At 51.0% G+C, this 138,327-nt stretch overlaps 8 protein-coding genes, 1 non-coding gene and 1 pseudogene across 14 annotated transcripts in view; 3 read left to right on the top strand and 7 right to left on the bottom strand.

Annotated features, from left to right (window-relative positions):
* Window positions 1-6,394, top strand: part of Fosb (FosB proto-oncogene, AP-1 transcription factor subunit) — a 7,205-nt gene extending 811 nt beyond the window's left edge. The window contains exons 2-5 of one of the 3 annotated variants that reach the window (XR_005974477.1): window positions 1,691-2,011; window positions 2,470-2,577; window positions 3,811-5,429; window positions 5,467-6,394. Coding sequence is in view for 2 of the 3 variants with exons in the window: in XM_041653277.1 (XP_041509211.1) it covers window positions 1,691-2,011; window positions 2,470-2,577; window positions 3,811-4,272 (891 nt within the window). In the remaining variant the exon portion in view is untranslated. Of the gene's footprint in view, window positions 1-1,690; window positions 2,012-2,469; window positions 2,578-3,810 lie in introns of all 3 variants that reach the window. The other 2 variants (XM_041653278.1, XM_041653277.1) reach the window with 2 other exon arrangements.
* Window positions 6,395-7,986: 1,592 nt separating this feature from the next.
* Trnastop-uca lies at window positions 7,987-8,073 on the bottom strand. Its single transcript has one exon. It is a non-coding gene; the product is annotated as a tRNA-Sec (tRNA).
* A 5,105-nt stretch (window positions 8,074-13,178) lies between these two features.
* On the bottom strand, window positions 13,179-24,351 carry Rtn2 (reticulon 2). 2 transcript variants are annotated; one of them, XM_041653839.1, is made up of 10 exons: window positions 24,131-24,351; window positions 21,792-21,836; window positions 21,255-21,707; window positions 20,902-21,162; window positions 15,893-16,100; window positions 15,499-15,637; window positions 14,940-15,009; window positions 14,787-14,833; window positions 13,870-13,928; window positions 13,179-13,627 (listed from the first exon to the last, which is right to left on the bottom strand). In XM_041653839.1, exons 1-10 carry the CDS (start codon window positions 24,162-24,164, stop codon window positions 13,552-13,554), a joined length of 1,392 nt encoding a protein of 463 aa, XP_041509773.1. In that variant the 5' UTR covers window positions 24,165-24,351; the 3' UTR covers window positions 13,179-13,551. The 2 variants fall into 2 exon arrangements, with proteins under 2 accessions (XP_041509773.1, XP_041509774.1); XM_041653840.1 differs by lacking the exons at window positions 20,902-21,162; window positions 21,255-21,707; window positions 21,792-21,836; window positions 24,131-24,351 and adding an exon at window positions 17,895-18,005.
* A 2,959-nt stretch (window positions 24,352-27,310) lies between these two features.
* Ppm1n (protein phosphatase, Mg2+/Mn2+ dependent 1N (putative)) lies at window positions 27,311-31,864 on the top strand. Its single transcript, XM_041654809.1, has 5 exons — window positions 27,311-28,228; window positions 28,924-29,041; window positions 29,116-29,221; window positions 29,300-29,360; window positions 30,989-31,864. Exons 1-5 carry the CDS (start codon window positions 27,311-27,313, stop codon window positions 30,995-30,997), a joined length of 1,212 nt encoding a protein of 403 aa, XP_041510743.1. The 3' UTR covers window positions 30,998-31,864.
* A 3,737-nt stretch (window positions 31,865-35,601) lies between these two features.
* On the top strand, window positions 35,602-51,582 carry LOC121450139 (vasodilator stimulated phosphoprotein). 2 transcript variants are annotated; one of them, XM_041654917.1, is made up of 13 exons: window positions 35,602-35,917; window positions 43,214-43,385; window positions 43,474-43,639; window positions 45,686-45,770; window positions 46,504-46,541; window positions 46,652-46,893; window positions 47,034-47,131; window positions 48,842-48,893; window positions 49,046-49,079; window positions 49,300-49,345; window positions 49,666-49,756; window positions 50,576-50,633; window positions 50,752-51,582. In XM_041654917.1, exons 1-13 carry the CDS (start codon window positions 35,913-35,915, stop codon window positions 50,787-50,789), a joined length of 1,125 nt encoding a protein of 374 aa, XP_041510851.1. In that variant the 5' UTR covers window positions 35,602-35,912; the 3' UTR covers window positions 50,790-51,582. The 2 variants fall into 2 exon arrangements, with proteins under 2 accessions (XP_041510851.1, XP_041510850.1); XM_041654916.1 differs by having other exon boundaries at window positions 49,043-49,079.
* Window positions 51,583-52,034: 452 nt separating this feature from the next.
* On the bottom strand, window positions 52,035-53,062 carry LOC121449743 (optic atrophy 3 protein-like). Its single transcript, XM_041654421.1, has one exon. The coding sequence runs from the start codon at window positions 53,042-53,044 to the stop codon at window positions 52,652-52,654; it is 393 nt and encodes a 130-aa protein (XP_041510355.1). The 5' UTR covers window positions 53,045-53,062; the 3' UTR covers window positions 52,035-52,651.
* A 10,383-nt stretch (window positions 53,063-63,445) lies between these two features.
* Window positions 63,446-80,394, bottom strand: LOC121449573 (optic atrophy 3 protein homolog). Its single transcript, XM_041654098.1, has 2 exons — window positions 80,138-80,394; window positions 63,446-64,207 (listed from the first exon to the last, which is right to left on the bottom strand). Exons 1-2 carry the CDS (start codon window positions 80,277-80,279, stop codon window positions 63,810-63,812), a joined length of 540 nt encoding a protein of 179 aa, XP_041510032.1. The 5' UTR covers window positions 80,280-80,394; the 3' UTR covers window positions 63,446-63,809.
* On the bottom strand, window positions 66,669-66,812 carry LOC121450230 (annotated as a pseudogene).
* A 6,039-nt stretch (window positions 80,395-86,433) lies between the features above and the next one.
* Gpr4 (G protein-coupled receptor 4) lies at window positions 86,434-97,481 on the bottom strand. The gene is made up of 2 exons (XM_041654003.1): window positions 97,367-97,481; window positions 86,434-88,324 (listed from the first exon to the last, which is right to left on the bottom strand). Exon 2 carries the CDS (start codon window positions 87,611-87,613, stop codon window positions 86,522-86,524), a length of 1,092 nt encoding a protein of 363 aa, XP_041509937.1. The 5' UTR covers window positions 87,614-88,324; window positions 97,367-97,481; the 3' UTR covers window positions 86,434-86,521.
* A 6,388-nt stretch (window positions 97,482-103,869) lies between these two features.
* On the bottom strand, window positions 103,870-134,224 carry Eml2 (EMAP like 2). 2 transcript variants are annotated; one of them, XM_041653834.1, is made up of 22 exons: window positions 133,927-134,224; window positions 131,318-131,536; window positions 131,103-131,226; window positions 130,895-130,999; window positions 128,834-128,862; window positions 128,211-128,340; window positions 125,299-125,448; window positions 124,003-124,072; window positions 123,810-123,920; window positions 120,188-120,283; window positions 118,895-119,029; window positions 116,908-117,007; window positions 113,826-113,980; window positions 113,598-113,723; window positions 109,657-109,788; window positions 109,142-109,209; window positions 108,695-108,783; window positions 108,402-108,499; window positions 107,755-107,842; window positions 107,271-107,366; window positions 106,390-106,520; window positions 103,870-104,266 (listed from the first exon to the last, which is right to left on the bottom strand). In XM_041653834.1, the coding sequence occupies exons 1-22, from the start codon at window positions 134,072-134,074 to the stop codon at window positions 104,141-104,143; spliced, it is 2,526 nt and encodes an 841-aa protein (XP_041509768.1). In that variant the 5' UTR covers window positions 134,075-134,224; the 3' UTR covers window positions 103,870-104,140. The 2 variants fall into 2 exon arrangements, with proteins under 2 accessions (XP_041509768.1, XP_041509769.1); XM_041653835.1 differs by lacking the exons at window positions 130,895-130,999; window positions 131,103-131,226; window positions 131,318-131,536; window positions 133,927-134,224 and adding an exon at window positions 129,337-129,398.
* Between the last annotated feature and the right edge of the window lie 4,103 nt (window positions 134,225-138,327).

The raw sequence follows: 138,327 nt of genomic DNA, 5'->3' as shown, positions 1-138,327 counted from the left end.
GTTGTGTACGCGGAACGCGGGAAAGGAATGTAGTTGGGCAAGCGTTGGCGATGCCCGGTGCAAAGTATCGCTGTGGCTAGCAGAAGCTGAGAACTTTTAGCTGAGCTCAGGCTTCCTCACCCAGAGCTAGGCAAGTAGGGGAAGAAAAAACAAACAAAAAACCCCAAAAATCCCAGAGAAGCTTCCAGTAGCCTTCTCCTCTGCCCTTCTCCTTCCAAGCGCGCACTGCACGGCCGCGGTCGCCCGCCACCCGGCGGGAGTTTGGGCCTCGAACCCCGATCACGCTGCCTCCGCCTCCTGCGCGGAGACGTAACGGGGGACCCGTGCGTAAAGGCTGACGCGCTGGAATCCTCCGTCTGACGCGGGGCACGCACAGCGCACGGCGCCCCCTCCGCCCGCCCCGCCCCTGACGTCCCGGGCACGTTCTATTTTGGAACGCCGAGGCCACGTTGCTAAGGGAGGGGGCAGCGCGGCTTTCTGATTGGCTATCGCGGAGCGGGCTTTAGCCAATCAACATCTCCTTCCTATTTGTAGAGCGTAGCTCCTTTCCCTGCTCTGCTTTTTGTGGTTTTTCCGTGCTGGGGGGTCTCCAAGAGGCAGAGCTAGGGATTCTTGTCGTGATTGGGGTGACTCTGTCAACTCATGGGTATGCGAGGACCTTGTGGGAACCTAGTCCTGCTGCTGTTAGAAGCAGGAGGCTTCTGGCTGAGTGCTAGCGCCTCTAAGGGGGAACTGGAGACCGTCAACCCCTCTCCAGGCGCACATATAAGCGCTCCCTGCACGCTGAACTCCCGGTCCTTTCGAGGTGTCCTAACACTTCATGAGCTACCCGGAGAGGAGGCAGCCAGGTGGTCTCTAAAAGGTCCGCCCATCCTTAGTTCCCAGGATCCTGATTGGCCAGAGAATCAGCCCTTCCCTCGCCACGCCCCCCAGAGTAGTTAAGCCTCTAGGATTCCACTTGCGAGAGGGGGGTGGTGATGGACGCTTTCTTGGGTTTAGGGATGCAGATCCTATATCGCCCCCATCCCCTGCAAGACAGTCTGAGGGATCCTCACTGTCACTTTTCTCTACCTATCGGTTCACTCAAACCTGTCACTTGTCAGTCTCATTGGAGAAGAGACAGAAATTCGGAAGGGATGCTCTCAACTCTTAGGCCAGTCCCACAACACCATTGGATCTGGGATCTCCGCCCCTGCGGGAGCCCTCATACAGTGGGGGTGTGTTTGTGTGTGAGTGGAGAGGAAGGCTTGGGTTAAGGCCTCTCCCTCTCCCTCCCTCTGGGTTGGGGGTGGGGTATTGTGACTGTGTGTATGTGTGTGTGTGTGTGTGTGTGTGTCTCCATCCCGGGAGGTTCTGTCATCAGGCTCTGTCCAGCCTCCTCTCCACCCCCCCACACACCTAAGAGTCACCAACCCGGGGTGTGATTCACCACCCGCTGGAACCATGCAACCTTTCCCCGAGGAAGAAGGAGGAGGTAGAAGGCAGTTGAACAGAATCCTCTCATTAACCACTGCGTCACGGTGTAGTGGAAGGGTGGGTGTTGTGGCTTTTTGCCTGTGACACACACATCCACACCCGCTCACCCTGTGCTCACTCACAGGGGTCGGTGTGTGTTATGTGTGTTGGGCGTGTGTGTGTCGGTGGCTTTGTTTGTGTGTCTACGCCTGTGTGTGTATGTCTCACCCCGTAGGAGTGCGCCGGTCTCGGGGAAATGCCCGGCTCCTTCGTGCCAACGGTCACTGCAATCACAACCAGCCAGGACCTCCAGTGGCTCGTGCAACCCACCCTCATCTCTTCCATGGCTCAGTCCCAGGGGCAGCCACTGGCCTCCCAGCCTCCAGCTGTTGACCCTTATGACATGCCAGGAACCAGCTACTCAACACCAGGCCTGAGTGCCTACAGCGCTGGTGGAGCAAGCGGCAGTGGTGGGCCTTCAACCAGTACGACCAGCAGTGGCCCCGGGCCTGCCCGCCCAGCCAGAGCCAGGCCTAGAAGACCCCGAGAAGAGACGGTAAGAATGAGCCTCAGGAGTTGATCTGGAAGGGCCTAGGAATGTGAGCTCAGTTGGTAGAGTACTTGCTAGCATGCATGACGCCCTGGGTAGATATCCAGCATAGCATAAACCAGCAGTGCTTGTGCAGGCTGGTAACCCTAGCTCTCCATAGGTAGAGGCAGGAGGATCAGGAGTTCGAGGCCAGCCTGTGCTATTTATTGAGTTTGAGACCAGCCTGGACTGCAAGAAATCATTATTTAAAAAAATAAAAAAGTTGGCCTGGAGATGAGGGAAGTAATTCTGTCGCCATAAAGTTTGGGGGACTCTGAGGTCTCAAGGTTGCAGGAGCTTTATCATTCCTTCATTCCTGCCCCCGAGGAGTAGTGGTTGTTGTTTGGGGTTCTGGAGGCAAGGGAGTTTTGTCAGGGATGGCAGAGGTATCCCCAAAACTAATAATTCTCATCTCTTTGACTCAGCTTACCCCAGAAGAAGAAGAGAAGCGAAGGGTTCGCAGAGAGAGAAACAAGCTGGCTGCCGCTAAATGCAGAAACCGCAGGAGGGAGCTGACCGACCGACTCCAGGCGGTAAGGAGGAGTTCTGGGGTGTCTCAAGGCTATGCAGGGGGTTCTCTACATCGCTCTGCCCCCGACTTCTCACTGTGCCTGTGTCCTGAACGAGGATTCCCACTTAAGAAACAAGGGTCAGTGCGGGCCTGATGGAGTCGCTGTATACGCATGCTCAGACCCCTACCCGCTTACTTCCCTCTTTCACCACTTCCCCCATCTCTTTCTCTCAGTTTAAGAGTACAAGCTGGAGGAGGTCATTTTCTTTGTCTCGGTTAAGGAATAATCCATGAATAATCCATTTTGCCGCAGTACCTCTTTTTTTTCTGAGACGGGTATCTTGCATTGTAGCCCAGCATGGCCGCCACAACTTGACAGCCCTTTGTCTCAGTCCCCGTGAATGTAGAGGTGATGCAGGGACCGTCATCCTGACTGGCTCGAAACTAAATTATTTTATGCTGTGTCCGTTCTTTACCTCCTGCCCCAACCACCTACAGTTCTCCAGAACTTGAGCTGGGGGCACCCATCAAACTCACTCCTTTCTTCCTTCTACCCCAGCGTTGAGGGTCCCGTCCTTAATGCCTGCAGAATATTCTCCTGCCGCTTGAAACCAGGGCGCATCTCAGCTTTTCTACTGGGAGGCCGAAGGAGGGGGGAACAGACCACACTAAAAACAACGCATAACCATTGTTAATGCACACAGAAAATTGCACTGTTTTTCTTTGACTCTCTTTTAAAAAAATTATTTCATGTATTTATTTATTTGCTTACGTTTGTCTGTGTGCAGGTGTGCGGCAGCACCCACGGAGGTCAGAGTTGGGTCTACCCTTCCATCTTGTAGATCCTAGGAATCTCAATTTGTCAGACTTGCTGACAATCAACTTTACTCACTGAGCCATATTGTCCCCTTCCTCCCCTATTAAGACAGAGTACTCCTTAGTACAGGCTGGTCTCAAACAAGCCTTCCTCTCCCTGCCTCAGCCTCTGAGTGTTTGGATTTTACAGGTGTTCACCACCACATCGGGCTTGGAGTTCTTGTCCCACGCCAGAGTCTTTCATTCCTGCCTGGCTTTCCCCTAATATCTCTTGCTCAGCTGGGGAATCTGAGGCTCCAACGGGGCCTCTCGGGGGTCATGGGGCCTCTGGATCCGCAGCTAGAAAGTGTGTGTGTAGCGGGTGAGCCACTCGGTGTGGTCGCTGACCGTTGTCCTTCCTTTCTGTCTCCTATGACCTGGCCCTCCTGGGCTCCATCAGGAAACGGATCAGCTGGAAGAGGAAAAGGCAGAGTTGGAGTCGGAGATCGCCGAGCTGCAAAAAGAGAAGGAACGCCTGGAGTTTGTCCTGGTGGCCCACAAACCGGGCTGCAAGATCCCCTACGAAGAGGGGCCGGGGCCAGGCCCCCTGGCCGAGGTGAGAGATTTGCCAGGGTCAACATCCGCTAAGGAAGACGGCTTCGGCTGGCTGCTGCCGCCCCCTCCACCACCGCCCCTGCCCTTCCAGACCAGCCGAGACGCACCCCCCAACCTGACGGCTTCTCTCTTTACACACAGTGAAGTTCAAGTCCTCGGCGACCCCTTCCCCGTTGTTAGCCCTTCGTACACTTCCTCGTTTGTCCTCACCTGCCCGGAGGTCTCCGCATTCGCCGGCGCCCAACGCACCAGCGGCAGCGAGCAGCCGTCCGACCCCCTGAACTCGCCCTCCCTTCTTGCTCTGTGAACTCTTTAGACAAACAAAACAAACAAACCCGCAAGGAACGAGGAGGAGGAAGAGGAAGAGAGGGGAAGAAGCAGTCGGGGGTGTATGTGGACCCCTTGACTCTTCTGTATGACTGCCTGCCGCCTCTGCCATCGGACATGACGGAAGGACCTTTGTGTTTTGCGCTCCGTCTCTGGTTTCTGTGCCCCGGCGAGGCCGGAGAGCTGGTGACTTTGGGGACAAGGGGTGGGGCGGGGATGGACACCCCTCCTGCAGATATCTAATGGTCCTGTTAATTCAACCCAACTTTTGGGGATAGATGGAAGGGTGGGTGGGTGGGTGGGATGTGACGCCCACTTTTGGCGTCTTGCGTGAGGTTGAAGGGGAAAGGGTGCTGGGTGTGGGGTGCAGGGTGGGCTTGTGGACAAGCTGGCATGCACCCCCAGAAATACCCAACGAGGAATGACAGTCCCTCCCCTTCTCTCCACCCGCCCCCACTCACCCACCCTCCAGGGTGCAGGGTGACCAAGATAGCTCTCTTATGCTCCCTCGGGCCTTAGCTGATTAACTTAACATTTTCAAGAGGTCACAACCTCACCTCCTCCGGGACAAATTGAGCCCCCCGACTGAGGGATGTCGGTGCCCACTTTGGGAGTCCGCTAACCCCACTTCCCCGATGATTCCAAAATGTGAACCCCTATCTGACTGTTCAGTCTTTCCTCCTGGAAAAACTGGCTCGGGTTGGATTTTTTTTCTTCTCTCATCTGCTACAGAGCCCCCTCCCTACTCAGGCCCGAGCCTACCCCTATGCAGTATTATGCCAAGTCCCTCTCACCCCCACCCACAGCTGCCCTTGGCCGTCCTCGTTGGGCCTTTCTGGTTTCAGGCAGCAGGGGGCGCTGCGACGCCCGTCTTGCTGGAGCGCTTTATACTGTGAATGAGCAGCCGGATTGCGGGGTGCGCCGGGTGCCCCAGCCCTCCAAAGCCTTCCCTGGGTCTCCCCTTCTTCCAACTGTCTCCTTCCTCCCCTCGACAGGGAGTTAAACTCAAAGGAGTGACAGTGATGCATCCTGGTAGCCTTCTTGCTCAGGCCCCAGACATCTCCAAGGTATCCTGCCTTCCCCAGCCTAGGACGCCAACTTCTCCCCACCCTGGGAGTCCTGCATCCTCTCACAGAGGTCGAGCACCCTGGGAGCCCCGCATCCTCTCACAGAGGTCGAGGCAATTTCCAGAGAAGTTTTCAGGGCTGAGGCTTTGGCTCCCCCCCTTGATATTTGAACCCCCCAATATTTTTTGGACTGGCATACTTAAGAGGGGACTGAGTTCCCACTATCCCCCACTCCATCCGGTTCCTCCAGCCCCAAATATGGGTCCTGGTTCCTCCCTCCAGCTTTCACCTCGTGAAAATTCCACGAGTCAGATTTCTATTTTTTAATATTGGGGAGACGGGCCCTACCGCTCCCCCGCTCCCCTGTGTTGCATGGAACACATTCCAAGCCCTGTCCTGGGTCCTCGGTTCCAACCCTAACCCCGTAAGCTATTTGTCCCTTCCCTGGTTCCCGAAAAGCACTTATATCTATTATGTATAGATAAATATATTATATATGAGTGTCTGTGTGCGTGTTTGTGTGCGTGTGTGCGCGCGAGTTTTCTCGTTTGCAAGTGTGCTGTGGAGTTCGAAATCGCTTCTGGGAACTCGAGTCAGACTATCTGGCTGTCCCTCCACAAATGTCACATTTTTGTTGTCCCAGCCACTCTGGCTGTTGGAGAGAGTCTTTTCTAGGTCTGTTCCTCTCTGACCGCTTCCAACATGTCTCCTCTTTCACTGGCCCTGGTCTCCCTTCTGTTTGTCAGCTCCGGGTTTGATGGGGACATGCAGTTTTACTTTTGTGGGTAAGTGTGACTGGGTGGTAGATTTTTTCCGTCTGTATCGATGAGAATCCTGGGTGGGAGTGTGTGATCAGAAGGGCCTGCCGCTGTCGACCACAATTCACTGACTCCATAGCTCCACCCATACTGTGGTTGTGATTTTGTTGTTGTTTTGTATTTTGCACCTGACCCCGGGGGTGCTGGGGCAGTCTAGCACTGGGCAGCTCCCCTCCCCCCTTGGTTCTGCACTGTCGCCAATAAAAAGCTTTAAAAAAATGTATCCACCAAGTCAAAGTGTCTATTTCCCCTGGGCACCGATTACAGGGCTTCCTTTCAGCCAGACAGGATGAATTCGGAAGGCTGGGAAGCCTTCACAGGCCCTTATTGGGGCAACTAGCGAAATCAGGAAAGTGGATCCTTGGGAGGACTTCCCTGTTTCCAGGCCGTGTCACCTTAAGGAAAAAGGTGTGGGGCACTGACGGCACTGACATGGTGAGGGGTCCAGGAGACTTCATGGTTGGGAAAGAAAATATTCAGAACACTGAATGGCCAATGATTTCAGCAAGAGTTAAGAGGGAGGGGCTGGAGAGATGGACCCCTTTGCCTGCTCTTCCAAAGGTCCTGAGTTCAATTCCCAGCAACCACATGGTGGCTCACAACCATCTGTAAAGAGGTCTGGTGCCCTCTTCTGGCCTGTAGACATGCACACAGACAGAATATTGTATACATAATAAATAAATAAATATTTAAAAAAAAGAGTTAAGAGGGAGTAAGGCTGGGTGTGGTGGGGCACGCCGGCAATCCCAGCGTTGGGGAGCTAGAGGCTCCCGGTGAGAGACGCAGCAGGCATCTGGAGAGTGGAAATTAGCCCTCAGGGAGATTCTGCAGGCAATGACATTTTAGAATAGAGTTCCGAAGCTCTTTTGCCGGCACTAGGGATCCATAGCAGGATTTGAGCAGTTGAGCAGCAGGTAGTGTTATTTTAGGTGGACTCTTCTATTCCTCAGACTAAGAGTGGCTAGAAGAGACAAGCTAAAGCTGAGGAAGGCCCAGAATGGGAGGGAAAGGATCCGAGAGATGCGGAGGAGGCAGAATACCTGCCATTTCAGGTACACCACCAGTCAGGTGGCCTGAGAGTTCTGGTGACCTCAGAAAAGAAAAGGCTTTTGCTCCAGCCTCGGTTTCCCCATTCTCGTATGTCATCCCTCAAGTGTGTCTCAAGGTCACCCTGGTTAAGTCTCCTTGCAATATAGCTTTATATGCTCTACTTTTCTCTCGGGTTCATTAAACACATAATTGCCCAGTGCTGTCTTCTCCACTGTCCGGGTTATCTCCTGAGACCAGCGCTAAAGGTGTGGTCACAACTGTATCCCCCTCACTGCTCAAATACAGAGACAGGGCTGAGCCAGATTGAACAAATGAACAAATACGTGACTAATAACTGCATGCGTGATTAAACACATATGCGAGCAAAATGCTTGGATGAATAAATAGTTGAAGGAGAGAAATCAGAGATATAAAAGAATCTCCTAAACCAGGCGGTGGTGGCTCACGCCTTTAATCCCAGCACTGGGGAGGCAGAGGCAGGCGGATCTCTGCGAGTTCAAGGCCAGCCTGGTCTACAAGAGCTAGTTCCAGGACAGGCACCAAAAACTACAGAGAAACCCTGTCTCGAAAGTCAAAAAAAAAAAAAAAAATCTCATAGAACTGTAGAGACAAATTTAAATCCACTTTTGAAATTCATTTGATCCTTCCGGGAGGGACAAAAAGCAACTATGAAGAGAGAATAAGTAAGAATAGAGGTGAATTTAAAGACATATATCACATAAGATTATGATGCAAGGTGCAAAATGGGATAGATACTCCCGCCCGAAAGGTGGAATTGAACCACTCTGTCGCTAAACAGCTACAGGTTTGAAGCCTGCACCCCAGACCACTGAGGATCATCCGGGCAGAAGCAGCTCTTTTCGGACAGGTATATAAAGGCCAAATATCAAAAAACTTTTGACTTATGGTCATTATTTTCGTGTCGTACAAAATAAATTATAATGTCTTTGATAATATTTTCAATTTTATCGTGAATATATGTTTTCTTTTTCTTTACAACATATGATATGAGTAGCCCTTATTAACTAAATGAGTAGCATCATTTGCATAGCGCCTTGCATTCTGGGAAGCAGCGCCTAAAGCGCTTACCTCCCTGGTTGTACAGGAAAAGCATTTTTTGCGAAGTGAAAAGTCAGTTTTATTTTTTTGTTTGTTTTGTTTTGTTTTTAAAATGAAACTCGTGCGGCACTTGGAAGCCTCTTCGTGGCAGAATTTTTCACGTTTTTCTGAGAGGGAGACGCGAGCTTCTCGTAGGGTTTGACTGCGCGTGGCCACAAGGCGACACCTGCTGTTGCTTTGTGGAACCCTGTTAATCCCGCGTCCTCTGTGAGCTCTAGGCACTGAACCTAGGTGATGAGGTGGACATCCTCCTCGCGGTTGGATGTTGGAGACCATCCCTTTCTAAACCTGTGTGTTTGGGCCAGGGAAACGAAGGCACAAACATGGACAGTATCATAGCCCCGTTCTTAGCACCCAACTCCCTAGGAGAAATGAACCCTACATCATCATAATTACGATATTCTTAATAACACTAGCTTTTCTGATTCCTTGAGACAGTCTCTTTTCTTTCTTTTGTTTCTTTCATTTTTTCTTTCTTCTTTTTCTTTTTCTTTTTTTCTCTTTCTTTCTTTTTCTTTTCTCTTCTTTTTTTTTTTTTTTTTTTTTTTTTTTTTTTTTTTTTTTTTTGAACAGGGTCTCACTGTGTAACCCTGGCTGGCCTGGAATTCACTATGTAGCCCAGGCTTGCCTGAACTTTGAAGCTATGGAATTGCCTCCGCCTCCCGAGTACAGGGATTGTCACAGGCGTGAGTCACAAGCGCAATTTGACTTCCATCTCAGATGATAGAACACTGAGTTCTCTAACTGCTTCGTAGAGCCCTAAAATCTAACCCCTTATTACCCCATAAATAGCCCCCACACAATCCTCCTAGAACTGACTTGAGGGATGCAGCAGACTCGCCGCACGACCCTCCTCGGCGTCTTTGTAATGCTGATTCCCTCGGCTCGGTTGTCTTTGCTCCCCGGTGTCCACAAAGCCTCCTTTCCACCCTGGTCTCAAACCTAGTAAGACCTCCCCGAACCACACGCAACCAAGTCACCACGTGATTAAATGAATAGATGATGTCACCATCTTTCTCTGAGCCTCAGTTTCCCCATCAGCATAATGTGTTTGAGATACTCAAGTCCCTAGAGCAGTGGTTCTCAACCTTCCTAAAACTGCAACCCTTTGATACAGTTCCTCATGTTGTAGTGACCCCCAGCCATAAAATTCTTTTCTTTGCTTCTTCATAACTGTAGTCTTTCCACTGTGATAAATCATAATGTAAATATCTATGTTTTCCAATGGCGTTAAGCGACTCCCGGGAAACCGTTCGATTTCCAGAGGAGTCGCGACCCACGGGTTGAAAACCGCTGTCCTAGCGTCAGGACAGAGAACCTACAAAGACGTCGCTAGGGGGCGCTCGATGACGGCTACTTCAATTCTGAAGCTGCGCTAGGTCGAGGTGCAGTGATAAGCCTGGGGCTTTAGCTTTTCTTGATCTATTACTTACTAGGACTCTCTCACCTCCCCATACTTTGCTATGAACATTACGTCTTAGGAAATATATGAACGAATGAATCTTTATAAAGCTTTGTTGAAACACCATAGCCACCAGGCGGTGGTGGCACATACTTTTAGTCCCAGCTCTTGGGAGGCAGAAGCAGGTGGATCTCTGTGAGTTCGAGGCCCGCCTATTCTACAAAGCGAGTTTCAGGACAGGCTCTTCAAAGCTACAACAGAGAATCCATGTCTCAAAAAACTAAAAAAAAAAATAAAAATGAAAATGAAAAGTATGTATATAGTAGAAGGTATTTATATATTTGGTTTTTTCCCCCCTCATACTCATACAGACGCCTGCCTCTGTGTCCTGAGTGCCGGGATTACAGGAGTGCGCCACCACGGTCTGGCGTATTTATTCTTGTCGGTGCATAAGGGCGACCTGCAGAGTCAGCTCCCTACCTCCACCATGTGGGTTGAAGAGATCACCTTTACCCACTTGTTCACCTCTCCATTTTTGAGAGCATGTACATGTATGTAGTACTGGGATGTGACCTATGCAAGTGCCCTATGGGGGGGGGGCTCAGAGGTTAAGAGCACTGGCTGCTCTTTCAGAGGACCCCAGGTTCGATTCCCAGCTTTCACGTGGCAGCTCACACCTGTCTGTAACTCCAGTTCCAGGGGACCTGACACCCTCACACAGACACACATGCCATCAAAACACCAGTGCACATAAAAACAAAACAGACAAACTAAACAAGACAACCGTAAATTAAATTTAAAAAGTAGCAGGACTTGACTAGAGATATAGAAATTGCTGTTTTGGTGTTTTTAGTGTGTGTGTGTGTGTGTGTGTGTGTGCGCGCGCGCGCGCGCGTGTGTGTGCATGTGTGTCCCCACATAGCCCTGGCTGGTCTAAAATTCACTACCTAGACCAGACTAGGCCTCTGAAAGAGATTTGCCTACTTCTTCCTCCTGGATGCAGAGGACAACTTTAGGGTGTGGGTTCTCTCTTTGCATCTTGTGGATGCCAGGGATTGAACTCAGGTCATCAGGCTTGGCGGCAAACGCCTTTAAACCCTGAACCATCTCCCAGCCTCTCTGTGGTTTTTTTTTGGGGGGGGGCGGTTCAGGACAGGGTTTTTCTGTTTAACAGCTCTACCTGGCCTGGAACTTGCTTTATAGACCAGGCTGGCCTTGAACTCACAAAGATCCACCTGCCTCTGCCTCCCGAGTGCTGAGATTAAAGATGTGCGCCACCACCGACTGCTGCCTCTCTGTTTTCGGAGCTAGCTGCTGCACTGCACAGCAGAGACACTGCAAACCCTGCGTCTGTAACTCCTCTTTGGCACCTCTGTCTCTGTCTCCACAATGACATGCACAGCAAGAGGAAAGCAATACAGTGATGAACAAGCAAGTCTTAACATTTTTGTGTTTGTCTTTACTGTAAGCTATTTCTGACAAGCAACACTGGCTTGCTTCCAAGGTGGCAAGTAGCATTTTCTTCATAAAAGGTATTTTTCTATTTTATGCCACTTGTTTATGATGCTGAAGATGGAACTCAGGACCCTCTGCAAACTAAGTTAGTTCTCTACCACTGAGCCTCACCCCCAGCCCCTCACTGGGGGATTCTAAGTTGCATACCTAGCCTTTATTTTTTTTTTAATTTCCTTTTTATTGTATGTGCATTGGTGTTCTGCCTGCATGTATGTTTGTTTGAGGATGTCAGGTCCCCTAGAACTGGAGTTACAGATAGCTGTGAGTCACCGTGTGGGTGACAGGAATTTAACCTGGGTCCTCTGAAAGCAGCCAGTGCTCTTAGCCACTGAGCTATCTCTCCAGTCCCACCTTTAATCTGTTTTTTTTTGTTTGTTTGTTTGTTTGTTTGTTTTTCGAGACAGGGTTTCTCAGTGGTTTTGGAGCCTATCCTGGAACTAGCTCTTGTAGACCAGGCTGTCTCGAACTCACAGAGATCCACCTGCCTCTGCCTCCCGAGTGCTGGGATTAAAGGCGTGCACCACCACCGCCCGGCCCACCTTTAATCTTTTGAGACAGTCTCGCTATAGCTCCATTTGGCATTGAATTTTGTAGCTGACCTGGAACTCAGTCCAGGGATTACATATATATATATGCCATCATGTCTGACTGTCCATTGGGCATTTCTGTGCCAGGCAGTGTGGGTATTAAACGCGGGGCCTTATATAGACAAATGGTCTTCACCTTAGCATGAGCCATTAATATAAAAATCTCACAAGGGAATGACTGACGTTTGGGAAACAGTATCGTTATTGTAACTAACCATAGAAATTTCTGCCAGGTCGCACTTGGAAAATATACTTATTGTTATTATGTGCATGTGTGTACATGACAACATCAGTGTGGAAGCCAGAGGACGGATTATGGAGACAGTTGTCTTTCAGTCTTTCCTGTTACTTTCTGTGCTGCCTGCATGTGCGGCTGTGCTCCATTCGTATGCAGTGCCGGAAGAGGCCACAAGAGGGCATCAGATCCTCTGAGACTGGAGTTAAAGGTGACCGTGAGCCACTGTGTGGGAGCTGGAAAACCCTGGATTTCTGGAAGAGCAACTGGTGCTCCTAACTTCTGTGCAGCCCCTCATTTTTCTACCTTTATGTACCTTCCACAGGTTCAGCTCATACCACCACGCCTGTGCAGCAAGAACCGGCTGAGCTCTCTCGTTGATCTTAAATCTTTTACCTTTTCTTTTTTGAGGCAGGGTCTGATGATTATAGATTATAGGCAGGGTCTGATGATAGTCCAGGTTGACCTTAAACTCACAGGAGTCCACCTACCTCCGTCGTTTGGCTTTCTTTTTTAAAACATTTATTTATTTATTTATTTGAATGCATATGCGAGAGTGTACAAGAACTACTTGAAGGGGTTATTTCTCATCGTTCACAATGTGGTTCCCAGAAATGAAACTTGGGCGATCAGCATGGACGTAGGTACTTCTCATCAGCCACAATAATTCATTTTCTAACTTTTATTTGGAAATCATTAAAGTGACACTTTCATGTTTTTTGTGGGTCAGCGCAGGTACGCGATGGAGCACATATGAAAGACGATGAGGGTCAATTCTTTTTCTACCGTGGTGGATTCAGATGATCCGATTCAGACCTTCACAGCCTTTCCCAGGTGAGCCATCTTACAGCCCCCAGCCATTCTTTGTGTTGTTGCTTGTTTTAAGGCAGGATCTCTCTATATAGTCCTGGCTGTCCCGAAACTCATTGTGTAGACCAGGCTGGTCTCACACTCCAAGATTCACCCACCTCTGACTCCCCAATGCTGGGATTTAAGGATTGCGCTACCACTAGGTTTTTTGTTTGTTTGTTTTAATGCTTTTCAGGGTAGAAAGGTGTAAGTGGAGGGGCCTTAAAGCACAGAAGGTCATGGATTTTCCACAGGAGTCTTTATTACAGTGTAAATCCAAGGCCAGGGCTCCTCTGGGCCCCATGCAAAGCCCCAGCTTAGGGGTTGGTGGCCTCAGAGACACCAATCCCTCACGGCGCCTCCAGCGATGGGTCATGGAAGTGCCGACCAGCGTCCGACTACGCGACTACAAGTCCCAGCAGGCTCCGCGGCTAAGGAGCCTGGCCGTTCCTGGACTCTCAGAGCAGAGCTTCTTAGGAAATGTAGTCCCAGTCGTTCCGGCACTTCCCACTGGGAAATGGCTTGGCGGAGTGGGCGAGGGTGTGGATACACGGGAAGTGAAGGGGAAGTGAGCTGCTGGGGTGTGGGCAGGCGTCCCTCGGGCAGAGACACCCCTCTCATTCGGCTTTGGCTTTGGATCCGGAGACTGCAGATGCTGCTGGGGTTCCGGTCCCAGGGATTTTAGCTCGGATCCTAGGGAACATAATTAGGGGCCATGAGGTGTGACAAGAGATGGAGGAGGTGCAGAAGATTAGCTAGCCCCTATCCTCAGCCTGATGACCGGCTTTGAGAAAGAGATAATGTGCCCAGGAAGATTTGGGGAAGTGTAATGGGGCAGGGACAGGGAGAAAGAAAGGAAGAAAAAGAAAAACCCACAAACAACAACAAATATCCCAGTCTCCACCACCCTCCCTGTCATCATCTCATGAACTTACTTAGCTTTGATGTGGCTCAGCTGATTGGTCACCAACCCCACATACTGGTCAATCTGGGCCTGGGGAGACCGAAGAGGCAAGGGATTATGGGTAACTGATGTAGGATTCTGCCTCCAGCTCACATAGCCAAATCAGAAGAGGGTTTGGGGCCCATCGGTCCCATTTCAGCTGTGAGAATCATAACTGGCCTTCCTGCCTTTGCTGTTTTGAGATGGGCTCACGTAGCTCAGGCTGGCCTTGAACTTCCGGTCTTTCCGTTTTTAGCTCCCACGTGTTTGGATTAGAGGTGTGCACGACCACTCCTGGTTTTTATACACTACTAGGGATCAAGGAGGACTCTACTAACTGAGCTAAATCCTCAGTCTGCGTCTGCTCTTCAAACAGGGCTTTGCTACCTAGCCCTAGCTAGCCTTGAACATACAGGGATCCTCCTGCCTCAGCCTCCTGGGTTCTCAGATTGTTCACTGTTTTAGTGGCACTGCTATTAAACCATGGTTCTCAGCCTTCCTAATGCTGCAGTCCTTGAATACAGTTCCTCAGGGTGTGGTGACCCCCAACTATAAAACTACATTTGTTGCTACTTCTTAACTGTAATTTTGCTACTGATATGAATCATAATGTAGATACGTTTTCCCGATGGTCTCAGGCCACCCCTGTGAAAGGGTCCTTCAACTTCCCAAAGGGTTCCGACCCACATACTGAGAGCCAAAGGTCTAGACTTCTGCATTCGAGGTGTTTTACCTCCCTTCCTTGAGCCATGCCCCCAGCCCCTCACTGGTGGAGTCTAAGCAACTGGTGGCGGCAGGGCTCCCGAGTCTGCCGGGGACTTGTCTGTGGGGTCCTGGCTCTAGAAGGGAGGCAGTCACACTAGCCATTTTTGACGTCCATGTCGACAATGGAGAGTTTGACACACTCACCTGGTGCTGTCTGTACAGAAGGGGGATGGTGAACAATGCAACCACTCCTATAAAGAAGGGGGGGGTGTCAGGTTTTCCTAGCAGAGAGGGACAGGTCCACGTGAAACCCTATCCCTCCCCCATCCGACCTCAGCAAGCCCCTTCCCAGCTCACCCAGGATGACAAGAGTCAAGCCGTTGAAGATGGCTCCCACGAAGGTCAAGATATAGAAGAGAAGGGCCAGCTGTGGGGTGAGGGTCAGTGTCAGAGAGACCTACGGGCTGTGAACCCTGCCCCCCACCGTGGGTACGGAGGAGAGGGGTGGGAATACAGAAGCAGTCTTGGGGGGGCTGATGTGAGATGTCCTTCTGCACACTACAAATATGTGTTGCTTCTATTTGTTGATGAACAAAGCAGTTTTGGCCTATGGCTTGGCAGAACATAGCTAGGCAGAAAAGCTGAGCTGAATACAGGGAGAAAGAAGGCGGAGTTAAGAGATGCTAGCAGCTGCCAGAGGAGCCAAATGCCAGAGCATTCCCAGTAAGCCACAGGCCACATGGTGATGCACAGATTAATAGAAGCGGGTTAATGTAAGTGTAAGAGGCTAGCCAGTAATAAGCCTGAGCTATCAGCCAAACAATTATAGCTAATATTAAGCCTCTGAGTGATTGTTTTATAAGTGGCTGCGGTACCAGGCAGGAACAACATATAAGCTTCAGGCTACAGAGGGTACCTTGAGAGAATCCACCAGGTCTTCTACCAGGAAGAAATGCCGCAGCTGTGTGGCTGTGGAGACCACTTGGGAGGCAATCTGCTGGGACAAACGCTCTGTCTGCTCCTGGGTCAGGGTTAGGTCCATGTCCAGGTAGGCCCTGATGGGGTCAAGGAGTGTGGTGTGACTCAGTGGGGGGGGGGTGATGGGAGGGCTCAGACTGGGCCAAGTGACTTTAACATGGGTGTAAATGGGACGTCTGGTGGAAGAGCAGGGTTAGGAAAGGGAGTCGAGGATAAAGGAAGGAATCAGGGCTGGGGACCAGGGTTCACAATGAGGAGGAGAGTGGGCCGTGCATGAGCTGAGGTCGAGGACCACGGTGCATGGTCAGCTGAGCCGGGTCACGAGTTCTCACTGGAAAGGGTTGGTGCCATCACCCCGGTGCACGGCCTGGAGCACTTTGCGGTAAACCCTGAGAGAGATGGTGGCGCAGAGACCCAGCAGGGCTAGGTGCGCAGCCACGGACACGATGCTAAAGTGCAGGAGGCAGAGGAGAGAGGCCATGAGGCCTGTGAAGACGGCTCCAGACGTCCTGGTGTCCTTCCAGTAGAGCAGGTCTGCCACTGTGGAGAGGAAGTCAATGAACGGCTGGGACTAACCCGACGGACTTCGTTCTTGTTCGTTTTTAAGAGACAAGATTTTCACTGTGAGGTGAAGGCTGACTTTAAACTCTGAAGCCCTGGTTGGTCTGAACTCATGATTATTCTAATTCTTTCTCTTTCTTAGACCGAGTTTCACTCTGTAGCCCAGGCTGGCCTCAAACTCAAGGCAATAAATCCTCCTGCCTCTGCCTCCTGAGTGCTGACTCTACCAACTGATGTATCCCCTGACCAGCCTTGTTTATTTATGTGTTTACTGGGTCTAACTACATAGCTCTGACTATCTAGTCCAGGTTGGCCTTGAACTCACAGAGATTCACTTGCCTCTGCCTCTGGAGTACTGAAACTAGAACGTATGCCACGATGCCTGACTCTGGATTGAGGACCACACAATGCTCTATTGCGGCTGTGACATTCTCCATTTTATTCAACTCTGAACTCAATGTGTGTGTGTGTGGGGGGGGGTGTCATTCACTTTGTTTTGTACCCTCTCCCTTGCCACAGCAGTGTGGCAAGAGGCCTCGGTCTATGGATATCCTCACCTCTGCCTGACACACCCGGCTTGGAAACACAGGTGGACCTGTTCCCTATTCTTTTTTTTTTTTCTTGAGACAGGGTTTCTCTGTGTAGCACTGGTTGTCCTGGAACTCTTAGACCAGGCTGACCTCAAGCTCACAGAGATCCGCCTACCGCTGCCTCCCGAGTGCTGGGCTTAAAGGCGTCCACCACCACTTCTGGCATGTTCCCTGTTCTTTAACGGTATACATTTTGTCAAATTGGTCACAGGGAAGACTAACAACTTATTTGTTGGTGGTGAGTCTGTTTTCTGTGGCAGGGTTGTGCTATATAATAGCCTTGGCTGCCCTGGGAACTTACAGCCATCCTCCTGCGTCTGTGTCTGCCTCCCAAGTGCTAGGGGTGTGTCACTACGCCTAGTTACCAAAACATTTTTTAAAGTTCTAAGTGTATGATTACACCATCTGATATTCTGAACCCTGACCGCAAACTACTGACCCCTCCCAGAGATGGTGAACTCACTAACCAGGCTAGGCCAGAGCCCATGGTTGCGGACGTCCAATCTTAAAGGGTTCCTCCTATTCACCTAAACCTCTACAGCACTCCAGTGAAGCCACACCCATTTGAGCCCCAAATTTTGATTTCAGTATCCTTCTATTTCATTCCAACTGATCCACAGGCGCCCCCACTGTCAAAACAACCCATTCAACTTGCCAAGCCCTAGGCTGCTCCCGGAGTATGATCTCACTTCTGTACACTCCTTATATATTCTAAACAACACTAAAGAGGAGTCCTCTTTCCCTAATGCGGGGTGGGGAGTTGAGGGGGGTAGAGGGGGTGGGTCCTCCCAGTCTGTCTCCCAGACACACACCAGGGGGTGGGGGAGGGGCCGGGTCGCCTGAGGCGGGGCTAAGTTTAGGCTCGCTAGGGGGAGGGGGCCTCCGCAGCTGTGCTGGCACGTCCAGTCCTGAGTGACAGCGCAGGAGCCAGGACTCCCAGGCTGGGGGAGGGGAACGTCCCTGCTCCTGGGCCCCAAAGCTCTCTGGCTTGAAGAGGGGACCCCATGTTCCCTCAACGTCCTCTCAAGACGTCCCCTGATCCGCCGCCCCAGCCCTGGCATGCATATCTGACAACTCTAAATACCCAGGTGGAAACCGTGCCCCAGATCGCAAGGAAAAAAGGGCAAATCTGAACCCCTTTGCTGTCCCCGGACCCCGGCTCTAGGCCACCCGACAAGCCCACCTTTACTCCCCATCTCGGTTCCGAGAGAGCGGCTGCAGACACCCGGCTTCTGGGGATTTTGCCCACTTCAGTGAGACCCGAGGGAAAGAGCGGAGGGGAAGGGCCCCTTTGTACCCAACCAATGGCTGTCCAGAGAGGTGGGGACAACTCCCAAATTGGAACTTTGTAAATAGACAAGGAGTCGTCTTTAACCAACTGCTTGCGGTTCCTGGAGGCCCAGGCTTTTTAAACTAGGCTGAGAGCCTGTTAACGAAAGACTGAATACAGTTAGGGAAAAGTAGACCTTTTTGTTCGCTGCGGAGCCCGGGATGGCCTGCAACTCACCAAAATGCACCCGCCTAATCGTCTAGAGTGCTGGGATTTAATGGTGTCCATTCCCCATCATGCCAAGCCTCAGTAAAAGTTTTTAGTTTCATTATGTTTTGGGTATTTTTGTTTGTTTGTTTGTTGTTTTTTAAGTTTTTCATTTTATTTTATATGGGCATTGGTGTTTTGCCTTCACGTATCCCTGTGTGAGGATGTTGGATCTTAGAACTGGAGTTACCAACAGGTGTGAGCTGCCATGTGGATTTAAACCTGGGTCTTTGGGAAGAGTGGACATTGCTCTTAACCTCTGAGCTATCTCTCCATCCCCCTTGGTCTTCTTTTCTTTTTCTTTTTTTTAAAATATTTATTTATTTATTATGTATACAATGTTCTGTCTGTGTGTATGCCTGCAGGCCAGAAGAGGGCACCAGACCTCTTTACAGATGGTTGTGAGCCACCATGTGGTTGCTGGGAATTGAACTCAGGACCTTTGGAAGAGCAGGCAATGCTCTTAACCGCTTAGCCATCTCTCCAGCCCTTGGTTTTGTTTTCTTAACACAGTGTCTCAGGTAGCCCAGGCTGGCCTTGAACTCCCAATCTTCCTTTCTCAGCCTCCCCAAGTGCTAGGATCAAAATCCTGAGTTGTCACAATGGACTAAACAGAACTTGCTATGTAGCTGAGGCTGAACTTGAAGCCGTAATCTTCCTGTCTCTGCCTCTCAAGTGCTGGAGTACAGGTGCGCACCACCATACTTGGTGAGAGGAAATCCATTTAATATTTTATGGTTCTTTGTGTGAGTTCAGGTGACAAAAGTGGCCAGAAGAGGGCGTCAGATCCCTGTAGCTGGACTTGCAGGCCATTGAACACCACGCCTGTTCTCTGCAAGAAAAGTTGGTTCTTGTAACAGCTAATCCATCTCTAGCCCACAAGGAAAGTTTTTGTAGAGGCCCTGGGTGTGTGTTGGGGGGGTGGCTCAGTGCACAAGCCTGGCGTCCTGTGTCAGGCCTCCAGGAACCAGGGAAAGAGCTGGATAGGGTGCTGAGCGTCCGTAATCCCAACAACTTCTATAATGTGATGAGAGGCTGAAACAGGAGAATTGCCTGAAAGCTCTCAGCCACCTAGCCTGGAGCAGGCAATGTAGCAACAGAAATCGGATCTTTGTGAGTTCGAGTCCAGCCTGGCCTATACAGTGAGTTCTAGGACAGCAAAGCTAGGACAGCAAAGCTCAAGCCCCACCCCACCCCTAGATGCTGCCTCTACAAGGTGAAAGGTGAAGATGGACTCCCAAAAGTTGTCCTGAGAGGGCCTGGAGAGATGGCTCAGTGGGAGCACTCAGTGCTCTGCAGAGGACCTGGGTTCAGTTCCCAGCACCCACCAGGTAGCTCACAGCCCCCCTAGCTCTAGTTCCAGGTGATGTGGGTCCTTCTTCTGACCTGCACAGGCACCAAGCATGCACTTGGTGCACGGATATACACGCAGGGAAAACATTTATACACCTGGAATAAAATAAACAACACCAGGCAGTTTAACCCCTTTAATCCCAGCACGTGGGAGGCAGAGACAGGTGGATCTCTGTGAGTTCAAGGCCATCCTGGTCTACAAAATGAGTTCCAGGACAGCCAGAGCTATACAGACAAACCCTGTCACCAAAAAACCAAAGCTAAAATCAAAACCAAACAAAACAAAAGTTGGGACAGGGTCTCACTATATAGCCTGAAATAGACTGAAGCTTACTATGTAGACTAAGTCAGCCTTAGACTCACCAAGATACACCTGCCTCTGCTGCCCAAGCGCTGAAATTTAAGGTAGATGCTGCCAGGCCTGGCCTGATCCTTTTAAAAAAATTTAAAAGTCCCCATGGGCACATTCAACTTCTAAATGAAGTCCTCTGAAAAAGGGAGGATTAATTCTTTACATCACCCAACCCAGTGCTCCATGCAGCATTAATTTCCAGTACAAAAAGCCAAGGGAGTCGGGCAGTGGTAGTGCATGTGTTTAATCCCAGCACTTGGGGGATAGAGACAGGCGGATCTCTGTGAGTTTGGGCCAACCTGTTCTACAGAGCAAGTTCCAGGTCAGGCTCCAGAGCTACAGAGAAATCCTGTCTTGAAAAACCAAAAAAAAAAAAAAAAAAAAAAAGAAAGAAAAAAGAAAGAGCCAATGGGGCCAGGCAGTGGCCTTTAATCTTTAATCCCAGCACTCAGGATGCATAGGAAGGTGGATTTCTGTGAGTTTGAGGCCAGCCTGGTCTATAGAGTGAATTTCAGGACAGCCAAGGCTACACAGAGAAACCCACCCTGTCTTTGGAAAACCAAAAAAGAAAAGAAAAAATTGAAAAGAGAGAAAGGAAGAAAGGAAGAAAGAAAAGAAAGAACCCAATGAATCAGTGAATGGGATGGGATGGGTCTGGTGGCTGCAGGCCTGTGACCCCAGCTGAGGCTGAGGCAGGTGGATGGAGGTCAAGGCCGTGTGGAACAAGCCCTGGAGTTAGTTACCAGTTTGCATATGCGTTGTGGGGGAGAACCCCAAAACCACAGACCCTCGGGTAAAGGGGGTTTTGGGGGACCCCCTTCTCCATTGTTCTTAGGTCCTGTGCCAAGCTGATGCCGTTACACTGAAAAGTGTCAATCTCCCTAACTCTGTCTAGTTGAGCAAGGTCCTCTACAGCCCAGAGGAGCCATCTGCTCACAAACCACTTACCTAGAAGGAGCGGTTTCAATATGAATTCTGATTGGTCTGTGCTATCGAGGCACTGTGCCGTGATTGGCTCCTGCTCCAGCAGTCGCCAATGCTCTTCTTCCTCGCTCAGCAGAGGTTCATCAGGGCTGGAGTTCGAATCTTGTGATCTTGATGGGGATGGAGTATGAGCCTGGGGAGTCCGGGAACTGGGGCTAGGCTGAGGAGTCAGGACCTCAAGTTGCGAACGTAGAGCCTGAGCAAGTCGGAGTTCCAGGTTCGCCTCTAGTGTCATTGAGAGAGAGAGGGGCCATGAGCTTTCTTCTTGGAGGTATCCTGGTGTGCCACACACCCTCCGAGCACCTCTGAGATCTCACCTTCCTTAGGCTCTATGGCCTCCAATCCATCAGGCTCCTCGTTTTCCAGTGGGGTGGAGCTGCTGGTGGCTGAATCCTCCCCGGACCCCGCACTCCGGGCAGCCCAGCCCAGCTGGTCCTCCAGCGGGTGCTCAGCCGGAGGCACGGTGTCAGGGTCACCTCGGCGCCCCGGCTCTGGCGACTGGCTCAGGCTAGGGATGCTCTCCAAGCTGTCCCCCAGGCCGGGCTGTGGGGGTGGGTCTCGTGGTTCTGAGACTGAACGTCCCTGGGGACGGGGTCGACGGACAACCGAGTCCCTACGGCCCCCAGAACCCACTATGCCGTCGAAGGCAATGTACGAAAAGGTCAGCTCCCTTGGGGTACCCCAGTCCTGCGATGTGGTCTCCTCCTCGTCATCCTCTGAGAATTCCCGGGCTGTGTGTAGCTCCCGAAAATCCGAGTCGTCATTCCCTCCTGCAGTGGGAGAAGGTTTCTCAGCCTCTCCAAGCCACCCAGTCGTGAGGACCCCACCCCTCCACGTCTCTCCGCTGCACTTACCTTCGGTGGAATCGGGGGTAGAAGAAGCTGTAGACGGAGCTTCTTCTGCAATGGGAAAGGAAGATTCTCGTGGCTCGGACTGTTTAAACCACAGATAGGAGCTATCACGGCTTGCACCATACATGTGCAAGGCGCCGACCCGGCCAACCTCACTCTCTAAAGTTGACCTCTGACCTCCACACACAGAATCCAGAACTCGTGGAGCACCCCCCCCACACACACACACACATGCATGCATTTAATCCCAGCATTTGGGAGGCAGAGGCAGGAAGATTTCTGTGAGTTTGAGGCCAGCCTGGTCTACAAAGCGAGTTCCAGGACAGCCAGAACTACACAGAGGAACACTGTCTCAATAATAAAATAACATAATAAAAGAAAAAAAAAGAATAATCATTTAATCACAGAAGTGCACCAGTGCTGGAGGCCTGGATGGCTGGAAAAAAGAGAATTTTAGAACATTTGAACACAGGACATTTTGCCTTCTATATACAGACCGTAAAACTGTAGGGACATTGAGAACAGAACCTCAGAGCTTCAGGCCTGATGGCACAAGCTTGTACTTCCAACTGCTGGAGATTGAAGTAGGAGGACCACAAGTTCAAGGCCTGTCTGGGCAAGTTCGCAAGATTGTTTTAAAATGAAGAGCAACAGGCAGGATTGTTACACTGATAAACCCTGTCTTGAAAAATCAAATAAATAACATAATAAATGAGGGCTGGGGATGCTCAGGAGTAAATCACCTACCAGCACATAGAAAGTCCTAGATTTGGTGGGAAGAGGGGATAGGAGGAATGAGGAGGGGGAAGAGGAAGAAGAAAAAGAAGGGAAGAACCCGAAAGATGCCTGCTTCACTTGCTGCTCTTGCAGAGGACCCCAGGTTCAGTCCCAGCACACACATGGAGGCTCACAACCATCTCTAGTGCTAGCTTTAAGGAATCAAGCGCCCTCTTTTGGCCGCAGAGGGAACTGCATGCATGTGGTGCACAGCCGTACATAAAGAGCCTTCAAAGGAGGAGCCTTGAGAAGTTTCAGTTCATTCACGCATGCAACCATTATCCATTAAGTACACATTATGTGGCCGGCACTGGTCTAGGCCCTGGGGGAGCATGTTATGAACAAATTAGACAAAACTCCTGGCTTCATAAAGTTACACCCTGTGGAGAAGTCCATAAAACATGGAGTCAGACAAGGTAAGGGAAGCCGAGCGCTGCTTGACACAAGATAGTCTTCAAGGCTTTTCTGATGGCAACAGATCTCAGACCTGAAGGAAGTGAATCTCGCAGATGCCTAGAGAGAAGCCTGCCAGACCGGGGTGGGGAGGGGGGCACTGTGATTAGAAGAGGAATAGAGTGGTATAAAGGGGTGAGTCGGGGAGAGTAGGGCTGGGGACAGGCGTGCAGGGTCTCCCCTCGCAATTTTAGCTAAAGACAAGATCTTTGGACACTGGGGAGGGGAGTGAAACTAAAAATGTCAAAATCACACATTCTCAAGAACTTGGGCATCTGGATACCCAAGACGTGCAAGTGGCTAGATCTGCTAGCGTCGGCATCCCCAGCTGTCAGAACCACCCTGTGTGGGACGCAGGATGGTAAACACCGACTGCCAGAGCCAATGGCTCAGAGTTGAGCAGGATCAGATGAGGGGCTTGGAACGAGATGCCAGCCCCTCAGAGTCAGCTTGGGGCTCTGCACACAGGAGAGCCTCGAAGCCTTCGAAAATCGAAACCGGACCACCTGCCCCCACCTCATTTCCTCACGTGAGCAACCGGGAGGCCTGCCGAGGAGTGGGGTCTTCGGCAGGGTTACTACTGAATGGAAAAGCCCGCTAAAGACTCAGTAGTGTTGGCACCAACCCAAGGAGAGTGTTTTTGGGGGACAGGGGTCGGACATTCAGGGTGACATTAGAAGTGCCTTTTGGGCAGATTACGAGGGTGAGATGCGAAAATGGATGATGAAGGGAATCGAATGCTTCTCCATCCTGACTCAACCGTCAGCTGCGGCCAGCACCAGTGCTAGGGACAGCTCCCCACGCGCCTGCTCCTTCTCGGACTGGGCGGGGCGACCCAATCCCGCGCCCCGAGAGCCCCCCAACAGGCGATCTCCATGACCCCCACCTCCGCCCCATTGCAGCGGGTTCTCCGGGTCAGGATGTCCCAGTTGCCGCCAAAGCGCGGGGTGGGAGGGGGGAGGGGAGGGGAAGGATTCCTTTGTCTCCTTCGGCTCCTTCCCTTCAACCCGGCTCTAGCTCAAGCCCGCGGCGCGCGCCGAAGATGGAGACCCAAAGAGGACCCCACGCGGGTTTCTGCGCCCCAAACCAGGCCGGATCCTCTCCATACTCACTGCAGTGGGCGAAGACCGGCAGGACCTGCCCCATGGCCCCCCTCGGGCCTGCATCGGGACCCCCGCCCACTCCGGCCGCGCCGCCCTGGGCCTGGGGCCACGGGCGCTCATCTCCGCCGCGTCCACGACGCCGCCGCCATCCTCCTAGGTTGCTCCAGCAGCCGCCGCCGCCGCCGCCGCCACCACCACCACCGCCGCCGCCCTCTGCTAAGGCGCGGGAGGGCGGGGCCGTGGAAAAGCAGGCACTGCAGCGCGGGGCTCGGGGGCGGATCCAGGAGCTGAGAGGCGGGGCTTGAGGGCATAGAGGGCGGGTCCACTATTATAAAGGGAGGAGTCTCGAGCTCGAGGGCGCGGCCTTTAGAGGAGTGGGGCGGGGCTTGAGTGGAACGAGGCTTTGGAGTGAATGTCCAGAAGCGCTTGGGTTGGGGGCAGATCTAGGAATGATGGTATTGAGTGATGGTGGAAGATGATGTTCTGGGGTAGAATCTGAGGCAAGACTTGCAGATGGCATGGAAAAGGAGGGCGGAAAAAGGGTACTCAAGCTTTAAACTTTGTTTTACGCTTATTTGTGTGTGGGGATGGGGGTGTGTGTGCCATGGAGCAAGCATGCGGTCAGTCTCCTCCACTCACACGTAAGTTCCCAGCAAGCTTATTCTCAGTCCTCAAAGTAGGAGCCTGGGGAGGTTTCAGTCCATTCTCTCAACAATCATCTGCAGGGCACGTTTCGTGAGACAGGCACTATCCTAGGCCTCGGAGGGATATGTGTAAACAAATTAGACAAAACTCCTATTCTTCTCTGACTCTATCACTTAGCCAACCCCTCTTCTTTTTATTTATTTATTTATTTATTTATTTATTTATTATGTACACAGTGTTCAGCCTCCATGAATGCCTGCAGGCCAGAAGAGGGCACCAGACCCCATTACAGATGGTTGTGAGCCACCATGTGGTTGCTGGGAATTGAACTCAGGACCTTTGGAAGAGCAGGCAATGCTCTTAAGCTCTGAGCCACCTCTCCAGCCCTCTTTGTTTGTTTTTAAGTTGTTTTTTTTTTTTTGGCAGAATTCTTCGTTTAGCCCTGGCTGTCCTGGAACTCACTCTAGACCAGGCTGGCCTTGAACTCACAGAGATCTGCCTGCCTCTGCCTCCTGAGTGCTGGGATTATAGGCATGTGCCACCACCTCCCAGTATTTTTTAAAAGGAATTATTACGACAGTTTTTTTGTTTTGTTTTGCCTTTTGTTGGGCTTTTTTGTGGGGGGGGGGCAAGCCTACAATGGCTTTGAACTCCTGATCCTCCTGCCTCTACCTCCCACGTGCTGGGATTACAAGCCTCTTGGCTGGGAGGCCACCTTTGACTAGCCAGTACCCTGAAGGCAAAAGCAGGAATAATCAAGAGTTCAAGGTCAGCCTCAGCTACTAGTGAAGTTAGAGTCCAACCTGGGCTACATGAGTACTGTTAGTATTCAGGCATCTGTACTGGCCTGCCCTTGGGGTCCTGACAGGATACGTCCTCAGTTGCAGCCTTTAAGAGCACATTTGCTACTTTTCCTTATAAAAGGTGGACCTTGCCCACCTCCCATCTCTTTCTCTCTTTTTCTCTCTCTTTTCTGCCACTGTTGTCCCCAGGGACCAGTCTCGGCCACTGTACCTCATTCTCTCTCCCTTCTCTCTCCTCTTCAAATAAACCTCCTATGTGAGCCTTGTTGTATGACACAACTTCTCTTCACGGCGTTTTTATTTTATATTTTTTTAAATATTTATTTACTTATTATGTATACAATATTCTGTCTGCATGTATGCCTGCAGGCCAGAAGAGGGTGCCAGATCCCATTACAGATGGTTGTGAGCCACCATGTGGTTGCTGGGAATTGAACTCAGGATCTTTGGAAGAACAGGCTGTGCTCTTAACCACTGAGCCATCTCTCCAGTCCTTCACGGCATTTTTAAATTACAAGAGCTTATCTCAAGAACAAGATAAAATGGTTTGGGAGCTGGCACGTGGGCCACTAAAGTGGTTGGCGCTTATGCTTAGGCAATCTACGGTCTGAATGAGATCTTTATGTTGAGGGCAAGGGTTCTAGAGCTCACTTCTCAGCCACACACCTTCCTTTTTTCTGTCATTCAGCTTCCTGTTTTCTAAATTGGTCACACAAAAGCCAGGCATGGGGGGGTCAAGAGTTAGCTGGGTAGTTTAAGAGCCCAAGTTCAGTGTTGGCAAGATGGCTCAGGGGTTAATAGCACTGGCTGCTCTTCCAGAGGTCCTGAGTTCAATTCCCAGCACCACTTGGTGACTCATAACCATCTATATGAGATCTGGTGCCCTCTTCTGATGTGCAGACATACATGCAGACAGAACACTAAATACATAATAAATCAATAAATTTTAAAAAACAAATAATCCAATTTCAATTCCCAGCACCCACATGGCAGCTCACAACAGTTATGCAAATCAAGAACTCAAGTCCTGGAGGATCTGACACCCTTTTCTGACCTCCAAGCATACATATGGTATATACATGTACGCAAGACACCCATACACATAAAATAAATTAATCCAAAAATAAATTACAAGAAAAAAGCCACGAGTGGTGGGAGGGCAGGCCTTTTATCTGAGCATTCAAAAGGCAGAGGCAGGCAGGCCTGCACGTTTGAGAGCCTCATGTATGAAGCGATTTTCTAAGCCAGCTGTGGCTACATAGTAAGACCTGATGATAATAATAATGTTATGTAAAATAGTTTATGTGGCCTGTGATAGAGCTCAGGGGTAAAGCGATTGCTGCCAAGCCCGATGACTTGAGTTCGATCCCCAGGATCAACAAGGTGGAACCGACTCTCACAAATTGCCCTCTGACCTCCACACACATTAAATGAGTGTGATAAGTTTTCAAATAATGTGTTACATCTGGAATGCAAATAATTTGCTCTTATCGTCCCACTCCCAACCCAGCACTTGACCCAGGCACTAAGCCCCTGTTTTTGAGTTTTTGAAAGTGTGAGAAAGAAGAAACACATGATTGCACCTCTTAGTGAGCCGACTTCAGGCCAGGTCAAGGGATAGGAAAGAGATTTACCTGGTTTAAAAAAGAGAGATTAGTGGAGGGGGGGCGGGGGGAGGGGGGACCGGACACTGGACAAAGGCGGTGAGAGGATGGAACCTTCCTGAGCCCGCGGCAGGAGAATGGCGGCCTTTGCCCGCCTGCTGGAGCGTCTCGGGTGGTTCGCTCGAGCTCAAGAGGCAGCAGAGCAGGAGACAGAGGTGGAACACAAGGTCCCCGGCGAGCCTGGGGGTCTCCTGGAGTCGCCCCGATGCTCGCAGAGGCTACATGGGGGTGCGGCGGCTGCACCCGGCCTGCGCTTCGGGGCGAGTGCGGTGCAGGGCTGGCGCGCGCGCATGGAGGACGCGCACTGCGCTCGGCTGGCTTTGCCTGGGCTGCCGTCGGGTTGGGCTTTTTTCGCAGTCCTGGATGGCCACGGGGGAGCGCGGGCTGCACGCTTCGGAGCGCGCCACCTCCCAGGTCACGTGCTGGGGGAGCTGGGTCCCGCGCCCCGGGAGCCGGAGGACGTGCGCCAGGCTCTGCGTAGCGCCTTTCTCCGTGCAGATGCGCATCTGCGGGCGCTCTGGCCCCTCAGCGACCCCGGCGGCTCGACGGCAGTGGTACTGCTTGTGTCCCCGCGCTTTCTCTACCTGGCGCATTGCGGGGACTCGCGCGCTCTGCTGAGCCGATCGGGCTCCATGGCTTTCTGTACCGAGGACCATCGTCCTCACCGGCCTCGGGAACGCGAGCGTATCCATGACGCTGGTGGCACCGTTCGTCGCCGGCGCGTTGAGGGCTCCCTGGCCGTGTCCCGAGCCCTAGGCGACTTCGCCTTCAAACAGGCACCCGGGAGGCCTCCTGAGCTGCAGCTCGTGTCCGCTGAGCCCGAGGTGGCTGCGCTGGCACGCCAGGCCGAGGACGAGTTCGTGCTCCTGGCCTCCGATGGCGTGTGGGACGCCCTGTCTGGTGCGGACCTGGTGGGGCTGGTGGCGTCGCGCCTCCGTCTGGGCTTGGCGCCAGAGCAACTCTGTGCTCAGCTGTTGGACACGTGTCTATTCAAGGTCCTGGGGCCACTGCATGTGGGGAGGAGGGGTCTTTTATGATAAGGGATGGGGCCGAGCTAGAGGGTGTACTAAGGGGCTTGGGATACAGAGCAAGGATGCTTCGAACCAGTGATGGAGCATAGTACATAGGCACCGATAGCTAAGTGGCAGGAATTTAAGAGAAGGGGCGTGGCCTCTAAGAATAGAGTCCAAGCTAGGATTTCAGGCCCTCCTGAGATGTCCGAAATAGGAAGATCCCCTTAACTAGGAAGAATTTAAAAGACTTTAGACAGGCTTTTTTTAAAAAATCAATTTATTTAATTGCACTACATACTGTATTGTGTGTGCGTGTTCATACAACATCACATGTGTGTAGGTCAAAGAACATCTTATATTAGTCAGTTCTCTCCTTCCATCATATGGGTCCTGGGGATCAAACTCAGGTTGTCAGGCTTGGTGGCAAGCGTCTTTTCCCACTGACATCTTGCTGGTTCGTGGCTTCTTTCTTTAATAAAGCATGGTGGCTATGATCTATAATGGGAATGGTCCAAGAGATGGGTCCGAATGGAAGAGAGAGCTTGGATGAAATAGTAAGATTGGCGAGGGGGACTCCCAACACCAGGATTGCTGGGAAAGCCATGGTCTCAAAGGCGTGGAACCCTGGGAAGGTTTTTGACTCTCCCACGAGGCTTCTCTTTCTTCATCTTATCCAGGGAAGTTTGGATAACATGACTTGCATGGTGGTCTGCTTCCCAGGGGCCCCCAGGCCTTGTGAGGAGGCAATCAGAAGGGAGATGGCTTTAGACGCAGCCCTGAGCCACAAAGTTGCCGGTGAGCAGTCTTCAAATGGCCAGTGGGAGGGGCGGTTGGCAAATATGGGCTCTCTCTACTCACCTCCTTCTCAGAGCTGTATTCCTCTGCTCAGGAACCCCCATGCCTAAACACAGTTTTCAGGACCCTGGCGTCAGAGGATATCCCAGGCTTGCCTCCTGGAGGAGGGCTCCATAGCAAGTGAGTTGGAGTGAGGGGGGGGATGAGGCAGGGTGACAGGACCAGATCTCCTCTTCAGGGCTTCCCTATGCTCTCTAGGGCCACTGTCATTGCCGAAGCTTACTCCAAACTCCGTCAGACCTCAGAGGAATGTCAAGAGGTAAGGCTCTGTCTCTTTGGGTCCATGCTCAACCTGCGCTACAACCCTGCCTGCTGGCCATGGAAGACAATCCTGAAGCCATTTTTGACAATTCTGAATCCTCTCAGCCTCTGTGCCACAGTGCTTCCCCTCCTCCCCTGGGAACCAAGGACCTAACAGCTACACTCGCATGTACTCAGTTCCTGAACAATTACCCATATACGTATGTTTTGATTCAGTCCCCTGGGAAACGGGGTCAAAATGACGTCATACCTCATCTGATCTGGCAACAGCTCTCCAGTCAATTATTGGTAACAACCCCCCTTGCTTCTGTGGCCCCTTTAAAAGTAGGCTCTACCAGCTATTCGAGGTCCCTCGGCTTCCCGAATGCTGGGGGACCCTGTCATGACAGAATTAATAAAATCCTCATGCTTTTGCATCAGCTGTGGTGTGTGAGATGGTCTCTGAGGGCGACTCCTTCTCGGTGTTTGGACGCTAGTGTCCAACAGCCACACCCCTGCCACGCTGGCAAGGACATCGCCACCAAGCTCTGGCTCTGACCCTAGTTTAGACCTGTACTGTTGTTTTAATATTTTTTATAAGTTTTATACTTTTTATTTATGTGTGTTAAGGGTGTATATATGTGGGGGTGTGTGCCACGTTGCAGTTATGGAGACCTAAGAACTACCCACTGGGGTCAGTACTCTCCTTCTACCATGTGGGTCCCAGGAACTGACCTCAGATCATTAGGCATGGAAACAATTGTTTTTGCCTGATAAGCAGTCTCACAACCCCTTTAAATTTTGGAGGGGTATTTTTTAAATTTAAGACAAGCATAGTGTCACAGGCCTTTAATCCCAGCACTCAGGAGGCAGAGGCAGGGGTATCTCTGTGAGTTTGAGGCCAGCCTGGTCTACAGAGCTAGTTCCAGGACAACCAGGGCTACACAGTGAGACATTGTCTCAAAAAAAAAAAAAAGATAAAAAATAAATCCAAAAATAATCAATTAATAAATAAACTAAAGGGCCATATGTATATATGGATCGGTGGTGGAATACTTCTCTAGAATGTCCAAGGCCCTTGGTTCACTCCTCAGTGCTTCAAAAACAACAGATAAGGGCAGACGAGATGCTCAGTGGGTCACAGTACCTACTGCTCTTCCAGAGGACCCGTGGACCACAGCTGCAGCTCCCGCACTCCCGAGTGAGGAACTCAGGGGAGTGAGTTGAAGTCACGCTGGAAGACATGTGACCCTGTTAAAAAAAAATGAAAGAAAGAAAAAGAAGGGGGAGGGTTCTGCCGCTCTCAGTGGCCTCTGCACACATGAAATGTACAAATGCAAAACACCCATATACTTAACATTCTATTTATTTTTTTATTTTGGTTTTTTTGAGACAGGGTTTCTCTGTAGCTTTGGAGCCTGTCCTGGAACTAGCTTTTGTAGACCAGGCTGGCCTCAAACTCACAGAGATCTGCCTGCCTCTGCCTCCCGAGTGCTGGAATTAAAGACATGCACCACCACCACCCAGCAAAATTCAAATTGTTTTTCATTTTTAAAAAGAAAAACAAAATGGGGTGGAGGAGACTTCTAGAAGGCTGAGGGGGGCTCTGGCAGGCAGCTTTACCCTCCCCCACGTTTTGTCTTACAGAAGAGGTGAGATGGTGTGGAAACCACCAGCACCCATTCAACCCTTGACGTGAACTCAGGCCTGACAGCGGCCATCCTCTGGGGACCATCTGCATAGCTCAGGGGAAATCTGTGCTTTCCTACATGAGAGGCAGAGGAAGGACGGCCAGCCATGGAGGAACCTAGAATCTTCATTTCCCCTCTCGTACTTCCCCCACACGAGTCTCATGAGGGGGGAACTCCACCGTCACCTAACAGTGACAAAGAAAAAAAAAAAGCCGAGCGTGGTTTCTTTTTTTTCACCCTTAATATTTAAAGCCAAACAGATCTTAAGTGATTCGTGTATAACAGTCTTTCTGTTTTTTTAAAACCTGTTCTACAAGGAGGTGTTAAGAGATCTGAATATTAAATTTTTTGAATCAATAAAGCAGTTCCAAGTGCATTCCCGTTTCTTTGTTGTTTTCTTTTAATTATTCCTATTTGTTTTGTGTTTATGTGTGTGTGGAAGCTCATGCCAAGGCAGGCACATGGCGGTTAGAGGACACCTTTGAGGAGCTGATTCTGGGGATGAACTCGGGTCCTCAGGATTGGCAGTAAAGCTCCACTGCTGAGCCAACTTGCTTTTCTTGTTTTCTTTTTTTACCCCCCTGCGTTTCCCTTTCAGGCATTTGTTTATTTTTCTGTGTAGGTGCGTTTTGCCTGCATTTATAGACACGTATTGCAAGTGTGCCTTTGCCGGCAGAGGCCAGAAGAGGGCATCACATCCCCTCTGACTGGATTTACATAGCGTTGGGAACTGTACCAGGATGCTAGGAACCAAACCAAATTCCTCTACAAGAGCAGTAAGTTCTCTTCTTTCTCTTCTTTGCCGAGCCATCTCGCTCGGCAAAGACCATGTTGCCCAGGAGAACCTTGAACCAGAAGCCTTCCTGCTTTGGCCTCTCAGGTGCTGAGGCCACAGGAACACACCGCTTCTTCCAGTTCCATGTTTTCTTTTCTCCTTCTTTCTTTCTTTTTCTCTTTCTTTTTTAATTTTTTATTTTTGTTTTTCAAGACAGGGTTTCTGTATAGCTTTAGAGCCTGTCCTGGAACTCGCACTGTAGACCAGAGATCCACCTGTCTCTATACCTCCTAAGTGCTGGGATTAAAGGCAAGGCATGCGCCACCACCATCTGGCTCAGCTCCACATTTTCTTGTAAAAAGTGGCTTGTTGCCAGGCACGATGGCACCAGTTTGTGATTCCAATACTTCCAGGATTGATGCAAAGATGATCCAGGAGCTCAGGACCCTTGCTAGCCACATATGGAGTTTGAATTGCACGAGACCCTATCTAAAAAAAAAGCCGGGGAGGCTCACTGGTTAAGAGTGCTTGCTGCACAGTCATGAATGAGGACCTGAGTTTGAATTCACACAAGTAGACACCCTGAAAATTCCTGTAACTCCAGCTCCAAGAGATCTGACACCCTGTCTGACCTCCATAAGCAAGCAGGTGCATGCACCACCACACACTCCTGTATTTATGCCCGATAAATCAGTCAATTAAATTAAAAATTAAAAAGTGCACTCCTTTAATCCTAGCACTCTGAAGGCAGAAGCAAGTGGATCTGTGAGTTCGAGGTCAGCCTGGCCTACAGAGTGAGTTCCAGGACAGCCACCCTATGTACGTAGAGACACCCTGTCTCAGGAACAAAACAAAAAAGTGATTTGCTTAGTCCCTGGTCAGCAAATGTGCAGTGAGCAAGTGCTGTCTCATCAAACCCCGTGCATAGCTGGGAGCCAGCCCAGTGCACTGAGATCAGGAGGCCCAGTGCAGCCGACTACTCTGTTTGGGGAGACAGCACACAAGGGGACTAAAAAGTAGAGTCATCAGGAAACAATACAGGAAATAAGAGGAGAAAATGACCAAGGAGGTTCACTTGACATTAATTTTTTTTTCTCAAAATCTTGGGCTGGGTAGATGGCTCAGCAGATACCACCAAGACTGACACCCCGAGTCTGATAACCCGGAACCCACGTGATGGAGGTCAGAGGATGACTTGTGGACGTTGATTCTCTCCTTCCACCATGTTGGTCCCAGGAATTGGACTCATATCCTTGGGGTCAGCGGCAAGTATATTTACCTGTTGCGCCATCTCTGTGGTACTGATTTTATATTCTAAAGGTGCTGTAAGAAAAACATGTGAGCCCCGGATGGTGGTGATGCAATCCTTTAATCCCAGCACTTGGGAGGCAGAGGCAGGTAGACCTCTGTGAGTTTGAGGCCAGCCTGGTCTATAAGAGCTAGTTCCAGAACAGCGAGGCTGATTACACAGAAGCAACTTGCCTTGCAAAACAAAAAACGGCTCAGTGGTTAAGAGCACTGGCTGCTCTTCCAGAGGACCTGGGTTCAATTGTGGCAGCTCAGAACTGTCTGTAACTCCACGATCTGACACCCTCACACAGACATACATGCAGGCAAAATGCCAATGCACAGAACAGTAAATAAATTATTTTTACAAAGGCAACCAATAAAAAAGATGCTTGGGGCTGAGCATGTATCTGAGTGGTGTCGTCTTGTTCCATGAGCAGAAGGCTTGGGCTGTGTCTCCCAGAAGTGCTGCGTGCACACACAAGTGGACCAAGACTATGCCTACTATGCTTAAAGGAATTCCACCGGGACTTTGTGTGCACCTGTCCATGTGTGCAGGTGGCCGTGTGCAAGCGTGTGTGGTTAGAGGTCAGTCACTGCAGGAACATTTTCCTTGACTGTTCTTAGCCTTATTTTAGAGACAGCGCCTCAACAAAGCTGGATGTCATTAATTCAGTTGGCCAATGAAGCACAGGGATCTTCCAAGTCCTGCTGGCCCAGGGCTGAAGGGTTAAGAGCTCTACTTTTACATGGGTGCTGTGGACCACAGACTAGTCCTCGGGATGGCAGAGCAGGCACTTCACAGTCTGATCCGTCTCGCCAGCCCTGCTAATGAGACTTTCATAGAGAAAGTGTGCTAGCTCTTGCTGCGGTGCAGGTGGCACAGAGCTTGGCCCTTTCCACTTCACAGATGGGCAAACGGGAACTCACATGCAACCGGGTTCTCCTTCAGTTTTAACTGTTGTCCCAGGCTGGCCTCTAATTCACTGAGATCTGCTTTTGCCTCTGCCTCCTGAGAGCCAGAATCAAAGGTGTGAAACTGGCTTATTTGTGTTTTATATTTTCAAAAGATTTACTTGTATGAATTTTAACTACGTATGTGTGTGGAGGGGCGCGCACGTGTGTTTGTCTGTGTGGGGCATGTGCACATGAGTGCAGTGCCCTGGAAGGGCAGAGACCTAGGATACCCTAGAACTGGAATTACAGGCAGTTCTGAATCTCGTGAGTGCTGAGAATTGAACTTGGGTCCTATGAAAGAGTAGCAATTGTTTGTAACTGCTGAGCCATCCCCACACCCCTTTTGTGTTCTTAAATATGCAACCTCAAATGACTTTGAAGTCACTCTACAACCCTTCGAGTTGGCCTTAGACCCGCGATTTTCCTGCCTCTGTCTCCTAGTTTGTGGCACCACAGCTAGCTGACTAGATTTTTCAGTAGACAATTAGAAGAGTTTGGCGTGAATGAAAGCGGTTCTTGCAGGTGAAGGCCAGCAAGGAGCGAGCTACGAGGAAATGGACTGGCTAAAGGCCACATGGGTTTGATTCTCCGTGAGTCATCGGGGACCCAAACAAGACTATCATAGGCTGAACCCATTCCCCACCTCCATGCCTCAGTTTCCCAATTTGTAAGGCTTTTCTGGTGCTTTCCAGAGGTTAACGCCTTTCACCCTGCCAGGTGGAGCTCTATAGGAGGGGCGTGTCCATATGATGATGATGATGTAACCCTGGGTGGGGCCTATGGGACTCACTGCGGAAGCCTTGGAGGGTGTCTGGGCTCGACTTAGCCCGGGCGTGTGGGGGGAGGGGTACTCAAGAGGAGGGTCTTTGGGCCTCTGAGCCTAAGGGGTTGCTGAGACGATCCTACTGTCTTCCGTGGGTGAAACTAAACAGTAGCTGAGCACCAGTGGGGAGCAGATTAGGGGTCCCATCCCTACTCCTGTGCACCTAGTCGATCCCCACCTTCACCCCCGCCCCCACCCCTGCCGCGACCCGGCGGCGGTGAGTCAGCGGCCTCGCCGCGCCCCCTCGCTCACTTCCTCCACACCTTCCCCGGGAGGGTGGGGGGCGGCGAGGGGTGGGGCCCGGCCTGAGAAGCGAGATCTGGGGAACACGGGACTTGCCAAAGTGTTACTTAAAGGTGGAAATTGAAGAGATCCCTTGCTTAACCAGGGAGCCTCCCCGCCCCCACCCCAAACTGAGCAGAAGTCCACGGAGCGAGCAAGACGCGAAAACCTGCACCCCCAGATCTATACCTAAGAATTCAATAATGGAGACAGCTAGAGATCAAAGAAAGGCCCCTTCTCTTTCATCACACTTCCCATTCCAACTCGGGGGTGAGGCTCAGGGTGCACCCCCACGCCACCAGGCTGGGGAAGGAGTGCAATTGCGGAAGCCGAAGGTTCCGCGTTGCCTTTTAAACGCTCTCCATCCCCCGCCTGGAGGTGTCCACGGCCCCTTTAAGGCGCGGGGCATTGTGGGTGCGGGGAGTGGAATTTTGGAACGAAATGTAGCAAAGAGAGTACAGTAGTAAGAGTAACCGCGAAGGTGCTGTCGGCCGAGGGGGTGCGCCGGAGAGGTCCGGACTCTCCACCCCGCTTTCCAACGCTGGGGATCTCAGTCCAGCAGAGCACCAGAGGGAGGAGGCGCCCGAGGACCCGCCCCGGCCCGGTCCACGTTCTCCCCAGGAAGCTGGACTCTATGGGGCGGGACCCCGAGAGAGACTGAGCAGAACCTGGAGCCAGCCCCGCACCCCTGCACTTCTAATCAGGGGCGCCCCGGGAGCACTCCCCGTGGGCGCGCCGCCCGCCCTCCGCGCAGCCATGAGGTGAGCCCCGAATCCCCCAGCCCGGTTCCATGCCAGCTCAGCGCCCCGCCTTTGTCCCCCCTCACCCCAGCTCGTCCAGGGCTGGATTTAGGGGACACCGGGCTTTGGGCGTCCCAACTCTGAGCCGATGCCTTCTGGAGCTATCTGTAAATATCGACACCCACTTTCTCCGCACTACTCCCCAAAGGCTTGAGGCGGCGCCGGCTGAGGTTCTCCTGGTGGCTTTCAGGTTTAGGGACGCTCTCGGGACTCAGAATTTGAAGACTTTTGAGGGAGCACCTCCGAGTTGGCCGATAGGTAGAACCATCCGGTTTAAGCGGGACTCAGAGTTACCGCCCCAAACTCAAGTCCAGGTCTTGGGGAGGTTGTGGGAGGCTGCCTTGAGAACCGAGCCCTGAAACTCTGAACCTCGGGTAGTGGTTGTGGTCTTCGGACCCCCGCGTCTGGAGCGCTGGATGAACGTCCTGGAACGGGACCGCGGTCCTTAACTTCGGGGTTACTTCTTGATGCCTCTAAATTTGGGGGACACGGAGATTCTCCTATGGAGGGGGTTTGCGAATCTGACCCACGGGCCTGGAGGGTCTGGATGGGACTTCGTTCCCGCTAGGTACCCCAGCTGGGTCCTAGGGCCCGGGAGCAGTCCAGGCCCAGGGCGGCTGTGCCCCCCCCCCCGCACCTGGTGGCTCGGGTAGGAGGGGGCGCGGCAGCTGGGGGAGGGGGGCCTTTGTCTTCCTGACTCACCTGTCGAGACAGCTGGTGTGGGGGGCGGGCCCCCGAGTGAGCACTGTGGGCCAGCTGCTTTCCCCACATCACGGCCCCTCCCCCTGGGCTCTCAATGTCGCCCGGTGTCACCCCCCTTCCCCAAGCCGTGGGATTGGAGGAGGGGGCGCTGGAAAGCGTCAAGGTCACAGCCTTCTCCCTCAGGAACCCAAGCTTACCAGCTTCTTCCAGCCCTCTTCTCTGGAATTTAATCCTGGGGGTGAGGGAGACCTAGGGATTTATTTATTTATTTAATGACTTCTCTGGACGTTCCCTGAACTTCAGGGCTCACCTGAGGGCGGGGCCTGAGTCGGCAGAGGCCTCCCCTCAGCGCCCCCATAATCTCTCCCTTGGGGCTACGTCTTGACAATACTATCTCCCTTCCTCCACTTTGGCTGGGACTTCCTGCCCCAAAGCCCCTGGCTAGGGGAGGAGTCTCCTGGGGACAGTTTGGGCTTAACCCCCCGTGTGCACATCCTCCACTCTTGCCCTCTGACATCAGGGTGACTTTCCTGTCTAGGACCCTGAGCGAGGACCCCTCCCACCCTCACACGTTTGTTCCTTGGTATGTGGGAGTGTTGGGATCTGGAGCTCGAAGGGACGTCGAGACACCCTGGAGACTTCCTGCCTGTCCTTCCCTCCCCCACGGGAGTGCTGTCCCCCGAAAGGGGGTCAGTTCCTTCACTCGTTTCCCCCCCCTTCTCCTGCTGCCCCCAGTCCCGCCCCTCCCCCACCCGTTTCCGGTCCCAGGCCCGGTGGAAGGCGGATGGCGGATGTCCGAGTTAGTGCCGCCTCACTCGCTGAGACCGTAAAAGGGCAGGAGCAACGTCTAGGCCGGCCCCCTGCACTCCCACCCCCACCCCCGACCCTCCCGAAGCCCGCCCTCTGGCTGTGACAAACCTCCCTCTCCTGAGGGTGGAGGGTCCTGGGCTGTCACTTTCATCCTAGGACAACTAGGAGTAAAAGAAAGAGTGCAGGAGACCCAAACCCTATTTTCAGCTGGGTAGACTGAGGCCCAGAGACTGAGAAACCTAAGTCCAGGGTCCTCAAAGGTTCTTGGGCTGCGTTGGGGAAGAGGGCAGACTGGTTTGACTGGGGACAACCCTGGGGGCAGTGGGAAGGGAGGTAGCTGAGATGGAAAATTACAAGATGAGGTTCTTTTTCTCCCAGTTTGACAAATATTTGTCGAGTGTCCGCTGCATCCGGGAGCTGGAAAGGCAGAGCAGGGGTCAGAGGTCTGAAGGCTCTTGGGCAGACAGAGTTCTAAAGCATTTGGGTTCATTCCTTTCCCCTTGCAGTAACAGAAGCAGCAACTGTTATTTTATTTTGAAATGATGAGGCGGGTTCAGCCAGGCGTCTTTGTGTCAGGCGTTGCAATATGGGTCTGATTCCATTTTAAACCTCCACCATAGTTAAGTGTGATGCTAGTGTAAGTTTGTGTCTTGGTCTTGCCCCCATTTTACAGGTAGTAAAACGGAGGCACAGAGACATTAAGGAAATGACCTATTAAAGTTGAACAGTTTGGGAGTTCAGTGCGGTGACTCATGCTTGTAACGGTAGCACTTGGAGCTACCACTTGGAGGGCAGCTTGGGCTACTGAGTCCCTGTATCAAAAGTAAATATGTAAAAATCAAAGAGTTTGGTGGTGGTAACATTTGAATTTGTGCCCAGGACTGTCTAAGTCTAGTGGTATTATAGAAAAAGGAAAATAGAATCTTTGTGCAGGGCTTTTGTTTTGTTTTGTTTTTGTACAAATAACACACTTTTGCGATTAAAAAAACATTTTCCCCCAAAGTCATCCTGTGCTATGTAGCAAGTTTGAGGCCAGCGTGGGCTACAGAGGAAGTAGGTTCTAGGTCAGTCTGGGCTGCACCGAGCCTGTGTCAATAAATCAACCGCCTTTACCATCCTTTTCACCTAGGAGAAACTAGGGGAGGCCTGGACGAAGGGAGTAAAACAAACCCCCCAAAACTCCATACAGAATGTGACCTGCTTCAGGATGGTGTGAGTGTGCGTGTGTGTGTGTGTGTGTGTGTGTGTGTGTGAAGTTTCATGGTCTTGGGGGTTGTAAGCAACAAAGGGAAGGGCCAGACTGAATGAGGAAGGTGCCCGCCCTTGGTCACCTCTGTCCCCTCCCCCTTAGGACTCCCAGCTGTCAAGGGGGGGGTGTCAGTTGCAGGTTTGTGGGTTCTGGCCTCTGTTGACCCCTTTATTTTTATAACAGACTCAGTGAGTTGGGGATTCTCGGGCTGGAAACTGAACTTAGACAGAGGGTAGGGTGGGGACTGGCTGCCCAGGGAGGACAGGGACCCCGAAAGAAATTGCAGCCACTCACCCTGCCATCCTCCGTCCATTCCTAGCTGTGTAATTTTCTGTTCTGATTTTTTTTCTTAGAAAAAAAAAGTTGTTTGTTTTTACATTTATTTATTTTGGTGAGGGTGTGTGTGTGAGGGATGTGGAATTTAGAAACAGCTATGGGAGTCGCGTCTCCTTCCATCCATCACGTGGCTGCTGGGACTCTAACTCCAGTCCCCAGTCATCGGGGTTGGCAGCAGTCACCTTTACCACTGAGCCATCTTCCCAGCTTTCCACCTCCCAAGAGCTGGGGTCACAGATGTGTCCCTCTTGTGGGGATTTTCCATTGCAGCTCCTTGTGTGTACAGAGTCTCGCCACGTGACCTAGGCTGACTGACTTGAAGCCATACAAAGATCCTCCTGCCTCTGCCTCCCAGAACAAGATCCCAGGCTTATGCTGTCTAGCCCAGAATAGTTAGCCCTCCTTTATTTCCTCTGCTGAGACATCGGGTCCCCAAGGATCTCATTGGCTCCCTTCGCATCCCGCATCCCGAGGACCCGGAATGGCACTGGGCTTAGGAGGACTCAGCAGTTATAAAGAGCAGACTCCACGGTAGCCGCTGACATCGGGAGGTTCCCAACCGATGAGCTGGACTGGGGCTAACCTGTGACACGTGATGAAATGCAGACACAGAGAGGTAAAGACACTTGGCAGAGATCACACAGCCAGGGAGAGAGCAAGTGAGCCCGGGAGGCTCCCATTTGAACCAATGTTTAACCTCATTGAAAGATGAGAAAACAGTGGGGGTTGATATTTTTACAAAGGCTGTAGCTCAAAGGGGTGCTGCTCAAAAAAAAAAAAGGTGGCAGCTGACACAGGCAGCTTCTGAGGTGACAAGGGCCTGAGAGGAAAACACACTTCCAAATTTTCATGCTTTTGACCTGATTCGCTATTTCTTAACCTTTTCTGTTTTAAGCACTTTTTTTTCCCTCGAGGCAGGGTTTCTCGGTATAGCAGCCCCAGCTGCACTGGTCCGCCTGCCTCTGTCTCCGGAGCACAGGGATTAAAGGCTGCGCCACCACTGCCTGGCCTGTTTGTTTCTTGTTGTTTTCCCTTAAGGTTGTGAGGTTGTGAGCCACGATGTGGGTGCTGGGGATTGAACTCAGGACCTCAGAAGAGCAAGCAGCCAGTGCTCTAAACCTTTGAGCCATCTCTCCAGCTCCTGCCGGCCTGTTTTAAGGATTTTTTTTTAAATCATTTAGTTTGCTTTTGGTTGTGTGATGGTGAGAGGAAAACTTGTGGGAGTCTGTCCGTTCTCCTCTTCCGCCAATGTGTGCTTCCGGGATTGAACTCGAGTCCTGAGACTTAGAGCCAGCACCTTCACCATCGCACCAGCCGTAGTCTGGTGTTTATCTGTGACAGGGTGGCACCGTGTAGCACAGGCTGGCCTCATACTTGAGATTTGCCTTTGCCTCTGCCTCCTGAGTGCTGGGGTGACAAAGGATTCAGGCCCCATCCAGCTGAGGCTGGTTCTGGTTTTTGTTTTTGTCTTGGGCTTGAGCTGCAAGGGTGTCTCCAGCCTGCCAAGCAGGAAGGATTGCTGGTGCAGATGAGGTGGAGGGCTTCTGGCGGGGACACCATCTAGACAGAGTCGGGGATGAGCCAGGGGAGAGGGGATGCCGGAACAGAATGAAGGTTACAGCCGCGAGCACAGGGGACCTCCCTTGGAGCCACAGCGGACCTGGCTTTGGAGGATGAGGACACTGAGATTGGGTCTTAACAGGGTCCGGGTTTTTCTATAAGGTCATCCTTAAAGCCTCGTTGAGGGTTACCCAGCCAGCAGTGTTGTCTCTGGACCAGAGGACCACCTGGGAGGCCAAAGTGCACCTGGGTGGGGCAGTGATAACCTGGGCATCTGGCCAGAGTCTGCCCTGGGTGTGGGTAGCAGGTGTGGGTGAGGCTTTAACCCTGCCCTGCCAAGGGTGCCTGAGCCAGAAACAGCCCCTGAAGCTATGCTTGTTTCAGATGACGCCTGTAATGTGCGTAGGACACACAGCTCTGTGGTTAAGACTAGGACCTGGGAGCCATCTGGCTTCAGAGCCTCGCTCTGCCACACAGGGGCTGTGTGACTATGGGCCCTCTCCTAGAGGAACAGTATCCATCCTGAAGGGTTGCAGGGGCACAGAGTGAGACTTGGGAAGGCTCAAGGCCTGGGCTGGGCTAAAGCGCTGGTGATAGCTGAGCAGCATACATGCAAAAGCTAGGCGCAGTCTGCAATGCCGGGGCCTGCCAAGGGGCTTTCCCTGCTGAACTCTACCGCATGGCATCAGACCCCAGACCCGCCATTGTGGGGTGCAGTTTCTCTCCCCTGGAAACCACAAACTTCTTCTTTTGAGGAAAAAGCCTGGTGGGGATGGGGTGGGCTTCCCCCCACTTCCCCTGTCTGGTGGGGGTAGGTGGGGCCTACGCTCCTCCCACTTCCCCTGTCTGTGTGTGACCTTGGCCAAGTTAACTTCCTGTCTGGAGCCCTAGTGCCTGCCCTGGAGGAGAACTGAACCTCCCAGGACAGGTGTATGAGGGGGAGTCTTGTGTGATGGAGATGTTCGGGGCACCCTAGTACTGGCAGTACTGAGCACTCAGCACCCCAGTACTGAGTGACAGAATACTCAGTAGAACCATGCCCAGTCCTTTAACTAAACTCATTCCTCCTCCTCACAGCCTGTAGGAGGTGGGGCCCATCATGTCTTCCCTGAGTGAGGAGGGGAATCAGCTCTCTGGGTCATGTGGAAGACGACTTCGGTGGGGGGGGGGGGGGGTTGAACCCAGGTCTGTGGTGTCAGACTCCAAACCTGAGCTGACTTATCACGGTATCAGCCAGTGGCCCTCCTTCGCCCCTTCGGGCCCCCAGGCTGGGCCAATTACGCCATGCCATGAGGTAGGTGTTCCTCTGCTCCTGAACACACTGGTGGCAGGGAGGTCTGTGTGGGCCTCCTCTGTGTCTCCATCACCAGCCACAGGGCGTGACAGCGCAGCCAGGAATGTAAGCCAAATGGCTGTTTGTGCCTTGGGGAACCAGAAGGACCAGGTGGCCAGTAAAAGCAGCCCCTGGGGAAGCGCACTAGGAAGGATCCAGATCTTTCCTTTCCTCACACTTCCTGCCCTTCAGTTGCAGCTTCCTCTTCTGATCTGAGCAGAGAGCAGAGGTGGGGCTAGAGGGGGGAAACTGAGGCCAGACAGGAGCTGTTCTAACCTCACTTCTTGGTTGTCTACTAGTTCTGGCATCTCTGCCTTTTCTAGTCAACCTGTATTCGCTTTTGATTGAGGTTCTGGAGGCTGAGCCCAATACCCTGAGCAAGCCGCCTGGTCCTCACCTCAAGCCTTTGGGCCCTACTTATCTCCCTTTCTGCCTCTTCCTGTGTACGGCCATCTTTTTCCCACAGCGTCCTCCTCTGTCAGTCTGTATCTTTTTTAAAATAGCACTGTGGATTCCACCAAGGGCCTTGAGAAAGCTGGGCAGACAAGCATTCTACCTCTAAGCCAACCCCCAGCCCCTCACTGGGGGATTCTAGGCAGGGGCTCTACCACTGAGCCACACCCCCAGCCCCTCACTGGGGGATTCTAGGCAGGGGCTCTACCACTGAGCCACACCCCAGCCCCTCTCACTGAGGGATTCTAGGCAGGGGCTCTACCACTGAGCCACACCCCAACCCCTCACTGGGGGATTCTAGGCAGGGGCTCTACCACTGAGCCACACCCCAGCCCCTCACTGGGGGATTCTAGGCAGGGGCTCTACCACTGAGCCACACCCCAGCCCCTCACTGGGGGATTCTAGGCAGGGGCTCTACCTCTGAGCCAGGCCCCCACCTCCTCACTGGGGGATTATATGTATAATCAGTTTTCTGTTTCTTCTTTATGGACCTAGGAGATTGACCTTGAGTCCTCAGTTTGGCGTCTGGCACCCTTTTTTTTTTTAATCAGCTGAGCCACCTCTCTGGGTCATGCTTTGTTCTTCTGTCTTTTCTCACTTTTCTCCATTTGGTATCTTCTGACTGTGTGTCATGCTCTGTCTGGGTTTCTGGAAGTATGTCTGTCCCCATCTCTCCATCTCCCTCTGTATGTTCTTCCTCACATGCTTGTCACGGGATCCACTAGGAGAATGTGACTGGCCCTTGTCACGTCATGTCACGTCCTGGAGACCCACTAGGAGAATGTGACTGGCCCTCTGCTCTCTCTCCTGGCAGCGAAACGGTCATCTGTTCCAGCCGGGCCACTGTGATGCTTTATGATGACAGCAATAAGCGATGGCTGCCTGCTGGGCCTGGTCCCCAGGCCTTTAGCCGCGTCCAGATCTACCACAACCCCACTGCAAACTCCTTTCGAGTTGTTGGCCGCAAGCTGCAGCCAGACCAGCAGGTGCGGACTCCCTCTGTCCTGTCTTCTGTCCCCTGCCTCCCTGCCACCCAGCACTTGTCACCCTCCACCAACCTGTTCCCTCTTGTAGGTGGTTATCAACTGTGCCATCATCCGGGGTGTCAAGTACAATCAGGCCACTCCCATCTTCCATCAGTGGCGCGATGCCCGCCAGGTCTGGGGCCTCAACTTTGGCAGCAAAGAGGATGCAGCACAGTTTGCAGCCGGCATGGCCAGTGCCCTAGAGGCCTTGGAAGGTTAGATGGGCAGGTGGAATGGTGCTGGGGCTCACTTGGGAGGCTGAGGCAGGAGGATTGTAGCAAGTCCCAGGTGAGCCAGGATGACATAGCAAGACCCTGTCACAGATGAATAAATACATAAAATCAGACTGGGAACAGCAGTCTGTAGGTAGAGAGCTGAACTAGGCCTGGTGGCACATGCCTGTCACTAAGCCCTAAGCCAGTGGAGATGGGAGGATAGTGAGATGAAGGCCATCCTCAGCTACCCAACAAGGCGGAGACTAGCCTGAGCTATGTAAGATTCTATCTTTAAAAAGAAGTATGTGTGTATATGTGCATGTGTGTGTGTACACATTTTGGGGGGCTGGAGAGATCGCTCAGTGTTAAGAGCATTTCTGCTCTTCTACATTTCTTCTGGGTTTGATTCTCTGCACCCATGTGGTGAATGGTTCACAGTCCCTGAAGATCTGACATCTTCTGGCCTTTGTGGGGACTCGGCACACGTGACACACAGACATGTCTATGTGGGCAAAGCACCCATACACATAATGGTTTTTTTTTTTTTTTTTTTTTTGGTTTTTCGAGACAGGGTTTCTCTGTGGCTTTGGAGCCTGTCCTGGAACTAGCTCTGTAGACCAGGCTGGTCTCGAACTCACAGAGATCCGCCTGCCTCTGCCTCCCAAGTGCTGGGATTAAAGGCGTGCGCCACCATCGCCCGGCCACATAATGTTTTTAAATGGGGGTCGGGGTGAGCAGAGGGGACCCCTCAGCAGTGCAGTGCAGCCTGAAGCTACTATCCTCCCCTATGGGGCTTAGGTCTACCTATCTAAGTCAGCTAACCCACGGATAGCATGGAAACTCCCGTGAGAATTGTCCATGCCGGGTGTATGCATGTTCGCTAGGATCGTGTGCTGGGCCAAGATGTCTGTCTGTCCAGCCTCCACTGTGCTCCCTGTGTTGGTCACGGTGGCACGTACTTGTAATATGAGCCTTTGAGAAGGTGGAGCATGGGAGGATGTAGAGTTCTGGACCAGCCTGGGCTACATAGCCAGATTTGATGTATAGCAAAGGCTCTGATACAGGCTTGCCCTGTGTATGCCAGGCCCTGGGTACCATCCTAGTATGAAATAAAGTCTCCCTGTACTATTTCTACTTCTTTAAAGGTTTTAAATTACATTTATCCGTTTAGTGTGTGCACACTGGGAGCTGGTGTTTGTGCGGAAGTGAGGACACCTGGTGCTGGTGGGCGTCTGTTCTCTCCTTCCACCTTGTGGATGCAGGGACTGAGCTTGGGCCTTCAGGCTCAGCCGAGCTGCCTTAACCCCCATAAGAGTCTTTTTTTTTTTTTTTTTTTTTGAGGCAGGGCTTTTCTACATAGCCTTAGCCAGCTTCAGGTTTACAGAGATCCACCTGCCTCTGCCTCCCAAGTGCTGAGAACAGGGGCCTTGGACTCACTAAGCAGGGGCTCTACCACTGAGCCACGCCCCCAACCCCTCACTGGGGGATTCTAGGCAGGGGTTCTACCACCGAGTCACACCCCAGCCCCTCACTGGGGGATTCTAGGCAGGGGTTCTACCACCGAGTCACACCCCAGCCCCTCACTGGGGGATTCTAGGCAGGGGCTGTACCACCGAGTCACACACACCCTTTGCCCCCTCAGACAGCCCTTTCAAGGTTGTGTCCTAGGCGGGCACTCTGCTTTCTGTAGAATGAAAACTGCCCAGAAGCTGAGGCGTTGGCTTCCCAGGGCCTAGTCGGTGCTGATGACCCAATCGCCCACTGTGTGTGCGTGGAAAAAGGGAGAGATGCAGTCGGTAGTGCAGGCCTATGTTTGGTTCCTCGGGCTGCAAAAGTGATCGTTCCTGCAGATTTCCAACCCGCATGGCTTAACCGACTAGTGTGGCACCTCTGTGACCCTTGGGTGTCAACAGCACCCAACCTGACAGCAGCTCAGGCCCAGGGAGGCTGCTCCTTGCTGTCTCTCCTGCATGCTGTCCGCTATGGAGGGACAGAGACAGAGGGAGGGTGGAGCTTCTCACTGTGCCATTTCCCTTCACCTTCTAGGAGGTGGGCCTCCCCCGGCCCCAGCACCCCCTGCCTGGTCTGCGCAGAATGGTCCCTCCCCAGAGGAGGTGGAACAACAGAAAAGGTGGGGACCCTCCCTTTAGGATGTCCCATAGCTCCCCAGGTTCAGAACCCTGCACTTTTGCTTTCTAGAAAATTCCAACGCCCAAGAGTCTAGAAGCATGCAGCACTCAGACACTACTCCCCAAGCTCCCGGAGTTCAGTAAACATACTGCAAAGCTGGGCCTGGTGCCAGTGCACAGGATGCTGAGGCAGGAGGATTGCTAAGAGTTTGAGGCTAGCCTGTGTTACATAGTGAATTCAGCCTGAGACCCTGTTATAGTAAACCCCTTGCCTGAAATGCTGGAGAATGCCTTTAATTCTAAGCATTTGAAGGGCAGAGGCAGGCCGGTCGGCAAGTCAGACTCCACACTGGCCTACAGAGTGCATTCCAGGCCAGCCAAGGCTACCCAGTGAGACCCTGTCTCAGTAGAAAAAAGAAAAACTGCCACCCCCACATCCAAGAATCTGATAAGCGAATGCACCATTCTGGTGCCCCCAACTCCACGCTGGGGTTCCACAGCTTTCTGAAACCTTTGGCCACTTTGTAATCAGCTGGAAAGAATGCTTGCACCCAGGCCCCACTGGTGCCTCCTGCTTCCCATTCTCATCCTTCCTTTCCTGGGCCCTCGGAAGACATATGTAGGAGGCAGGCACTGGCCTTGCTGGTGACCTACCTCTCAGCGAGGAACCAAAGGCTCTGGCCCCGTGGCTAGCCTGGCCTGGGCGCTGAAGGAAGCTTCTTTTCCCCTGCACAGGCAGCCTGAGCACATGGAGCGCCGGGTCTCCAATGCAGGTGATGACTCAGCCGCTGGGTCGTGGGGACCTCCCTGGAGGACCGGGTTGGGCAGGCTGGACAAAGAAGAAGGCTTCTCTCTCCGCAATGCTGTTGTGTATTTATTGCAGGAGCCCCACCTACTCCCCAAGCTGGGGGTCCACCTCCACCTCCAGGACCTCCCCCGCCTCCGGGTCCCCCTCCACCCCTGGGTCTGCCCCCCTCAGGGGTATCTGCTGCAGGTCATGGAGCAGGGGGAGCCCCACCCCCTGCACCCCCACTCCCTACAGCTCAGGGCCCCAGTGGTGGGGGTTCCGGAGCCACGGGCCTAGCTGCTGCCATTGCTGGAGCCAAACTCAGGAAAGTAAGCAAGGTGAGCCGCTGGGAGTGCTGGGAGATGAAGCCCTGAGGGGACAATGGGCAGTAGTCAGAGTCCCCTAAAAGGTGTCACAAGAGAGCTGGGATGTGACCTGGCCTGCCTTTGAAGCCCTCTCCCCCTTTTCATTCCTGCAGCAGGAGGAGGCCTCTGGGGGGCCCTTGGCCCCCAAAGCTGAGAGTAGTCGAAGCACTGGCGGGCTTATGGAAGAGATGAACGCCATGCTGGCCCGGAGGTGAGCCTGGGTTCCTCAGAAGACAGCCACACGTGACAGTTCTGGGGTGCTGATGGTACCCCTCCCTCTCATGGGTAGTTCACGCAGAACCCCATCCTCCCTCCGCCTCTCGGGCTTGAGTTCTAGGATGGCCCAGCTGTACCTGGCTTCTTTGTTTCTTGGGGTGGCAGTCCCGCCTGCCTATGACAGCCATGTCTGGGACACAGTGCTGGAGACTCCTCCTCAGAGGTGGCTCACAGGTCCCTGACACTCAGTGCTACAACCCTAGGCGATTCCCCTTAAATGTTCCGGAAGCTTGGGTTCTTAAGAATCTCAGCTTGCTGATCTAGAAACCTTCTCAGCCTTAAGTTCTTATGATTTCCAGACATGAGAATTATGGGAAACCCCTCCAAATTCTAGAGGAACAGTCTGTAAGCTGAGTATTTTTTTTTTTTTTTTTTGGTTTTTTTCGAGACAGTGTTTCTCTGTGGTTTTGGAGCCTGTCCTGGAACTAGCTCTTGTAGACCAGGCTGGTCTCGAACTCACAGAGATCCACCTGCCTCTGCCTCCCGAGTGCTGGGATTAAAGGCGTGCGCCACCACCGCCCGGCTAAGCTGAGTATTTTTATATATATAAAAAAATTTATTTTTATTTAACATGCATTGGTGTTTTACCATGGGTATCAGGTCCCCTGGAACTGGAATTACAGTCGTGAGCTGCGTGTAGGTGCTCATTCAGTTCACGATTTGAATCCGGGTCCTCTGGAGGATCCATCTTCCCCTAAGTTGTTGACTTTTCCTCATTGTCTATATGAGTTTGCCCTCGGCACCCGGGAGAAGTCATTTCTCGCCTTTCACCATATGGGTTCTGGGAATCGAACTCATATTGTCAGGCTTGGCAGCAAGCACCCTTACGCACTGAACCATCCCACTGGCTTATAGCAGGATTGTTGTTGTTGCTGGGATTACAGGCTTGTGCCACGCTATTTTCATCCATCTTTGGTTTTTTTTTTTTTTTTTTTGTTGTTTTTTTTTTTTTTTTTTTTGGTTTTTCGAGACAGGGTTTCTCTGTGGTTTTGGAGCCTGTCCTGGAACTAGCTCTTGTAGACCAGGCTGGCCTCGAACTCACAGAGATCCGCCTGCCTCTGCCTCCCGCGTGCTGGGATTAAAGGTGTGCGCCACCACCGCCCGGCTTTCCATCTTTGTTTTTTGAGACACTATGTAGACCAGGCTGACTTTGAAGTCAGAGATCACGCCCCCGTCCCAAATTACTACATTTATTTATTCTCAGTGTGTGTGTGTGTGTGTGTTTATTTATATGTGTGGTTACAGATTTGGAAGTTAGAGGATAATCTGCAAGATTTAGTTCTCTACTTTCTTTTTTCTTTTTCGTTTTTCGAGACAGGGTTTCTCTGTGTATCTTTGACTGTCCTGGAACTCACTCTGTAGACCAGGCTGGCCTCAAACTCAGAGAGATCCGCCTGCCTCTGCCTCCCAAGTGCTGGGATTAAAGGCGTGCACCACCCTGCCTGGCTAGTTCTCTACTTTCAACTTTACCTGGGTTCCTAGGGTTAAATCAGGTCATTTGGCTTGGTGTCAAGTAGCCCTATCCACTGAGCCATCTTGCAGGTCCCTTCTTAGCTTCAGATTATTCTGGAACATAGCAGTGGGAAGGGGTGCTGTTGAGTAGCAGAGCTTGAACTGTGGCTTGTTCTTGCTTGCCCCTCTGCAGAAGGAAAGCCACACAGGTTGGGGAGAAGCCCCCCAAAGACGAGTCGGCTAGTGTAAGTCGGGGACTCTTCCTGCTCTATATTCTTAAGATGTACGCTCTCTCGGGCAGGGAGGAGGTGTGACAGGGTTGTTCTGGCTTTGGACCTGGAAGAGGAACATTGGCATATAAAGGGTGGCTTATGACACTTTTATTTACCGCCAGCAGGAGGAGCCAGAGGCCCGAGTCCCCGCCCAGAGTGGTGAGTGACAGCCCTGTCTAACCATAGAAACTACAAATCCCATGGTGCATTATTCCTGCTTTGAAAGCATTTGCATCAGAAACTTGTGAAAATAATACTTGGGGATTGTAGTTTTCTAAAATAGTTCTTTGACCTAGTGGGTTGGGTGGTGGTATATTGGGTGGGGGGGCAATGATTACCTCTGAGCTTTCTGATTTGTTGTTTCCCCCCATCCACCCAGAACCTGTGCGGAGACCCTGGGAGAAGAACAGCACAACCTTGCCAAGGTAGGCCATCCATATTGGGTATCCACCTCTCAAAAAAGTTGAACTTTTCTCTTGTACAAGGGAGAACATGCCAGGTGTTGGTGGTACATGTATTTAATCCCAGCACTCGGGAGGCAGAGGCAGGCGGATCTCTGTGAGTTTGAGGCCAGCCTGGTCTACAAGAGCTAGTTCTAGGACAGGCTCCAAAGCTACAGCGAAACCTTGTCTCGAAAAACCAAAACTAAAGAATAAAAACAAGGAGGAACACACCGTGACCCCTAGACCAGGAAAGGAGAGCAGTGCCCCTTTAACCTCAGTCTGTTTCATACCCACTCTTCCAGGATGAAGTCGTCTTCTTCTGTGACTACCTCCGAGGCCCACCCCCCTGCCCCCAGCTCCAGTGATGACTCTGACTTGGAGAGAGTGAAGCAGGTAGCTTGGGGAAACAGCTCTCTTGATGCCGAGAGACAGACCTGGGTCCAGAATGGTTCTAGAGAAGGCTTAGAAACCTCAGTCTGCCGGTCTGAAAAGGGAGATGGTGGGTGGGCCCCTGGTGGGGAGAAACACCGATTTCTAGTGCCTGTCTCTCACTGTGAGTACCCAGACTCCTCAGTTCGGTGGCTCCAGCTATCCATTTCTCGTCAGAGTTGTCAGGAGATTATGCACATTTGGCAAGCTTCTTACTGGATGTTCTCCAGTGCTGTTCTGCTACAATCAAAGATCTAGAATTCTCCTATACAACATCCCCATCATTTTGTGACCTTGGCAATTTGTGTCAAAGGATGAAGGTGGGAAGGGTTGTGGAACCAGCTTCCTGTCTTTTCAGTCAAGAAGAAAGGGAGAGAGGGAACCCTGCATAGCAGAATGCCTAGAATCCCCCAGTGAGGGGCTGGGGTGTGGCTCAGTGGTAGAGCCCCTGCCTAGAATCCTCCAGTGAGGGCTGAGGGTGTGGCTCAGTGGTAGTATTAGGTAGCATTCAAGATGGCTTAGGTTCCACTGGTTATGAGGGCTCAGCAGCTAGAGGTGCTCCTGCAGATCTTGACAACCTGAGTTCCATCTTCAGAGCCCACATGGTGGAGTGAACTGACTCTCTCAAGCAGTTCCTGATACACGTGCAGTGTGGCATGCGCTCATGCATGGACAGGCACACGCACACAACTAAGTAATTGTTAAAGAACTTTAGAAAAGATGAAATAAGAGAGGGGTCACTGTTTCTGCCAGTGCAGGGCCTCTCTGATTGTTTCTATTCAGGAGCTTCTGGAAGAGGTGCGGAAGGAGCTGCAGAAAATGAAAGAGGAAATAATCGAAGGTGAGGAACTTTGGTTCTGATGCAGCGATTGCAAGGGCCTTGTGTTTGTGGAAAGAACCTGTCTTAGAAGGGAAGGGGATGGAGACTGGCCTGAATTCTTCCTCTTCCCTCCTTCCAGCCTTTATCCAGGAGCTGAGGAAGCGGGGTTCTCCTTGACCATGGGGACCCAGAAGACCCGTCTCCTTTCTGACTTCCCGCCTGACGCCTGCTTTCCCTGCCTCAACTTGACCAGAGTACACCAGAAGGAATTCTCCCTCACTATCCCTCTTGGAAGATTCCAGAGGGTGTGGCTCCCTGCTGCCATGACCACACCCATGCTGGCTGCTGATTGGCTAAGGAGGTCCCACCCCTTTGTTCCCTTTGCTCCTTCCCCTCCGCCATCCCCTTGGGGCTGGTTCCTCTGCTGGGGATGTACTGAGTAACCCCACAGTAAGGGAAGGAAAGAGGGAATCTCACCTTCCCTTGTTCTGGATTCACTTTAACGCTTTAATGCCTTGGATTTTTTTTTAAAGAAAAAGTATATATATATATTTGGGTTTTGGGGGGAAGGGAAATTTTTTTTCTCTTTGGTTTTGATAAAATGGGGTGTGGGGGTTTTTAAAAGCCATAACCCCAGGCTTGTCCCATAGGAGGCAGCGCTGTAAGGGGAGAGGCTTCCCCGCAGGTGGGCGGGACTTCCCCCACCCCAGGAACACCACCCCCTTTACCTTGGCTCCTCCCTCTTTTCTATGAGGAATTAAGATTCTTTAACTTTTTTGGAATCTCAGTTTTGTGGCCTTTTTTTTTTTTTTTTTTTTTTGGGGGTTAGGATTTTAAGGTCCAGACCATTTTTGCCCTCTGGGAAGATGAAGTGAGAGGGAAGGAGAAGAGGAAAAATAGGTCCTCCGACTTTCACACCTTAGCTTCTTGGACACGGGCCCTCGCTGAATAAATCTGCGGTTTTTATAAATGTGAAGGCCTCTGGAGTCACTTGGGAGGCGGGGATTGCTCCCAGCTGTGGGAACCCTTGCAAGGATGCCACTGCCCTCTGCTTCTTGCTTCCCCGTTCTGCATACACACTTCTATTTCTGCCAGGCACTCTGCTATGGTCCTCCTGTCCGTGGTCCTCACCAGCCTGCTTCATCCTACAGTGTTGGGGTTGTGTGGCCCTTAAGTCTTACATCTTAACTCTGGAATGCTTTATGTACCTGGGAAAGGTCTCAGAAGATGACTGCCCCCTTGTCAATAGAAGTGCCTTCTCAATTGGAATGAATGACACTTCCACCCACTCAGCATGTAACGATTTGAGACACACTCTTTAACCTGGGGCTCCTTTAATTATAAAACGTGTAGTAAAGTCTTAAAAAAATAGAAGTCAGAGCTCATAGGCCAACCTTTGTGGCCCAGTATGTTAGTAAACTAGTGAATAAGGGAGTTTATTGGTCCATTTGGTCAGAATGTTCCATTTGGTCAGAGGTAAGGCTGTCGGCAGAAGGGAGGTGTAGCACTGGCCCACGTGATAAGGGTGCAGATGGTTCCAGCAAAGAGGCTCTCAAGGGAGCGGTGGTGGGCAATGAAGGGGCTGGAGACAGGGAAATGGGATAAGAACCAGCTTACCTTCTCCTAAGACATGAAGAGGAAGATGCACCCAGCCAGCTTGTGGGCAGCGCCCTGGATTAAAGGAAGAGGGTCACTAGGGGAGAACGCCAGGCAGAGGCAACTCAGACTAAAGGCAGGAGGAGCCAGCCGGCCTCTCCCCTCCAAGTGAGGTAGACGACACTAGGCAGGGAGTGTTCCAGTGCGATGGGCCAGCGCCCTAGGCGAAGGGCTCTTAGGTGGTTCCCCAACATGCTGCACCAGTGGGTGAGAGACCGCCGTGGAAAGGAACTCTCACACCATTCCCGGCCTAGGATCGATCCCTCTGTCCCCAGAGACCAGAACATGTCGGCTGGCTCAGTTCGCAATGGGCCCATGCAGAGAAGCCAGGCGTGGAACAAGCCCAGACAGCAATCCATATCCAAGGTCAGAGTCCAAGGCCTCTACTCGGGGCCCTCAGAGGGCTGGGGCTCAGGTTCCTGGCGCTCCTCGCAGATCTGGGTTCTGAATTCCTGCAGCTCCGCCCGCAGCTCCGCCCGCAGCTCCTCCAGCGAGCCCCTCGTCACTGCCGCCTGCACCCGCACCTGCAGCTCATCCAGCGCCTGCTCCAGGCGGTCCAAGTCTGCCCTCAGGGACCGCAGCGAGGCCACGCGCTCCACTTCTTTGCGGTGTTTCAGTGACTGCTGGCGCCAGAACTCCAGCAGTAGACAGCTGCCCGCGCAGGCGAAGATGATGGCCTCACCCAACAGATTCGCGCCCAGCTCGGCTGCTGCTGCCTCGTTCAATGGCTTGATGGCCTCAGCGTGGAAGCCCATGATGCGCATCTTGGTCCGCATCTCTGCCCAGTGGTACACTGCAGGGGAGAAAGGAGTGTAGGGTTTTCTTTGGCCTGGTACAGCCCCTTACCAGACGATGCCTCCTGTTCCTTGTCTTGGGACCAGAGCCAGAATGGCCTGCCTAGGGGACAGTCACCCAGTCTGCAGTTAGAATTAGGACTTAGCTGGCCTAGGGGGACCCGGGAACATGGTTTACAAATGGCTCAGGGGTTGAGGATGTGACTCGGTTGGTAGAGTGCAGGCCTAGCACGCGGGATCCCATGGGTGCAATCCCGGCACCACGTGGAACCCAGTTTGATGGCATAGACCTATAAATGTCAGCACTCAGGATCAAAGGGTCAAGCTCATCTTTGGAGAGTGGCCTGGACAACATGAGAGCCCTCTCCACTAGGCAGGTCATGGTGCTTCAAGAGGCCATCTCGAATGAAGCAAGAGACCATCCTGGGCTAGAGGTTTCAACAACAACAAAAATTGAATGAAATAACATCCAAAGTCGGCAACTGTTTGGTGATAGGTAAGGGAACCTGCTATGCAAGTCCAGTGACCCGAGTTCTAATCCCAGAACCCGAGGAAGCCCATCTAGAGTTGCCCCCTGAGCTCTACACACACACACACACGAATTAAATTAAAAAAATAAGCCGGGCGGTGGTGGCAATCCCAGCACTCAGGAGGCAGAGGCAGGTGGATCTCTGTGAGTTCGAGACCAGCCTGGTCTACAAGAGCTAGTTCCAGGACAGGCTCCAAAACCATAGAGAAACCCTGTCTCGAAAAACCAAAAAATAATAATAATAATAATAATAATGTCCAGACAATCCAGAGTGGGTATCAGTGAAACTGCTGCCCTGGTTGGGGGGTGAGAAATTTTCAGTCTGGGAACTACTGCAGGGGTAGAGTCACAAGGAGGTCCCAGGGTACAAGACCCCCAAAATAGTCATACACATAAAATAAAAATAATCACCAGGCAGTGGTGGCACATGACTTTAATCCCAGCCCTCGGGAGGCAGAGGCAGGTGAATCTCTGAGTTTGAGGCCAGCCTGGTCTACAGAGTGAGTTCCAGGGCACCCAGGACTACACAAAGAAACCCTGTTTTGATAAAACAACAAAAGAAACAAAATAAACAGTGTCCTCAAGTAAATTCAGGGAGAATCCCCTATTTACCATCTTATGCTTGTGCATTCTGGGTATGCCTGGCTAAAATCATGCATTATAGGGCTAGAGAGATGGCTTAGCAGCTAAGAATACATCTTCCTCCTGCTCAGGACCTGACTGCAGCTCTCAGCTCCCACGTTAGGCAGCTGACTACTGCTGCACCCTAAGGATCTGATGCTCTCCTCTAGCTCCCATGGCACCCCAACACACATGGCACACGCAGACACATGCACATAAACACAAATAAATATTTTAAAAATTAAATTATACATTATGGGACAGTGCATGCTTAGTAGAGAAATGATTGTGACCTAATTGATCAACCAGAGTAAGAGAACTGCCCACAGTGCACCCTTAGCAACCAAACTCCCTTGGACCCCATAGAAGAAAGCCTTGAAAAGTACCCGAGTCCCCTGAGTTCTCCCTTTCCTAGGGCAGCTGCAGATCTTGACACAGTGCTCCTCCCTACCCTGCACTGCTGCTCTGCTCTGTAAATTAGGTTGCTTTTGCAACCCTGCCTGAGCCCTTACCTTATTGTCAATTCAGTGTGTGTGTGTGTCTGTTTGTGCGCGTGCATTAGTACTTAGTGTGCATGTGTGTGTGTGTGTTGAGACAAGGTCTCGCCTTGTAGCCCTGGCCAGAAACTCACAAACATCCACCTGTCTCTGCCTCCCAAATGCTTTAGGACTGAGGCTCAAACCCATCCAGGGCTTTGTGGGCAGGAGACAAGCTCACCACCATTAGAGCTGCTGCCCTGGGCCTTCATTTGATGCAGAAGCTTTTGTTTTCCCTCAGCCATGGACACACTGACTGTCTCTGGGACTGCAGAGCTGTCTTCCCATGACATCTTTCACACCACCCCTCCACTTTTTTTTCAATTCTCCCCGCCACACCTTTGAGCTAGGGTCTTGCTATGTAGATAGAGATCCTCCTGCCTCTACCTCCCAAGTGCTGTGACTGAAGTCATACTGTACAACCTGGGCTGGATTCTATCATTTACTTGAAATTTGTTTCTCTTTGGATCTGGAAATTCTCTCTCTCTCTCTCTCTCTCTCTCTCTCTCTTCTGAAACAGGGTTTCTCTGTAGCTTTGGAGCCTGTCCTAGAACTAGCTCTTGTAGACCAGGCTGCTCTCAAACTCACAGAAATCTGCTTGCCTCTGACTCCCGAGTGTGTGCTTGTGTGGTTCAAGGCATACTTGTGGATGTCAGAGAACAAATGAGGGAAGTTGGATCTCTCCTTCCATTACGGGGGTCCCAGCTACTGAACTCAGGACCCTAAGTTTGGCCATTATCCAGTGGGCCACCTTGTTAGTCATGAGTCCAATTTTTGGTGTAGCTTCTGAAAATTTGAATTCAGGTCCCCATGTTTAGCAGCAGACCCACTGAGCTAGTTCATCTTTCCAGCTTTCCTTTTTTTTCTTTCTTTTTTTTTTTAAGACAGGGTTTCTCTGTAGCTTTAGAGCCTGTCCTGGAACTAGCTCTTGTAGACCAGGCTGGCCTTGATCCCAGCACCTGCCTCTGCCTTCCAGGTGCTGGGATTAAAGGCGTGCGCCACCACCGCCCGGCTCCTCTTTCTTTTAAAGATAGGGTTTTACTCTCTACTCCAGGAGGGCTGCAGACTCACGACAAGTCTCTCGTCTCAGTCTCCCAAGGGCTGGGATTACAACTATGAATGAGCCAGCATGCCCAGATCTTTATTCCTATTTTTGACAGACTCTCAGGGAGCCCAGACTCGACTTAAGCTATGTGGCTGAAAATGACTTTGATGCTATCCTTGCATAGCTGAAATCTTTTCTACCTCCATCATGGAACAGACACAGGAAGACATGCTCATTCCTCAGGGCTTAAGGGCTGATTCCTTTGGTGATGAAGCAGTCTGTGCTCCACAGGGTAGCTGAGGATATCTGTTGTCTCCCTACCTCCACCCTTCTCTCTTCCATCCTGGGTATAGTCAAGGACTAGCCTAGTGACAGAGGTCTGGCCTTTGCCCTGGGATCCTGAGAGACCATCTTTGAAAGTCCTTGGAATGTCCACTCCACTGAGCTGTCCAGAGGCACTGGCAGCACACTCGCAGTTTCTGCTGACGACAGAATTTCTTCTCCCTCATTTGTGCATTTTTTTCTTCTTCCTGTGTGTGTGTGTGTGTGTGTGTGTGTGTTTGCGCGTGCGTGCTTATGTGCACATGTGACTGCAGGCTTGCACCACCATGCCTGGTTTCTCTTTTATTTCATTTTTTTTTTACAGTGAATTCATTATCAGTGTGTGTGTATCAAATGTGCCACTTTGAGAATGTGGAGTCAGAGGACAACTTTTGGAAGTTGGCTTTCTTCTTCCCCTATGGGTTACTTGCACCAACTTGCCAGCCTTCACCTGATCTTATATTTATCTCTGATTTTTTTTTTTTTTTTGGTTTTTCGAGACAGGGTTTCTCTGTGGCTTTGGAGCCTGTCCTGGAACTAGCTCTGTAGACCAGGCTGGTCTCGAACTCACAGAGATCCACCTGCCTCTGCCTCCCGAGTGCTGGGATTAAAGGCGTGCGCCACCATCGCCCAGCTATCTTTGATGTTTTATTCTTGTGAGTGCTAGTGCTTATGTCCCACAGCACTTGTGTGGAGCATTTGCAGGGAGTCTGTTCTCTTTTTCAACATGTGTGATCCAGGGATTGAACTCAGGTCTTCAGGCTTGACGACAGGCAGCTTTATTCTTGGAGTCATTTTGCCCTCCCTCCTTGTTTTAAGACAGAATATTGCAACTATGTAGCCCAGGCTATCCTGCCTCAGCTTCACAAGTACTGGAGTTACAGGGATCCAGCACTGCAGCCAGCTAGAGTTTTTTTATTTTCTTTTTTTTGGGGGGGGGGGTCCAAGATAGGGTTTCTCTGTATAACCGCGGTGGCTATCCTGGAACTAGCTTTGTAGACCAGGCTGGCCTCGAACTCACAGAGATCCACCTCTGCTTCCTGAGTGCTGAGATTAAAGGTGTGCACCACCAGCGCCTGGCTCTGCTGGAGTTTTCCATCATGGTTGGTTCCTGATTAGAACTGACCTCCTCCCTCCTCACGCTGACCAGAGAAACTCTGCTCTGGTAACTCTGGCTGGTCATTAAAAAAAAAAAAAAAATCTCATGACGGCTCCTTCCTGTGCAATAGCAGGTCACAGGACTCCACTCCTGAGGGGTGCTGCTCCCTGCCCTGGAGGGAGGGACATTGCAGAGAGGTCCAGAAGAATCCAAAGAAAACAGGTCCTGCCGGGTTTCCCCACATGGTCTGGGAACTCTGGGCGAGCAGATGTGTTCGAGAGCATTAACTCACACAGGAGGCTCTGACCCTCCTCTAGGGTCCCCTCACCTACACCCTAGTCAGAGGCCTCAGCAGCAGTCAGTAAGCAGAAGGGTTTCTCTAGCTCATCAGTGGCAAGGGGCCAACCTGAGCAGGCATAATAGGGAAGTCGAGTTTGATTCTGTAACCTGAGGTCACCACAGCGGCTGCTCCATTCCCTGTTCCTCCCTTACAAAAGGCTGTTGTTTTCTTTCTGAGATGGGCTCTCACCAGGTAGTCCTTTCTGATTTTGGACTTGGTACCCTCCTGCCTAAGCCTTCTGAGTGCTGGGATTACCGGGGTTTGCCATCACACCTGGCTGTATGGGCTCCCTTTATGAAATCCAGTCTGGTAGAAAGCACTTTGCCTGGGAAAGGCGACTGTACGGTGAGCACATTTTTTGGGGGGAGGGCTATCAAGACAGGGTTTCACTGCAGCTTTGGAACCTGCCCTGGACTGTAGACCAGGCTTGCCTTGAACTCACAGAGGTCCTCCTGTCTGTCTCCCAAGTGCCGGGACTAAAGGTGTGGCGCCACCACCGCCTTCTCATTTTAATTAGATTCACACCATGCCCGGCACGGTATTAACCTGGATCCATTCTTCTGCTGTGGCTGCTCGCACCTATGCAGAGCACAGACATGGTACATATCTGGAGCTCTGTGCTCCCCACGCTTTGGCAGAGCCAGGTTCTTGCTGTGTTCCCCAGGCTGCTTGGGACTCCCAGGCTCTGGTGACCTCCTATCTGTTCCTGAGTAACTGTGCAGGCACACCCACCCAAGCATGTTAGTTTTGTTGTTTGGTTTGTTTTTTCCTTTTGGTTTTTCGAGACAGGGTTTCTCTGTGTAGCTTTGGAGCCTGTCCTGGAACTCTGTAGACTAGGCTGGCCTTGAACTCACAGAGATCTGCCTGCCTCTGGCTCCACCACACCTGGTTTTATATAGTTTTCTTTTTGATATTTATTTGTTGTGGAATATACCTTTACACTGTGTGAAGATGTATCACTCTGACTGCTTTAATAAAAAGCTGAATGGTCAATAGCTAGGCAGGATTTCCGGGCAGAGAGGACACTGGGAAGAAGATGGAGACACCAGGACTGAGAGTAAGCAGCAGAGGCATTACAAGGTCAAGGTAATACTTAAAAGAACAGAGACTGCCGGGTGGTGGTGGCGCACAGGCCTTTAATCCTAGCACTCGGGAGGCAGAGGCAGGCGGATCTCTGGGAATTCGAGGCCAGCCTGGTCTACAAGAACTAGTCCCAGGACAGGCACCAAAGCTACAGAGAAACCCTGTCTCGAAAAACCAAAAAAAAAAAAAAAAAAAAAAGAAAGAAAAAAAAAAGAACACAGACTAACAGAAATGGGGTAAATTATAAGACCTAACTGAAAACAAGTCTAAGCCATCAGCCAAGCTTTCCTAGTTCATAGTAAGTCTCCATGTTGTGATCTGGGAGCTGGCTGGCAGCACAAAGAAAGACAAAATTTATTTATCATTTTATGTGTATAAATGACTGCATGTATATCTGTGTATGATGTGTAAGCCTGGAAGAGGGTACTGAATCTCCTGGAACTGGAGTTAGGAATGGTTGTGAACCACTGTGTGGGTGTTGGGAACTGAACTTGGTTTCCCGGCAAGAGCAACAAGAGCTCTTAGCTGCTGAGCCATCTCTCCAGCCCAATGTAGTTCTTTATAAACTGGATTATCACAAAACAGGACATAGTAGCAAGCACTGCTGGGTGATGACTTCATCAACTGTCATTCAGAGACACATATACAACACCACACACAACTTCATTACAGAGACATGCGCCCTGAATTACACAACACTGTGATCTGCATACAGGGAGAACCGAATTATTACACAATGTGTTCTTGATGGATTACACAAACTTCCTTCTCAAGATTTCAGGTCCTTCCTCGGTTGCTGGTAGTGGCTTCTGTGGGGACTGGAGTGGGGGGAGGGTCGGGAACACAGAAGGGGGAGGGGCTAGTGTGTCACAGGGTGGAGGTGCATAGGCTTCAGAAACTCTACATATGATCTTCTGTTCCAGAGCGAGTTTTGTTTTGTCGTGTTTTTGAGACAGGGTTTCTCTACACAGCCCTGGCCATCCTGAATTATGTACATCAGGCCGACCTAGAACTCACAGAGATCCGACAGCCTCTGCCTCCCCAGTGCTTAACTCCTGTGTGACAAGAGGGTGGCCTTTGTGGGCCCTTGCTGTATGGAGTCAGCCAAGGTCTTCTGTGAAGGACCAGTGGGTGACTGTTTTCAGCTCTGAGCCTCAGATACACAAATCCTGCTTAAGTGGGTTTGATGCAACGATGTGAAAGTGAATGAGCAGAGCTGTTCTAATAAACCTTTATTGACCGATTCGGCTCAGGGGCCTAATCTGCTAAGCCTTGCAGTAGTGATTGTTTGTTCTGACCCGGGTCTCCCTATGGAGTTCTCAACCTTGAACCTGCGGGCCCTGCAGTGAATTAGGATGACAGGCATGCAGTTTATGCAGTGCTGGGAACTGAACCCAAGGCTTCAGCATGCCAGACAAGAGCCATCCGAGCTGCACCATTTCCCCAGCATCAGCTCTTTGCTCCAGCACTGGTGTACGAGCTCCATGGTGGTGATACTGGGCTTTGTCTTGTTCCTGGCTGATCCGAACCCAGTACCTGCTCAGTGAACATGTGTAGTGAACATGTGTCCACTTGGTGGGTGACAGCACCCCAGCTGCTAGGCAGGCTTTTCCTGTTAGTCTGCCCACAGTGCTCAGAGGCTGGCTGGCCAAGGAATGGCCTTGGGGCAAGAGAACTGGCTGGAGCTTGTAGGAGATCCATTCTCCTCTTGGAGGAACAGGTTGGTTCCTCCAAGCAAGGGCTTGTCCGACAATGAAGCCAACATAAGGACAGTAGGCCTGCCAGGGATGGGACATTCGTCCAGGTTGTGAGCTGGTGAGAACGGAGTTCTGTCTGCTCTATCCTGCAGCCCAGAGTCACTCAGGAGGGAGGAGTCTGTGTCCAGCTCCACCTACCCACACACACAAGGATGGAGGAGACAACACTAAGAACAGAGTGAATGCAGGTGCTTCTCACTGGGCTGGAAACCCAGAGGCCGGGACTACACTGATAAGGGCTCTGCTGGGAACTCATATGGCAAAGGAAGGACTGGGCACGCAGTGGGCAACTCTATGAATCTTCCTCAAATGGAAGAATAACAGGCAGCTTTTCTGGATTATTGAGACAGAGTTTCTCTGAGTAGCCCTGGTTGTCTTGGAATCACTCTATAGACTAGCCTGGCCTCGAACTCAGAGATCCGCCTGCCTCTGCCTCCTAAGTGCTGGGATTAAAGGCGTGCGCCACCACCGCCCGGCTTAGACGGGGTCTTTCTATGTAGCCCTTTGAACATGAAGTCTTCCTTGTTTGGCAGGAATGCCAAGTGTTGGGATTACAGGCATAATACAACCTGGACTTTAAAAAGTGCTTATTACATTTTATTTATATATTCATTTATTCTGTGTGTGTGTTTATAGTTGTGTGAATGTTACAATATGAACGTGGAGGTTTGAGGACAACCTGAGGGAGTCGGTTCTCTCTGTCTATCATGCAAATCCTGGGGATCCAATCAAGTCATCAGACTTGGTGGCAAATGACTCTGTTGAGTCTACTGGATTTTTTTTCAATTAAAAACATACACAAGTACACTTGAAGACAACCAGCTTCAGTAATAAATTTATTCTCACCCTTCTCCCTACATGGGAATATATAACACTGCAGTGACTAGGACAGCAGAGCCGTGAGAGCTGCTCCGGCCTTCTGCCTTGTGGAAGCGTCTGTAACCACACCCCCCCCTCACACTTGCTTCCCACACTGCTGTCCACAGGTCCCAACATGTCCACATGCATTAGGACCATGTGAAGGCTCCCCCGGGTCAGCATGGGCCCACAGGCCTACTCATGCTTGGGTGGCCTCAAGGTGACATTTGTCTCAGGGAAAATTTTCTTGGGAGTTCTTCAGGGAACTCAGAACAGTGAAGTTGCTTTGCTGGAGTAATGACTGACCTGAGTCCAGGGCCCTTGGCTTGTCCTGGCTTTGCCATAACTGTGTGGACTGACACAGGGCAGGGTGGCCAGAACTGGTCTCATAGCTGTTGCTGGTGCCAGACGACTGTCAGGGGTAACCATGGCAATCGGGCACCGAGCTGCTTCCCTGTTCTATTCTCTGTCCTCCATCATGCAGTCATGTCTGTCCTTGGCTTTGTCCCTCAGTCAGAGCCTTACCTAACTCAAAATTTAAAGACACCAACTTCTGGGGGCTGGAGAGAGAGATGGCTCAGTGGTGAAGAGAACCAGCTGCTCTTCCAGAGGATCATGGTTCAATTCCCAGCATCACATGGTGGCTCCTAACTGTCTGTAGCTCCAGCTCCAGAGGATCTGACACCTTTATATCAATGCACATAAAATAAAGCTTAAAAAAAAAAAAAAGACACCAACTTCTCCCTCTTCTAAAAGTTGAGATACAGTGTCAGAAGCAAGTCTTGGGTTTCCACCTGGAGAATACTGGGATGGGTCATTCTCACCCCTCTGACAAAAAGCCCTACCAGGCCCACCTCTAGGGACAAGGGCCAGGTGAAATGAATCTGTTCCCTATATTCAGAGATCTCAGGTGTGGCTGGCCTAGAGCTCTTTTAATAGGGGACAGAAACTCAGTGCCTCTGGCCTCTGGGAAGGGGTCAGCCCTCCCCTCGCCTTGCTTTACAGCCAGAACCATCTGGTTCTCCCCACCCTCTGTAGCTGGACCCTCCTGAGCTGTGTGATCTTGGCCAAGTCACTTAGCATTCCTTCTCCAGGGCCTCAGTTTCCCAATATGGGAAAGAGCTCATAGGATGAGTGATGGCCCCTTTCCCACCACAGCCAAAACCTTTTCTGTCTTTTCTCCAGGATTTTGTTGTCTTTTCCTCTTCTTTTCTTTCTTTCTTTTTCTTTTCTTTTTCTTTTTTTTTTTTTTTTTTTTTTTTTGGCAACAGAGTCTCTCTGTGGCCCAGAAATCTGTCCTGGGACTCACGATGGAACTCAGGCTCACTCCTGCCTCAGCTCTGAGTGTTGGGATTCCAGATGTGAGTCACCACACCCAGCTTTCTGTTACTAATGACCACTGGCCCAGTTTGGAGGTCCATATTAATTATGCCACTCCTATATCCTTGAGATGCCTTCTTATTCTGGGGCTCCTAACATCAGGACTGACAGCCATGGCAGTGACTGCTGCAGTCACATCCTTCTGGAGCTGCAGTGCTGAGCCCAACCCCAGAAACCAAGTGAAAGATGTCAAATGGCCAAGCAGCACAGCAGGGCCTTGTGCACTCCTAGGAGGGCAGAGTGTAACAAGCTCCAAAAGATAAACCCACGTCCTAACCCTGGGACCTGTCAGTGTGTCCCCATTCAGAAAAGGGTCTTCAGAGATGTAGTTAAGGATCTTTCAATGTGGTCACCCCAGGTTTAGGGTGGGCCTTGTATTCAAGGCAGGTGTCCAAGAGACAGAAGAGGGAGGGAAGGCCACATGAAGACAAGACAGAGTCCACAAGTCTTGGAGTCCTGACGCCAGAAGAGGGAGTGGAGTCCCCAACATCCCGACCTTCGCTGCTGGTTTCCAGAACTGCGGGAGAACAGGTCACTCTGTGCCCAGCATCACATTCCTAGTGACATGTCATGTCTCGGGAGACCCAGGGCTCCAGAGGTGTGGAGGGGCAGACAGACTTGTGTGGATGACATCTAACCCACTGGCCTGAGAAATGCCACTGAAGGACAGGAGGAAATACGGTGTCAGTGGAAACAAGGCCCAAGGACCCTGAGGACAGGGGAAGTGGGGCTGCAACTGAGACAGCCAGGAGGGGTCTGCACCAAGGATGGGAGGGAGAATGTGCACATCAGCTGCAGGCTTCCTCCACAAGAACAGAGGCTTTGCTGACCCGAGGGCTTCAGCCATCAAAGGAAGAAGGCTCTCCAACAATGGCAGGTGACCTTGTCTAACCAGGTCCTGATCAGGTTGGAGCCCTGCTTTCATTTTTGCCTTTGCCAGAGCAGTGGGGAGATAGGCTGGCAAGACCTTGAAAGTCCAACGTGGTTCCTGGTTGGGGCTGAGCACTCTGAGTCAGCAGCTGGCGGGTTCTGAACACTTTTGTTGCTGTGTTCCCTGGGGGAAATGCCCAGATTTTGTCAGTAAGGGGTGACCACCACAGGTCACAGTTGCATCAAGGTCCCGGTGGCTTCTGCTGGGCCAGGGCAGGCCAGGCCATGTTGGGGGCCCCAGCAGCCGACTATTTCTTGGAAGATGCTGCTTGGCACTTGGGAGTGGAGTGCTCATTGCACACCTGGGTGCGCACTTCCCGCAGCTCAGCTCGGAGCTCCTCCAGGGCGCTCAAAGAGGGCATCGCCTGTGCCTGAGCCTGTAGTGTCTCCAGTGCCAGCGCCAGGCGGCCCACCTCGTCCTGCAGTGCATTCCAGGCTGCCTTCTGTTCCTCCTCCTTGTTGCGCTGCTGAGTCTGGTGGCGCCAGTACTCCAGAACCAGGCAGCCTCCGCCCACAATGAAGATGGTGGCCTCGCCCAGCAGCTCAGCGCCCAGCTCTGCCGCTGCCTCTTCATTCAGCGGCTTGATGGCTGTGCCCCGGAAGCCCATGATGCGCATCTTGGTCCGCATCTCCACCCAGTGGTACACTGCAGGGGAGAGAGTGGTCAGGTGTGCTCCGAAGCACCCCCCATACACACACACCCCCGCATTCTCTTGTCCCAGTTGGAGTCGGAGACCAAGGTGGGAGTAGGAGGTTACCTTAAGCAAGATCTGCCCGTTGCTTCATCCAGGGAACACACGATCTTCTCCACCTGAAGCTTTCTTTACCCAGTATTAAGATCAGAACCCAGGTCTCAGGCATGCCAGACAGACCCACTACGGCTGAGCCACACCTGTCTTCCTTTTGTTTATATATACATGAGACAGGGTTTTATGTAGCTCATACTAGTTTTCAACTTAGCCAAGGATGACTTTCCACTTGTGATCTTTGTGCCTTCACTTCCCCAAGTGCTGGATGGCAGGCATGGACATTATATCCAATCACTTTTTCTTCTCTCCAGATGTACCCAGGCTGGCCCTGAGTTCCTGATTCTCCTGCCTCTGCCTCCTGGGTAGCTGGGGTATAGTCCTGCACCACTAGGATCAGGCCTAGCTCCAGGATATTTTTGAAAGCACAAGAAGATTCCAGAGAGCAGCTACTAGCAGAAACCTGCTGAGAGCAGAGGTCCCAGGTGGGAGGACATGCCCCTAGGGGGCCACAAGCAGCTATTCCCTTAGTGTCAAGAACACACAGGTGGGGCTGGAGAGATGGCTCAGTGGTTAAGAGCACTGACTGTTCTTCCAGAGGTCCTGAGTTCAATTCCCAGCAACCACATGGTGGCTCACAACCATCTGTAATGAGGTCTGGTGCCCTCTTCATGTCCAGCAAGCATACAAACAGACAGAACACTGTATGTATAATTAATAAATAAATTTTTTAAAAAAAAAAAAAGAACACACAGGTGTAAAGGCCCAGCCATACCCAGCTCCCTCTGCAGCTCTTTAAGTCACCATGCAGAGTGGCTGGCTGTCTCCTCCTGACACTATTGCCTGCTTCCCGTGCGAAGGAGGTTGTGGCGGTGATAGTGGGGGACCCCACAGAAAGGCCAGCTGAGACACTAAGCGCCCTTTGTGGGTCCGGAGGCAGCAATCCCAGGTTCTCAGCACAAACTGGAAGGAGCCAAGTTGGGAGCAGTGCTCCTAGGCAGAGCTCTCTCCTCGCTGGTCCTGCTTCTCCTCAGCCCTAGAGAGCACCTTGAGGAGCATGGGAGATCAGGTGCCACCTTCACTGGCCAAAGCATCATGGGTGCCCATCAGGTGGGAGAAGGTGGAGGGGGAGCCCAGGCTAGCTCCTTTCCGAATGCACTTTCAACAGAGCCTTTTCTTTTTGAGATGGTCTCACTATGCCCGGCTCACCTGGAATTCACCATGTAGAGCTCTGCTGCCCTTGAACGTGTAGCAATCCTCCTGTCTCAGGCCCTTAAAACTGTGGGGATCATGGGCATGCACCACCATGTCTGCCTTCATTTCAGTTTTTTATTATTGTTTATTAGATTTTTTTTTCTTTTTTTGTTTTTTTGAGACACGGTCTCACTGTGTAGCCCTGGCTGGCTTGAAACTACGTAGATCAGGCTGCCCTTTTCTTTCTTACTTTCTGGCTTTTTCCTATGAATTTATTTATTTATCTTTATTTTATATGCATTGGTATTTTGCCTGCATATATGTCTGTGTGAGGGTGTCAGGTCTCCTGGAACTGGAATAACAGATAGCTGTGAGCTGTCATGTGGATGCTGGGAATTAAACCCAGGTCCTCTGGAAGAACAGCCAGTGCTCTTAACCACTGAGCCATCTCTCCAGCCCCTATTGTGTTTTGAGACAAGGTCTCACTGTATAATCCAGGCTGGGACTGAACCTGGAACAAAAAGCCTACTGAGAGCAGCAACTGCAGGACTATGCCTTCAGGACCAGTTCCCTGTACACTCTGGACATGCCCTTAGTATTACATGCATGTTATATCTCAATAACAATACACATCCAGGGTTGGCAAGATGGTAGAGTATATAAAGGTGACTGCCAACCAGCCTGATGAAACAAGTTAAATCCCTGAGATGCTCCCAACTCAACAGAGACCCACATGGTAAGGGAGCCAACCCCTATGTTCTTACCTCCATATGCACACTGTAAAAGTAGACGGACACACACCCACCACATATATATGTATATATGTTATATATCTATAACAATAGTATATATATATATATATATATATATATATATATAAACTTTAAGCCAGGCATGGTGGCATGCACCTTTAATCCCAGCATTCAGGAGGCAGAGGCAGGCAGATCTCTGTGAGTTTGAGACCAGCCTGGTCTACAGAGCAAGTTCCAGGATAATCAGGGCTGTTACACAGAGAAACCCTGTCTTGAAAAACCAAAACACTTTAAAGCCCCAGAAGGTAGCACACAACTGTCTGTAACTACAGTCCCACAGGATCTACTGCAAGCATGTATGCAGACATCCACTGTTCAGGCAAAACATTAAGTAGTAAAAATAATTTTTTTTCCTAGGGGAGAGCTCAAATGCAGTCCCCACTACCACACATTATGTGGTCGAGCTTCCTGCATTTGGGGACTCGCAGGGGTTAGCAAATCCGGAGTATGATGGAAAACCACCTTCGTGATCATGGTATCTCCCCTGACAGCTAAGTATATAAAAATGAATCTTTTTTTTATTATTAACATTTTATTTATGCATATTTTTTAAAGATTTATTTATTATGTATACAACTTTCTGCCTCCACACGCCAGAGGAGGGCGCCAGATCTCTTTACAGATGGTTTGGAGCCACCATATGGTTGCTGGGAATTGAACTCAGGATCTCTGGAAGAGCAGACAGTGCTCTTAACCACTGAGCCATCTCTCCAGCCCCATTTATACATATTTTTATATACTAGTGCTCTGTCTGCATGTATGCCTGCATGTCAGAAAAAGACATCAGATCTCACTATAGATGGTTGTGAGCTACCATGTAGCCACTGGGAATTGAATTCAGGACGTCTGGAAGAGCAGTCAGTGTTCTTAACCTCTGAATCATCTTTCCAAATTATATAAAAAAAAAAGGATATACATACAAAAAAATCAAATATTACTAACTAAACCCTTCAGGGCCTCAGACCCAAAAGGAATTGTTTTTCAGGCTATGCTGTCTTGGGGACTCAATTCTCTACGAAATATTCCTCACTCAAAGCCAGGATCACCATAAAGGCCCAGTAACATCTGTCAAGATAATGTACAGCATAATTAAGTAATCGCTGTTGTTACTGGATGGTAAATTAGCACCATGGCTCCAAGCAGTCCCTGCCTTGGCTGTCCCTCCCTAGATGTGTCCCAGTTAGTTCAACACGCGCTTTAAAGCCTGGCATGGTGGCACAGACCTTTTCTGCAGGAGGATCACAAATATGAGTCCAGGCTTGCCTCAAGAAAACAAAAGACAGGCTGCAGAGATGGCTCAGCTGCTGCTCCTGCAGAGGACCTGGGTTCAGTCCCCAGCACCAACAACAGATGGCTCAGAGCCACCTCTAATTCCAGCTATAAGGGATGCAACACCTGCTTCTCGCCTTCATGGGAATCGGGCATGCATGTGGTGCACAAACATGTGTGTGGGCACTCATACATACACATAAAAATAAAATTCAGGGGCTGGAGAGATGGCTCAGCGGTTAAGAGCATTGCCTGCTTTTCCAAAGGTCCTGAGTTCAAGTCTCAGCAACCACATGGTGGCTCACAACCATCTGCAATGAGGTCTGGTGCTCTCTTCTAGCCTGCAGACATACACACAGACAGAATATTGTATGCATAACAAATAAATAAATATTTTTAAAAAATAAAGTAAAATTCAAAATTGAGGGGGCTAGAGAGACGGCTTAGTGGTTTAGAGCACTGGCTACTTTTCCGGAGGACCTGGGTTTGATTCCCAGCACCCAGTCCCAGAGGTTCCCAAGCCTTCTTCTGGCTTCCACAGAAATCAGGCACACAGGTATACAGACAGACATGTGGACAAACTCCCTGCGTGGCCAAGGCTGGCCCTGAGGAACTCCTGAGCCTCCTGCTCTGGAGGCTGGGACCACAGGTGTGCACAGCACATCCACTGCCTTGTGTCTTGCTGGCACGTTGGACCTTCCTCCTAGAGCAGCTCCTGGCACACGGAGGCACTAATACAGGAGTGACTAATGCAGGCTCCTGATGACCACAGCACAGAATGAACTCTGCCTATACTCCCCACCCACACTGCTCAGGGCAGCTGGGCTTAGCAGAGTGATGTGCCTGGGCGTTCTGAAGCTGAGACTTGGAGCTGGGCGGTCTAGGGTTCCAGTCTCGCACTTGTGATGTTACTTGTCATGTGTCTGGTCAGAGCTCCAAACAGCATAGTATGCTCCCAATTTTGTAAACAGGAGCAGCAGGCAGGGGCGGGATTGCTCCAGCTCTTGGGGTGTTGGCTGAGTGAGTGAGGACTATAGCAATCTGATTGCAGATAGCAGAACTGCCTGCAGGACTACAGCAGGAGATGAGCCCTAGAGCACTGTGGTTCAGGCCACCAAGGAGTCAGACTGTCTGGTTTGGAGCTCCTGCTGAGCCCTGCACTACCTCTTCCCCCAGGCCATAGTTTCTTCAACTGTGGGGCTTAAAATGGCCACTGTAGAGAGCGTGCTGGTTCATGCCTGTAAATCCAGCACTTGGGAGGCTGAGGAAGAGGACTGCCTTAGACTAGCTTGAGCTAGTAAGACCCTTTTGCAAAACAAAGGGGCCAGTCTCTCTTTCCCACAGTGGCAGCAGCACACGACCAGGAAACAGTAGTCTCCGAGGGGCTTTCCACCTTCAGAAGTGTCTCTTACCGTCCCCCCACCCCCTTTTAAAACAAGTTCTCACATAGCTTAGGCTGGCCTGGAACTTGCTGGTAGCTGAGGAGGACCTTGAACTCCTAATCCTATTGCTTCCACACCTAGCCAACTGCTGCTGCTTCTCTTCCCCCAAGTACTGGGGATTGTACCTGGGGCCTAATGCACACTTTACCACTAAGCAACATCCACAGGTCTCTCCTAACATAAAATGCATGGTGTGGGACTTCAGAGACAGCTGTGGGTAGTTAAGAGCACCGGCTCTTCTTCCAGAATACCTGAGTTCAGTTCCCAGCAACCACAGAGCAGTTGACAGCTGTAACTCCAGTTCCAGAGGATCCAATGTGGGCTTCTAAACTGTCAGGCATCAAGCACGCATGTGGGGCACAAACATACATGTAGGGAAAACACTCCTATGCATAAAATAAAAATAAATCTAAAAGGATTTTCAATTAAAAGAAAAGAAAGAAGCATGGTGCTCAGTGCTCTAGCAGCCTTATGAGGTCAGGAGGAGAACTGTCTGAATAAAAAAGTCAGGAAGAGGAAGAAAGAACAGAACCACCAAACCACCTTGAGCTGTTTTCCGACGGACTTACTGTCTAGCCAACAGGAGGTATGATTTCAGGCTTGGTTAAGATTTACTGGCTGGCCGGGTGGTGGTGGCACACACCTTTAATACCAGCACTCGGGAGGCAGAAGCAGGCAGATCTATTTGAGTTCGAGACCAGCCTGGTCTACAAGAGCTAGTTCCAGGACAGGCTTCAAGGCTACAGAGAAACCCTGTCTCAAAATTAAAAAACAAAAAAATAATTTACTGGCTGATTTTCAGTGAACCTGAGAGTGGTAAAAACATCCTCAGCCTTCCATGCCTGCCATCCAGGCAGAGGGAGCTCAGCAGCTAAATAAAGCTGAAGAGCTGACTTGGGTGCCCTCTCCTGTCCGTTCCAAGTACTGTTAGCAACCAGGGCAAGGAGAGTCTGACACTGTAAATCAACCAGCCCTTACAAAGGCAGCAGAAGGGGGTTGCTTGTTTTTGTAGCAAAAGAGGTGGAAGCCAGACATGCCGGCGGGATATAGACACTTAGCTATGCCCCACTTCTGTGGTTTTGAGACAGTCTCACATAGCTCAGACTGACCTTAGACTTGCTAAGTAGCTGAGGATGACCTTAAACTCTAGATTCTCCTGCCTCCACTTCTCAAGTACCAAGTGTGTGCTCCACGCCAACCTCCAGTTGGTTAAAAACTGTGTATTTTCAGACAGGCACACTAGCCAAGCTGAGTCTTGAACTCACAATCCTCCAGCTTCAACCTCTTCAGAAGCTAGGATTGTAGGCGTGGGTCTACAACCCAGCCAGGCAGCAAGAGTTGGGTTGGGGCATCCAAATACCAGCTCAGCCCACACTGAGGACTTACAGTGATCACTTTTTTTTTTTTTTTTTTTTGAGGCAGGGCTTCACTTTTTGGCCCAGGTTGGCCTTAAACTATCAGCAATCCTTCTGCCTCAAGCCTTCTGAGGTTTGGAATTACACATGATATGAGTCACCATAACTGAAGGAAAACATGGTTTTTGTGTGAACAAAAACACTGGGGGTGGGTAGCATAGATAAAATTTAAAAATCGCTTTTAAAATACAATTAATGAAGCACATGCCTTTAATCCCGCACTCAGGAGGCAGAGGCAGGTGGATCACTGAGTTTGAGGCCAGGCTGGTCTATAGAGAAAGTTCCAGAACAGCCAGGGTACACAGAGAAACCCTGTCTGGAAAAACAAAAAAAAAAAAAAACAAAAAAGTTAATGTTACCCCTTCTAATTGGTTTTCTAAAATACAATATAGCCATATATTATGTTAGCAAAATACATAACTAGTAATTATGATAAATGCACACACGCTCACACATGCACACACACAGGAAAATGCTCGCAGTTGTTTCCTTTTAGGAGAGCATCTTGGATGTCTGGAGGTCACCAGCCAGTCTGGCTGCCACACACACTGGAGCTGACGTGACACTCGCAAGACTATAAATAGACCTGGGGAACTGACTTTCTATGGAGACCAATAAAAATAAAAATGCCAGTGCCTCCCCAGGTCGGCCAGGACACGTAGGCGGCACCCCAGGCAAGCACCCCACAAAGCCACATTGTTCCTACAGGTCGTCTACCTGTTACTCAGTCAACTTTTTGGCAGCTATCCTTAATCTGATGTTTGCCTGTCCTTCCCTCTCTCCTTCCTTCCTTTCTTTGAGACAGGGTCTCACCATAGAGCCCTGGATGGCCTGGATATGTAGACCAGGTTGGCTCCCAGCTGTCTCTGTGCTGGGACTAAAGATGTGCAAACTGCATACCCAGGCCCCTTCTATTTGTGAGTGTGTACATCACTGGGGAGGGATGGGACCCAGGCCCTTGTGTATACTAAGCAAGCACCCAACCACTGGGCTTTGCCAGCACTAGCCTTCTCTTTTTCTTTCTTTTGTTCTTTTAAATTTGTTTATTAAGATATCAAGTAGCCTTGGCTGGCCTTAAATTCCTGAGCCTCCTGCCTCCACTACCAGATGGGAGACACCCACCTGGCTCTCTTCCTTTGGTTATGAGATAGGATCTCACTGTGTAGTCCAGGATTGCATGGAATTTTAGATCCTCCTGCTTGACTGTCCAGGTGCTGGGACGGCGGGCAAGTACCACTACAGCTAGCCCCAGTCTTCCAACAGAGGCATGGAGCTGTCATTTCAAGATGCTCTATTGGTTCTGTTTCCCAATTTTCTGGTAACTTTCAATTTTACTTGTATTTATTAGTCCTCTCTTTTATTCTTTTAATGTATACACATAGGTATTCTCGTTTTTTTGTAGTCTCATATAGCTTGGCTTAAAACTCAAAATATAGCTAAGGATGACCTTCAGCTTCTGATTTTCCTGCCTCCACTTCCAGAGTACTGGAGTATGTGGTAAAGCAATATGTAACTACACCCTTATGTAGTGGTGGTACCAAGATTCAAACCCAGGAGTGCCTTCAGTATGGTCAACTACGCCACAGTCTTCATGTGGCAGCCAGTGCAGTCTCTTCCTCCACCTTATGTAGCCTGCACTCCAGACTGCTCTGACCGACAGAGCCATGGTGATGACATGATGCAGCTCCAAGCCCTGCCACCCTTAATGGCCTAGCATTCACTTCCTATCGAAAGATGAACACAATAGGGTTTTTTTTTTTTTTTCGAGGTTTCTCTGTAGCTTTGGAGCCTGAGCTCTTGTAGACCAGGCTGGCCTCGAACGCACAGAGATTCACCTGCCTCTGCCTCCCGGGTGCTGGGATTAATGGCATGTGCCACCACTGCCCGGCCTAGGGTTTTGTTTTTTTTTTTAAGATTTAATTTATTTATTATGCATACAGTGTTCGGCCTGCATGGATACATGCAGGCCAGAAGAGGGCACCAAATCTCATTACAGATGGTGAGTCACCATGTGGTTGCTGGCAATTGAACTCAGGACCTTCTCTCCATCTCTCCAGCCCCACACTAGGGTTTTGTGAGTTCAGGGCAGTGAGTCAGCTGGGGCCTGTTGGAGGAGGGAACCAGTGCCCCATCAGCTCCTGTACTTCATCAGAGAAGCCTTCCAGCAGATCCCAGCCAAGTCACAGACTGAAGAAACAAAAGGGTCAGCTATGGTGGTAGAGGCTTGTAATCCTAGCACTCTGGAGGCTGAAGCAGGAAAGTCACATGAGTCTGAGGACAGCCAGACCTATATATAGTGTGTATGTCTCAAACCCCGCCTCCCTCAAAAAAAAAAACAATCCACAACCCTCCAGAGCTAGAGCTGGCCCTGAGGTTAAAAGCATTTCCTACTCTTGCAGAGGACCTGCGGCCTTCCCAGCACTGTCAGGCAGTTCATAACCACCTGTGCCCCAGCTCCAGGAGATCCAACTCCCTCTTCTGGTCTCCTAGAGAACAAGAACACACGTGGCATACACAGACACATGTACAAAAATTGTACAAAAATAAAAATATATTTTTCTTTTCTTTTTTTTCTTTTTTTTTTTTTTTTGGTTTTTTGAGACAGGGTTTCTCTGTAGCTTTGGTGCCTGTCCTGGAACTAGCTCTTGTAGACCAGGCTGGCCTCGAACTCCCAAAGATCCACCTGCCTCTGCCTCCTGAGTGCTGGGATTAAAGGCGTGCAGCACCATCACCCGACTATTTTGCAATAGATTGCAAGTGTGAGCTACCTCGCCTGGCCTTCCAGGGTATTTGTCCCCAGAATTCCAGCAGGAGTTTAATCTGCAGAGTTCTATGGCAGTGGTAAGAGAGAGGAGACTGATCAGACAATAAAGACTTAGGATCAGGGCTGGAGAGATGGCTCAGAAGTTAAGAGCACTGGCTGCTCTTCCAGAGGTCCTGAGTTCAATTCACAGCAACCACATGGTTGCTCACAACCATCAGTACTGAGATTTGCCCTGCTCTAACATGCGGGCATACATCGAGGAAGAATGTTGTATACATAATAAATAAATAAATCTTAAAAAAAGAGAAAAAACAATAAAAAAAAAGACTTTGGATCCTAAGACCACTGTGATGAAGCCCAAGGGTTGAATCCCAGTGGGTTATAAATAGGGAAGAGTCACAGACATACTGTTTCCCTGGGGCTCTACCAGAAAGAAGGCCATCAAAAAAGCCAAGCAGAGGCAAATGCTGCACAGACTTTGCACTAAATAAACCTTTTCTTTATATACCCAGTCTGCCTCAAGTATTTGGTTACAGTAATGAAAATACAATTAATACAAATGTGGATATCTCTGAAGGACTACGACCTTGCTAAATGCATGTGGCAAACTATGGAAATAAGCTCTATACTAGAAAGAAATGAGCAAAATGAACTGGGATTTCCTTCCTGCCCAAAGTCACCCACAGCTTCCCTGTAAGCATCTTTGAGACGGAGGTTGGGGAGTCAGAGCACTTTAAGCCAGGCAACTGTGGTACGCATCTAAAATCCTAGCACTTGAAAGACCCCTGGAGAAGAGGGTGGTCACAAGTTCCAGGCCAGCCTAGGCTAGTGTACAAGACCCAGTCTTCAAAAGTCCAAAAAGGGCCGAGTGATGGTGGCGCACGCCTTTAATCCCAGCACTCGGGAGGTAGAGGCAGGCGGATCTCTGGGAGTTCGAGGCCAGCCTGGTCTACAAGAGCTAGTTCCAAGACAGGCTCTAAAGCTACAGAGAAACCCTGTCTCAAAAAACCAAAAAAAAAAGAAAAGAAAAGAAAAAGAGTTTTGCCTTCATTGCACAGTGCACCATGGAACTGGACCGGATGTAAGGCCATCTCTTCCTCCCAGGAGTGCAGCCTACTGGAGACAGGCAGGAAGCACAGGGCTGGCTTCCGCTTCAGGACTGCTGGGCTCCCAAGGGCTGCTCCCCTGTACTCTCAGTTGTAGCAGCACAGCGGCCTCCCCAGGTGTGTGGATAATAAGGGCAGACAGCCAGGTGTGGGGACACACATCTGTACAGGAAATCTAGCGAGGCCTTGTATCTTAGGTAAACATTAGAATGAAATAGCTGTTAGACCTTGAAGTCATAGTGGAAAACAGTGACTGTTCTGTTATCTAGGGAGCTGTTTCTCTGAAGGAGCTGCACAGCCTTTGTGTGACTTTAGTCAGGAGCCTAGCACACCTGGAAAGTCTTGCACTACTGAGTACTGCAAACTGTGCACACTAAGGAGTAAAGCTGCAGGGGTGTGATGTTTTAAACCTATAGATCAGACCAGGGGCTTTGGTATGAGGAACTTGCTTTACCCAAAAAACCAATTTTGTGTAACAATCAATAAATACGCTTCTGTATAGCTGTTCGAGGTGCAGGTCATCGAGGCTGGACCTCCCTCCCAGCTGCCTGTAAGGCCTAATTTCATCTAAGAGTGACCCTCTTTCTTTGATCATCCGAGTAACTGTGAACAACAACACACACAAATAATCCTAGCACCGAGGAGGCAGAGGCAGGGAGATCTCTGAGTTTAAGGCTAGCCTAGTCCACATAGTTCCATACCAGCCAGGGCTACATGGTGAGACCCTGTCATTTTTGCTTGTTTTTCAAAACAGTGTTTCTCTGTGTAGCCCTAACTGGCCTGGAACTTGCTCTGTAGACCAGGGTAGCCTTGAACTCAAGGAGCCGCCTGCCTCTGCTTCTGAGTGCTGGGATTAAAGGCGTGCGCTACCACCCTGTCTTAAAACAAAACGATGTACAACACGACACAAGGGGCAAGCCTACCCTGCTGAGTGCAAGAACCTCAGGTGCGTGCAGCAGTGGTAAGAGAGGCCTGACCTGGAGAACCGCCTGGGAATTCTGAGCCACAGCCACAGCCACTTGGCAGTGAGAAGATAGGAAGGATGGAATGAAAGAAAACAGGACCCTAAGAGGGGGGCTCTCCAAGCTCAGAATCAATGGAGTGGTGGGTCCTCCCTGCCTATCTGCCATCTGCCCTCTCCTACCTGACTCCTGCCAGCTCAACCTTCAGTCACCACCGAGAGGAAAGAAAGGGTACTTTTCTTTTCTTTTTTTTGGTTTTTCAAGATAGGGTTTCTCTGTAGCTTTGATGCCTGTCCTGGAACTAGCTCTTGTAGTACAGACTGGCCTCGAACTCCCAGAGATCCGCCTGCCTCTGCCTCCCGAGTGCTGGGATTAAAGGCGTGCGCCACCACCGCCGGGCAGAAAGGGTTCTTTTCAAGGTTGATAACCATAGGACTCAAGACACCTCACCAGGTGAGGGACAGACAAACGCCAAGAACTTGTCCATACATGCGAATAACCACATTTGTGTCCCAAATCGATGTGGGTTTCCCTTCTGTATGCTGTGAATACATTTTATTACAATTGGTTAATAAAGAAGCTGCTTTGGGCCTATAGCAGGGCACACTATAGCCAGGCTGAAGTCTGATATATAGAGAGAGAGTAGGCAGAATCAGGGAGATGCCATGTAATTGCTGAAGGAAAAAGACACCAGAACTTACTGGTAAGCCACAGCCTTGTGGTGATATACAGATTAAATTATATACAGAGAGAAATTAAATTAAAATTAATTTAAGATGTAAGTATTAGTAAGAAGCTTGAGCTACTAGGCCAAGCAGTGTTGTAATCAATAGTTTCTGTGTGATTATTCAGGTCTGGGTGGCTGGGAAACGAATGAGCAGTCTTTGTTTACACCAAATCTTCCCTAGATAGATATGGACACACCATACTTTGTGGATCTTGAACTTCAAACCTAGGACAAATGGCTGAGGTGCCTATAACATTCCTTGGCTGTACCTGGTTCCCCTCCCCTCACATGGTTCAGGGTCCTGTCCACTCTGGACTCCCCCAGATGTCCCTGCCTCTAACTGTGCTCTCCCACACGTCTACAATCAACTTTCTCCTCCACCACATGAGGACCAGTCAAGACCTTTCCTTTTTAATTCTTTCTTTCATTCAGTGGGGTCCCTGCCAAAACCACAGGACTCAAATTCAACTGGGGAAGGCTCCAGACTGTAACACTCCATACTGGACCACTGGGACCCAATATGAATGTTATGAAAAACAAGGGTGGGCAGAAATAGTGGTGACCAGAGCCACCAGACCCTCAAGTAGCCCAGGCTGGCCTTAAACTAGCAATTTAACTGCAGGTGACCTTGAACTCCTGAAACTCTCATCCTCTTACCTCTCCCTACTCAATGCTTGACTCCACCCCCTCCTGCACTAGAAAGTGGTCTACCACTGTGATGCCTCTCTAGCTACTTCTTTCCTTTTTACTCATTACTTTGAAACAGGGTCTCAAAAGATGTGTGGGCTGTGAACTCACTCTAGTCCCCAGGCTGGTCTTGAACTTTAAATTCTCCTGCCTCAGTCTCCTGAGTAGCTGGCATTACAGGCTTGGCTAGCAAACTTTTTTTCAGTGCCAAGTCATATTGCAGATTAAAGGATACCAAACGGCACTATGGAAGCTGTCTCCTCCCTGTATCTACCCTCAGCCAGTAATTACCAAAGATCTATTAAAATATAACCCAGGACTGCCTTGGGGAACTATTGCAGTTAACAGCTGCTGGAAGAAGGGAGACATATTCTTCAAGGTGCTCATGGTCAGGCAAATATAACTCCTCACCCACACACAGGCAAGCAACTCAGCAGATTTTAAAAATAAAATAAGGAGTCGTCTATGATGCCACAACTCCAGAGGCAGGTGGATCTCTGAGTTCGAGGCCAGCCTAGTCTACAGAGTGAGCTCCAGGATAGCCAGGGATGCACAGAGAAACCCTGCCTCAAGGAAAAAAAACAAAAAGAAAGAAAGAAAGAGGATTAGTTGGGAAGAAGAGGGGATCACTGAGAGTAGGGCAAGAGAGGTTAGTAGGTGAACAAAAAATATACATGTGTATGAAATTATTGAAATCATACAATAAAATACAAAAGTTTATAAAACTTAAGATTGTGTGGGTGGCATGTGCCTGTAAACCTGTCATTTGGCAATAGGACACAGTTCAGAAGTCTGGAGTCATCCTCGAGTAAATGGCAAATCTGAGGTCAGCCTGGGCTACACAAGACTCAGTCAAAAAAATAATAAGCTATAACTTAAGGCTGAGGTGTGGCTCAGTGGTACAGTTCTTAGCTAGCTCTCACAAGATGGTGTGTTCCATTCTTAATGTCAAACACTTGTACACACTCATACACACTCAGATCCTGTCCCTCTCAAGGATCAGAACCTCTAAGAAGCTCTGCCCCACAGTGTAAAGCCCAGGTCTTCTCAGTGGTCAAGCCCCGCAGGAGCTGTCTCCTTCCCACTGCTACTGGTTTCCTCCATCAGCTGGGTCAGATCAATGAGATCGCAGGCCTTCAAGCTGAGGTGCTCTTCCCTCTCCTTCAGGCCACCATGACCAGACAAAGCCCTCCCCAAATACTTCTGGTCTTGAACCTGATTTGTTGTTATTGCTACCTAAGACTCTATGCTTTATTTTTATTTGCTTTATGTTACAGACTAGGTTGGCTGGAATTCACTATGTAGCCCACACTGGCCTCAAACTCAAGGCATTCCTGTCTCAGCCTCCCAGACTGCTGGATTAGAGGGATGTGTCCGCATGCCTAGCTAGACTTCTGATTTTAGGTCCTGATGCTGGCTGTTGCCTGGTTTCCCCCATAGAATGGATTATTCCTGAGACCTGAATTTCTTTCCTTCCTTTTACTTCTTTCCTCTTTTGGTTTTGAGACAGGGCTTCTCTGTGTTGCCCTGGCTGGCCTTGAACTCAGAATCTGCCTGCCTCTGCCTCCTGAGTGCTGGGACTAACGGTGAGACCTGGATTTCTTTATATCTCCATACTCCTCATAGCAATGCAGTGTTGCGTGCAGCATGAAGCACAGTGTGGGAAGGGTGACACTAGCACTGTAACAGCTGAGGATTTGACGCTGATTGGCTGGAAGAACACACTCGGAAATACTGGACACAAGAGTTACTGTTTGTTTCACAATGTCCCCTGGACAGAACTGGAAACGGAGGCACAGATGGATTAAGTGATCTGTCCAAAGTTATCATGAGGGGTGGGGCCAAGCTGTTCTCTAAACTACAAAGCTAAGACCAATCCCAGTGCTGCTAAGAGAAGCAGGAAGTGGAGCAAGCCCAGGAGTCCAGAGTCCACATCTAGGCTCTGGCACAAGCCTCCACGGTGATGGAGTGTGACCACAAAGTGTGGCAGAAGCAAATCATTCATGCCCCTGAGGCCTCGCTGTTTTCTTCTGTAAACTTCAAGCTGTCATCCCTGGTTTATGTTCTGGGAATCTTGGAACTCGCAATGTACGTGAGGATGTCTCGGAACTTGCAGCGGATTCTCCTGTCTCTGAAGTGTTGAGATTACAAGCATATGATACCAGCTGTTTCTTTTGTTGTTGGTGGTGGTGGTTGTGAGACAAGGTCTTGTGTAGCCAAGGCTGAACTCACTAAGGTATCTGAAGCTGGCCCTGACCTTCGGCTCTTACTGCCACAACCTCCCAAATACTGAGATATGAGTGTGCACCACCATGGCTGGCTTCAAAATCCAACACATTTCCACTGTAAGGTCTGTAGCCCAGGCAGAAACTTTACCAAACACCAAAAGGACCAAGAACTGCAAAACACATAGCGGGAGGAAAAAAGATAAGGTTCCTCTTAGCTATCTGGTTTTTGTTCGTGTTCCTTCTCTCTAGATAGTCACAGGGTCTCCTTCGGTTGACAGACAGGTACTGTTGTAAACCCTGTTGTTCCATAAGCGGGGTCAGCTCAGGTCACACACAAAACAGACGCCCTTCATAAACAGGCTACACAGGGCTATGGATGAACGGTAGTTCCCTGTTCAGCAAGTTACAAAGCCTTCCCCTCGTCTCTGCTTTTTCCCAGAGCTATTATTTGGTGCGTTTTGCGATGACAGTGAGCTCTCTGCTCAGGAGGCTCCCTTGGCTCACCCGGTTGCTCTGAACTCCAGACTGCCCACGGTCCCTGACAGTTCTGTAACACCGCTGCCATATTGGGACCATATATGATAGTGCCCAGCCAAACGGCCTACACGGTGCGGCTACCGAACGAATGGATGGGTATGAGAAAACTTACAAACACTCGGATGGATGTCTACTCTGGGTTCATCCTTTTGCCAGGTCGCAGGGCTCCCCAGGACCCCAGATTCCACCACTATCACCATCACGCCCCTAACTCAGGTCCAGAGAAAAACTAAGCCATAAGTACCGTGCTCTAAACCCAGAATGATATGCAAGTACCCAGTGGGCAGCAGGGAAACTTAGGAAGAGGATGGAGTTTGCGGAGTAAAGTGTCAAGAATAGCTAGGCAAGAAATCCTAGTAGGCTTCTCAGTCTCGCCCCTAACTAGTGACAGGTAAGCCCACCCTAAAGCTTTCATCCTTCATCCTATTGGCTCTCGTAGACGTCAACTGCCACAAACCCTCTTCCCTATTGGTCTGCATTACAACAAGCGCGGTGCCGCCCCTGACCGCACGCCCTTCTTCGCTATTGGACTAGTACCATGCCCCTCTAGCAGAAGTCATCCCCATTGGTTCTAGGGTTTTGCCGGTTCGCGCCGGGATTGGTCAAGGCTGGAAGCCATGCCCCTGAGCAACCACCTGAGAGAGGGGTCAAGAATGGAAGGGCTAGGGACCGCGGGGTGAGACTCACGCTGGGCTGGGGGCAGGCAGATGTAGGTCTTGAAGAACTCGCTGCGGCGGGCGGCCTCCTTGATGCGGTTGGCCAGCGGCTTGCTGACCTGCCGGATGCCCAGGTAGAAGAGCTTCGCCATGGGGAACGCGCCCACCACCATCTTGGCGGTCGCCCTGGGCACGCGCAACCTTGCTGGCTGACTGGGCGGGGCGCCGCTGACCTCGCCGCTCCGCTCCCGCCCGCCGGTGGGCCGTGCGTGTCTGCGTAAGGAGGGACTCGCCTTCGTACCTACGTACGAGCGCGCGTCTGCACGCTCGCGGGGGGGGGGTGGTGGTGGTGGTGGTGGTGGTGCGGGGTGGGAGGGAGAGAAAAAGGGTGTTTCTCTGCAGGGGCGCTCTGTGACGTCACCGCGTCGACGCCTCGACGTCCGTTCGTTAAATATGCAAATACACAGCGGAAGTGAGGCGTCAGAGGGCGGTGCCGTTTAACGGCCGCTCGTGGGAGCGTGGCCGGGGCCCTATTCCCGGCGTAGTGACGTCACCACGCTCCTGCGTGATGTCACGTACCGAGTCGGCGTCCCAGCCCATAGGAGGCACCTCGTTAAGTTCCAATTAAGTCTAATGAGTCCCGGGTACAGCTTCCTCCGCGGGTTAGGGCGCTCACCGGGGAGCGAGGAGACTCACCGCGTAGTCACAAAGACCTGGCCGCTTTACTCACTCTCCTCTGAAGTTGGAGGAGTGACTCAAACCCCTCAGGAAATCAGTTTTAAATTACGTTTTTTTAATAATTTTTTAAAAAGTTGGGTCTCAGAGGCTATAGAGATGACTCAGTTGGTCAAGAGCACTGACTGCTCCTCCAGAGGACCCAGGTTCAAGTCCCAGCACCCACGTGACAGCCCCACACCTGTCTAACTCCAGATCCAGGGCTTCTGACACCCTCACACAGACATACATGCAGGCAAAACACCAATGAACATAAGAACAAATTTAAAAAAAAAAGCTATGTTTCAGGTAGCCTAGCCTCACTCCGGACTCACTGTATAGCCGAGACTGGCCTTGGAACTCCTGATCTTCCTTTGTTTTCATAGTTGAAGATGGATCCCGGAACATTTCCCTTGCAAGGCCACCTGCTCCAACACTGAGGAGGCCTAGATCCTCACTCGAGGATTCTAGCCAAGGACTCTACCGCTGAGTCACACCTCAAACCTGTCCCTGGGTGATTCTGAGCAAGGTGGGCTGTGTCCCCAGCTTGGTGTGTGAATCCTGAGTGTAAAGCACAAGAAGTGACATATGGAGATGTTGGAAGTGCAAGTCCCACAGACGCCCTCCCCGCCCTGTGCGCATTAGTCTTAGTCTCTAGTTCTAGCCGTGTGACACACGGCTCCTCAGCCTGCAGTATTGGCTGCTGCCATTGGTTCTCAAGCAGCCCCGCTTCCTCCTGTGGAGGGTAAGTGTCCCCAGGGAGCTGTCTGAGGAAGGAACTTTAAGGACTTGTCCCAGACTGTCCTCCCTTACCCAGCAGGGAGCAAAATCATATAAACAAAGTCAGGATTGAATTGAGAGAAATTCCTGGATGGTGGCTTGAGGATGGGTAGTTGGGGACCAGAAGGGACAGGAGGCATAGGAGCAGAAGGGTGGTAGCTAGCAAGAGGGAAACACTGGGGACATAGCCAGAGGACCCCGGCCTTCTCCCTTGGTGTCTTTGTTCAACTTCCTGCAGCGGGGGACCAAGGCTTTATATTAATGGCAGCTGGGCCTGGTGTCACACTGTCATGGCAACACTCGGGAGGCTGAAGCAGGAGGATGGAATGTTCTAGGTCAGCCTGGGCGACTCAGTGAGTCCTGACTCAAAATGTACAAAAATAAATATGATGTACGTCAGAGGGACTGGGTATAACTGGATTTGGCAAAGTGCTTGTCTAGCTTTTGCAAGAAAGACCCTATGTCTGATGCCCACTACTGGACAGAAAGAAGGGGGAGTACCAGCCAGGGCTCTCTAGAGTCACAGGATTTGTGGAATGAGTAGATAAGGGGAATTTAAATGTATTGGAATGACTTACAGGCTGAGTGCAACAATGGCTAGTCGTAAATGGAAAGTCCAAGAATCAGTAGCTGCTCAGTCCCATGAGGTTGGGTGTCTCAGCTGCTTTGCAGGGACCCCAAAGGAGGAATGGGTGGGCTGATGAGGTAGGAGCAAGCAGGTGAAAGACGAGCCCTTCCTCCTTCCATTGTCCTTATAACCGCTTCCAGAAGAAGGTGTGGCCCGGATTAAAGGTCTGTGTCTTCTTGCCTCAAGATCCAGATCACGAATGTGCCCTTCGTTTCTAGATTCATTAGTTATAGTCAAGTTGACAAGCAGGACTAGCCATCAGAGGGGGAAAGCATGTGCCACCCAGATGTCTAAATTATGACGAATGTCCAGATTATGAAGAACAGCTCTTCCAGGACCCCTTCTGAAAATGTGCAGTTGGATGAGGTTCATCATCTACTTTGGACAACGTCTTCCCACTCATTTTCATTTTTAATTGTGTGTATTTGTGTGTGCGAGGAGGGGGAAATGTGCACATGAGTACAGTGCCCATAGAGGACAGCAGAGGGCACTGGAGCCCTGGAGCTAGTATTTGAGGTGTTTGTGAGCCACCTGATGTGGAGCTGGGAATGGAATTGGGTTCCCCTGGGAGAGCGGTATGTACTTTTACCCACTGAGTCCTCTCTCAGAGCCCCCTCGTCTCATTCCACAGACTCCCCAACTGAGGCCCAGGCTTCCATGGTAATCAGGGTAATGACACGGGGCTCCTGGAGTCCCAGCCCAGGGTCCTCTTTTTGTTTTGGTTTGATTTGGTTTTGTTTTTTCGAGACAGGCTTTCTCTGTATAGCCCTGGCTGTCCTAGAACTCACTGTGTGGTCCAGGCTGACCTCAAACTCAGAGATCTGGCTGCCTCCTGAGGACCGGGATTAAAGGCTTGCCACCACCTCTTGGCTCAGGGCCATCTCCTAATCCCTGTTGCTGATGGGCCTACTAGGGAGTCTAGGATCCCCAAGAAGGTTGTAGCAAACTTCTAAATTTATATGTAATTATTCTTTTCTAGCTGAGTCCTCAATTCAGAACAGCTTATAGAACAAAGTAGGTGTTCAGTACATTTTGTTTTGTCTTCTGCTGTTGAGAAGACAGTCTCTGCCAGGCAGTGGTGGCGCACCTGTTTAATCCCAGCACTCAGGAGTCAGAGGCAGGAGGATCTCTTGAGTTTGAGGTCAACCTGGTCTACAGAGTGAGTTCCAGGACAGCCAAAGCTACACAGAGAAACCCTGTCTCAAAAAACAAAACAAAAAAAGAAGACAGTTTTGCTACATAGCTTAGTCTGGCCTTAAATTTACAATCCTCTTACACTGGTTTGGAGAGTCCTGGGATTACTGGCCTGCACCACCATGCAGAGATAGCTCCATCTTCTTCTCAGATTGGTGCCTTCTAAATCCCATCACTCCACTCCTCTTTACTAAGTGCTTTTTTACCCCCATTCCTCTCTTCAAGCCTCTCTTCTGTTCTCTGAAAAGGGTTCTATGGGACTCTGGGATGTGGATGTGTGTGCACTTGCATGTGTGCGTGTGTGTGTGTGTGTGTGTGTGTGTGTGAGAGAGAGAGAGAGAGAGAGAGAGATCTTCCCATTTTAGAGGCCTATTTCTACATCATACGGACATTGCCTGAGGGCTAATCAGAGCTGAACCCTTCCTTTCCCCCTCCTGCTTGGTGGAGGAACTGCCACGGCCATCTGGATGACCCATTAAGCCACAAAGAGGAAGGGACACCATAAGCTAAGTCAGGCAGCCCTGGCCACCCTGGGGCGTGGGAATAGACACAGATATGGGAGAAACAGGGAGCCCGGGGTGGCCCCAGCACTGACTCACCGTAAGACCTTCCTCCCTTTGCCTTCTAGCCTCTTGAGTGACTGATTCCCAGAGGCCCTTTCCGCCCAGGCCCCTTGGACACCCTTTTCCCAGAATGGGCCAGGGGCTCAAGTTACATAATCCTTTAGACCTTTGTGTTTTTTCCACAAAGTCCTCCTTCAAAACAAATCCTAAAAACTGGTCCCAGTGGCGTGGTGGCCCACACTGTTTAATCCTGCCACTCACAAGACAGGCAGAGGGATCTCTGTGAGCTCTAGGCCAATCTGCTCTACATAGCAAGTTCTAGGCCAGCCAGATTTACACAGTGAGATCTGTTTTTTGTATTTTTTGAGACAGGGTTTCTCTGTGGCTTTGGAGCCTGTCCTGGAACTAGCTCTGTAGACCAGGCTGGTGAGATCTGTTTAAAAAACAAAACAAGGGGGCTGGAGAGATGGCTCAGAGGTTAAGAGCATTGCCTGCTCTTCCAAAGGTCCTGAGTTCAATTCCCGGCAACCACATGGTAGCTCACAACCATCTGTAATGGTGCCCTCTACTGGCCTGCAGGCATACACACAGACAGAATATTGTATACATAATAAATAAATAAATATTTAAAAAAAAAAAAAAAACAAACCCAACCTGGTCCTGGTGGTGAAGGCCCATCATCCCAGCTATTCAAGAACTGAGGCAGGAGGATCAGATGTTCAAGGCCTGGATGGGCTACAAAGAGAGCCCAGAACCTGCCTGGGCATCTTATCAAGACTAAGGGAAGAGAGTGTGTGTGGCTCAGCCAAGGAGTACTCAATGGGAGGAGCCCTAGTACCAAAATAAATGAGGGGGAGAGCAGAGGCCAGCAGATGACTGAGCAGGTGAAGGCTGTTATCCAAGCCTGGGGACCCGAGTTTGAGTCCCTGGCTTCTACATGGAAGGAGAGAACCAACACTCGTAAGTTGTCCTCTGACTGCCATGGAACGATGCTGCAGAACCCCCACCCTGCAATAAATAAATAAATAAATGTAAATAAAGTTGTCTTGCTGTGCTCACTTTGTCCTTGTCCTGAGCCTCCTCTCTAAACCAGTCTGCCCGGATGGCCCTCATCTGCTTTTGTCACCTCTTGTCCTGCAAGGTCTCAGACTGAGAGAATGCGGTTCATGTCAATCTCAGAAACTCTCTGCACCACAGCAATTCACTCCTGTAAGACTAACATTTGAGAAGCTGAGAAAGGACCATGAGCTCAATCCAGACTGGGATAAAAAAAATAACCATACTCTTTCTCTAAAACACAGGAAAGAATTACTCTCACCAGCATGAATTCTAGGCAGGGGCTCTACCACTGAGCCACACCCCAGCCCCTCACTGGGGGATTCTAGGCAGGGGCTCTACTGCTAAGTCACACCCCAGCCCCTCACTGGGGGATTCTAGGCAGGGGCTCTACCACTGAGCCACACCCCAGCCCCTCACTGGGGGATTCTAGGCAGGGGCTCTACCACTGAGCCACACCCCAGCCCCTCACTGGGGGATTCTAGGCAAGGGCTCTACCACTGAGCCACACCCCAGCCCCTCACTGGGGGATTCTAGGCAGGGGCTCTACCACTGAGCCACACCCCAGCCCCTCACTGGGGGATTCTAGGCAGGGGCTCCACCACTGAGCCACACCCCAGCCCCTCACTGGGGGATTCTAGGCAGGGGTTCTACCACTGAGCCACACCCCAGCCCTCACTGGGGGATTCTAGGCAGGGGCTCTACCACTGAGCCACACCCCAGCCCCTCACTGGGGGATTCTAGGCAGGAGCTCTACCACTGAGCCACACCCCAGCCCCTCACTGGGGGATTCTAGGCAGGGGCTCTACCACTGAGCCACACCCTAACCTCTCACTGGGGGATTCTAGGCAGGAGCTCTACCACTGAGCCACACCCCAGCCCCTCGCCAGGGATTCTAGGCAGGAGCTCTACCACTGAGCCACACCCCAGCCCCTCGCCGGGGATTCTAGGCAGGGGCTCTACCACTGAGCCACACCCCAGCCTCTCACTGGGGGATTCTAGGCAGGGGCTCTACCACTGAGCCACACCCCAGCCCCTCACTGGGGATTCTAGCTAGACACTTGTGGCTAGACTACATTCCCAGGCTTTGTTGTGCTTAGCCTTTCAAGACAGGGTCTCACTTTGTGGTCCAAGTACATCGTGAACTTCCAAGTCCTCCTTCCTCAGCCTACCAAGTAGCTGGGTTACAAGTCTGTACCATCAGCCAGGCTCTTCTGTCTTTGTCTATTAGAAACAGTTGGCTTAATTATCACCTCATCCTAAACTCTCCAAGGCTGACTTCCCTTGTGGGAGCCCACTGATATGGACTGTGTCATTCCCCCATCAGGCCCTGCTAGTTAAAGCGAATCATTGGGGGTCATGGTGGAAGATGACTGAGAAAGACACAAAAAACACTTTTCCCCCCTTGTTTTACGATTCACACGGTCATATTTACATACATTTGCATTCAGCAGGGAGGGGTGGGGCATGAGGATGGAGCTCACTGTGCTGGTGGCAGCAGCACCTTCAGCGGCACCTGATCCCCTTGGGCAGTCGGAGGCACTGCCCAGATGGCTCCGGAGGCCTTGCCGGTGGTGCTCCTCTTGGAGGTCAAGGGTGTCTCCAGGGTGAGGGAAGCACTGGCCATTTCCTGGGGCTTGTCGCTGGCCAGGAAACGCAGGAGGTTGTGCAGGGCCTTGGCCATGTCACTGCGGGCTCCCTCATTGACCAGACAGTAGAGGATGGGGTCGGCCACACAATTGAGGCTGGTGAAGGCCAGGGAGCTGTGGTAGGCGGAGAAGACTCGCTCCTCGAAGCCACAGTCCCAGGGCCGACCCAGGTAGACAGCGCTTCGAGACAGCAGGAGGGCATGGTAAGGTGCAAAGCACACCAACACGATGGCGATGAGGCTCAGAGCCAGACGCTTGATCTTGACCTTCTCCTGGCGCTCCGTGGACACACTGCTCTGCACGGCCCGCAGGATGCCGCGGTAGCACAGCAACATGAGTGCCCAGGGGAAAAGAAAGCCCACGAAGACACGGTACAGATTCATCCAGGCCACCCAGCTCTCCATGGGGAACTTCTCGAAGCAGAAGGTGTGGTTGTAACGATCTCGAAAGAGCTCGTCGTGGAAGAGCGGTGCCGAGTTGGCGCCCAGCTCGGTGGCCCAAACCACGGAACTCACAGCCACCGCTGTCTTGACCCGGCGCAAACGGGCAAAGCGCAGCGGATGGGCCACGGCCAGGTAGCGGTCCACCGAGATGCAGCACAGGAAGGCAATGCTAATGTAGATGTTGCTGTAGAAGATGAAGCCAAAGAGCTTGCAGGAGCCAGGGCCATGGATCCAGTTGTCGTGGTGGAGGAAGTAGTCGACCCACAACGGCAGCGTGCAGATGTAAAGCAGGTCTGCGATGCTCAGGTTCATCAGGTACACGCCTAGCTCATTGCGCTGGCGTACCTGGCGGTAGGCCGCCCACAAAGCCAGGCAGTTGGTGGGCAGCCCCACCCCGATGACAAAGATGTAGAGGGATGGCGGGAAGAGGTGGTCCACTCGAGAGTCCACGTGGCAGCCCTCCCACGTGCGGTTGCCCATCCTGGGCGCTGGGGCTTCCTAGGTTCTTCCCCTGGCCCACTGGGGCTACAGGGCCACAGGGGGCGGGAGGCCATCGGGCCCCCTGAGCCCCCTCTTTGGAGGCTCAGGGGAACATCATAGGAGATGATTCACGAGGACAGAGTTCCAGGTTTGTTTTGTGGAAGGCTAAGCAAAAGGACAACTTGAGAGGACAGGATGAAGGTTGGACAAGAAGTGGCTCTAATGTCAATGGGAGTGTCTGTGCAAGCAATCAGACATAAAGATGGGTGCGCAGGGAAAAAAAAACAGATGAAGGCGGTGTTTATGGAGGAGTTGAAGACACCACAGGTACCATGCTCACTGAGGTCCTAGGGAGTAAGCATGGGCACGATTAAGTACCAATGGGATGGAATGTTCTAGAAGACTCAGGAAATAACACAGGAGAGCATTGAGTTGGGAAGATGCAGCTTGGAGTACTGCATCTGCTAGGACGCCAGCAGGAAGCAGAGAACTATGTAAAGTCACCACAGTGTCCTCTGGGGATGGACAAAGAGGAAGGACTGGCTAAGGCTGGGGACTGTGGGAAGGGATGCTGGAAACAGGAAGATGAGTAAGCTGTGGAGCACAAGAGGACTGTGGGTAGAAGAACTCGGAAGAGTTGCTGCTGGAGGAGTTCAAGGGGTGGAGATGGAGTCCCATTCACGACCACATGGAGAGCTGAGCTGGGTAGGTCTGTGGGGAGAGAAAACAGTGGGGAAGCAGGCATGTTCGTCCATGCTGGCCTCCCCCATACCGTCCCATTATTCCTGTGGAAGAGAAAGGGGACGTCCCAACAAAAACTGCTGGAGTACCACCCTAAGGAATAGATTCCTAAGAGCATGGGACTGGGGTGTGTGTGTGTCAGACAACAGTGGGGCTTCCCAAACACATCTTAAAGACCTAACATGCTGAGCACATTGTCCCGTGCCTTAGATCCCAGCAGTCAGAAGGTAGAGGCAGGAGGGTCAGGAGTTCAGTTATACTCCCCACACATTCGTCTGAAGCCATGAAAACCTGTCTCAGAAGAGCAGCGAAGGGTGAGGTGTGTGGAGATGGCTCGGCAGGTAAAGGAGCTGCCAGACCTTGCGACCTGAGTTTGAGTCCAGGCACTCACACTGTGGAAGAAATAACCAAGTCTGCAGGTTGTTCTCTGAAGCCCACATGTGTAGCATAGCAAACATGCGGACACGGGGTGGGGGTTGGGGGGATGGAGGGAGCGAGAGCAGAGAGAGGGGAGGGAGGGAGGGAGGGAGAGCAGAGGGAGGAGGGATGGAGGGAGGGAGAGAGCGAGAGCAGAAGGGGGGAGGGATGGAGGAAGGGAGAGAGGGAGGGAGGAAGGGAGAGGGGGGAGAGAACTTGACAAGTTGAAGCCAGAGGTGCCTTCCAGACCTGTCCAAGGTCCTGATGCTCAAGGTGGGACTCTCAATTCTTTTCCCAGCCTGCCTTTCGGTTTCTAGTCCCCTGGACACAAAGGAGCCCTGGGGTTGACAGTGGGACAGAGCGACAGAGCAGGAGCTGTAGACTCTGGAAAGGTCAGGATCAGGAAACCAGGAGAAGCCTGGGGCTAACGTCAGCAGGGGTCCTCACAGCCCTCTCCTTTCCCTTTGTCCCAGTGAGGACCTTGGATCCATCCACCACCTTCCCTATTTTTTTTTTTTTCTGGGATGCTCTACAAATTTAGAGCAGAGAATGTTCATGCACCAAGCCCCTGATGGTCTGTACATTAGTTTTTTTCTGTCTCTCTCTCTGAGTCTCTCTCTCTCTCTTTCTCTCTCTCTCTCTCTCAGGTTTTTTGAGACAGGGTTTCTCTACAAGTTTGGGGACCTGTCCTGGAACTTGCTCTGTAGCCCAGGCCTGACCTCAAACTCACGGAGGTCCGCCTGCATCTGCCTCCTGAGTGCTGGGATTAAATTCCACCACTGCAGGGCTGAGTCTCCCGCAGCCGAAGCTGGCCTTGAACTTGCTACTTCACTGGGGATGACCTTGAACTCCTCACTCCTCCTGCCTCCTCCTCCAGTGTTCAGCTCACAGGAGTGCACAGACGTGGGGCTGATAGCCTGGCCTCGGGAATCCTAGGCAGGCACTCTACCAACCAGGCTATCGCTTCTACCCATCTGTCGGCTGGCTTGTTGGACTGTTTGAAATTGGGTCTTACTGTTTAGCCCAGGCTGGCCTGAGAGCTGGGACTAGAGGCGAGCAACACCTGGCCCAGCTTTAAAAGCATTTTTAAACTCGGGAGGTAGAGGCAGGCAGATCTCTGAGTTTGAGCTCAGCCTGGTCACAGAGTGAGTTCCAGGACAGCCAGGACTACACAGAGAAACCCTGTCATGAAGAAAAAGGAGAGAAAACCATAAAAATGAGATCATACATGAAAATCCGATCTAAGATAGTAAAAGGAGCAAGTCCATGTGGCCTGGGTGGAATAATGTGGAGGCTGAAAAGTCACATCTGAAAAATTCCAAGGACACGCTTGAAAACCACCATTTGAGGGGCCCGTGTGATGGCTTATGTCAGGGAAGGCACTGGCGACCAAGTCTGACAACCTTAGCTTTATCCCCATAGCCACATGGTGAAAGGAGTGAAATGGATTTCAGAATTCCTCCTCCAGGCATTCTCCTCGGCACATAACACCTGTCTCCGGTCCTCAAAAGAGGTGGGGAGGGGCGGGGAGGGGAAGAGAGAGAGCGAGCGAGCAGAGAGAAGCTGGTTAAATCTACTGGGCAGAGGAGGATACTGTAGTCCACTGAGGACAAGGAATAAGCCTGGACTCACACAGCAAATTCCCAGAAGTCTACGTCTTTCTTTTTCCCAAGGAAAGTCTGTCCTGCTTTACCTTCCGATGGACCCTGATCCATGCCTGGCTCTCTAAACTCTTGCTGGCTCTATGCTGCCCTCGCTGCTCAGGAGCCTGGGACAGCATCTGTCCTGCCACTTTCCCTCCCTCAATTCACTTCCCAAGGTGGCCAGGAAGATGTTGCTAAAGGAATCTGCTCTTGTTCTTTTCTTCATGAACCTCCAAAGGCTTCCAAGAGGCTGGGGGAGTATCTCAGTGATTGATAGAGCCCCTGCCTAGAAGCCCCCAGTGAAGGACTGGGGTGTGGCTCAGAGGTAGAGCCCCTGCCTAGAATCCCCCAGTGAAGGACTGGGGTGTGGCTCAGAGGTAGAGCCCCTGCCTAGAATCCCCCAGTGAGGGGCTTGGGTGTGGCTCAGTGGTAGAGCCCCTGCTTAGAACCCCCCCAGTGAGGGGCAAAGGGCATGGCTCAGTGGTAGAGTTCTTGCCTAAAACCCCCCAGTGAGGGGCTGGGGTGCAGCTCAGTGGTAGAGCCCCTGCCTAGAACCCCCCCAGTGAGGGGCAAAGGGCATGGCTCAGTGGTAGAGTTCTTGCCTAGAACCCCCCAGTGAGGGGCTGGGATGCAGCTCAGTGGTAGAGCCCCTGCCTAGAATCCCCCAGTGAGGGGCTGGGGTGTGGCTCAGAGGTAGAGCCCCTGCCTAGAACCCCGGTGTGGCTCAGTGGTAGAGCCCCTACCTAGAATCCCAGTGAGGGGCTGAGGGCATGGCTCAGTGGTCGAGCATTGATTTGGTATGTGCATGGTCCTAGGTTCTAGCTGCCATATAAACGAATGGACTTAAGGGAAAAAACGGAAACTCCTGGTGCTTGGTACAGGTAAGGAAGGAGACTTTTCCCAGCTAGCCTGAGCTGCCTTACCTGCTTCTCCCTTAAGCACTCTCCAAGCCAATGAACTTCCTTCACCACGGATCTCTCCACACTCTCTTCCTGACTTCACCCTCACAACCATCTATCCCTTCACAGCACTTGTATCTTGGGGACAGGGACCTTGAGTGTCACGTGGCCTTGCCCACAGTCGTGCTCAACAAGCACCTGGGTACAGAAGTCATTCCAGAAGTCGGGAGAGGGCATGCCACCCTCCAGCCCTCCTTCCACCATGGCTCTCCTCCTTCTTCACTGCACCCCAGGCATCGACAAGTCCTGGGGAGACCTAGGGGGAAGAAGTTGTGTGCTGGGAGATTAAAGGACAGGATCCATCTGCCTCCTAATTGACTTGAAAAGGTCAGGCTGTGTCCTGATCCCTAAAGCCAGTCCCTAGACATCTACCATCTCCACCCCAGAGGTGGAAACTTCTGGGCCCTTTGGAGATGGAATGGGAAGGGTTTGTTCCTGGGTAAACAAATGGGAACCAGCCCAGTCCACCGTCAATCAAAACCTCCCACTCAGGCCAAGTCGTTACTGTTGTTTTGTTTTTTGAAGACAGGGTTTCTCTGTGTAGCCCTGGCTGTCCTGGGACTCACTCTGTAGACCAGGCTGACCTCAAACTCAGAGATTCGCCTTCCTCTGCCTCCTGAGCGCTGGGATTAAAGGCCTGCTCCACCACCGCCTGACTTCACTAAACCTTTCCTGCTCTGTCTCTGCCTCCTCTGTCCCTTCTTTCTGTCCTCTCTCTCTCGTCTGTCTGTCTCTCTCTCCCCCCTCTATCTTCCTCTCCCTCTTCCTTTCCCTCTTTCTATCTCTCTTTTCATCTCTCCCTCTCCCTCCCCTCTCTCTCTCCTACTCTCTTTTCATCTCTCCCTCTCTTCTCTCTCTGCCTCCCTCTCTATCTCTCTTTTCATCTCTCCTCTCCTCTCTCTCTCCTTTTCTCTCCATCTCTCTTTTCATCTCTCCCTCCTTCCTCTTGTGACATCAAGGGGATCCTTTGCCTCTAGAAGTCCTAATTTCTGCAGAAGTCAGGTACGGTCTTTATCCTAACCACATCACACAAGGACATCTTTGAAAAAAATAAATTATTGTCAGTAAAACGTGCAGTACTTGGGACTGGGGATATAGTGCAATTTTAGAACGCTTGCCCAGAGTCTCACAGTGGATGCTGGGGTGTGGTTCAATCAGCACAGTGTTTCTCTAGCATGCATGAGGTCCTGAGTTCAATCCCCATGACCCACCAAAAGAAAGAGCTCTGTCTAGGCATATAGCTCAGCTGGTGAAATATTTACCTAGCATGCATAGAGCCCTGGGATGAATCCTGGGATAAATGAGACCCTGTCTCCAAAGGTAAAGAGAAAGAAATTAGTGGACCAGGGATGTGGCTCAGAGTGCAAGGTGATACCTGCGTGCAGATTCTCAGCACCCACACAAAAGCCCTTGATGGAGAGCTGCACGTCCCCTGAACACCCCCCCCCCCCCCCACACACACACACAGCCCCAGGTCCCTGCTGAGACTGGAACGGGTACACAGCAGCAAACATTCCTGGCAGGCAACGGAAATGAACTTCCCATTGCCAATTTCCTCCCAGGGAACAGAGTCTGGTATCCACCCTGTCCTCAGCCTACCTGAGTCATAGGGAAGCTAGGCATTGGGCAGAAAGGCACGGACAGACAGACGGACAGCCCGACCTTTCTTCTTCCCTGCCCGACATCTGGCCACCGTAACCCCCCCACCCCCAAGTCATCACAGAACCTTGATTCTTAGAAGTCCACGGTACAGGCTCAAGTGGTGAGCTGGGACAGGAAGCTCTTTCTTCCTGGTGCATATGGGGAAACTAAGTTCCAGCTGTTTTTCCTTTGAGCTAAAAGGTGTCTCCCTCTCTATTTTTTCCCTCTCATTCCCGTTCTCCTGTCTTTCTAGGGGCTTCAGACCCCTTTGGAAATCTGTCAAAAATGAGAATTTGGGGTTTTTGCTGCTGTTGTTATTTATTTATTTATTTATTTATTTATTTATTTATTTGATCTTATTTTTGAGACAGGGTTTCTCTGTGTAGCCCTGGCTGTCCTGGGACTCACTCTGTAGACCAGGCTGGCCTTGAACTCAGAGATCCACCTGCCTCTGCCTCCTGAGGGCTGGGATTTAAGGCGTGCGCCACCACACCAAATAGGGACCTTTATAAAAGTGACTGTGGAGGCTGGGGAGATGGCTAGTAGGTAAGACCATTCATTGTGAAAGCAAGAGGACCTGAGTTCAAATCCACAGCACCCACTAAAAGCCCAGAAGGCCCTGTGTGCCTGTGGCCGCAGAGTTGAATAGTGGCAGGTGGGTGCTAGGGGCTGGCTGGCTCGGCAGTCTAGTGCAAACAGTAAGCATTGGGTTCAGACTTCAAAACTGAGTGTGGGTGTGGGTGAAGACACCAATATCCTCTGCTAGATCCCAAATTAGAACTCACCTTGCACACACACACACACACACACTGACCCACCGTGGCTGAAGTGGCCCCTTCACCTCTTGCCCAGCCCCAGTTGGAGTCAATGTTATCTTAACCTTAGTGAGTCTTTGTTGGGGAGGTGCATGACCAAATTTTACAGTCGTGCTCCCCCAAGCTCAGGTTCCTGCAGGAAGGATAAGTTTAATTTGTGGGAGACAGGAAAGGTTAGCTTGAACCCCAAGTCCCTGCAGACCTCAGCCACTAAAATCAGAAAAAATCCCTGGTCTTACAAGACACCCCTGCCCCCCAATCCTGCAAGATTCAAAGACATGGAGGGTTGAAAAGCCAAGAGAAAGAAACGATAGGAGCCTCCCCATCACCACCCCCTAGCCCACCCACCACTTTTGTTTCCGAAGCCACTAGGCTGGCTCCCCCTCTTTCCCTCCACCGTGGGCTCCCAATCTTCCCCATTCTGGAAGCCCCAGGGGACCAGCCAGCTCCGGTCGGCTCATTAAAGCTGAAATATGATCAGCGTGTCTCGCTGCCCACCTGGTGCGTGGCAGCAGGCGGAAACGGTGACGGGGGTGCAGTCGGGCCTCTCCATGTCCTGGCTGGGCCTCAGTTTCCCCATTTCTATTAAGGAGCGTCTCTCTCCCACCCCTACCCTGGCTGCTACGCCCACACCAACCAGCAGGAATGTGGAACTGTTAGAACTACCCTGCTGACATTCTAGAATCCAAAGGTTCTCAAGTCCCGAGGTTTTTATGACCAGCCCTGTTTGGGGTCGAATGTTCTAACATTCTAGAGCCTTGGTTCTTTGCTTTCTGTTATTATTATCCTCGCTTTTGCCAGCACGCACCCTTGTCAGTTTCCAATATTCCAGGCGTCTCCCGGCCCAAGATTCTGAAGTTCTATTGTTAGAACCCTCTATGATTTCAAAAAAAAAAAAAATTAAAAAAATAAAACACACGCTATGACTTTCATAATCTATTATTAAACTCTGGGTGATTTTTATCTTTTTTCCAGCAAATGAATACACGTTTCCCTTTTCACTCTTTGCAGAAATGGGAACGCGTTGTAAATAGGTGAACCCCACTTCCTCTTTTCTCCCCATTTTTACTCTGACTTAAAAAAAATGAATTCTGAGATCGGGCAGCTGAAAGTTCACGGAGGCCGGGTGTGGGGTCAGGATAGCTGATCATCACCTTCAACTGCCCCCCCCCCCAAAAACGATATTCTCCCACCTCAGGGAGAAAGTCTAGGAAGCCATGCTGCTTCTGACCCCTTGCTCACGGCCTGGCCTCGTCCCTCCCTTTTCGCACCAGCTGAGTTATTATTTGTCTAGACACAAACCAAATTATAGGCCCTGTCCTGGTTGAACCTTGAGTGGGCTTGGAGGGGGGGTGTCAGGAGACAGGGGTGGAGTTAATCCCCTCGGTTTGTCTCTTTACCCCTGAAACTCCTCCCCCCAAGCCCAGCAGGCCACCTCTGGTCCCTTTCCCTTTCCACCTGCAAGCCCTCAGAAATACCTTTTCTGCTCCGCTGCAAACTCTCCCTTTTCGCCACCAGCCACCCAGACCCAAATCTGGCACCGCTCCCTACTCACTTAGTGGAGGACCTCATTGCCCCGAATTAATCCGATTTAGCGTTAGTCCAAGAATCCAGGTATCCAGATATGGCCAAGGGAACCCAGGTCTCCGGCTATAGGCTACTGCGGACAAGAGTGCCAGCCCCCGGGGCTGGCAATAACTCACTTCTGCTCTAGGGCCTCAGTTTCTCCGCTTGTAAAATGGAGGGGCATGGCCTACATGGTTCCCACATGTCTTTTGTAGCATCCAGCCGTGAATACCACGAACCAGCAGGTTGTGCTTGTCTCAGAGGGTCTCAGCATCCTAGGTCCCACCATTCAAAGACTGGAAGGCAGGGTCTCATTCGGCCCAGACTGGACTCAGACCAAGGTTCCCCCACGCCAGCCTGGGTTACATGTGCCACTACAAGACTTTTTTTTTTTTTTTTTTTTTTTTTTTTTTTTTTTTGAGACAAGGTGTCATATAGCCAGGTCGCCCGGAACTCTTATCCTCTATCTCTAGCTTCCACATACTAGGGTAACTGGCAGGTGCCACACTCCAGGCCCCAGGGCTCCTGGGTGGTCCGAGTTTGGGAACTCTTCCTCCACCTGTCTCACCTATGGATTCCCAGGAGGATCCCAGTGGTGCCCAAACCTGAAGACAAGTCCAGCCGCAGAGACCGGGATGGTAGGGAGCCCTTTAGGTAGGTTGGGGGGGGGGGTGTAGCTCATTAGGGGCTCTAGAAAGACTGCAGGGGTGTTCACCATCTTTTTCACCAGTGCCTCCAATGCCCATCCAGCTTCTCTCTCTCTCTCTCTCTCTCTCTCTCTCTCTCTCTCTCTCTCTCTCACACACACACACACACACACACACACACACACACACACACACACACAAAGAGTTTGGATCCATCCTTTTCCCTAGTTGAGGAGTGGGGTACAGAGTTCAGTCCCAGGGAAGGGGAGTGAGACAAAGCAGGAAGGGGTTAACAGAGACCCAGCCAAATCCTGGAAGGGAGGAAGTAGTGGAGGAAGTCTAACTCCCCCCCAGCCAGGAATTCCTGAAACAGGAGGGTGGGGTAGGTGTGACCTCAGAAGCCACGGGGTGACTACAAAGAGGGCACTGGGGTCATGGTGTCACTCAGAGTCCATTTGTCTGGGATTGCAATCCCACTGACCCCTACCCCAATCCTAAAGGGCCTCACTACCTGAAGGAAATAAGTTCCGCGATGTTGTAGGATTCAGGGAGAGACGACAGATAGACAAGGGAGGCTGGAGCCGCCACAGGAGCGTGAGAGCACCAGAGAACAACAAGATCAGAAAGCCCGGTGGGGGAAGGAGTCTCACGGAAATGCGATGGATAAAGAGTTGGGGATGTGCAGAGAGAAGGAGGGGTCCCACATAAACGGGGGTGCGAAGGCCAGGGTTGGGGCAGAAGGTACCCAGAAGCAGACAGGGAGACCCTAAGGAAGTAGAGCGCCCGGGATTGTTGCTGAAGAACACCTAGGTACAGCCTCAACATTTAGGGGGTTGAGGAAGGAGGATGGCCAGTTCAAGGAAAACCTGTTAGCCTGGGGTTGTCCCACAAATGCCAGCGGGTGGAACGGGTGTGGTGACCCACACATATAATCCCGGTTTACTCTGAAAGCTGAAGCAGGAGGATTGCAGTGAGCTTGTGGTCAATGTGGGCAAGAAAGTGAGCTCCAAGAATTGTTTGGTAATATTCATTCTCTCTCTCTCTCTCTCTCTCTCTCTCTCTCTCTCGCTCTCTGTCTCTCTCTCAGTGAGTGTGTGTGTGTGTGTGTGTGTGTGTGTGAGAGAGAGAGAGAGAGAGAGAGAGAGAGAGAGAGAGAGACCCCAGAGAGAGGAGGAGAGGAGAGGAAGGAGATATAGGAAAGATAAGATCTGCAGAGCTGAGTGGCAGGGAGGAGACAGTGCGGGGAGACTGAGGCATCGGAGCGGCCACCCAGAAGTCTTGAACCTGGAAAGGGGAAGACTAGGAATGGAGGGGCAGCACCCACCTGTGCGACGGCTGAGCTGGGCGACCGGCGTCCGCGACCCTATCCGGTCTCTGCGCAGAGCGGGACCCGGCGGGCGCCCCCGCGGGGCAGGAGACAGCGACAACCCTTGGCCCCGGGCTGGAGTCGGGAGCCCAGGCCCCGCCCCAGCCGGGCCCGCCCCCCGTTAACCCCTCCTCTGCCGTTCCCCTGCACCCCACCGAGCTCCCCCACCCTTACAAAGAACTCAACCCTGGCAATCTCACCTGCTGCTTAAAGGTTGCGTCCTATTAACCCCTTAGTTACCCTCTCTCCAGCTCCACACTTTCAATGTAAATCTGCTTCTGGGAAGGGAAGCTTGGTTTGGGACCCTCCTTCCTGACATTCCCGTCTTTGGAGAGTCCCCTCCTTGCCAGCTTCAGTTCATAACCTTCTCTGTGTCCCTCTAAGGGACTGAGGACAAAGGGGTCTGTTAAGGGAGCAGTGAGATGTCTCAGCAGACGGAGGCAATTGGAGCTAACTCTGAACTCAGTTTCCTGGACCCAAATGGAGGAATGGCTCCTGCAAAGCTGTCCTCTGACCTCCACACTGTCACGGGCCAAGCCGCCTCAGATAAAGAAATGTAAAAATGCAAAAGCTTAAATGGCAATCTGTTAAGTGTCCACCTCAGACATCAGGGCCACAAATGGAAGGAGCCTTGGGGAGGGGGTGTGGGGGTGTGGGGGTGTGAGTTAGATCATAGGCCTGGCCTCAGTTTCCTCCGCAGTCAAAGTGGTGAGGCACCATCCAGCAGGTCACATCACAGAGAATATAAGGTCAAATCTAGACGATGGTGTCATTCTGAGCAAGTGGTGCATGCCTGTAATCCCCCAGCCCTAGAGAGGCTGAGGCAGGAGGATAATTGAGAGTTTGAGGCCAAATAATGAGACTGTATATTTAAAATGTTTCTACTGGGCTGTCCAGGGTACCCCAGCCTGCACTCTAGAAGCTCAATGTCCCCCACAGTTCACCTCAGCCTCTCACTTGGCTGAGACTGCACTTTATGGTCTTCTTTGCCCTTCTCAGCCTGGCTGGGAAGAGGCAGGCTGCTCTTGTGTTGGGGTGGATGGCTGCCTTGTGTCTGTTGCCTAGTACTGAACTCCCCATTATTTTCAGGGAGTGTGTAAGTGCTCCAAAGAATTGCCTTGCCCCTTTTATCATGGTCATCACTTCCTGCACAGATCAGTCCTGAGAGTTTATTATAGACACAAGGACTTCTGGTCCACCTGGCATACAGCCCTTCAAAAAACAGTAGTAATGTTTACCAATTCTAATTTACATATTTTATCCTAAGTGATGTAGAAGGTGGGACCAATGGCCTTATGCACCCTAGGCAGGGGCTCTGTTACTGAGCCTCCCTCCCAGTCCCATACTAGGGGATTCTAGGCAGGGGCTCTACCACTGAACCACAGCCCTAGCCCCTCACTGGGGGATTCTAGGCAGGGGCTCTACCCCTGAGCCACACCCCCAGCCCCTCACTGGAGGATTCTAGGCAGGGGCTCTACCACTGAGCCACACCCCAGCCCCTCACTGGGGGATTCTAGGCAGGGGCTGTACCACTGAGCCACACCCCCAGCCCCTCACTGGGGGATTCTAGGCAGGGGCTCTACCTCTAAGCCACATCCCACCCCCTCACTGGGGGATTCTAGGCAGGGGCTCTACCACTGAGCCACACCCCCAGCCCCTCACTGGGGGATTCTAGGCAGGGGCTCTACCTCTAAGCCACATCCCAGCCCCTCACTGGGGGATTCTAGGCAGGGGCTCTACCACTGATCCACACCCCAGCCCCTCACTGGGGGATTCTAGGCAGGGGCTCTACCACTGAGCCACACCCCCAGCCCCTCACTGGGGGATTCTAGGCAGGGGCTCTACCTCTAAGCCACACCCCAGCCCCTCCTTCCACATTCACGTGGGTTCAAGGAGCCAAACTCAGGTTTTCAGGCTTGGCAAATGACTTTGCTTACAAAGTCATCTCGACAGCTGTAATATACAAAGTTTTTTTGTTTATTTATTTTGTTTTTTGTTTTTTGAGACAGTGTTTCTTTGTGTAGTTCTCACTGTCCTAAAACTTGCTCTGTAGACCAGGTTGGCATCAAATTCAGAGATCTGCCTGCCTCTGCCTCCTAAGTGCCAGGGATTAAAGGTGTGTGCCACCACTCTTGGGCTGCTTTTTTTTTTTTTTTAAATATATGTGGGTGTTTTGTCCTTATACACTATGTACCTGCAGTGCCTGTAGAAGCCAGAAGAGGGCTTGGATCTTCTGGAACTACAGTTACAGACAATTGTGAGCAGCAGTATAGGTGTTGAAAACTGAACCTGTGTCCTCTAGGAGTGCAGCCTGTAATAGTGGCATTTCATTTGTATTTTAATAAATAAAGTTTGCCTGGGGATTGGGAAAGTAAAACAGCCACACTGGCCAGCCTTACAGACCAGGCAGCAAGGACGGACATACACCTTGATTCCCAGGAATCACCAGGCAGTAGTGGTGCACACCCTTAAACCCAGAACTAGAGAGGAATATGAGATGGGTGGAGACAGCTCTCAGGCACAGTCTCATTCTGAGGATTCCTGGAGGCAGGATCACTATTTTCAGACTGAGGTTGAGGTAAGAGCCAGTGGCTGGCTGCTTTGCTTTTCTGACCTTCAGGTTGGACCTCAATATCTGTCTCTGAGTTTTTATTAATTGTGCTTCAACAGCCAGTGCTCTTACCCGCTGGGCCACCTCTCCAGTCCCACGCCAGGTCTCCATGCTTGCACAGCAACGCTTGACTCACAGCCATCTCCTCGGTATCCTCTTTCTTCATAACCACGGATGACTTTTCTCCCATTCTACAATTTCAGACAAATCAAATAACTTAAAATAAAAAGGGGACGCTGTTGTGCTACTGCTGTGTGACCTTGGGCAGGTGACCTCATTCATCTCTCTGAACCGTATCATTCCCTTCTTTCAGGAACTTGAAGGACGTAGGAAATAGAGGGTTAATCACCAAGCGGAGACCTCGCTCACAATTCTGGCGAGTTAAAAGAACAGGTTCAAGCAAGAGTCATGGCTACCCTATATAAACCCTAAGAGATGAGGCGTGGTTTCACACAGCCCAGGCGGGCCTCGAACCTCACACGCAGCTACGGATCTTCTTCCTGATCTTCCAGCCTCCACCCCAGAGTACTGGGATTTACAAGTGTGAGCTTTTATTAAAGAGCAGGTCAGAGTGCCCCCTGGTGGGGGTAGGGTCCCTCCTCTTCTGGCGCACCCTAAATTTGTCTCAAATCATCATTCCAACTCGTGGCAGGCAAAACACAACTCTTCTCTGAGCTTCGCTGGGAGCATTTACAGGACAGTTTCTAGAAAGACAGCTAGAAACTGGAGAGGACCTGTGGCGAGCCTTTGGAGTGCAAATGCAGACCGCGGAATGGAAACTTTCTCTCCCCCTACTTTTGGACTGGGAGGCATAAGAGAAGGCAAAAGACAGTCGCTGGGTAGAGGCCGTGCACAAGGCAGTCGCTCACGAACCAGCTCAGGGAGATGAACGGCAAGAGTGACTCTGAAGGGATGCGTGGAGAATCACCAGCAACTTTCCAACTGACTTTTCAAGGCATAGCTTCACATGCAGATCCAAAGAAGACCACAAGGGGTCGACGAAGCATCAAGAACCCTCAGGGAAAAGCGGTTGTTAGCAGTTATCACCTGCCCAGAACTACTAGGAGTCTGGAAGTTAATGTGTTGGGGGGGTGGGGGGTGAGGGGGAAAGGACCTGACGGCAGGACGACTGTGAGAGGAAAGAAGGGCTTGACACAAGAATGCCAGAAAACAGGCCTTTAAAAGCCTAGAAGCTTACCGGGCAGTGATGGCTCACACGTTTAATTCCTGGCACTCGTGGGCCAGAGGCTGGCAGATCTCTGAGTTTCAGGCAAGCCTGGTCTACATAGCTAGTTCCAGGACTGACAGGGTTACACAGAGACTCTGTCTCGAAAAACCAAAATAAATAAATAAAATTTAAAAAAGGAAAGAAAAAGAAAAAAAGTTCAGGTTCGCCCCCAGCTACCCTGGGATTTCTGCCTTCATCCTCCAACTCTTCACATGGGTGCCCGGGATCTGAACTTGGGACCTCATGCTTTCGAGGTGTTGCTAAAACTCCTTCCTGGGGGAAGACATAAGCAAGGTTTACCCCTCCTCCCAAGGCCCCAAGAAAAACCGAGGCACATTCTACTAAAGTTCCTATGGGGAACCAGTGAGACTTGAGGTGTCCCAAAGGGCACAGGTTAGAGGTTATAATAGGTGTGGGTGCTCCACAGGCTGCAGCAGCAAGTGTTTACCCTGGAGGGATGAGGGCTCTCCTGCAGATGGAACCTCCCTCTGTAGCCTCTCCTGCCCCCATTTGCGGTTAGGATGGAGTTGTTGTTGCATGTAACAACAGGTAGGGAGTGGCTGGGTACTGGGGGAGAGCCATGATTCCGCGGTATGAGGGATTAAGCAGTCTAAAAAGCCCAGCAGGGATGAGCTTTTGCAAGGGGGATGTAAGTGAACTCCCCAAGACTGCTGTTGCCCTTCAGGGAGCACCTTACAGACCGAGCCATCTCCCCAGGCCCTGCCCAGAGTCTGAACTCAATAGACACACTTAGCTATTCAAACACACCTTCACTGTCATTCAGTGCCCAGGTTCCTGCTTCTACATCAGCACTGGGCAATGAGATAGTAAAAGTGAGGGCAATCTTGTCCCTTCCCACCCAGGCTTCAAAGTCAGTAAAATAGACACAGATCTGTCCCGAGTCCTCAAGGCCCATGACAGGAGCCAGCAGGTGGTTGGAGCCCCAAGAAGGCTTTATTTGAGTTTACTGGGAGGAGACAACACATGTCCGAGCTTCCACTGGGACGTTTCCTTCTTCATCTTTCTGTGTTAAGGTCTGTCTCTCGCCCCTTTCTGTGAGTCCTCCGTGTGCATCACCTCCTCTCTAGTCAGAGTCAGCATCTTCTGAGACAGGTGTGCCTTCCCGCTCAAACCTTCCTTGTCACGAGGTAGTGCTGAGGTTGTCTTGGTTACCAGTGTATCCAAAACCATGCACTCACACACACATATATATACTCATGTATACATATACACATATACATTCACACACACAAATACACTCATGCACACACATGCGCTCACATACATATGCACTCAATTACACATACACATATATACACTCATGAGCTCACACACATGTATACATACATATGCATTCATGCACAGACATACTACTCATGCAAGGCATATACGTATTTGCACACACACATATACTCACACACACACATATACACATGTGCTCATACACAAATCCACACATACACTATATATATACACACATATATATATACTCATATACACATATATAAACACCATTTATAAATGCTGCTTATGGAATTCATTTACTTATTTGATTAATGTAAGGAGCATTTTATTCTTGACCAGCCTTTGACTGGACGATGCTCTCAGACTAGTTGGGTATATTTCTCTACTGCTCCCAGACATGGTGGTGTATACTTATAATCCCAGCATTTGGGAATTAGAAGCAGATCTCTGTGAGTTCGAGGCAGGCCTGGCTTACATAGGAAGTTCCAAGCCAGCCAGAGCTTCACAGGGAGTCTCTATCTTGAAAGAGAAAAAGTTTAAGGGGCTGGAGAGAGGGCTCAGAGGTTAAGAGCACTCTGACTGTTCTTCCAGAGGTCTTGAGTTCAATTCTCAGCAATCACATGATAGCTCAAATACCAGATCTGTAATAAGATCTGGTGCCCTCTTCTGGCCTGCAGCATACATGCAGATGGAGTACTGTTTATATAAATAATAAATAAATCTAAAAGGCTTTTTAAAAGAGGAGGCCATCATTTTATAATGTTCAGTGTTCATCCCTCCCTCCCAAGAGATCACCTCATTGTTGAGACTGAGAAAGAAATACAGACTTCCTTCTTCCTTCCTTTCCTTCTTCTTTCCCTCACTCTTCTTTTCCCCCTCTCCTTCTTTGTCTTCTGCTTGTTTTTGAGACAGGATCTCAATGTGTAGCCCTGACTGGCCCGGACTCACCACACCATGTGCCACCACTCCCAGCCCTTTTATTTGTAAATAATGTATTCTCATTTATGACACTTCCTTATTCATTCATGTCTTGTGTGTGTGTGGAAGTGAAGCATGCTCATGAGTGTGTGTCAGGGTGCAGGTGTGGAGGTCAGAGGGCAACTTTCAGGAGTTGGTTCTCTTCTTCCACCAAAGATCTCACTGAGTTCAAGTCCAGCCTTTTCTACAGAGAGAGTTCCAGGACAGCCAGGAATACACAGAGAGACCCTGTCTCAGAAAACCAAACAATATAGTGGAGAGCAATTGAGGACAACATCTGATTTTGACCTCTGACCTATACAATACACACACACACACACACACACACACACACACACACACACCTTTCAATTCCCACACATACCAAATACACAGACCAAGACTCCAGACAGCTCAGTGCATAAGTCTGTATTTCTGGATAATATAAAAGAATAAACTTAAAAAAAAACCCCACCCAAACCAAACACCAATGGCTTCCCCAAGGCATGGTGACCCACTCTTCCCACCCAGATAAATAGAGACTCCTGTCTGTCCACTCACCCGCCCACCCCCATAAGCCGCTCTCTATAGACATACTCTGGGTATATATTACTCTACTCCGCAATAGACATCTCCCAAAAATAGAACTCAGTCCTGGCACAGGACTCTACCCTGGCCCCACACCCTTGTTTCAGACTATACGCCACTGTAGCACACTTGTGTCTTTGCCCCCAGTGGTCAGGGCCATGCTGTCGTCCCACAAGAAGGCCACATTGGTCACATGACTGCTGTGTCCACCGTATTTGTGGCTGAGGGCCTGTAAGAAGGGAACAGGTGAAAGGAAGAGGTCAGATGAAAAATGCCACCTGGAGGCCACTGTCATTTTCTTCTTCAAAGCCATTAACATTTTTTGTGTGTGTGAGCTACAAGTTTTTACTCTATACTTCAGGAAGTCCTAAAGCTCACAATCCCCTTGCTTCCTTTTAATTTTTGCTTGCTTTGCAAGACAAGGTTTCTCCATGTAGCCCTGGCTGTCCTGAAACTCGCTCTGTACACCAGGCTGGTCTCAAACTCAGAGAGATCTGCCTGCCTCTGCCTCCTGAGCGCTAAGATTAAAGGTTTGCGCCATCACCTCCTGGCTTAATTTTTAATCACAAATAAATGTGTGTTAGAGTACACATTTGTACATGGGTGTGGCTCAGTGATAGAGCCCCTGCCTAGAATCCCCCAGTGAGGGGCTGGGGTGTGGCTCAGTGGTAGAGCCCCTGCCTAGAGTCCCCCAGTGAGGGGCTGGGGTGTGGCTCAGTGGTAGAGCCCCTGCCTAGAGTCCCCCAGTGAGGGGCTGGGGTGTGGCTCAGTGGTAGAGCCCCTGCCTAGAATCTCCCAGTGAGGGGCTGGGGTGTGGCTCAGTGGTAGAGCCCCTGCCTAGAATCCCCAGTGAGGGGCTGGGGTGTAGCTCAGGGGTAGCCTTTGCATAGTATGCATGATGCCCTTGATTTTATCCCCAGCACTGAAGATAGATAAAGGATAGATATAAGATATAACCTGCCTGTACTGAATCAGTTCCCATCATGTATATATAGAGAGTGGGGTATGATGAGTCTCTATGAGGAACGCATGCCCACAGTCAGGTATGGCTTACTTTCCTCTTCTTTGTTCTTATTTATTTATTTATTTATTATGTATACAATATTCTGTCTGTATGCCTGAAGGCCAGAAGAGGGCGCCAGACCTCTTTACAGATGGTTGTGAGCCACCATGTGGTTGCTGGGAATTGAACTCAGGACCTTTGGAAGAGCAGGCAATGCTCTTAACCACTGAGCCATCTCTCCAGCCCCCTTTCCTCTTCTTTGAAGAGCCCAGAAGTATCCGGGTGATGGTGGAACACACCTTTAATTCTAGCACTTGGGAGGTAGAGCCAGGCAGATCTCTGTTGAGGCCAGCCTGGTCTACAAAGCAAAATAAAAACAAAAAAGAAGACGAAGAAGAAGAAAAAGAAGAGGAGGAAGAGGAGGAGGAGGAGGAGGAGGAGGAGAAGAAGAAGAAGAAGAAGAAGAAGAAGAAGAAGAAGAAGAAGAAACAGAAGGAAAAGTCAGAAGGCCAAATTCATGTTCTCAGATGTATTTTTCTTTTGAGTGTCTCCCTCATGCTTAAATTACATTAAAATATCTTCATTAAATCCTAACTCTGCTTCAGTAAGAGAAAAGGGTAGCTCTGTAGCAGGAGCAGTCCCTAGCAGCTCCGGGCATTTGGTTCTGTAGAAGCTGGTCCTTGTTCTCGGCCTGTACGGAAATCACAGTTGCTGGGAACCCAAACCCTAGCCCTAGAGTCTAGGGCAATAGCCTCATGTTGTCTTGTTTTGCTTTGTTTTGAGACAGGGTTTCTCTGTGTAGCCTTAATTGTCCTGGAACTTGCTCTGTAGACCAGGCTAGCCTCGAACTCATAGAGATCCACCTGCCTCTGCTTCCCGAGTGCTAGGATTAAGGGTGTGCTCGGGCATGCACAGGAACCTCAGAGATTTTGTTTGCCCAGGCACACAGTAGGTGATCATTTGTACAGAGAAAATACTCAGAAACCTCAGAGATACGGACTGTGGCTCAGAACCCTTTGAAGGACTCTGGGCAGTTAAGACATTCCTACAGATATGGGAAACTGAGGTCCAGAGAGGAATGAGTTGCCTAAAGAAAGTGAAAAGATGAACATCAGACTAGGGAGGAGCTGAGAGGTCCAGGAAACCTGGGCTCTACCTCTGGCAACACATAAACTTGGCTTAATGTTACACATCTTTAATCCTAGCTCTAGGAGAAAGAAGCAGGAGAATTGGTGGGAATTTGAGGTCACCCTTGGTTATATAGGGACTTTCAAGCAAGCCTGAGCTCTCATCCCCACAAAGGAGTGAATAGTGCCAGCTCCCACCCCTCAGGCCCCAGAGAGACTTACTCTGGGCTGACAGCAGGGATAGCTGAATAGGTGCACTTTGCCAAAGTCATCAGCAGAAGCCAGCAGCTTCCCATCATGAGAGCGGGCCACAGCGTTGATGTCTGTGCCATCTGCCCCCTCGGGCCAGATCCCTGTAGACATGACAAGGGAAGGGATGAAAGATGACTGACTACTGGGCATGGTGGCACAGGCCTGTAAATCCAGCTATGGGAAGCAAAAGGAAGAAGTTAAAGACCTCCCTGGATAACTTATTGAAACTTGTCTCAAAAAGTTAAAAAAAGAAAAAAGTTGGGGATGTGGCTCAGTGGTAGGGCACCTGCCTAGAATCCCCCAGTGAGGGGCTGGGGGTGTGGCTCAGTGGTAGAGCCCCTGCCTAGAATCCTAGTGAGGGGCTGGGGCGTGGACTGACCCACCAGGTCTCAGCTCAATTGGCTCTCCCTCCAGGAGATAGATCCTCCTAACTTCAAAGGCTTCGGCCAATACTCCCTCCGCAGTGCCATCAAATGTGTCCCCCAGCCAGTTCCCTGTACAGCCACACTGTCTCAGGCGCAGCTGCCTTCTTCATTGCACTGTGAGCTGCAGAAGGGCAGAGCTGGGACCACCATCATCACTGTGCTATTGCAGCACTGTGTGCTATTGCAGCACTGCTCCTGCAGGCCAATGGTGCTCCTGCCGCCTGGGATGACGGCTTGCGGACCTGACGGAGCTTCAGCATGGAGCCCTCGGAGCCAGGTGCCCTAAGCATTCAGTCTCATTACATTATAGCTCTGAGGGACCTCAGTGGTCATTTCGCTCTGCCCTTCCTCGAGAATACCACCCAGTCAGTGAGGGTTTCTCAGAGCTCCAGTACTCAGTGGGACCTTCCTCATTCCAGAACTTACCGAACACCCCAAACCCCAACACACAAGTAGCGGTAGCCCATTCCACATTTCTCACGGCATCTGCGCTGGTGATCTGCTTACAGGTGGCGGCATCCCCTGGCATAGACAATCGGAAGAGATGTTCAGGGCCTGAAGATCTGCCATAACCAGTCTGTTTCCCAGATAAACTAGCACTGAGGTCCAAGACAGAGGGGTCAAAACAAAGGTCCCTGAGCTTATTTCTGTCTGTCTGGACCAGCTGAAGGCTGGATTTTTGGAGCTGACATGCCAAAACCTGAGCTGGGTACCTTCTGCATAAAAATCTTCTGTTCATTGTTAAAGCAGAAGGAAAATAGGATGCACTGGGAAAGAAATCACGAGCTAGAGATTGCTAATTTCCAAATCAGATCAGCTCAGACTAGCTCAAGGAAACAGGAGCTGTATGTAAATCATATGCAAATGAAGCGGCAAAAGAAAGAAATCTGGCCACTGTCAGAGAACTCACAGTACAGAATCTCGTAGTCTCCGGAGTTGGTGACAAAGCAGGTACTGTCCTGGGCCCAATCCAGGTGGGTGATAAAACTGGAATGGCCCTGCAGGGGACGCAAGGGTCACTTAGAGCAAAGGAGAGGGTTGAGTAAGGGAGAGGGGATGGATTAAGTCAGGATTAGGAGGCAAAATATACAGAGTGAGAACACGTTTGGCTGGGGGTGGGGGGGGGAGGATACAAAGGCCTTCTGAGAGTAGGGGCGGGGCCAGACTACTATGGGCGGGGCCAGACCATGACGGGTGGGGCTGACAAAAAGCGCTCAGACAATGGGGAAAACTCCACACAGGGGGTGGGGTTTGAACATGGTGGGCATGGCTACACAGAGGTGCTCTTTGGATGGAGGGAGAGGTTTAGGATGCAGGGGCGGGGCTACAAATGAGGGCGGGGCTTGGAAAGTGAGGGTTGGGCTTCACAAAGGGGCTACTTAGAACACAGTAAGAGATGAGGATGGGGGCCATCTGAGAGGCCTTGACATAGTCAGGGCAAGAAAAAAAAAATCAGCTGAGTTCTGATGCTGTGGTTCCCTTGGGGTAGAAAAATGGTTAATTTTGCACCCCACAGGTTGGGGTGGTGGCGCGGGCTGGGGACCACTGCCCACTCACCGAGCACTTGCCCAGGCGGCTGACCTTGCGGCCACCCTGGTCCACCGTGTACACGTACACCAAGTTGTCGTGGGAGCCCACAGCCAGGTACGCCCCGTCTGGGGAGGGGGAGGGGCTATGAGGAGGCACCCAGACTCTGCCCCCTTCTCTCCCAGACTCATCCCCTCCTCCACAGTCCCAGGCTCCGCCTCCCTCCATGACTAGCCCCTCCCATGGGGGGAACTATAGCCTTTCACCCCCCCAATCTGCATTTCACCCCCAACGACCCTGCCTCACCATGATCCCAGGCCTACCTGGGGAAAAGCTGACCACGGAGATCTGCTCATTGCCATCTGTGTGGATAGCCACCAGGTCATGGGTGTCTGTGTCCAGTAGCAACCACCTTGAAGGGAGTGGGGGGGTGGGGGATGAGTTGTTGTTGATAAGGCAGGGCAGGATTGAGGGGCGGGACCAGGCTACCTTGGATGGAGCCAGACAGTGAGGAGTGGGGAGTCAGGCGGTCAGGCTAGGATGGACAGAGCTGAACAACATTTTCCTCTTCTCTGTCCTCCTGCCACTTAGAAGTCCATGCCATTTCAAATAGGTGAGCAGAGCCCCACACGGGGATACACCGGCTGCAAGGGGCGGGGCTACAGGCAGGCCCTTAGGACTGAAGCAGTGGGTTTAGAATGTGAGGGGCTCTAAGGGCTTTAGGGCAAGAGAAAAAGAAACTGGTAAAGATCTGGTCTGTTCAGCAGTACCTGCCGGTCACTGTGCCCACTGCCAGGACAGAGCCGCTGGGATGGAAGCCAGCCGAACGGGCAGGGTCCTGGGAAGGAAGAGAAAAAAGGTGGGGTCCCAAAGACCATCTAGGTACTCCCTAGCCTCAGAACCTAGCATAGCCTGAGGTCCTCTCTGCTCTCCCACGCCTTCCAGAAACCACCAGGGGCCATTCCCGTTTCTTGAGCATGCTAACAGAAGAACTGCCTGGCAAGATGCCTTTTTTTTCCATTTTGTTTTTTTCCATTTCAAGACAGGGTTCTCTGTGTAGCCCTGATTGTCTTGGAACTCACTCTGTAGACCAGGTTGGCCTTTGAACTCAGAGATCTGAGTACCTCTGCCTCCTGAGTGCTGGGATTAAAGGTGTGCACCCACCACTGCCTGGCAAGATACCCTTCTTAAAGAGATCATGTGTAGTATCCAGATGTGGTAAGCCCCGAGGTCCGAACAACAGCAATTTCTGCAGGCTCCTATATCTGCATTCCCATCCCATTACCTCAATGGTCCTGCTCCACAGGGGTTGGTGGGCCTCTGAACTCCACAGATGCACCAGCTTATCCTGCCCACAGGTCACAAACTGAGCCCGGCTAGGATGCGTGGCCAGGCCCCACAGCTCTTCCACGTGTCCCTGCAGGAGGGAGAGACAGAAGATGACAGGAAGGAGGCGGCAAAGCTGGTCTTTCCCCTAGCCAGCTCTGATGCCAGAAAGAAAGGTTGCACTAGCCGGGCGGTGGTGGTGCATGCCTTTAACCCCAGCACTCAGGAGGCAGAGGCAGGCAGATCTCTGTGAGTTCCAGGACAGCCACGGCTACACAGAGAAACCTTATCTTGAAAAACCAAAAAGAAGAAAAAAAAGAAGAAAGGAAGGAAGGAAGGAAGGAAGGAAGTGCTAGACCAGCATCCAGGACCCGGCAATCCCCTTCTGCGCAGGCATGTTCTCCTGTGATGGGGGCTGACTCTGGCTACCCCGTGTCTTGAAGCAAATCCTATCCCTTCCCACAAAACCTTTGTTTTCCCCTTTGTAGAATGGAAGGGAGAGGAGGGTGGCTCAGAATGTGCCTTCAGTGGCCACACAGGTTCCATCCACCCTGGCTAGACACCTCCCAGACTTCAGCCTTATGGATCTGGGAAAACCTAGTGGATTTTGTCTTGAGTCACAGAGCTGGGACATCTAAGGTCACATGGAGGACACAGAGGAACCAGTCACCTAGCCAGCTGACCTCACCTTGGAACCTCAGTGTTTTGTGTGTGTGTGTGTGTGTGTGTGTGTGTGTGCGTGCGCACATGTGTAACCTGAGTGCAGAGGCCGGAAGTGGGCGTTAAGTATCTTTATCTCTTGCTCCTTTATCTATGCATTATTTACTTTGTGGGTGTCAGGGTATTGTCAAGGCCTGCACGACACCTTCCTTCCACATGAAGTTTCCAGGGACCGAAGCCAGGTTGTTAGGCTTGGTGGCAAGCACCCTTCCCCACTGAGCCACCTAATGGCCTCTACTCCATTACTTTTCAAACAGGGTCGTCCTCGAAACCTAGAACACACCAAGTTGGATAGGCAGGAAGGCTAGCAAGCCCCGAGGACCAGCCTGCCTCAGCCTCTCCAGTTCTTGAATTTTAGGCATGTTCCCATGCTCAGTCTTTATATATGGGCTCTGGGGAAATCAAACTCAGGTCCTCAAGTTTATACAGCAAGCACTTTACCAACCAAGCCATCTTCCTAGCCCTATGAGATTTTGAGACAGGGCTTCCCTTTCTTGTCAAGACGAGGCTGGGTCACAGAAACCCTCCAACTGTGTAGTCCTCTGACTGCTGAGAATACAGGTGTATGCCACATGCCTGGCTGGGAGCCTCAGTTTCCTGTTCTCTACAATGTGGCCAGCTACCCCATGTTCCTCAGAGCACTGCTGTGCTCCCTCAGAACACTGCTGTGCTCCCTCAGAACATGACTAGAAAGTGCTACACACAAACCAGGCACTGTAACAGAAACCTGGCACTCAGGGTGTAGAGGTAGGAGGATCTGGACTTCAAAGTCATTCTCAGGTAGATAGCTAGTTCAGGGCCAGCCTGGGTTATACAAGATCTTGTCTCAAAAGTCAAAAAACAAAAACAAAACCCAAAAGAACCAAAAGCGTTGGGAATATAGCTCAGTGGTAGAGCCCCTGCCTAGAATCCCCCAGTGAGAGGTTAGGGGTGTAGCTCAGTGGTAGAGCCCCTGCCTAGAATCCCCCAGTGAGGGGCTGGGGTGTGGCTCAGAGGTAGAGCCCCTGCCTAGAATCCCCCAGTGAGGGGCTGAGGTGTGGCTCAGTGGTAAAGCCCCTGCCTAGAATCCCCCAGTGAGGGGCTGAGGGCGTGGCTCAGTGGAAAAGCACTTGCCTGGCATGTCTGGGGCCCTAGATTCTATTCCCAGCACTACACGAAAGAAACAAATGAAAGTGGCAAACAGGCTAGCTTAAGGAAGGTCCTCAGAAAATAAAAGTGACCAGTAATTATTAGCCCCGAAAATATCAGTATGTTGTTAATAACCATAGCCCCAGGCAAAATTGATATTGTGATTTGATATTATAAATCAATCACAATTATGCTACATTAACACATATTACTAATATATAAATAATACAGTTGGGAATGCTGGCTCCCACTTGTACATCTGAACAGCTAGGAAGCTTGAGGCAAGATTGACTTTGAAGCCAGCCTGGGCTATATAGAAAGATCCTGTCTCAAAACAACAAATATATATAACTAAATATTCCTAGAGGTTGTTAAGGGTCTTTTCCTGCTCCAGGAAAGTCCTGCTATTCAAGCCAGATGTGGTGGCACACACTTGTAAGCCCAGCAGGAAGACTGCCAGATGTTCAAAGCTACGCTTGTTATACAGCAACTACTAGGCTAGCACAGATACTCAGTGAGACCCAACCCACAAATCAATGATGGAAAAATTCTGGGGCTGGAGGGAGGGCTCAGTGGTTAAGAGTACTGGCTGTTCAGGGGACCCTGGTTTTATTCTTAGCATCTACACCACCTGAAGCTCCAGCTCCAAGGGATCTGATGCCCTCTTCTGGCCAATGCAAGCACTACACACATGTGGGACACAAGCACACACAGGCAAAGATCCACACACATTAATAACAACAACAATAGAAAGAAATCCTGCTGGCCTTGCTTTCCCCTATCTTTTGGGGTACGGTCATCCTTGGGAATTTGTCCACTCCTTCTGCCTCTGCCTCCTCCATGCTGGGATTACATGCACACATTACCACACCAAGCTTTCAGTACAGGTTCTGCAGATGAAGCTCAGATCTGCACCCTTGCTAGGCAAGTACCTTACAGGCTGAGCCACCTCCCCAGCCAAACCAAGGCCAGAGCAGCATATAAATGTAGCAGCACAGATGTCAGCTAGAAGTGCAGAGGAAAAAAACAGCAAGGATCAGGTAAGGGAAGGGGACCACTGAGCTAGAGTCACTAGGACTCACTACTGTGAGTAGCTCCTCTGCCTCCAACAGCAGTCTCGATGGTATGCTATGGTGAAGTGACCCGGGGTCCTCGCAAATCCTCATGCAGTCATGTTCCCCATCTCTGCGGCACTCAGCGGTGATTCACGGCTCCGGTATCACACAGTGATGAGTGACAGGGTTGTGATTTCTTTACAGGTAGCCAAGTCCCAGACTCTGAGTTCCAAACTACTAAGCTATACTGCCTCCTACTAGGTGGGTTTCTAACTGAGTATGGCACAGCAGGGAGGGAGGAGTGGGCATCTGAGTTACAAGAAGAAATTGGAGCCCAGGGTGGCGGTATACACCTGTAATCCAAGTGCTTGGGAGGTAGTGGTAGGAGGGTCAGGGGTTCAAGGGCAGACTTGGCTCTGTTGTGAGTTTGGGGGGCAGCCCGGGCTCCATGAAATCCAAATTTCAAAGATTAAAATTAAAAACACAACAAAAAAACATAAAGAAAAGGAAAAGGAGGAGGAAAAGAAAAAGGAGGAGGGGGAAAGAGAAGGGGAGAAAGGAGGAGGAGAGAGGAAAGAGGAGAGGGGAGAGAGGATTAATAAAGTCCAGGCCCACGGTAAAGCTTTCTAAGAGTTGGACCCCTGAGGGGTATAGGACTAACACAACAATATGACAATCTGCAAGAACACTTATCAACCAGGTGAGAGGATGCTATCCCCAAACAGATCAGCAAGAGGCAATCTAGTTGGCAGCAAGGGTGCTAGGGACCCATTCTAGAAGGCAGGTAACCCTTCTGGGGAGTTCTGGGTCCAAGGTGAAACAAGACAATGGAAGGGAAGGGAAATGGGGTTTCTCAGGCCAAGGAGAAAGGGATGAGGCAGCGATGTGAAGAGGAAGGGGAAGAAATGGAGACAAGGGGCAACAGTGATGATGGTGTTGGCAGGGAGGATGTAGGAGGTACATTTAGGGGCAGGAACAGAACTGGAGAGTCACTCACCTGGACAAGCAGTGAGAAGCCAGTGTGCACCGAGCCAAGCAAGATGGAGTTACGGGTGGTCCCCACGTACAGTGTGTCTTCCCGGCCCTCTGCTATAGTGCGTACAGGGCCAAAGTCCTCCGGGACCTGAGTTGGGTAGATGTGTGTATAGGATACATGTGAGGTGGAGTGGCATGGCGTGTGTGGTTAGGATCCTACGAAGTCGTCCCCCATCAGCCACATCCTCACCTCCACCTCTTGCACCTTGCTGTAGTCCGAACCCCATAGGACCACCCGACGATCGCGGCCCCCTCCAGACACCAGCGTCCCGTCCCGCAGGGCGCAGAGCCCAAACACACCGCCATCATGGGCTCCCAGTACCTCCTGGGTGATGCGGTTTCCACCTGTGGGGGGATCGGGCATGGGAGTTGGCATGGGAAGGCTGTTCCTCTCTTGAACCCTTACCTAAAGCTGTGAGGCCAGCAGCCACCTGCTCACTCATCTGTCTTTCTTTTGGTTCTTCTGCCCACCGACCATCCATGGACTTTATCCTCTACCCACTGAATCGTCTGAACTCTCACCCATCCATCCTGTGGTTTATCCACTCACATACCTTTCCACGGCTTCCCCCCTATCTAATGGTCGGCCACCTGTCCTCTCCCCATTCATCACATATTAGTTCTCCTGCCAGATTCATCTGTCTACTCATCCATCCATCCATCTCCTAGTCCATCAGTCCTTTTTTTCTTCCTCATATTCATCTGCCTCCCATACATTTATCTACACTTTTCTATTTAATGATCCAGCAGCCAATCCTTCCTTCCTTCTACCCACCACCGCCCATTCATTCATCTACTCATCTATCTATTGATCCATCAATCAATTTACCACCTCACCCACCCACTCATCAATATATCATCCATCCATCCATCCATCCATCCATCCATTGGTCCATCTATCCACCCATTCATCCATCTTCCCACTCATTCAACCCATCTATCCACGCCTCCTTCTGTCTCTCCATTAATCCACTTCCCACCCGTCCATCATCCATCTACACATTCACAAATCCACCCACCTATTCATCCATCTCCTGATCTAACATTTCATCCACCCCTACTATCGTTCATCCATTCACTCACTTCTTTCATTAAACTATCCATCCGTCAGTCAGTCCTTCCCTCCACTTAAACATCCACTCATTTTCCACCCATCTATCCGCCGTCTCTTTGCTCATCATCCACCCATTCCACCAACAAAAGTTTAGCTGCACTGGGCTGAGTTTCATCTGGGAACACAGCGGGACCAAGACAATCTCATATCACACTTTTAGAGGGCTCACACGTCAATGGCAGAGACAAACTTGTCATCACCAGTCAGTGAAGACACAAGGTGGCTGGCACCATGCTGGGACACTGGGACCGTGTGAAATCCTGCATGGGGTTTCCAGCCTGCTGAGTGAGGGGTTGGATGGATGAAGGGATGGTTCATTAAGGATCTAAGGGTTGAGCTGATGTTGCCTTGGACAAATGGATGGAAAAGTTATCCAAGCACAAGGAAGAACCTTCTCTTGCAAAATAGGTACAGTAGGAGGGATTAAGGGCTGCTGAGGGGACTATAGGGGTCTGGGATGACTCGATGCCCAGGCAAGGACATCTGTTGTACATCTGTTCATTCACCCACATACACACCCGTGCATCAGTGTATCCATTCCTTATGTATCCATGTATCCACTCCTGTTCCCAAATCCCTCATTTACTCACCCATTCATCCACCTGTCCATCACCCATCTACCCATTCACAAATCCACCCACTATCCACCTATCCTCCCCCACTTTTCCATTCATACACATAAATCCACCCAGCCTTCTGTCCAATTATTCACACAACACACTGGCTGTGGCTGAGTCATTTCACACATTTATACTTGGGCCTTTGCTGCTACTATGAAACCAGCAGAGAATAAGGTTTTGGGAACCAATAATGGCTTTACAGAGTTGGGGACACCTGAGCTGAGCCTTGCCAAGGATGCTGGAACTGCAAAATAAGAATTTATCTTAAGAGCTGGAGAGGTGGCTCAGAGATTAAGAGCACTTGTAGCCTTTGCAGAGAACCTGGGTTCAGTTCCTAGCACCAACATGGTGGCTTACAATTATCCATAACTCCAGTTCCAGAGGATCAGATGCCCTCTTCTGGCCTTGGTAAGTACTGCACGCACATGGTGCACACACATACAGGCAGGCACAACACTCATATACATCATTAAGAATTTTTATGGGGGCTGGAGAGATGGCTCAGTGGTTAAGAGCATTGCCTGCTCTTCCAAAGGTCCTGAGTTCAATTCCCGGCAACCACATGGTGGCTCACAACCATCTGTAATGAGGTCTGATGCCCTCTTCTGGCCTGCAGACATACACACAGACAGAATATTGTATACATAATAAATAAATAAATAAATATTTTTTTTAAAAAAAAAAGAATTTTTAGATTTATTTTTATTTTTTAACTCTGCGTGTGTGTGCATGCGTGTATGCATGCTTAGGCATGCACACATGAGTGCAAATGGCTGCAGAAGCCAGAGGAGTTGGATCCCCAGAGCAAGAGTTACAGGAGATTGCTAGTCACCTGATGGGTGTTGGGTGTTAAACTTATGTCCTGTGGAAGAGCAGTATGTGTTGTTTTTCTCTTTTGGTTTTTAAATCAGGCTCTGTGTAACTGTTCTGGCTGTCCTAGAATTCACTTTGTAGCCCAGGCTGGCCTCAAACTCACAGAGCTCCACCTGCCTCTGCCTCTGGAGTGCTGGGATTAAAGACATGCGCCACTGTGGTGCCTCCTGGCTCCAGTATGTGCTCTTAACCACTGAGCCACCTCTCTAGTCCCCAAATAAATAATTTTAAAAAGAAGAAGAAAAGAGAATTTAACCTAGAGTGGGGCTAGAATGATAGCTCTATGGTTATAGTGCTGGCCGTGCAAGTTTTATAACCAGAATTCAAATGCCCAGTCTTGGAGGAGTGAGACAGAGGATCCAAGAGTAAGCTTCCTAGTGAGACTGGTTATATCGATGAGCTCTGAGTTTGATTGAGAAACCTGCCTCAATGAATACGGTAGAAGGGTGGCTAAGGATGATTCTTGACAGCCATTTCAAGCCTCCACACTCTTACACACACACACACACACACACACACACACACACACACACACATAGGAAAGGAGGAGAAATTTACTCTCTACTGACATTCGTGCCACACAGGGTGGTTAAAGAAAGGGAGATTCAGCCAGGGGTGCTGGAAAAGACAGAGGTGAGAATACAAACTAGTGTACTGACACTGACCTTTGCCCCAGATGTAGATGTTCCCCCCAGAGTCTCCAGTGACCACATCGCCACCTTCCAAGAAGGTGACACACAGCACATACTTTGGCTTCTCGTGTTTCTACAGTGTGGAAAGAGAGAAGGGGAGGCGTCAGTGTCACCGGACATGTCTGGGTGAGTATACACGCACATTCATACGAAGGCTGGAGGACAACAATGTTGTTGGTCCTTGGAAGCCATTCACCTTGCTTTTTGCTTCTATTATTATTATTATTATTATTATTATCATCATCATCATCATCATCATCATTATCAGTTGTTCAAGACAGGGTTTCTCTGTAGCTTTGCAGCCTGTCCTGGAACTTGCTCTGTAGTCCGGGCCTTGAACTCACAGAGATCCGCCTGCCTCTGCCGCCCAAGTGCTGGGATCAAAAATGTACACCACCACCGCCTGGCTCTTTTTCTTTTTTGTTTTAAATGATTTATTTATTTTTATTTTATTTGCATTGGTGTTTTGTCTGTGTGCATGTCTGTATAAGGGTGTCAGATCTTGGAGTTACAGACAGTTGTGAACTGTCATGTGGGTGCTGGGAATTGAACCCAGGTTCTCTGGAAGAGCAATCAGTGCTCTTAACCTCTGAGCCATCTCTCCAGTTTGCCCTTTTATTTATTTATTTATTTATTTATTTTTGTTTGTTTCTTTTTTATACACAGAGTTGTACTATGTAGTCCTGGACGGCCTTGAACTCATACAGATCTAACTGCCTCTGCCTCCAGGTGCCAGGACGCAGGGTTTAAAGGAGTGTTGACATCACACCTGGTATGTTTTGGTTTTGAAAAAAAAATCTCATTATGCTTTTTATTTATTCTATACGATTATTTGGTAAATGGGTGTATGTATGGACACACTGTGCCAGCCAGCATGTACTTGTGGAGGTCGCAGGACAACAGTGGGAGTCAGTTCTCTCCTGTGATGTATGTTCCAGGGACTGTCAGGCTTTGGGGCGAGCACTTTTAACTGCTGAGCCATCTTGCCTATGTAACTTTGTTTTTCTTTAGATTTGTATTTTAATTATCTAAAAATTGTGTGTGTGTGTGTGTGTGTGTATGTGTGTTTATGTGTGTGTGTGTGCACGCTCACATGTGTGTGGGCACATGCCAGTGAGTACAGGTGCCTGCAGAAGCGGGCGCTGGATTCCTGGGAGCTTCCTGATAAGGGTGCTGGGAACTTGAGTCTCCACCAGAACACTCTGCATGTTTGACGACCCAGCGATCCATCAAGCCTGGCTCCCCTCACCGTCTTTTTGAGACATGGTCTCTCACTGGGACTCCAGGGCTTGCCAAGTAGGCGATGTTGGCAGACCAATGGGCCAAGAATCCGCCAGTCTTCATCTCCCCAGTGCTGGGATTATAAACACATGCCATCCTGCCAGGCTTGTACGGTGTGTGTGTGTTCACATGTGTGGGTGGGTGTGCTATTGTGTTCACAAGCATGTTGCTGTGCTGTGTGAGTGTGCAGTGTGTGCTCACATGTGTGTGCACGTGTGTACATGTGGAGTTGATGTCAGAGGTCTTCCTTGATTGCTCTCCACATATTTCTATTGAAGCAGGAGCTCTTGCTGATCCTGGAGTTTACAGATTCAGCTACTCTAGCTAGCTAACTTGCCCTGGGAGTCCTCTCTGTCCCCTCCCAAGGGCTGTAGGTGTGCCACCATGCTCACTTGGTTGGGGACTCCAGTCCCATGTACTCATGGTAAGCACTTTATCTGCAGAGTCCCCTCTCCCTGCAGTTCCTCTCTGTGACTCCCCAGCCGTGGGCATCTCCATTAGAGCATCTGTGCTCTCAGCCACTGGACCCTCACACACCAGAGCTCACCAGGATCCCCTCTCAGAGGGGTGAAGAAACTCAGGTTTGGCAGTGTCCCCACACGGCTACCCCTGGAGCCCTCCAGACTGTCTATCCCACTGGGTATCCCTGCCTGGCCGTCCACCAATCCCCGGCACTCACCTCAAACAAGCCCTGCCTCTTGCTCAGGCTTCCTCCTTCCAGGCTCCAGAAGTAGATGTGGGACTTCCCACAGGTGATGAGCAGGCTGGGATCAGTGGGGTGGAAGGTGGCCACCAGCACGGCCTCATTGGAGCACTTTGAGGGGGTCAGGACAGATTCTGAATGAGGACTTAAAAGCCACCAGGACTACCACGCCTTACCCATCCAATAGGACTGCCCTGTGAGGCCGCTTGCAGGAATAGGGAGTATACCAGCAGGCCCTTTGGGAGCCTCTAGTCTGTGTTACACACTAAGCTGAGCACTTATAAAAGTCACTTAATCCCCATGGTCCTCTGGGAGATGAGGCCCATAAGTGCTTCCCTCATAGATGAGGTTCAGAGAACATAAAACACTTGCCTAAGGCTACACAGCTGCATCACAGCAATGTCTAGAACCCAGGTCACAAGTCTAATTCCTGACACCACCTCTTATCCCCTTATCCCTTATCCTTCTGAAAGAGAGGCCCCCATCTAGAATCCGGTTTTCTGCTCTCAGCGCAGGCATGTGATTATAGGCAAATATCTTATCTCCTGATCATGTCTCCCCACCCCCACCCCACCTCTTTTTTTTTAAAAAGATTTTTTATTTATTATGTATATAGGTTTCTTCCTTCATGTATCCTGCAGTACAGAAGAGGACACCAGATCTTATTACAGATGGTTGTGAGGCACCATGTGGTTGCTGGGAATTGAACTCAGGACCTCTGGAAGAGCAGCCAGTGCTCTATTTCTCTGAGCCATCTCTCCAGCCACCTCACGCCACCTCTTGAGACAGAGGCTCACCATGCAGCCCTGGCTGGGCTGGAACTCACTATGTAGACCAGGCTTCCTTGAATTCACAGAGATCCACCTGCCTCCCAAGTGCTGGAATTAAAGGCATGCGCCACTATGCCTGGCTATCTCTCTTTTTCTTGGGACAGGGTCTTGGTATGTAGCCCAGACTAGACTCCAACTCACGATCTCTTTGCTCAGCTTCCCCCTGTATTCTGGGATTCATACCACAGCTAACTTTGTGCTGAGCCCCATCCATGATGCCCAGCCTTCGACCTCCTGTGAGGAGGACACCACTGTTGACCTCATTTTCCACCGGAAGGACCCAACGCTCACAGAGCAGTCACCGTCGGCACGGTCATCCAACAGATGACACCAAAGCCCCCATTTAAGATGAGTCCAGTTGCAGATTCCCAACCGTATGGCCCAGCATGTCCTGAGAGGACACTCGCAGGGAGGGGACATGAAAGGCAAGCCTTCTCACCTTGCTATCCACCACCTTGCTCTCCTTGGCCCAGTCCCACACGGAGAGCACATGATCGTTGGATTCGTCCACTGCACAGAGCAGGTTGCCCCCATTCTGTGGAAGACAGAGGGGTGGGTTAGGATACCTTCCCCCCACCCCACTCCGGCTCATTCACCCAGCTGCCTGTGCAAAGACCTTCATAAGCATGACATATAAGGCACATTTGTGTTGGTCAGTGTTGATAGAGTCACCCGGGAAGGCAGTCTCAATGAGGAGCTGTCTGGATCAGGCTGGTCTCCCGGCATGTTTGAGGGGCATTACCTGGGTTATCTTGAGAAGGGAGGAACCACCCACTGTGGGCAGCAGTGTTCCCTAGGCAGGGGAATCTGAACTGTGGAAAAAGTGAGCTGGGCACCAGCATGAGTGCATACTTGAACTCACTGCTCTCCACTCCGGACCGTGGGAGCAACGCCAGCAGCTTCGAGCTCCTAGTTCCTCACCTTCCCTTTGTCTGTTAAGTGGCTTTGCTCAGGCTATTTTATCACAGTACGCGGAGATGAAAGTAAGATAACACTAGTAAAGTATTTTTACCCTACATAAGAATAATATTTTAGGGGCTGGAGAGATGGCTCAGAGGTTAAGAGCACTGACTGCTCTTCCAGAGGTCCTGAGTTCAATTCCCAGCAACCACATGGTGGCTCACAACCATCTATAAAGAGATCTGGTGCCCTCTTCTGGCATACAAACATACATGGAAGGAATGTTGTATACATAATAAATAAATAAATCTTAAAAAAAAAAAAAAAAAGAATAATATTTTAGCTGGGTGGTGGTGGCACAGCACTCAGGAGGCAGAGGCAGGTGGATCTCTAAGTTCAAGGTCAGAAATAGTCTATAGAGTGAGTTCCAGGACAGCCAGAGCTACACAGAGATCCTGTCTTGAAAAATCCAAAACAATAAATCTTTTTTTGTATGATAGCGGGGATGGAACCTGCCATACACAAGGCAGGGGCTCTACCACTGAGCCACGCCCCAGCCCCTCATTGGGGGATCCTAGGCAGGGGCTCTACCACTGAGCCACGCCCTAGCCCCTCATTGGGGGATTCTAGGCAGGGCTCTACCACTGAGCCACACCCCAGCCCCCATCCATCTTTGCTTGACAAAGGGTCTCACTTGATTGCGCAGGATATGAGCTGGTGAGATGGCTCAGTAAGTAAGAGTGTTTGCTGCCAACCCTGACGATCTGAGTTCAATCCCCAGGACTCATAGATGGAAGGAGAGAACTGACTTCTGTGAGCTGTCTTCTGACCTCCACACATGCGGTGCACATGTACATACCACAAACACAAAGTGAATAAATACATTTAAATTTTTCTTTTTTAAAAAAAGACTTGGATATTCATTTATTTATGTATATGAGTGTTCTGTTTTCATGCCCACCAGAAGAAGGAATCTGATCCCATTACAGATGGTTGTGAGCCATTATGTAGCTGCTTGGAGTTGAACTAGAGACTTTTGAAAGAGCAGTCAGTGCTCTTAACCACTGAGCCACCTCTCCAGCTCCCACACTTAGAATTCTTGTTGACCCCATCTACTCTGCACTATCACAGAATGAGGGATGCTGAAACAGGTCTTCCCTCCGGCTTGCTATGTAGCCAGGCAGTGCCTCTGCCTCCTGAGTGATTTTTTTTTTTTCATTGCTTTTTCTTCCCCTCCCCATTTGGTGCTGGAAATGGAATTCAGGGCAGTGTGCGGGCTTGGCAAGTGCTCTGCCGCTAGACCACACCCCCATCCCTGGAATGGCTTTTTATGTACATGAAATCCAGCCATTATCAAAGTTGGCTGTCGGACTTGGATGGGTGGGGCTGGCAAGCTGGCTCAGTGGGTAATGGTGCCAGCCGCCAAGCCTGACCTAAGTTCCACCCCTGGGACGACCCTCATGGCAGGAGGAAAGAAGAAATTCCCAGCAGTTTTTCTTGATCTCCACGGGAATGCTGGGGCACTGGGTGTATGTACATGTGCCAGCACACTCGCAATAAATAAAAGTGTTTGAAAAAAGATAATATAAAGTTGATTTGGGAAGGATAGCCACAGGTCCTAGGCAATTGAGCGTGGGCTAGACACAGTGACATAGACATTGAAAATATCAGAGCGGGCTCATTATTTTACATGCTAACTTTAAAAATAAAAGCAAAACCGGGGGTTAGAGAGACGCTCAATGGTTCAGAGTGCTTGCTGCTCTTCCAGAGGACCCAGGTTCGATCCCCAGCACCCATGTTAGATGGCTCACAACAGCCTGTAACTCCGGCTCCAGGGCATCTGTGCTTTTTCCTGGATATGGATGCAGGTACCCACACATAGGTGAGAACAACCAAAAATAAATCATTTAAAAAATACAAAGCCAGGCACTTAGGAGGCAGAGGCAGGCAGATCTCTGTGAGTTCAAGGCCAGCCTGGTCTACACAATGAGTTTCAGAGCAGCCAGAGCTACAATAGGGAGACCCTGTCTCAAAATAATTATCATCATAATAAAATGACAATAATAAAAAGAAATAGAAGCCGGGCGGTGGTGGCGCACGCCTTTAATCCCAGCACTTGGGAGGCAGAGGCAGGCGGATCTCTGGGAGTTCGAGACCAGCCTGGTCTACAAGAGCTAGTTCCAGGACAGGCTCCAAAACCACAGAGAAACCCTGTCTCGAAAAACAAAAAAACAAACAAACAAACAAAAATTTAAAAAGAAATAGATTAGCCTGATATTTTGTTGTTGTGTTTTGAGACAGGGTTTCACTGTGCAGCCTGGCTAGCCTGGAACAGGATATATAATCAAGGTTTGCCTGAACTCACAGCAATCCTTCAGTTTCTGCCTCCTAAGAAGGCCAATATTAAAGGCATATCCTACCACACCCAACTGAGCTGTGGTTTTGAGACAAAGTCTCACATAGCCAAGGCTCCTCCTGCCTTGTTCTCCACACTGTGGGGATCATGAACATGTACCCCACAAACCCAGTGTGTTTTTTTTTTTCCGAGACAGGGTTGCTCTGTAGCTTTGGTGCCCGTACACTAGCTCTTGTAGACCAGGCTGGCCTCGAACTCCCAGAGATCCACCTGCCTCTGCCTCCCGAGTGCTGGGATTAAAGGCGTGACCCACCACTGCCCGGCCAAACCCAGTGTTTCTTAAACTATCTTTGGGGAGTAGAATTTTTGTTTTTCCCAATCCACCTGCAACACTTTCAAATAAAATTATCATTTAAAAAAAAAAAACCCAATCAATCATGGGAATGGAAGAGGAGGGCAGTTGTATCAACACCGAGTGCTCCACAAATCCCAGGAAGATTACTTTAACTTCTGCTTTGATGGGGGAGGTGGATGGTGCAAGGCCCTCAGTGCTGGGATTGAAACCTTGAGAGATAAGGAACCTTTCAGAATGCTCAGGCAAAAATAACCCAACGGGAGTCAGCCAATGGAGAAGGGTGTGCTGTGATTCCGGTGTACTGTGCCACATGCTGGGCTCTGGGTCATAGGCCTGAGGCTCCAAGGCCTGGAACTGGAAGGAGTGTATGACCTCATTGTGATGTCATAATGAGGTATAGTCTCCCCCCATAGGAAAGTGCTTTCTGAAGGGAGTAGGCCAAAGACTTACGGATTTGGAGAAGGCCACACAGCACACAGCTCTGTCGAACACCCCCAGGCCGAGGACATGGAGGGTAGACAGGGAAACTGAGTCCCAGACACGAACATGGGGTGGCAGAGGCTGCAGAAAGGAGAAGCGCAGTTACTCTGGGGGGGCTAGTTTCCATTAGTCCCTCTGTGCAGTGCCTATGCCCTACAGATACCTTGCCTTCCTTTGTGGTGCCTGCCACCTGTCCTGTGGCAATGGTGACCATATCCGGGTGGACAGCCAGACTGGGGGCAGAGAAACAGAGGAAGAACATTCAGCAATGGGGAGGGAAAAACTCACAGGGGCAGTGAGCCTTCCTCAGCAGGTTAAGCTGTTTGCTCGACAAACATGAATTGTAAAAATGTTTACCCAAACATGGTGGCACAAGTCTTTAATCCCAGCACTCAGGAGGCAGGAGCAGGAGGATCTCTGAGTCTGAGACCAGCCTGGCCTACAGAGTGAGTTCCAGGACAACCAGGACTACACAGAGAAACCCTGTCTGGAAAACCAAAAAAAAAAAAAAAAAGAAAGAAAAAAAAATCTTTCTTTTATTTATTGAAACAGTGTCTGCTGAAGCCCAAGCTGCCAACTGGCTGCACAGCTGAGAATGCCGTGGAACTTCTGACCTTCCTGACTCCACCCAGCTCAGGCACGTCCTAAAAACAGTGCCTAAGAAAACATTAAATCCCAACACGGAAATACCTGAAATGCTGGGTCACTTTCTTCAAAGAAGCAAAAACTTGGAACACTGGGTGAGGGCATCAGTCTATCTGATACAACTGTCAGGTATGTTATACAATCCTGGCACTAGGGAGGCTGAGGCAGGAGAGTCATGAGTTCAAGGCCAGCTTTGGCTACACCGCAGGTTCCAGGCCAGCCTGGGCTAAGTAGAGACCCTGCCACAATAGAGAAAATAAAAGCTCATGTGCTAGAGAGAGAACTCAGTGGAAGGGCACTTGCTGTTCTCCCAGAGGACCTGGATTTGGCTTATAGCACCCACACTGAGCAGCTGATAACCTGTTGTAACTACGGATAAACTATGGGGACATTACACAAACATGGTGTGCATACAAACAGGCACATACACACACGTACACACTTAAAAAACAAAAAAGATAAATACCAAAGGGACTGGAGAGATGACACAGTGGTTCAGGGCACCGGCTGCTCTTCCAGGGGACCTGGGTTCAATTCCCAGTATCCACATGGCAGCTCACAACTATCTGTAACTTTAATGTCCCAGGGGATCTGACACCCTCACACAGACATACATGCAGACAAAACACCAATGCACATTAAAAAAAAAACACTATATACGCTTATTTTCCCACTAGATTCCACCCGGGGTAGCAGGTGCTCTCATTGTGCAGAGCTGGCACTGCTCCACACTCCACGTTGGCAGCCATGTGGAAAGAGCCCCAGGAGGTACAGATTGGATCAACGCCCAAGCCTGGGTTCTTCCCTAACTCACCATTTGATGTCGTCGTTGTGCCCCAGGTAGTGTCGTTGTCTCTGCTCTTCCACACTGTACAGCACAGCCACGGAAGCCACAAAGTACACCACCTCCCCGGTGGGCAGGAGGTAAAGGTTAGCCCTGCAGTCCCGGCCTCGGTAGCCATAGCTGCAGACGCCCAGGGCTGGGTTAAGGAACCTGTTCCGTACCTCTTGGCTTCCTGGGAGTCATAAGGCCACTGGAATGTTTTCCTGTCTCCACCCCACCTCTGCAGGGTGAACTATGGTGTTCCCAAAATATAAGTTCCCATTTGTGTGTTTGTATATGAGCTTACATTCACAACCGTAGAAAGCTGTAGAGGGTAGAGGTTGGGTGTGCTCCCCAGCTGTAGAGGGTAGAGGTTGGGTGTGCTCCCCAGCTGTAGAGGGTAGAGGTTGGGTGTGTTCCCCAGCTGTAGAGGGTAGAGGTTGGGTGTGCTCCCCAGCTGTAGAGGGTAGAGGTTGGGTGTGCTCCCCAGCTGTAGAGGGTAGAGGTTGGGTGTGCTCCCCAGCTGTAGAGGGTAGAGGTTGGGTGTGCTCCCCAGCTGTAGAGGGTAGAGGTTGGGTGTGCTCCCCAGCTGTAGAGGGTAGAGGTTGGGTGTGCTCCCCAGCTGTAGAGGGTAGAGGTTGGGTGTGCTCCCCAGCTGTAGAGGAGGTTGGGTGTGATCTCCAGCTGTAGAGGCTAGAGGTTGGGTGTGCTCCCCAGCTGTAGAGGAGGTTGGGTGTGATCCCCAGCTATAGAGGCTAGAGGTTGGGTGTGCTCCCCAGCTGTAGAGGAGGTTGGGTGTGATCCCCAGCTGTAGAGCGTAGAGGTTGGGTGTACTCCCGAGCTGTAGAGGTTAGAGGTTGGGTGTGTTCCCCAGCTGCTTCCCACCTTTATATTTATTTTTTCACCTTCATTTGACACAAGTGTCTCTTGTGGGACTTGGAGTTCACAGATTCAGCTAGACTGGCTGGCCAGCAAGCCCCAGGGAATCTTCCTGTCTCTACCCCACCCAGTGCTGGGACTGTAGCCACAAGCATGTCTCATCTTTCTGTGGTGCTGTGGATGGAACTCGAGTCTCCACGCTTGCACACCAAGCACTTTCTAACTGAGTTCTCTCCACAGCCCCCTTTGCTTGTAAACACTATTCTACAAAGTAGCACAGATTAGCCTTTCAGCTGGCAGCAATCCTGCTGTCTCAACTTCCTCAGGGTTGCAATTACAGTCTAAAGTCACCACGCTTTGCTAGGTCCCCAACTTGACCCTCCCCATCAATTGTGGCAATCATGGATGAAATATGGATTTTTACAAATGTGATTAGGATCTCAGGATGAAGTCATCCCACATGATATGCATAGGCCCTAAACCTAGTAACAGTGCCTTATGAGAAGAGAGAGCTGGCTGTGTGGATTACACCTGTAATTCTAGCACTTAGAAGGCTAAGGCAAGAGATAAACTTACCTAGAGATAAACTACCTTACCTTGACTCCATGAGTGAGAGACTAGGAGGTAGAGCCCCTGCCTAGAATCCCCCAGTGAGGGGCTGGGGCGTGGCTCAGTGGCTTGTATAGCACTTACCTGAGTTCTATCCATCTCTATGCGTGGTTCTTGAACTATAGAGCCAGCATCTCTAAAAAATGTTCTTGCCTGTATATGTGTGTTGTATGCACACATGTCTGCATGAGTGTGTGCAGGTATGCATAAATGTGTGTGTACATCTGTGGCTGTCTGATTTAACTTTGGATGTTTTCCTCAGTCACTCTCATTTTCATTCAGGCAGGGACTCTAACTGAATCCAGAGTTTAGTTCCAGCTAGCTAGCCTGCTTGCCCCTACAATCATGACTCTACCTCATGATCACAGGCTACCACCATGCCCACCCGGCATTTATGAGTGTGCAGAGGATCAGAACTTCAGTCCTCATGCTTGTGAAACAAGAGCTTTATCCAACAAACCATCTAAAATGCAGCCTCCCAAGCCCTGCCTCTTACCCATAATCCCACAGTCCTGGGATCCTAAGGTCAAAAAATACAGTCTTCAGAGGAAACAACCAACTGAGGCACAGGGAGGAAGGTGACTTCTCCACGGTCACAGTCAGCCAGAAGCAGGACAGACAGTTCCAGCTCACCCCCTAAGGCTGTTTTCTGTTTCCCAAGCGGTTCAAATTCACTGCGGCCACCCAGTCATTATACCCATGGCATTCTTAGTCTGGAAGGTTTTTCCTTTAATTCTTCTCTGGCTGGTTCCTGGGTGTTGGATTCTCAGCCTTTGTTTTTTTTTTTTGTTTTTGTTTTTTTTTTTTTTTGAGAACTGTGACTCCCTGATATGATAGCCCTCCACCACCGAAAACTTCTCATAGAAATATTTTTTATAGCTGAGCGGTGATGGCGCACGCCTTTAATCCCAACACTCAGGAGGCAGAGGCAGGAGGATCTCTGTGAGTTCAAGGCCGGCCTGGTCTACAGAGAGAGTTCCAGGGCTACCCCATGTGCCCCAGCCCCCAACTCTCCACTCCTAAGCTGAGATCTGTGAAGACCATCCACAGGGAAACTGATCACGGTGGCTGACATCTATCTGATTGATACCCAAGAGCCCGGTGCGGTGATGCGCTCTTACCCTGCAGTCCCAGGTCTTGGAAGGTGCAGGCAGGGAAGATCAAGTGCTAAGGATCGTCCTTGACTAACAGGGAGTTCAACAACCTACCTCACAAGCAAGTGCCAAATATTCCCCGGATGAGTAACTCACAGAGGTCATTGCAGCCATTCTGTTTCTCTCTCTGGGCTCCCTGAGCTGATCCCACCTCCCCCAAACGGGCCTGAGAGACCCCTGCCCTCAGGCCCCTCTTTCCCGAAAGTCCCTCACTGAGATTTACTGTCTTCCAAGAGGGCAGACAGCATAGCCAAAGGATACACCCAGTCTAGCCTTAGGCGGCTCGAGGGCAGCTCAGAGCGGGTGTCCAGGCTATAGGCGGGTGCCACCTCGTCTGGGATCAGCATGGGCACCGGGCGGCCTCTCAGAAACATCTTCACAGACCCCTCCTCTGCCAAGACAGCCTCAGAGGTCAGGTTCCTCCCAGCCCTAGGCCTGTCCCCACTCCAAGAACGTTACTAAGGTCGTTATTGTTATTTGAGACAGGGTCTCTACAGCTGGCCTGGAATTCTCTGTGTAGCCCAGGCTGGCCTGGAACTCAAGGTGATCCTTCTGCCTCAGATTCCCAAGTGCTGGGATTACAAGTGTGAGCCGCCGCAGCCAGTTCATTATATATAGACAGGATCTCTTTATGTAGCCCGAGCTAGCCTTCCTTCAAGTCCAAAACGCCTTCAGCCTCCCAAATGCTGGGTTCCTGGCTTTGACCACACCTCCCTCCCTCTGCCCCCTTTCCCCACCCCCTTCTCTCTTCCTTTCTCTCTCTCTTTCTTTTTCTTTTTAACTGGTGGATAAAATGAAGCCAGGCAGGCAAAGGCCCAGTAGCCAGGACCCCAGGTCTTCGGCAGGCTACAGTCAGGGAAACCACGCCCACCCTCCCCACTCACCCATGCTGAAGATAACTTCTTTGGTTTTCCTGTCAGGAAAAGATGCAGGGAAAAAAAGAGAGAGAGGGGAGGGAAGAAAATGGGTGTTTTAGCAGGCAGATAAGATAGGAGAGGAAGTACCCCTCAAACCCCTTGGCTCTGCGGGTCTCCAACGAATAACCAGGCGAGTCAGGAGCGGAGCGCTACCTCTCTGCAGGCCCTGTGCTTTGCTCGTTAGAGCTTGAAGAGCCTAAGACACAGGCCCAGAGAGGCAGAGACCGCCAAGGGTCACACAGTACGAAGCGGCAGGCTCGCGATCCTGGAAGACTGTGGTCACTAGAGACCCTCCCTCCCAGGAGGCAAAATGCTCCCAGCGTCCCTCGCCTCCCTCCCCCAGCACCCCAAACTTCAAGCAGTCAGGAAAGCAAAGAATTGTTCAGAGGAAGGGGCGTGTCTCCACCTCCTCTGCCAGAGGAGAGAAAGGACAGTAGGAGGGAGGAGGGGGGGCTACGAGAGGGTCTCACCCAGCTCCAAAACTACTCATGGCGGCGGCTGGCGGAGTTTCGGGTCGGAGGTGGAGCCGGGACCGGCCCCGCCGCTTCCGGCCCTGGGAGGCGCCGGCGCCACCGCCCCTGCCCCGCCCCCCGCAGCGGACCCCTGCAGGCGCCAGGTGCCACCCGGTCCAATAGCCCGGCCCACGGAGTCCAGACACCAAGCCCTTTGGGTAGGGTGAAGGGTGGGTGAAGGCTGACCACATAGACTCAGAGACGCGCTTGCCTGGGCTCAGATCTCCCCTCTTTCTAGAAGTATGAACTAGTTGCCCAACCTCTAAAACAACGGTTTCCTCGTTTCAAAAAACGGGAATAGAAAAACCACTTCCCAGTGCGATTGAGAGGTTGATAGTGGCTAAAATACCCAAGTGTCTGACCCAGGGCGTGTTTATTGTTATTTCAGACGACTTGAAACCTGCTTCAGACTTGCTGTAGTCTACTCTCAAGTCCTGGCCACTCCAGCTGTGCCATGGTTCCACCCTTACACCTTGACTCCGCCCCTAGCTACCTGACCACCCATGCCCACCCACCCGTTAGTCCTGGACTGGCTCTGACTTTGTCCGTGTCTGTCTCTATTAAGAGAAGGTCTCAAGTAGCCCAGGCTGGCCTCAAATTCGGTAAGTAGCCGAGTATGACTATGAACCCTGATCCTCCCGTCTCTTACCAAGTCCTGAGATCAGAGTCATGACCCCTCTTGAAGTTTATTTATTTATTTATTTATTTATAAATTTGAGACTGGGTTTCATTGTAATCCAGGCTGGACTGAATGCACAATATAATCGTGTAACCCAGTCTGGCTTTGAAAGTCGGGCACTCCCCTTGCCTCAGCCTCTGCTGTAATTTACAAGCTTAAACCATGGCCACTCCTGGCTTCCCTCTTAATTAATAACAGATAGCTGTCCCACCTCATTTTTTGGGGGGTCTCATTAGGCATTCTGATTCCATCAATTTCACAGGACCCGCTCCAAGCTATCCCCAAGTTCTCCAAGCTACCGCCATAAGGTTGGACCACGCCCACTTACAGCCCCGCCCAATCCTAAGCCACACCCACTTATACAAGGTAGCTTCTACCCAAGTAGGGTTCCCTTCTGTCCCCCACTCTAGATTTCGATTCTACCACGCTAACTCCACTAACACACCCAAATTCCAACCACGCCCCTACTTCTGATTTTTACACTCCCCACAGAAACTCTGAGTCTTGAGCCCTGACTCCACCCTGAGAATCAAAGGGAACTTTCTTTTATCTTAATAGCCACACCCATGCGCCTGGCTCCTCCCTAGCTTCCTCTATCGACCCATAGACCACGCAGGCCTTCTTAGGTTCCAGTTCCGTTTCCCAATGCTGACTGGGCTCCCAATATTAGTTCCACCCCTCCAGGCTTTCCTTTTTGACCAGGCTACCCCAGTACTGCACTCCCACCTTGCGAACAGGCTCACCCCACTCTAGGTTATAACATCGTGGCCTGGCGTTAATTCCCCATGCGCTTATTCTCTTGCTTGTCTTAAGTTGACGCCCCACCTTTGAACTTACCCTTCTTTTTTGGCGCTACAGTTACTGCTGGAAGATGTGGTTCGACTACGGGGATCCTCGCGACGCACAGAGGCCAGGCGCTCAGGCGACAAGTAGCGGCGACTGCTGCGGAAAAGACCAGAGTGATGAGGGCAGAGTCCGCGATGATTGTGTAGCGTTCTCCAGCAAAGTCTGAGAGGAGGCCAGAGACCTGCTTTTCTTGCCTTACCTGCGCCCAGAGCTTGCCTCCTTCTTGGGGGAAGATGGAGAGGTGGCATAGCCACCCACGCGACGCGGGGGTCCGGAGCCATTGAGGGGAGTCCTGGTGGGAAGGCCTTTCAGGAGTTGACACACTGGAGTGATGGGGTTAGAGCACGGAAGATGATGAGCGTGAGGTCGTGCCTCCAGCCCTCCTCGTCACACCCTCCACCCCGACCAGGATACCCGAGGCGGTGGTGCCCAAACGTGGGGGCGCCCTGCCCTTCGGGGTGCCCCTCGCGCGCAGCGCCGCGCCTTGTTCTTCGCACGCCCGCAGGCGACGCAGCGCGTCCGCCAGCGCCGCCTTTAGGACCGCCAGCTCGTCTTCTTGCAGCTGCAGCCGCTGCTCCAGCGCCGACACGCGGTCGTCCACCTCCATGCCACTGGTGCCGGACAGATTATCATCTAGAAAGCGGAGGAGATACGGGTTGCAGGGGACCACCCGGGGGAAGATGGTGTGGGGGCCTTCAAGGACCAGGAGCGTCCGTTCCGTTTTTCAGGGACTGTCAGGACCAGCCAAGCTCTCTGACTTTCCTGCAACCTGGGTTCGATGGGGATGCTTGGAGATGGGCCCACGAAGAGGGTTCCGGCAAGGAGGAAGGAAATCCCCACCTCCTCTCTCTGCCACAGTGCCCTGGCCATGCGACCTTGGGGGAAGTCCCTTTTCCTCAGGCAGAGTCCACCAATCCCAGGGCCTCACTTTGGTTTTGAGATTCTGTGACTAAGATGCTAAATATCTTTAAGTCATATCAGCACTTTAAGATGACATCAACCCACTCCCCGTGACAACGTTCTAGAACGCGCCCCCGACGTTCTCTGACGAATATCAATATTCTGTCACGGGTACCAACATTTTCTCGCTGTATCCAAGACTTTCAAGCCAAAAGGTCCTGTGGTGTTCTCTTCCCTTTTCTCCCCTCTCCAAGGAGTTCGACCCTCCAAAAAGCCATAAAGACAGACCTTCTGTGACCCCTGGCGGCCGACATGGGGATTGCAGGGCAGAGATGACACACGATCTCTTTCCCCAGCCCAGAGTTTCTGTCCTCCAACCCCTCCCCCACTTTATGTTACCTCTGTACCCCTACCCAGATTTAGTTCCCCTTCTCCTTTTCAACCCATTGCTGCAGTTTAAATGACTCCCTCATCATTTACCCCTCCCGTCCTTCCTCCCACCAGGGAGGGGGATTCTAGGCGGGCGGCCCTCCTCTGCCTCCCTCCTGGACCACTCCTACCCAGACTCATTACTGAGAGAATCTAGGAGATCCTGGCTTCCAGCCCCTTCCAAGTAAAGGTGGTAGCAGGAACAGTAACCCGGCTCGGAGGTCGCACTTGCCATCCCGAGTCCTGTGTCCCTTAGGCCAGCCCCGCCTGTCCGTTGGACTCCTGCACTGCAGACTCCTGACCCTCCCCTCCTACTCCTTCCGTGGTCCAATCGCCTGCCCAGTGGCCTTGCCACTCTGTCCCCTACCCCCACCCATCCAGTGCTTCGTAGGTCCTGTGTCTGGACCTTCGGAGGGAATATGGGAGAGGGGGCTCTCCAGGTCGGAGTGAAAGGGCCTGCAGAGACTTGAGACCCCTATCAGGAAGTTCTAGGGTCCCGTGGCGATCCTTGCAAAGAAAGAAACTGAAAAAGGTGGAATAAGAGACAAGCTAAAGGCCATACACACAGTCAGTAAGGGGTGGGAGCCATCGAACAACCTTATGCTGAGCCCATTTTCTACCTACCATAAATAGGATTACAATTGAAAATACACGAGAGCTGGGCTCTGCACTTACCGTGTTTCCCACAGAAAAATCCCAGATAAGATGAACCATTAAACATGGTAGCTACTGTTCCCACCCCCACCCTCCTCCACTCTGATGACTTTAGTGGTCTCTGCTTCTGCAACGGAGCCTGGAAGGTCCCAGTCACTTGTTCAGGACACAGTTTTTCTTTTTCTATCAGGGGCAAAACCCAAACTTGATCCCGCCTCAGAGACCCTATCATCCTTAACCTTTAGACGGCAGAGGGGGGTGAAATGAACATTTCTAGGTCCTCTGCCAGCTCTAGGGGTCCCTAGCCAAGGGTGTGTTCCTGGGGGGAGGGGTGACCTCCAAACTCCGAGATGATTGACATGGGAGCACAGTGACCCTGAGTGGCCAGCTTGGATCTGAGGCCTTTCTTGGTCTGATGGTCCCACCCCATGACTCAAGCTCTTGGTTGTTGCCCTGACCCAGAGACCAGCACCCACTTTTCATTTCTCTCATTTCCCCACTCCTGCAGCCCAGCTCCCCTAACACCAAAATGGCCCTTCAGGTGGCATACACATTTGTCTAGGGAAAAAGGATTCTTCATGGGTGGGAGGGGCAGCACTGACGTTGGGGGAAATAGTGGACAGAGAGTCCTCTGGCGCTTTACTGGTCCCATGGCCAGACCTCAAGTCAGCGTTTCCCCCTGCTATACCCGAACACAGAGGGTCCCAGAAGGTTGAGGAGCAGAAAGAGTTCCAGGTTCAGTTGATTCCCCACCGCAGGCCTACTCTCCTTCCCGACATAGGCACCTCCAGGATCTTTCCCCTTCTCTCTGTCTAGCTACCTTCGGAGCAGGTGTATGTTGGGGTGGGGGTGGGAGGAGCAGGATCCTGGCTTTGGAGATGGAGGACCTTGTTCTGGGGTCAGGAGTCTGTTGACAGGGAGAAAGGAGGAATCTCCCACAAGGGAGGAGATAAGGACTTGGAAAAAAAAGGGTTGGGGAAGGAAGCCTTAGGTCCAACCCTGGGTGGGGCCAAGGTCTGAACTGAGAAGGGGGCTCTCACCGTTGCAGTATTGCAGCAGCGAGGACGTGTCGTAGAGGCCGCAGAAGGCCGGGCCGCGCTCCGCCATTGCCCCGCCACAGCCACCGCCGGCCCCCGCAGCCCCAGCTCGGGCCCGGTCCCCCCCCCAGGCCCTGCCTCCCGTTGCCATAGCAACGCCCTTCGTTCCAGCATCCCCAGCTCGGCCCACCCAGCATCAGGCGGCCGGCTCTGAGCCTGGCACTGGGGTCATCCCCTAGGATGCCCAGAAAGGGGGTCGAGAGATTGCTCTGTCAGCCCCCCCCCAACAGTCTTCAGGTCAGGATTGGCTGCGTCCGGGTCCCCCTAGGTACTGTCTGGCCCCTCCCACAACCGGAGTGTATTCTCTCTACACTCCCCCTTCTCTCCCGTTAGGAGCCAATAAGAGTCTGTCGCGCAGGCTCCTCCGCCAATAGGGATGCGGGTGGGCTTGAAGGGGCAGGGTCTTTCCTGCTTTGCATCCCGAAGTGTCGCCCCCAGTTCTGGAAGGAGGATGAGGTAAAAGAAGACACTCCTCTATTCCCGAAAGCCTCCCTGAAATCTTTTATCCGATTTCCCATAAGTCCCCTCGCACGACCAGAGCCTGACATTGAAATCTCAAATATGACAGGTTATCCTATAACCTGAGCTTGTATCCTAGCCAGGTCCTCTTTCCTTGTTTATTAGATCTAGACCCGCCCCCAACGGCTATTAGCTCCACCCCCAAATCAAGAAGCAGCCAAAGTTCTATTCCCGCCCCTAGAACAATTAGCCACACCCCCTGAACATCCAAGGACCAGAAACTTGGACCAGACTCTCTGGTAGGGTGAGCTCCGCCCCCAGAATTTAGATTCCCTCCCCTCAAGTCGATTAGCCCCTTCCGAACTTTTCTTTCCACTTCAGCCACCGAGGCCCTTAGCTCCGCCCCTACAGTCCTAGTCTCCCACCAACGATTTATCCAGTCCGTATTTTGACAGAGACCCAGTTGTAAAGTCCGGGACCAGCTGGCGGTGTCAGTCCAGAGCAGTCTCGGAAACTGCGGAGCTAGGAGAGAAGGAGGGGGTACAAAACCTTACAATAGATTTAAAGAAGATGGGATCGCCTTTTCCAAGTCATGACCCAGACCACGGGGTTCAATTGGCATTGTTTTGTTGTTTTGTATATATGAGCGAGGACAGGCTGCCCCCTTATGTAGGTAGCCCAGGCTTGCCTCCACTCCAGCTTCTCAAGTGTTTACTTAGCAAAACCCTCCCCACCATGCCCGGCTTTTGTGGCTTTTTTGAGTCAGGGTCTTGTGTAGCCTCATGTAGGCCAATTTTGAACGCTTTATCTTTATTCTCCTGTCTCCACTTCCCAAATTCTGGGGGTTACAGGCCTGTGCTGCCCCTTCACTTCTGGTTTTGTTTTGTTTTAAGACGAGGAGGGGGGATTGGGAGCTCAGCCTGGCTACTGGTGGTGATGCATGCCTTTAATACCAGCCCTTGGGAGGAAAAGGCAGGTGGCTCTCTGTTGAGTTCGAGTTTCTACAAGCTCCAATGAGTCTCATATTCCTGTCTCCAACCACCAACCACTCCAGTGTTGAGATTCCAGGCATATACCACAAGATCCAACCTCCAGACAATATTTTTGTTCTTGATGTGTACACTTATTCACTGTGTGCGCGTAGACATGTGGGTGTTGGAGTCAGAACTGAACTCAGGTCATCGGGCAAGGTCCTCAGGCTCAACAGCAAGGTCCTTTCCTAGTGGAGCCCAGATGCCGCGAAGAGGAGGAAGGCTGAGAGCAGAAGGGGATTCACTTCTGGGCACACAGCAAGCTTTAGGAACCAGATTTATTAATATTTGGGTACATGTCTGCCACATTCCGATTGTGTGAACCTGAGCCTCAGTTTCAGGTGATGTATATAGTCATGCCAACCTCCTTCCCTCATTCAACATGCTTCCTAAGTGTCGGGTATGATGGCACACACCTATGACCCCAGCGCTCTGGAGGAGGATCACAAGTCCAAGATGAGCCCAGGCTACATAAAGAGACTGCCTCTAAAGACTAAGGGCTGGAGGCATGACTCATCCACACAGCAACAGCATAAAATCCCCCAGTGAAGGCCAGGCAGTGGTGGTGCACTCCTTTAATCCCAGCACTCAAGGAGGCAGAGGCAGGCGTATCTCTGGAAGTTCGAGGCCAGCCTGGTCTACAAGAGCTAGTTCTGGGACGGGAACCAATGCTACAGAGAAACCCTGTCTCGAAAAAAACCAAAAAAAAAAAATCCAAAATAATCCCCCAGTGAGGGGCTGGGGTGTGGCTCAGTGGTAGAGACCCTGCCTTGCCTAGCAAGTTTGATGCCCCAGGTTTGAGTCCCAACACCACACATGCACACACACACGCACGCGCACACACACATGCACACACGCACACATGCACACACACATGCACGCACACACGCACATGCACACACATGCACATGCACACACACATGCACACACGCACACACACACATGCACACAAACGCACATGCACACACATGCACATGCACACACACGCACATGCACACACACACTCACACGCACATGCACACACACGCATGCACACACACATGCACACACACGCATGCACACACACACGCATGCACGCACACATGCACACACACATGCACACATGCACACACGCACATGCACACATGCATGCACACACACATGCACACACGCACACATGCACATACACACATGCACGCACATGCACACACACATGCACACATGCACACACATGCACACGCACACACACACATACACACACACGCACATGCACACACACATGCACACATGCACACACATGCACACGCACACACACATGCACACACACGCATGCACACACGCACGCACACTCACACACGCACACACACGCACATGCACACACACACGCACATGCACACACACACGCGCATGCACACACACGCATATGCACACACACACATGCACACACGCACACACGCACACACACACGCACACATCCTTAGTACTAACTATACACCACACACACAGTATATAACGGCCAGCAGGTGCCATGCAGTCACCTGTCAGACTCTCACTCATTGGTCACGATCATCTCCATTTTACACCTTGAAGAAGCAGGCTCAGAGCTGGCAAGACAATTTCCGGTCCTGGTAAGTGCTAGGGAGGTACCTAGGAAGGGAGGGCCAGCCTGGCTTAGAGTCTGTGCACCAAGGACCTTCTCTTTGAGAGTGATAAGAGACACAAGTGACAAAAAGGAAGTTTTTGTGCCCATAGTTGAATGATTTCTGGGCAGAAAAAAAAAATCTGTTAAGGAAGATTTTATCTTTGACTTAGTCTTAGGAGAAAGCCAAAAATAACGAGGGGCTACAGAAATGGTTCAGAGGTTAAGAGCAATTGTTGCTCTCCTAGAGGACCTGAGTGTGACTCTCAGCATCCATAGCAGCTGCCTCAGAACCCCCTGTTAACCCCAGGTCTATAAGGGTCTGACACCTTTGGACTTTTGGAGCACATGCTTAAACACATACACACATAATTAAGAATAATAAATAAGTTGGGCGGTGGAGGTGCACACCTTTAATCCCAGCACTCGGGAGGCAGAGGCAGGCAGATCTCTGAGTTTGAGGCCGGCCTAGTCTACAGAGTGAGTTCCAGGACAGCCAAGACTTCTTGAAATCCTTTCTTGAAAAAAACCTAAATAAATAAATACAATAGAAACTTTAAAAACAACAAAACACAATGGAATAAGACTGACCGTACTGTGTTAATGGGTATGGTCCTCTTGAAAGGGCACTTTGGGGGCCTAGGAGAGTTTGAATTTTGGGCTCCATGTTGTGGGGGAGGGGAGCAAATCCTGGGCATAGAGGATGGAGTAAGGCCTGGAACTGAGGTTGGTAGGTTATGGCGGAGGAAGGGAGATCCATTTCCCAGAAGAGAAGAGCAGTTTGGATGAGCGTTTGGGTGTGAAGTGTTCCGTGTGCTGGGTCTGGGTACAGCTAATGGAGCTTGTTCTCTCCTAAGTGCTTTCACAGGGAGATGTCAAGGACCTTGCCAGGCTTGGGAGGGGGTCGCTGCGCTGGAGGAGGCAGGTGGGGTAGATAGAATATTTTTATTTTTTTAATTTCTTCTCCAGGTGAGCATGTGCTTTCTCACAGTCTGGAAATTACATTTTGAAACTGGCTGTCAGGGGCACTCTCTGGCAATGTACATGAGCTCTTTTCCTGAGGCTTCCCCTCTCTGGGAGTCTTCATCTAGAATACGGAATATAGAATCTACAAATCCTCCTGCCTCTTCTTCTGGGAAGTTTGGTCTGGACTACACCCTCAGCCCAGGTTTCCACGTCCATGCTTGTAGGGACAGCCCAGCCTCGACCACCGCCACCAGGGGGCAGTACGGGATA

This window comes from Microtus oregoni, unplaced genomic scaffold (assembly GCF_018167655.1).
Source record: "Microtus oregoni isolate MIOR12 unplaced genomic scaffold, Mior012 000006F_ref0000085, whole genome shotgun sequence".
In the NCBI taxonomy this organism is placed as follows: domain Eukaryota; kingdom Metazoa; phylum Chordata; class Mammalia; order Rodentia; family Cricetidae; genus Microtus; species Microtus oregoni.
This window is presented reverse-complemented; position numbering and strand designations above follow the sequence as displayed.

Bases quoted from the DNA above. Each gene is read 5' to 3' on its own strand.
- LOC121450139 (XM_041654916.1), top strand. The intron at 45,771-46,503 runs GTGGGGACCCTC...TCCCCTGCACAG, and splicing joins GAGGTGGAACAACAGAAAAG to GCAGCCTGAGCACATGGAGC. The intron at 46,542-46,651 runs GTGATGACTCAG...TATTTATTGCAG, and splicing joins GCGCCGGGTCTCCAATGCAG to GAGCCCCACCTACTCCCCAA.
- Gpr4 (XM_041654003.1), bottom strand. From the start codon at position 87,613: ATGGGCAACCGCACGTGGGAGGGCTGCCACGTGGACTCTCGAGTGGAC.
- Rtn2 (XM_041653839.1), bottom strand. From the start codon at position 24,164: ATGGGGCAGGTCCTGCCGGTCTTCGCCCACTGCA. The intron at 21,708-21,791 runs GTAAGTGCAGCG...CTCCCACTGCAG, and splicing joins TACCCCCGATTCCACCGAAG to GAGGGAATGACGACTCGGAT. The intron at 13,628-13,869 runs GTAAGTTCATGA...TATGTTCCCTAG, and splicing joins CTGAGCCACATCAAAGCTAA to GATCCGAGCTAAAATCCCTG.
- Ppm1n (XM_041654809.1), top strand. From the start codon at position 27,311: ATGGCGGCCTTTGCCCGCCTGCTGGAGCGTCTCGGGTGGTTCGCTCGA. The intron at 29,042-29,115 runs GTGAGCAGTCTT...CCTCCTTCTCAG, and splicing joins CCTGAGCCACAAAGTTGCCG to AGCTGTATTCCTCTGCTCAG. The intron at 29,222-29,299 runs GTGAGTTGGAGT...TATGCTCTCTAG, and splicing joins GGAGGAGGGCTCCATAGCAA to GGCCACTGTCATTGCCGAAG.
- LOC121449743 (XM_041654421.1), bottom strand. From the start codon at position 53,044: ATGCGGACCAAGATGCGCATCATGGGCTTCCACGCTGAGGCCATCAAG.
- LOC121449573 (XM_041654098.1), bottom strand. From the start codon at position 80,279: ATGGTGGTGGGCGCGTTCCCCATGGCGAAGCTCTTCTACCTGGGCATC. The intron at 64,208-80,137 runs GTGAGTCTCACC...TCTCCCCTGCAG, and splicing joins CTGCCTGCCCCCAGCCCAGC to TGTACCACTGGGTGGAGATG.
- Eml2 (XM_041653834.1), bottom strand. From the start codon at position 134,074: ATGGCAACGGGAGGCAGGGCCTGGGGGGGGGACCGGGCCCGAGCTGGG. The intron at 124,073-125,298 runs GTGAGTTAGGGA...CTCTGCCCCCAG, and splicing joins CACAACGACGACATCAAATG to TCTGGCTGTCCACCCGGATA. The intron at 113,981-116,907 runs GTCAGTGTCAGT...ATCCCCCCACAG, and splicing joins CATCTACATCTGGGGCAAAG to GTGGAAACCGCATCACCCAG.